This window comes from Cydia strobilella, chromosome 17, assembly GCF_947568885.1.
Source record: "Cydia strobilella chromosome 17, ilCydStro3.1, whole genome shotgun sequence".
Lineage (NCBI taxonomy): Eukaryota > Metazoa > Arthropoda > Insecta > Lepidoptera > Tortricidae > Cydia > Cydia strobilella.
The window spans coordinates 4,868,524-4,982,819 of record NC_086057.1 but is presented as its reverse complement, the minus strand read 5'-3'; the positions used below and the strand labels follow the sequence as shown (position 1 = coordinate 4,982,819).

The window sequence follows — 114,296 nt, the reverse complement described above, 5'->3', positions numbered from 1 at the left end:
AGGGAGAGTCCGGGAGACTTGCCCAGGTAGGAGATTTTATAAAAGTTATAAAACGTTCAATATTCCCACCTGGGCAAGTCTCCCGGACTTTCCCTTCTAATCTTATACACCCGAAAGAAACTGTGTAGGTCTGTCTATTTGTTACCTTTTTTACAAAATTACAGAATTGATTCAACCACATACTTACAGCAAACTTTATTACTTAGGTAATACTGAAAGTTCATATAATATCAAAAATTTTAGTACCAAATTATGTAGTTTTTTCTTTGACTTTTCATAACTCATTCTGACAATGCATACAATTTTTTTTTACGATAGGATCATACTGTTTTCAGTATGATCCACTGTGTACTTTTGTACCTACATAACATGGCTCATTTTTCCTCAGGCACTTGTTGTTTGAAAATTTAGGCCTTGTATGGCGGTTTTTTTACTTACTCATTTGGATACATAAGGTTGTCTAAATCTACTTATATGCGATTTTTTGTAACTTATTATTATGCAGCAGCACACAGCTGCGATTTTAGTTTAGGAAGTCGTCGTTGAAAGATTTCCTTCTAGATTATCATCCGTAAGATTAATATGAAAGCAATTAAATTTATAAACCTTACCAAAACAGCCGCTACAAGCACTGACTGGCCTTATACTGGCCTGATACTGCCTGTTAAAAACTTGTCGTCGACTGACGGCATATTGAAAGTCATATAAAATTCTAGCACGAAAATTTTCTTAGATTAAAATTATCTAAGAAAGATCTCTCGACATAGGTCCAATTTTCAAACTGCCAGCATTCCTAAAATACACATTCCCAAATAAATTCTACCTCAAAATTTGGAAACGTTATATTTTCAAACACTAAATGTTTTATTTCACTGCGTCATCTCTAAGTGGTTCATTATACGAACTTCCAGTGTTGCCCACGTATTATTAACCTACTGAATTTTATTGAAACATATTTTTAACTGCACGTACTTAGGATATACTCTAGTGGATGCAGCGTTGTACCCTTTGGGCTTTCTACCAATTGTTATTCATATTTGCAAATTGTATGCGTGTTTCGCTGTTTGTCGAACCATTCCGAGCAATCACGATACCTCAATACTACAAACACTAAATTCAAAATTCACAAACCTCCTATCTGGTCCAAAATTAATTTAGTTAAACTAACTCAATCGTGTTGTCGTAAGGTTCAGACTTGAATGATAGGTCTGATTGGCGCAGGTTAATTGGAAGAACATTTTCTCGACAATCAGCCGCAATGAATACATGACGGTGATTAAAATAAGCGTGAGTGTGTAGTATTAGTCACTGGGGCTATATATTTTGATTATAAATTTGGGCATGTCGGTAAATTGGCCGGCACAATGTTTTCATGGCCTGCTTTTATTTAGGGTAGATACAGGTGTGAATGAAATAACTATACGCATGTCTTAAAACGCTAAAACTTCCTGTATGAAGGCTTAGACCTTAAGACCTATCAAAAAATATTCTACACTTTGTTCTGTCAAAGTCTAGACGGCCTCTAAGCAACTTTGTTTAAGTAACAATAAACATAGCGGCCTTGTATTTGAGATGTAATCTAATATTCTCGCTAAGTCCGTTTTTGCTGAAATGATAATAGTTATTTAACAGATATTTTAATTAAGAAGTTCCCACGACCCTTACCACGAGTTACTGACATATTCGCTAACAGCGGCGGCTGGTGATTCTATATTATGGGTGTTCACTATCACAGTAAAAAACTACACATTGAATTAACCGACACAAAATACGGTCATTGAACTCTCTTATAGAATTTCGCTATTACGAATATCTTGACGACCGATAGACGCTAACTGCAGTTCATTTTACAAATGGATTCTAGGTTGTGAATGTTGTTTTCAAATTTTATGGAAATATGTGCTAAATTGTTAACACATCGGTTTCGGTCCAAGCAAACTCACCGCACAGCCGTCGCCCGGCCCGCCCGCGCCCGCTTCAAACAAGACATATACTTAGGTACATACATGTACTTAGGTAGGTAACACGATAAACTAAAACACCTAGTTACTTTTATCACAGCGACATAACACAACCACGGTGTTTTTTCATATTGATCTTATTTAATGACATATAAGTTTTTGTTTTTGACGAACATTGTTACGAAAGTTCAAGGTTTTCCTTTTATATTGAACTCGAGTCGATTTTGTAAACTTTTTTCACATTCTCCCGTTAAATTCATTCATTTTAAACACCTCACAACAAACAAATTATGTGCACTTACTGCTTAAACTCTTGGTTAATTATTTATAATAAAAAAATGCCAAAGTTCTATTCACGCGCGTACTTTAAAATTGACTACTAACTAAGGTCTGTTTACAAACAAGTGACAATATGGCGCACACAATGCGCGCGCATTCGACGAGAGGGCGCAAGGTCAAACGGGCTACGGAGCGGCGCCGCTCCAATTTTACCTCTTTCTTCATAGAAAATCTTCTGTTTCACGTGCGGAACTGTAGCGAAACTTCTCTTTCGCTCTCATTGAATTTCCTATTGATTTTATGTACTAAATCTTTTTCATAGGAGCGCAATCCAAAGCGCTCCGCTTCGCGCGTTACCTATGATTCCTATGAAATTATAGGAGTAGGCCGAGTAGTATAGGCCGTCTATAAACTTATAATGAATAAAGGTAATTATTTAATTGGTATTGACTTTTGTACGATAGATCTTAAAGAGTAATATATTAATTAGGCACTATAATTTTATGGGAGTGCACTGCACAAGCGCTCCTTAGAGGAAGCCGCGCCTGTTCGCTAACGTATACGTAATTTTCTTTCTATGCATCTCACTCGTAGTAGTCGTAGTATTACATCTGTATAGTAATACAGCTCGTACATATTAGTGCGAGCGAGACGTATGAAAAGTAAATTACGTAGACGCAACGTAGACGTTAGCGTAGGTATAAGTATGTCAGTGTTGACATTGTCAGTGACTCGTGGTGTGAGTATAGGTGTTAATGAATAATTGAGAGGATAATGTTCATACCCCGGTCTGCTGGTGGAAATTTTACCACCGTTATGTAATACTAAAATATTATAATCGTGATTACAATAATATATTAAATGAATGTAATTTTAAACTTTCGTTAAAGTGACTCGAACCAATTTGAGATGTTGATTAATTATAGTTTCAATAGGTAATAAATGAAAAAAGTTTTCATGTAGGTAATGAAAGAGCTAACGTTTTTAATTAATAACGTTTAGCTCGAGGATGAGTCACATTAGTTACTATGATGTAGAAATTGCGTCATATCGATATCTAAGATAACACCTGAGTCGATATTTAATTAGTCACTAGCACAGGTGCATTTTTGCCTCCGGGCCGGGGTATGATCATGTTTTCTCAATACTTGCGAGATTACGGAGTAATAAAGGTAAATTGGTGTGGACAATATTTTCATTTTCTTTCGGTATTAATTGAATTGAAATAGCGATTAATTATAATGTCCAAAGAGACGATCCCTGGCAACCTGATCACGTGTCAAATGTCGCAAGGTATTCGCTATTTGACCACTGTTTATCACACGTCCCACACACAACAAGAGCGTCCTGCTCAAACAATGTAGCACTGTCGGCACACGCACACCTATAGCCATAAACTACAAGAGAGTAGCCTCTTCAGCGATCTATAGTCAAATCCAAACAAAATAAACACCCGAAAAACTACTGTAATCATACACACTAACGGTTCAAAATAGAATATCGAATAATCATGATAAGGGCGAAGTTGATAGCCGCCACTACGTATATGTGAGTGAAGCTCCCAAAATCGCATGCGCACAGCATCTGTGCTTCCCTATCTCCCTCTACCCGAGCCGCGGAAGGGCGTAAGTTTAAATACGGTTTTCGACTTTATGCGGGTTAGGTAAGGTTAGATTTCGAATGGTGGAGGAAATACCGAGAGAAGTTTTGACGTGAAACGCTATTGCAATAAGCTTAAAGGAGTTGTTTTTTAGATGTCCCTGGACCGTTCAGAGGCTGAGTCGTGCGCGACGGGTGGCTTCGCGAGTTTACGCGACCGAACTGAAACTCGGTTTCAGAAGTGTTATATTTAATTAATATTTAGTGGTTGTTCTGTGTACTAATGAGATGTTTGTGACGGTTTTTGGGACTTTCTGGTTTTGAGGAGCGGTTGATGTAAGTTTAAAAACTTTTAGCCAAATAATTTTTTATACTTATATTAAGAAACTTTTTCTATTTCAATGAAATAAGCTGCTGAAAATAAGCTTATAGTAAATTTAGTATTTTGTCACACGTTGAAATTAATTTGAATTTGTCTATTCATGCATTTCCCGTGTTGCCAACTTGTAAGTATTGTAAAAAATCTAATAATAATTTAGCCTTTATACGTCTTACTGCTGGGCATATATAGGCCTCCTCTCGTCCGTGAGAGGATTTAATGGCCCATAGCCACCAACCACGCTGGCCAAAATCAGGTCGGGGACTTCACATACACCTTTGCAATTCTTCGGGGATGTTACATGCAGGTTTTCTCACGATGTTTTCCTTTACTAAAAAGCTAGTGGTAAGTAAATATCCAATGATATTTTGTACATACTTAAGTGTAAAAAAATCTAGTACTTATTTTTAAATATATTTTTCTTAATTACCTATTAAGAAAATGGGTTAGCAGTATAGATAAACCTGCGGTACACTTACTCCTCAATTTAATCACCTAATTTGCGGTCGTCTTCAGGTTTTTTAATCCTATTTTTCTGAGCCAAATGCACTTAGTGGGTATCGAGGTTTTTTTAATAATAAAATAAAATGCGTAAATAAACGCTTTCTTATATGAGTATTTGACGTTTAAACACACATGATAAGTCATTTGATCTTGATCATTCAGAGTAGGTATCGAGTTTTTTTTTTAATAATAAAAAATGAGTAAGGCTAAGGTAGGTACGTACCTGCGCCAAAGAAGCTTGCCTACTTCCAAAATTTCATACTTTTATAAAAGTGTTAATGAGATCAAATGCGTCCATATGTTTGCTAGTACCATAGACAAAACTGCAAGTCTACTACGTCGGTGGCAAACAAGCATACGGCCCACCTGATGTTGAGCAGTCTCTGTAGCCTATGTACGCCTGCAACTCCAGAGGGGTTACATGCGCGATGCCGACCCTAACACCGCACCTTGGTTGAGCTCTCTGGCAACCTTACTCACCGGCAGCAACACAACACTAATAGGCCTTCTTTGGTGCAGGTACCTTAGTGTTCGATCGTGCGGTTTTAAAACAACATCTTCTATTAAAATTCATCCGAAAACTGGCTCTTTATCTTGATGCATGTTTTTGGTAACGTCCGAAAAAGAACACCTTGGAACGTTACCTACAAACTAGACAACGATGAAGAGAAGAGGTGCCTTTTGAAAACCATTGAGTCTTCGATGCTCAATGGTTTTCAAAAGGCAAAGGAAAGATGTGGACCCTTTTACGATACGACGATATCAATTCGCGGTGCAAGAGAGGGAAGCCAAGTAAAACATACATTAACCATCAAGTAAAAGAAAAAGTAAACGTCAGATGGTATCCGAAAGTCAATAAGATGGCACAGGATATTGGCACTGGCAAGAGCCCAAGCCCTTAAAAACACGATGATGAGACAACTATACTTACGACAAATGGAATGGAATTTATGAAAAAATTAAAAAAAAATGCACACCTTAAATTTAAAAAAAATCCTATTACTTATGTTCCGTTATTGATCGAAGATCTTGCACTGTAGAGAGATGCGGTTACGGTTTACAAGTCTAGTGAGAAACAAAACGTTTTGTAGAAAATTTGATTGAATAGACTGCATAAAAATATCAGTTGCTATTTTTGGCATATAAAAGATTGGTAGACAAGTGTCTTCTACCTCTCATTAACTATAAGTAAGTATTAGGACATATTTTGATTATGACCACTTAGGCATCAAAATGATTGGATGAAGGCTAATGAAATTTACACAGTCATGGGTTCAGTTTATATGACAGTATGTTGTTTATTATGGCTGTTCACACTTTGTCACGTTAAAGTCGGTGCAGTAAATTTGTACATATAAATTTTATATAAGAATTAAAAAAAATTTAAAGCAGGAAAGGTATCTATCAATAACTCAGCAACAGACAGCTAGGTACCTTGGTCCGAATATAGGTAGCATTGGTAATCCAATATACCTTTGTACGTATTAACTTAGGTATTATAAGTATAAAGGAACATGGCTCGGTGAGTAAAAGGTACCGTTGACGAGTAGACTTAGACTGATTTATTCCATCATAACTAAGTGTTTTATAATCATGCTATAACATCACATATTCTCTAATCTGCGGCGATACAGACATTATCTTAACTGAATCAGCGCATGCTCTAACCTATAATAAGTTATCGACGCGTGCTGATAGATCATAATAAGTATTTTGCTGACCGCCATAATAAGAATAAAAAAAAAGTAAAGCGAGAAAGGTATATATCAATTACTCAGCAACACAGTGTAAGTTTCACTTTAAATGTAAACAGACAGAAACCGTTCATTGCCGTATCGTTTGATAGTTATTTCGGGACGAACGTCTTTATTTTTAGCTTTGGATGTAACTAAATTGTCCCGTATAACAGTATTCAACTTATCCCGAGGGAACCCTTCATTATCCCGGAAATACCCTGTGTATTCAGGGATCTTTGATATTTTGCTAAGAGATTATATAGGATTTTGTAATTTATTATTCATACAAAATGCCTTCTGCATATAATAATTAAGGAAGCTTTGAATTTATTCAATCAATTCGTCAAGTACTAATTTACTTTTTTTTAATCTATTTTTTTAAGGGGTTTCGTCACTCAGTGACGATGTCACCCCTAACTAATTTACTTAGGTTAATTAAAAAAACCTAATCTTATTTTAGAGAGCTACTATTTGTGTTATTTTGTTATAGTAATGACAAGTATATTTGTAAGATTTCAGGCCCGTTTGTGGAAATACTCACATTGTTTGTTACCGTGTTTTCCGTTAAAACTAGTTTTGACTATCTCTAGTCTAAACGCTAGGGAAAACGCGTTTTCACTACCGCTCACTAGAGTTCGATTCGAACCGACGCGCCAGAACCGACTTTTTTGTATTTTATAGCGTTTCCTAAGAGAAAAACATTTATTACGTATTACGTGTATAAACTAGTAAAAAGTAGTATTCACCAGGCACTTTGGTAACATAATACAAGCCCCATAACATTCCGTTAGTCGTTTTTGACGCACGCATATTACAATATCTACTATAGGGTTTAGATACCCAAAAATAAAACGTAGGTCATTTTGAAATCGCTCATAGCGGTGTTCGGATATTTGTTGACAGATTGCTCACTCATATTTATTTGGCGACTGAACCAATACAATAAATTTTATTCCATGGCCTAACGACAAACGGTGAATTTTTTTGATCTTACATCCCAGCAGCCACGGATATCATAAAAATATCGTAAACACGGCTCAGAAAGGTGATTCGTATCGGGCAAACTTTACGCATATTTTTATTACGGCGTAATAAAAAATAAACCTAGGACTAGAATATTGTATGTGAAAAACCTTTACAGATTCCCGCTGCATACTGTTAGCAACACTGGCAATCTTTAAAATAAAACAAATGAAATGTAGGTAAGAATTGATTTTTAGGGTTCCGTACCCAAAGGGTAAAAACGGGACCCTATTACTAAGACTCCGCTGTCCGTCTGTCTGTCTGTCTGTAACCAGGCTGTATCTCAGGAACCGTGATATACAGTTGAAATTTTCACAGATGATTAATTTCTGTTGCCGCTACAACAACAAATACTAAAAAGTACGGAACCCTCGGTGGGCGAGTTCGACTTGCACTTGTTCGGTTTTTTGATGTTACCTATGTAGTATTGAAACACCTACTCGTGTGTTTCAATTTTATTCTTAGGGGCTCGTGACAGTTGTCACTCTGGTACAATTTAACGTTTTGAAGTCATTAAACACAGCGCCACTTGCACCATCCCCTTAACCCAGTGTCAAATTGTACTGGTAACCATGATTAACTCCAGGTTTAACCGGTTAACCCCGGGTTAGTGGAATGGTGCAAGTGGCTCTGACTAACTAACATTACAACACAACAACACTAACAACAACCACTAAAAAAACCTATAGTAAAACATATTTTAAAGCTCGCACCAACAAGCCAGATTCTTTTCAGCCATTTTCTTCACAGAATGGTCTAACTTTTTCTAATAACCTCACCTTTAGATTTATCCTCGTAGCAAAACGTCACCGTTATAACAGCAATAACGTTAATCGAGCGACTATGCAGTTCTAGTGATGTGTCGTCACCGGCTACTTTAGCTGGGAATATACACAAATGTGTCCGTCTAATCAGTTGGGTACATGACGGGTATTAAAGATCCCAGATTAGCTGATTTAAGGCCCAGTGGGTTCGTGTTCTTCTCTCACTCTCACTAAGCGTGAGTGTGAGCGAGATCTGATGGATGTGCGTGCTCGGGACCGCGGATAATTATTATCATGTTTATGAATTATTATTTTTTTGTGTTTTAATAATAAAAAAGTAATCGCTGTCTTCCCTCAAGCATAATTATTGCTCATTTTTAGAAATAATTATCATATTTTTAGTTTTTGTGAAAAAATTATAATAATATTTTAAAGAGCATTTTAGACCTATGTTCGTGATTTTTTCTATCGAGCGAAAGTCGAAAACTCAGGATTCGAATTACTAAAGTCCCTAGAAAAATATCTCAATATTGCTAATAAAATTTTTGGCAACAATATTGTAATCTAAAAAAAGCGCTACGACTTTTCAAAAATTCCGTTCTCTAAACCTACTGCACCGTAATTTGATGAGACGCAAATAGGTAACAGATTTTTATGATTTTACATTTGACGGACACATTTGTGTATAGTCGGACCAAGCTAACACAGCACAGGCTCTGCAATGACAAAGTATGGAATACATAATAAACGTAATATTTTCATAGTTTTTTTTAGACGGACTTATTGTTAGCTTAGACGGACTTTATGCTTTATGCTTTAGCTAGAGTTTTAGGCCTAATATTAATTTAACTACCGTGACGTTCTTCGTAACAAACAGAAAAATGCCGATCTTCACCATATTGACCTTAATTTGACTTATGTTTAGGTTTTTTCGCGTTATTATCTTTTATATAACCAAATTTTAAAATAATAAACAGGAATTTTGTAGGCCGCTAAACTAGTTAGGTACCATACTGGTTGGCGCCCTGATAGTTTTGTGTAAGTATAAATAAAATAATAATAAAAAATATTTTCAGACATTTACAGTCCATAATTGTTAGTATAGTAAAGTAAATTTTTTAGGATGTATAAGAACATTTTTGGGATATATTGTGGGAACGTTCCCGATGATGGGAATATTGGTAACGGCACATCACTAAGCATCCCGGATATCAGCTAAGCCCGTCAAAACTTTTTCAATTAGGTACCTATGTATGGTGGCTCTCGTATTTATGACGGACGGTATGACCTGAACACGCGGGAAGTTTCTAGTGATGGAGGTTAAATGAAAATAGTTGTGACGTTAAGAAGTTTATGAAATTTTGTTAAGTTGGTACCTATGATTAGTAGAGATGGTGTAGCGAGGATGACTAGTTTAACGAAGTTTCGAAACGCTACTTGTAGTTGCTTTGTATAGAATAGAATAGAAATAATTTATTTGTTAGCACACTCAAATAGAAAATTATACAAAATATAGAAACATAAAAAAGAAAAAGTGCCAAGAAATGGTCTCACCTCAGCATGGCGACTTCCAGTGCTGATCTTGATTGATTTTGAATAAAATTGTAGTATGTATCTACATACTACAATTTTGTTAAAGTTATGGACTTTGGCGAAGGATCTGGTTCGCTAATATTTAATACTAGCTTTTGCCCGCGACTTCGTCTGCGTGGAATTAGTAATTTGCGTACCTTTTAAACAAATCTGCTATTAATCCATCCTTTTTTTCACCATCAAATTGGTCCATTCTTTAAATTTTCACCCCATTTTTTATACCCTCAAGGGTTAAGGGATCAAAACCGTTAAGTACAACCTGTTTTCCAAGTCGTTAAACGTGTTTTTTCACGTAGTGTTCTGAATAAACATTTTGTTTCGAGCAAATGTTTGCTCTTCTCATTTACTATTGGAGCATGTGTTTCTACCGAACGACTGAACGATATTGCTGGCTCAGAACAACTGTTCAGGGTGCGTAGACAAGATGCCAATGAACGAAACGCGACTGGCTCTTAGGCTGGGTCAGTTTAACTTTTTTATATTATTAGGGATCATACTCGTAGTTAAAAAAGAGTGCTATTTGGTAATTCATTTCATTTTCATTTTATTTTTATTTTTTAGCTTGAGTTTTACTGTCTCTGGAATTCAGTTGAAGTTTTCGAAAATGTATGGACATCGTGGAAAAAAAATATGTCTAAAAGTTTTTTTTTAATTGATTCGCTCTAACCCTTTACCATGCTATTTCGAAACAATATTTCTTTGGCTAAAGTATGAATAAAGGGACAATACAATGATATACTCCGCAGACCATATAAAATGTACCTAACAATATTTATATGAAAACTTTGAATTGGATCTGGAGGCAGAAAATGAATTCCGATTGCAAAATAATTTAAAAAACTGTTTATTTGTATTATTACGTTACCTACTTTTTGTAACTATTACCGAAGGTAAACTGATACTTTTTTTCTCCATACACGAGTAAACCACCCCACTAAGTGTCTCTGTCGTACTAATATGGAAGAGTAATAGAGGGAGATAACTACGCTAGGCTACGCGGAGCGTCAACGATTGACATCTTGTCTACGCACCAAGAACACTAAGTTAAAACGCTTTTTTCTTTCTTTTTACTGGGTTAAAGGTGGGATTTCAAGCTTGATACAAATTAATTTTGTACCAGGAAGAAACATCTGCGAACGATGCTATGAAGCTATGAAGAAGAAGAATATTAATTGTAGTAAAGCTAGCATGCCCGGGATCAAAGGGGAAAATCATCAGCAGACAATGCGAACGAATATTTCTTAGCTAGTTGGTGGAACATTTCAAACACCCCACTATGAGCTGCTGCAATAGACCTAATAGATGCATCAGTGTGAACAGGATAATTACAAGGTCCGTTGCACACTTCGGTCAATCGAAAGGGGGTGCGGGTGCCCTCCAGACATGTGGGTGTATTAGTGTGAACAGCCTTTCTTTAGAATTTAAACGAATGTTGTTATTTATTCCATCTTCTTTAATATATTCGTTACCTACGTTTAATACCGTTTGTAATGAATAAAAAATAGAAATAGTTTGTGTAATTTTAAACCTTTGAACGTGGGTAAATCGAATATGGAATAGAATAGAATAAGATTTTATTCGTAAGCACAAACAAACAAGACATATATTACATATACAACTACATAAAGATATTAAAACATTGTACTATTATTACCTAAATATTGTTATTTACGATTATTTGTGTATCGTATATTTATAAAAACAATATCTAATGTTGCCTTTGGAAACTTAAAACATTCTTGCAGTAAGAAAATACGCCTCTTCTTTGACAGGCGTTCCGTTCCATTCAGACAACTTATTAAGAACGGTTTTTCAATATTAAAAAATAAACGTGTTATAATACTTATAATGATGAAGAGGTAAGTAATAAAATATGAAATATGCATATTTTTCGTATTCTTACATTAACAGTAGGTTTTTATGTTGATTACGACGTTTAAAGGAAACTAATACTAACACTCATCAATAAGTAGTCATGAATTGGAACAAGTAAAAATTTAAAAAAATTGGAAAAGTAAAAAGCACTAGTTCGCGAAAACCAACTTTCCGCACGCTAAACAGCCACGAAAAGTAGCACTTTTTGAGCAACTGTATTTAAAAAAAAATTCGATATTTCGATTTAGTCTGAAATAGTTGATTTTTATTTATTTTATTTATTTATTTAATAAGGGTGACACTATTATCTTCAATTCTAAACGATACGATGATAATATATTGTAGGTCGCATTAATTAACTTTTCAAATGGGATGAACGCCAAAAACCGCGAGAAAAATTGCTATTCTATAGAAATATAGAAATCACCAAATATTTGAATATCAAAATGTATAGCGTTAAATGACATTTCAAAGCAATAAAGCATTTTCTAAATCGATAGCACTCTATGGTAATTGAAATAAAAATCACAACCAAAAGAAGTATTTATATTATTTGTTTTACATAATATGTACAACAAGCATCCAAATCATTGGATTTGAAAATTATTGAATTTTGTTCAAAAGATTCATATTTAAAACCCTCTTCATTAATAAATATCTGGAGGAACTCATTATCATTATGATAATTATTCATACCTACACTCGACTTCAAAACTTGGTCATTTTAAATCTGAGCCGCTGAAGAAAAATTTAAAATGTAACTTAAGTGAGATACTGTAAGGATTTCCTGGAATCCATTAAAAACTTACCATAGGCACTTACTTGTTTTTGGCGAATAACCATAGTTTAAATTTACAGCGGAGAAGATATTTCCGTATTTTTGTTAAAGCTGATTTAATGAGAAAGGCTTTATTGATGCAATACTTTAAATAAACGAAAATTTACTTATTTAAGATAGGCAGCTATAGGCCTTTGGCACAATCGTCTTCTCACCCGACAAAGAAACTAAAGGTAGTAGCTATGGTTAATATCATCATCATCATCATCAGCCTATTCTCGTCCACTGCTGGGCAAAGGCATCTCCTATTGCACGTCATTGAGCAGGATTTATTTATTTATTTATTTATTTATAAAAATATTTTTCATAATGTCAATATCCAGAGACCACGTGGTACAAATTGCGCTGAACCTACCAGAACAGAAGATAGGCAGAGGTCGGCCCCCCTTCCACATGGTGGAAAAACATAGAAAGAGACCTCCAAAAAGCCCAATTGCCTGAGCAGACAACCCAAGATCGCATGGCTTGGCGCAGAAAAGTGAGGAGACTCGACCCCGAATAATGGGATAAGAATAAAATAAAGAAGAACAGAATGTCAATATCCAGAGACGCAAATACTACGTAGTCTCCACGTTTGTATGAAAAAGCCGTACTCCACTATCCTCTTAACTCACCTCAAAAGTGACTAAAGTGAACCAGGCATGTGTAATTTATATTTTTTGTGCGTACCCAAATTGTAACCTGAAACGGGGTAGGGCCATGACATGACTTGCAATATTTATAAAGGCGAGCTCGTATGGATCACTAATTACTTTCGTAATGGCCCTCGATGTTACAGGTTAAATTGAATTTCTGCGCCGGCCTAGTAATAATTAATTTGGTTCTTTGTTTATTCACCTTACAGATCAAATAGCTTGCGCAGTCCTGTAGTATGACTATTAAAAAACTAAAGAAAATCGTATTAGAAAAAACCGAACAAGTGCGAGTCGGACTCGCACACGAAGGGTTCCGTACCAATACGCAAAAAACGGCAAAAAAATCACGTTTGTTGAATGGGAGCCCCACTTAAATATTTTTTTATTCTGTTTTTAGTATTTGTTGTTATAGCGGCAACAGACATACATCATCTGTGAAATGTCAGTTTTGACACTGCCAGTGACTCATGGTACGGGTACAGGATAGAATTCCGGGTGTTGACTAAAAAAGGGCTAAACGCGTTTCAAGACTAATTCCTTATTAGCTGAACACTTCTATGATAGTTCACTGCATAATAAGCTATTAATATAACACTTTAAACAACATTAGCAGCATAAATTAAAAAACAAATCTTGAGACGACTTCGACATTTTGAAGTTCAACGGGAAATCTAGTTTGAATCTGAATGTTATCTTTACAATTATCTATGTCATGCTAAGGATGACTCACGCTAGACCGGGCCGGGGCCGGGCCTGAACTTACGGCGCTTCGTTTTCTATGGAAAGCACTACATGATCACCGATCAGCCGTCATAGAAAATGACGTGTCGGACGCCTCGGCCCGACTCGGCCCGGTGTAACGTGAGTCGTCCTTTATGCTGCCACTGCCATATTTAATAAGTAATAATAAAGTAAAAAGTAAAACTGCTACCTGACTCCGCTAGTCAAACTTTTTTGTGGAGCTATGTTCATATACTATGTATTTGTAACTTATTTATTATTATAATAAATAAATAAAATATAAAGATTCAACAGTTTTCATTGCGTGGCACAACCCGCCCTCAATCAAATATGACTTATGTTACATTCTAAAGCCATTAAGGAAGCAATCAGGGAACGTTTTATTTGAACCGCTTACATTTTTATTGCGACAAACATCTGTCTGTACAACTTTTTTTTGGTTTCACGTGTGACAGAAATTTGATATATTTTGTCTGTCCGAACTTGAACTTGTACAATTAAGTCGTTATTTATAAACATCTTGTAAACGTGTTTTGGTTAAAATACTGTTAAAATAAGTTACTTGAAATGAGTTTAGATTTTAAATTTTAACGTAGGTATTAATTTGATAATAATGGCAAAACTAGTGTAATATATTATGTAAATGTTTTATTTTTATAGCAAAAATTGCATATGAAGTGTTTATTCATTTTGAAAATATATTGTTCTACAGTGAACCAATAAATCTAAAAGCACTCTACAAAACAACGGAACTTAAGCAAATAAGCGGAATAATTCCAGAAAATGGAGCTTAGGATTGTTAATAAATGTTAATGTTTCCCCCGCGCGCAGTAAAGATAACCGGGGGCTCATTCAGAAACTTTAATTTTGGTACCAATTGGACAACAATTTTATAAAAACGCTCGCAATCATTATAATAATACCTATAGAGAGTAGTCCACTCTGAAATAGACATTCTTAGAAATGTTTCAATATCAAAATACATATTATATTTTTTATAACTCCTTGATAGGTTGTACAACACACAATCAAGAAACTGACTCAACTGCGTGACTGATCAACGTTAAATACAATAAATACCTATGACGGCAGCCGCTATCATATTAAAATTTAGCATACTGCAGTGCGAACACCACTTAAACAGTTAGCTTTGTAGGTGATATCTATTGCTAAAGCATGTATTCTGTGAATACGCACACATGAATATACGAGTACATTTCAAACTGAAAATATATAGGTGCTAGGTATTGTATTTTGCCTCCTGAATAAACACTGCCCAGAAATGTATGCATTTATGAATAATAATATTATCTACTTAATTACGGATTCAGAGAACTCTTGTTCACAGAAGTGCAGTGTATTAGTCTAATCAAAGATGGGATTAGTTTGCACAACTTATAATTTTACGTTTATATGCGAGTCAAACAACTCGTACGAGTAAATCGAACCGCCGGAGGGGGCCGATTTTTTAATTTCGAGCGCTCGATTGTTTTCACTCGAAAATCTGTGGAAAACGGCGAATTGCTATTTTTGAAATACGAGCGATAGTAATTGGAAATCTAGTAGTATTGGCCACTCGTTTTCAATTCTCTTAAGTAGTAGAATTCAAATGTCTAGTAGTGAAGATAGTATTGAAGGGGGCCACACGATATCGAGCGCACAAAAATCTAAAATCGGCCCCCGAACTATATTCAGCTTTACCGTGCGTTTGTTTTAAAACATTCAACAGTTATTATTCGTACTTAAGTAGTTGTTTTTAATTTAATACACCTTGTCTAGTACAGTAGGTACATAATTATTCATACAAGATGACAGAAATACAAAGTTTTTGTTCAATTGTATTGTAATGTAGTACGGGCAGGTTTCCGCAACTCGACGACTGGCGCCTATTTTGCGTAAGCTTTTGTTCAAATTGCTTTTGACTTTGATTGTTAGGGAATTTTTAATCACAAATAATTATATCTTTTTACATTTATATTTTAAGTAATTTAGCACTTGTTAATAATATTATTATACTTCTTAACAACATTATTGTATAAATAAAAGTCAAACTAAGTTTAAGCTTCATTGATGTGACTATCATGTAACAAGTAATAGGCGACGGCTAGTAAAGCAAGCAGATGTCCCTAAAGAGTTAATTATGTTCTAAGAATAAGCGGCGATGGCTCCCTCGGGAACGCTCGCTTTTGTCCTTTTTATTTCTGTACTACGTTACAGGGAAATTTGATAAACATGCCTGCATATAAACACTCGTAAACTGCAGGGTTTTAATGCCTACGTGTTCGATCGTGGCGCCGCTGCGGGACCCATTATTCATTTTAAAGTTGACAAGTCGTGGTGTAAAAATTAATGAATCATTCTTTAATCAATAAATAATGCAATAAATAAAAATAAATAAACACTTTACATTGAAAATAGAGTTCACTATAGGTATTCTATAACTAAGCCAATATTTTGCAGGAAAAAATGGCATGGGGCTTAAATTATGTAAGTCGAAACCATTTAATTACCTATCACATAAAATTAAGTATAAATTTGAAATTAGTGCCTAGCTTTCTTAATCAATTAAGGATGTTAAATAATTAACATGGAAAAAACGGGACCCTATTACTAAGACTCCGCTGTTTGTCTGTTCGTCTGTCACCACGTCACCAGGTTGTATCTCATGAACCGTGATTTTTGATTTCTGATTTTTTTGCCGTTTTTTGCGTAATGGTACGGAACACTTCGTGCGCGAGTCCGACTCGCACTTGGCCGGCTTTTTAGGGTTCCGTGCCCAAAGGGTAAAAACGGGACCCTATTACTAAGACTCCGCTGTCTGTCTGTCTGTCCGTCTGTCACCAGGCTGTATCTCATGAACCGTGATAGCTGGACAGTTGAAATTTTCACAGATGATGTATGTCTGTTGCCGCTATAACAACAAATACTAAAAACAGAATAAAATAAATATTTAAGTGGGGCTCCCATACAACAAACGTGATTTTTTTGCGTAATGGTACGGAACCCTTCGTGCGCGAGTCCGACTCGCACTTGGCCGGTTTTTTAAGCTTATGATGATTATCGCTGTGTCTAAGGCTCACAGAGCCACTATTTAGCATTCAAAAAGATTTAAAGTAGGAAAAATGTATAAAGTTTATACATTTTACATACTTTAAATCTTTTTGTCAAAAGCTTTGGAATTTCCCTTAATGTTTGTACTATGAACATTAAGCGAAATTCCAAAGCTTTTGTCCCTTAGAAGAACACTAGACTACATATTTACGATTCTATAGAACTGTGAAAACGGAAATCCTATTAAGGAGCTGTCCTTCAGCCCTCGGCGTCCTCTCGCGCTAGTGAATGGGAAATTGTAGGTACTTACTGGGAAATAAACACATGTCTCGGGAATCGTTTTGTTCGATTTAATTACGAGTAGTTTACAGTTTTGGGATTTCAAAGAGATATTGTTAAAAAAATAGATAAAGATAGATAACAGATATGTTATATTTTTTAACCAATAAATGATCGTATCGTATCGTATCGTTGTGAAGAGAAAATTTAGAGAAATGCCTATAGTGCCCCCTTTGCCCTACCGTTTACCCCCTTTGCCATTACCTTTTGCTTTGCGAGATTGGTATTTGTTAAATAAATTATTACTTGTTGCTCCAGCTGTCCAGCACATTGACATGGGCGCTTATAATTTTTGTCAAACGAAGACTCAAAGACACGCAAAGGGAAGGAGCAAGTTAAGTTCGGAGTGTCTGCGAGATCAAATTACGAATGAGATGTTCCGCAAGAGAACCTTTAAAAGTCGCCATGGTCATTTAGCATACATCGGAGTTTTAGGTGCGGGAATGATTTCGTGTATTTACAACTTTGTTTTTGTGAAATAATTACCAAACTATGAATAAAAAATATTTCTCTTTAAATTTCTCTTTGTACAGTTTTTACCTATTTTTTGGCTAGTGTAAAACATTCCCGCTTCCAAAACCCCGATGTATCTTAATTAACAGGCGTGCTGGCCAAATTGCTCGTAGAATCTATGGCCGGAGGAGGAAAAAATTAAGTTGTAGTTATAAAAATAGTAGATAGGCGATCGAGTCAAAATAGCAGGAAAACGTTACAAAAGGACAGCTCGCAGAGGGTTCTTAAATAGTGAAGACATAAAATCCGGAAAAGGACGGCTTTCTACGGATATGACGATGACATCGCTGATGGCTACTGGTTGCTATTCACTAGACAGACAGATAGCTACCTACTTTCAACAAAACATTATAATTATCTAAAGTACGCCCTCCGTCTTCTTTACGTCACCCAAAATAAAATAGGTACTTTAAAGAAACTAAACAAAGCAACTGAATCAACAACAATCACACAGTACTGCATTGCCCATGGGATCGCTAAGTAAAACAATACCTTGATTGCTTGGAGGATGGCGGGTATAAAATGGAGGCGCTCACGCAAGTGCTCTCTTTCACGTAATGCTGCTCCTATAAATGTCTAACCCGGACCTTTGATACAGACAAGTGGAGGAAAATGTTCCTACCTTAAATCATAGCGGCTTAGTACGGCGCAGGATAAGTGTGGCGCTTTGTGATGGTCAGAAAATTTGGCAAAAAGTGTTTAACTTTTATTAATCAAGTAAAATTGTAGGCTCAACTGCGGTACTCTACTAGCACACATCTGTTAAGTGATAAAATGTGATCAATTAAGATTGGGTAAGAGTCACACAAGTAAAGTACTTATTACAACTCTGATAATCTTTCTGAATCTAATAGGTAATAATTTTTCCATGATATATCATTTAAAATCAACCTAAATTGATCACAATTAATTTAAGAATATGTAAAAGTTTATTTACCTCACAATTCATCAAAATCATGTTTTAACAAGAGGTTTTTCTCATTTTTTATCAGGAAAAATCTCTTTTTTTTATTATTATTTGGATCTGATATACATATATTATATCCCAAAATAATACTTCTGTTAAGTGTATTATTTTGTTCTTAAGTTCTACGTTCTACTTACCACCTTGCCCTTTTGAAGCCTAGCTGTAACAAATCCAAACGTACTAAATAACCCTCCCCTTAACTAAGACGTTATCTTAATTGTTTCAGGTACCCAACGGCGGATAATTTCATTAAAAGTGTAGCAATCTATTTAGTGGCCAAATAAATTACTTTTATTGCGCGTCATAAATTAAAGACAGCCGATGTCATAAAAAAGTGTGGGCCATAACTGTCTGATTTCGTTTATCTCGAGCCACGTTTGTTTCTGAGAACTGTGCTGTGTTTGTGATAATGCGAGTAGCTTCCATAAAAGGCGGCGTTGCCGATAATTCCAGTAGGGATGGGGTGGGGCCATAAAATGGAGTTATTTTTCTTCCGCGGAGACAAGATGCTTCTGACGCTCTACTCCGCGCTGCTTCTCTGGAGAATCGACTGCGTAGTCGAGAGCACCAAAGGTAACTTCTATTTCGCTTACGGAATTTTTTTATGCTTTAGCGATTTTAAGGTTATGTGTAGCCTTTTTCGTTGGTTTTTTGTTACGATGTTAGATTTATGTAACCTGCGGAGGGTTCAGGGTTGATGAATGTTTTGTACTTGTAAAATTTAGTATACCGATAAAGGTCTCACTTGTATAGCAATATATATATTATATTATATAAAGAAACACGTCATTTTAATTTAAAGGCTTGAAACATTTTACGATGTCCGATCAATATCAATGCAATGGCATCATTAAATTCCTGGAATGGGCTCATTCAACAGCAATTCCGTTGGATACCGGCCGCTTTCGGAATTAAGTATTCTAGCATTAATCCCGTGCTACTCCATTTATTCAGTCCAAATTTCTGATCCATCCAAGTTTGATGTATGTAAAAGTCTTTTTTTATAATATTGTCTTCGGTTACCGCGATAGTTACTAATGAAATAAAACTATGAAAACGGATTATATCGCGTATATTGAATTTATAATTCATCCCGACGTTTCGAACTCTTTACAGCGTTCGTGGTCAACGGGTGACACCGGGGTCTTTTTTAATGTCATTTTAATATCAGTTTATAAAACTGATATTAAAATATGCCTATTATTAATATCAGTTTATAAAACTGATATTAAAATATGCCTAAGCAAGCGCAAGCTGACAAGTATGTTTACGAGTAATAATTTCGTTAACACAAGTACTGATGCATAGCTCGCAATTACCTTCGAATCAAGCGAGATAACCTTTACAGCCTTTAACCTTGGAGAGTACGAAACAATAAACACGCGTTTACGGCGGTAGTAAAGCGGCGGAGTTGAGAATACAAATCAGATTTCGTGACGCAAGCATAAAACATTTTGGCTGTACAAGTTGTACGGAAAGCGCCACTAGTCCTCGCCCCAGGGAGTGACAAAATGTAACGAAGCGAGCGAACCATCCTTTTACCCAAATACATTTTTCGCCTCGCATGGGGCGACTTGTCTTCAGCTAGATTATTTATGTTGTCTCACCGTTTCCTTCGAGGTGCGACGAACGTTAGCCTGGAATCGTAACGAGAATAAAATTAATAGATGTGACACCTTTGAAGTTGGGATAATTTATTTTGCGCGACGGGGTTTCTGTGTGTTGCGTTGGTGAAAAAAATAAGTAATATTTGTTTGATTGTAGCCTTTTATGCTCGACCTAGTTTAGGTTATCAACTATAATCTATCATAAAAATAAATAAAAAAACAGTTCCAAAAAATAAAATATAATAGTAAAGTTTAATGTTTAGGTTGTTAGTATTTTTGACAATTTATACTAAAGCTACATTGGAGATGAACGACGTAAGATGTCCTATTTTTACTTAACGGTCTCTACCATTTTAACTATATGTAAGTATATGTATTTGCGTCGATTGGAGTCACCTATGAGCGAAGAGCGAACGAGTGAGCGAGCGAAACCAAGAGCCTTTTTGTAATTACCTTTCGACGAAAACGATTTCAACAATACCTATTATTGACAAAAATAATCAAATTACCTCCTGTCAATAATCAAATCAAATTATACTCCGTTTCGACTTGTTTCAAACAGTACTTAATGTTTTACTTATCAGTATTTAATGAGCGAACAAAGTAATTTAATAATCTTTACTGCTTATACTTAGTAGTAACACAGGATCTTTTTCATCCAGGACATTTCATCTACGTTTTTAATGTAACCAACAAAGTATCATGTATTGTGATATTTGTGATCCTAAGTTTCAATGGCTTCAACTTTGTTATTGTTTCGCGTTCGTAAAAAGGAATTGCTACCGAACAAACGTTTATATTATTAAGTAAATTTGTTGCCATAATCTTTGTCTAAACATCTTATTGGATCCTATGTAAATGAGCAACATTTCATGTGCGTCTTTACCTTACATCGAACATAATACCGTCTTTATTTTGTTTACCTAACAACATTAAATCAATCACGTATTCAATGAAACCTGTATCAGGAAGATCCAAGGCGCTTGGTTACCTTCGTGGAAAAACTCGGTCTGTGGGCAAAAGCTTTTCACTAATTCTAAATTTAAATGCATGAGATTGAATGGATTCACGCAGAGTGGATCCGGTGCGGAGTTTTCCGATTGCCAGTGCTTATGTATTTAGGAGAAAAATGGAAACGTTGTTCAAGGGATACAAAGTGCGGTATCAATTGATTTTCTTGAAAGGATTTATTTCCCGAATTCTACACCAAGTCAGACGACACGCTGTTACGTCGTCGCCCAAATCTAATGTTTAATTTGTCTTTGATTTTTATTTGTAGTTTTGTTTCCTTGTATTCTTATTTTGTAGTTTCACAGTTCCTTGGTTTTACTGTAATGCTGGTTTTACTGTAAAACCAAGGCACTGTGAGGTATTACTGTAATGCTGTGTCACTTATTTGAGTAATACATAAAATAAAAAAATAAAAAAATTTCAAACAACGTTTTCTAAAACTGAACTCATCTGTCGTTGCAGTCATAAGGATTGTCTATAAAATAATTATGCCGGATGTACACATTCGTCGAGACACCCTGAGACAGGCCGAGAACGAGTGTGTACATACTGCTCCCTCCTCGTTTCGCTCTTACTTGTCTCGTCTCGCCGTTCTCCGATTGAGTCGGAGCGGTGACGAGATTCTTGGCGAGAGGCTCTCGACGCGTGTGTACCTACAGCCCTCATTACACTGTTTACATAATACAATACACATTTTACAATAAAACTGCTGCGTTTATTTTATAAGTTTATGTTTGTTTATTATGAGGCTGTACACACTTGTCGAGACACCATGAGACAGGCCGAGAACAAGTGTGTACATACTATTCCTTTCTTGTCTAGCTCTTCCTCGTCTCTTCTCGCGCTGGTGCTGAGACTCTCGACGAGTCAGTGTATACAGACGGCATTACAGTTCACATTTTATTTGATCGATAGTAACGTAATTATCACAGTCATTGGAGCGTAAATATCACAGTCTAAAGTAACGTCAAGTCATCAACGTGACACAGCGACATTGAAAATATCAAGGCCCGACCAGACGGGACAATCAAATTGACAATTTGATAAGAAAATTAATTGGCGTCAATCTCATCCAGCGTACGCTCGTACATAATTTGATCAACAATTTTAGATTTACGGTTACAAACACGCGCTCGAAATTCAAAAATTGCCGTCAAATGCGCATACTAGCGTCGAAAATTTGCATTTTTGCGACCGCGTCTCCTGATTTGATCGGTTATAATTTTACAATCAAATCAAGTCGGATCGGTGAGCCGGATTGTCTGAAAAAACGACCCGACTGGACACCCACATAGAGACAACAACCTGTTACTGTCACTATATACCTAAGTAGTCACAAGAGGTTATGTTGGTAAACTTGCGGGTTTTACAATATGTAATATTATTTTTTATGTTTTATAATTTTTAAATAATAAAATATATAAACAGATAGGTATTATTTCGTATTCTGAAAACATGTTCGAGGTTAGAAACGTCGGAAATGTCTGGGATAGTATTTATAAGGAAATATTTATCAAAAACAGGGCCAAAGAGTAAAGGGGCCCACTGACTATCAATTCGCCGGACGATATTGGCCTCAGTCAGTGTTGCAAATGCAACTTTTTATTTATATAAAATATTCCTTGCAATAGCTAAACGCAGCCGTCGGGCGCGGTTAGTATTCGGAGGTTTTTTTAAAGCACCAATAGGAGCGCCCTACATAATTTGTATCGCGGCCAATTAGAGACACCTAAATTGAAACCACCTTTTTACTGTTCAATTTCGCTTAATCACTCTGTCATCAGCCTCCATATAACAACCACCACTTCTACATCTTTTAACCGTTTTGTCAAGGAACCCCTTTAACCCTTGAAAGAATATAATCAGTTTACTTCCAATCAAAGTATTTTTATTTGAGTCGTCGAGACTTGCACGGCGGCTACAGTCAGTTAGAACAAAAATTTGACAGTTCCGAACAACTAACAGGCCGATATCGTCCGGCGGACTGATAGTCAGTCAGTTGGGCACCTTAAAGGGGCCCACTGACTATCAGTCCGCCGGACGATATCGGCCTGTCAGTTGTTCGGAACTGTCAAATTTTTGTTCTAACTGACAGGCCGATATCGTCCGGCGGACTGATAGTCAGTGGGCCCCTTTAGCCTCTTATTATTTAACGGTAAGTAATTTATGTTAGTAACGCTAATTAAGCTTCACCTATCAAATGTTTGATGTTACCTTCTATATAATTACTATTATATGTCTTATCGTCCCGTTATAATAAGTTTTCTATAGCAGAATATCCTCTTTTTTATTTACACATTATCCTTTATTTGAGTCGAATTTTAATAATTATAACATTGAGTATTTTTGTGCGGGCAATTCCAGCCAGTCATTGCACAAAATAGAACATTACCCAGCAATATCCATTTTTAGGGTTCCGTACCCAAAGAGTAAAAACGGGACCCTATTACTAAGACTCCGCTGTCCGTCTGTCCGTCTGTCCTTCTGTCCGTCTGTCTGTCTGTCACCAGGCTGTATCTCATGAACCGTGATAGCTAGACAGTTGAAATTTTCAAAGATGATGTATTTCTGTTGCCGCTATAACAACAAATACTTTTGAGTGGCATAAACGTGAGGCACTTCATTCGGTTCTTGTCTGTTTGTCTGATTTAATATTTTGTCTTTTTATTAATTATAAAACAATTCAAGTCTCGGAGACTCTTTACATCTCTGGATAATTTGATGATCTTTTTTATTATTATATACATTTTATCTCTGACACCTAGAGACTTTTACATCTCTAAACAATTTTAGTACTTCTGTTATTTGTATAGTTTTTATTAGTTTTTTTTCTTGTGTAATTTAACATTTATATTTATGTAATTATTTTTTGTAATTTTGGGTTAATTTTATTTTTTGTAAAAATTGACATGTAAAAGTGCCCCTGTGGCCTATTTGCTGAATAAATGTTTGATATTTGATGTTTGATGTTTGAAATACTAAAATGTACGGAACCCTCGGTGGGCGAGTCCGACTCGCACTTGGCCGCTTTTATATTTATTTACACATTACCCTTTATTTTAGTCGAATTCTAATAAATATAACATTGAGTATTTAATTAACTGCGGGCAATTCCAGCCAGTCATTCACAAAAAAGAACATTACCCAGCAATATCCAATTTTTTTACATTTACAGCCGACAAAAGGCCCAAAGTGACGAAAATTACTTAGTAGGAGACGTCATTTTTATAAATAAAACAACTAGTGATGTGAAAAGCACAGATGTGTAGTGCGTTCGCCGCGTTTTAATAGCGAGCTGTCGTTGACACAAAGTGGCATTGTGTATTGCACAAACGAGCCACTGGGGTGAACAAAAAAGCCCTTCTAATTGTTTGCACATTTCGACCCCTTGAGATTTAGCACGCTAGGGACGAGGGATCGAGGGCTGGGGTGTTGGCATTGAGCACGTGATAGATGAATTCTCAAATTCGATTTTGCTTTGGGTGTTTTGATACATGGGTTCGGGAAGAGGTGATAGATTTAGTAATAATGGTTTTGATACGACGGATCATACTAATAACTATTTTATTTGGAAATATTCATTCCCCGGTGACATAGTCGTAGCTTAAAAATAAACGTGTCAATCGTATTTATATGTAAGTCATAATTTTACAGAAGATTGACGTTTAAAACAACACTTGCACTGCGTGCTATCAAATCCGTTGCAGACTTTTCTTGGTCTAACTCTAGAAACTTTTATATATATATTTTTTTATGATGAATAGGCAGGCGTTTGACCACGATCCCACCTGATGGTAAGTGATGATGTGGTCTACGGTGGAGCACGCTTACCTATGAGATACCTATTAACTCTTGCCTTGAAGAGCCCCAAATGGTACTCATTTACCTATAACTACAACTATTTATTCTGTGGTTGAAACTAGATTGCGTCCCTTGCGGCAAAATCTGTACACTAAACAAAAAGGAAAATACTACCCTCTATTACCGATCACTTTTCCATCAGCAAAACAATAAGTGCTCAGCGAAAATAATTATACCGCGGCTCGGTCTGCTAATCGAAAATTGCACGCGGGTGTTTGTGAAGCCATCTCGACCAGTGTAGGCCATCGCCGGCCATTGTGCTCCAAGTGGCTGTTTCGGCCTCATTTTTTCCCGAGTCCCTAACAAAGGATTGAGAAGAAATGACTCGATATCACCCTTCGGGGATTGGTCAATTATCGCCAACGTTACCTATTTAGATCGAATTTAAACTGTTGTGAGACATACTAACATTAAATCATTTTACGGTTTAGACTCACTTGTTTTAGTCACTCGCGCCTCGTCACCTATTTAGATATTATGCCGAATAAACGGACGGATAAATAATTGGTACGAGCCACGGTTTACACTCGCTTTCCCCGCCATTAGGCCAGTCAAATTAGATTTTTTCAGGAATTAATTCCCAGCGTGCTGGAAATCGTCTTAATATCTTCATTTGATTCTAATTAGTGTAATCCGCGTTTGCTCCATTCCAGTTGTGGGACTTTTTTCCTCTTTTTAGTTTTTTGCTTGCGTTTCAAAAACGGTACGTCTGACGCAAAATTTGCTGTAATCATGATAAAAATTGAAATCTGAGGATCCGAGAGGTACCTTAATATGAATTCATAGTCAAAGATTGTAAAAAATGGTCGCCACTGTATTTCTTTTTTTTTGTATAATCGTATTAAAATCCGATTTTTTTCACCAGTGTCTGATCCTGAACCCTTGCTAGTAGTGACATTGTAATTGATGGTGGGTTCCTTCCACATCGGGTGGTTTTGTCAATCCAAGGTAAAATGTATCTCCCAAGGCTCCGAAAATTTATCCACGCCTCCTGGGATGGAGAAAACTCGGATTATACGCATTTAGGATCAAATTTAAATTCAAATTAAAATGATTTCCAGCTTGCTGGGAATGAATTCCTCAAAATGCTTGTTTTGGATCTAATTTGACTAGCCTAGTGTTCCCCGCTCAGCTCCCATTATGCAATGCTTATGATTATGATAAAATATATTCTGTCGGACTATTGACAATAATTAACTTTTATGTGTAGTGGGTGGTTTGAAAATGTGATGTCTACCTCGAACTTTAAATGCACTTTTCGTGGGGTAGTCACACAAATCTCTGTTTTGACATTTTGCTGGGACGTCAGTTAGCCGCGACCACGACCAGTGAAACCTGTGTCGAAACGTCGGTAAATAAAGGTAACAAAATAAATTCGCGATAGACCCGTTTCTAAATGTGATTTAAAATATATTCTATTGTCAGAAATATAAAATATGTACTTACCTTTGTACAAAGACAACTTAGTTTGTAACAAATATTGGTTACTCTGATTATGACGACATTGTATTAAAATTTTACCGTTATTTTTAAATACAGATCCTTGCACCTGTACTCTGATCTTCTATCTTTGTAATAATTTTATCTGAGTGTAATTCCGATATTCGTCAATCGTTCCATTGATTAAGTACAAAACATAATATTCCAACAGAAAGCGGTTATACATTCACAAGGGCGTTACAACATTAGGGTATCGGCTGAAATGTAAATAAAATACATTTATATTCGTATGAAATATATACTCGTATTGAGTATATCAAATTCAAGAACAGGAGCAGGTAATAAACCTACAGGTTTTTCCTGAATTAGTCATGTTTTAGCCGGAAACTTATTTATCATGATAACGAATATACGTCGTATAATATAACTGTGCCAACAAAAGGAAATCCGATACAAAACAACAATAATCGTTCAGGTAAAGGTAAATAAAGGTTAATAAAAATATGTATACCTGTACAAATAGATGGGATGTGTATAATAATGAATATCAGCGACCCTTCTAACTTCTGATTGATCTAGGAATTATTTATTTCACCCCTGATAGGGGTCGGTAATATGGCTATAAATATACTGACTTTACTGACGCATAAACAGACCTACTCAGATAAAGGTATTCTACGTAATTTATTTCTGTCACGTATTAAATGGAATACTTAAAGAATGTCTTTGTTTGTGAGAAACGATCTTGATCTTTCATTTGATTTATATTAAGTAACTAATATTGTGGAAAAAGTGCAGAAAACATTCCTCCGGTTCGTGTATAAGAAAATATATAACCGCTACCCATTGTTATACCCAACTAACTTTTTACTGAGTTCTCTGGGTCTCAATTCATTAGAGGTAAAACGCAGCTCTGACCTTCTTTGTGTCAACTTGTGTTTTGCGTGGTGATACGAATTGTCCCGAATTGGTAGCAATAATCGTAAAGCTTTTTGTCCCATTTGTGCCCAAAAACCTTCTTACGCCGCGAAATACAAATCTGCTCGCTATCTCGAGAACGCGTAGTCTCGCACAGGAACTCCCCCACCAGCCAACCTTCAATAAGGTCGTAATGAACCGTAATAGCTGTCTTGATTACGAGTAGGTATACACGCGCCAGTTTAGAGCATTTGGACATTGTCCGATCCAATATCGAAAGATACGACTACAAGGAAGCAAAATGTAAATGTTTTTTATATTTTATTACACAATTGATTATTGTTTGCCGTTCAAAAGAAAACGTTAATGCAAAAATAAAAGGACTTAATACCATAGGGCATTTTCTGGCAGCTGTTTTTCTCCATAGGTAGGTCACCCGACATCCAATATCGCATCGGACAATGTGAAAACGCTTTTTGTATCGCTATCGCTTCGACAACGAAACGCTTTGTGTCTCTATCACTCTTCCATATTAGTGCCACGGTAACAGTTGCGTTTCGATCGCTACGGAGCGTTAGCGATTGGCGTGTTGGCTACGCGGCCAGTTCGGACAAGGTCACAAATAAATTGTTTGTCAAAGGGTCAAAGCAGTTGGCATGGTTAAAAGATGCCTTTACGCTTTTGGTATAGTTCTATTCTGAATCATAAAATTTGTCCGTTTAGCGATATTTTTGATCTTCACTATAGGTGCTTTCCTACAGAATACCAACGATTAAGCTCAACATAAAAACTTAAAATTTAACGTGGCAGTCACATTAATGATATTCCGGACCCGCCTCCGGTGTCTGGGTCGTATTTTTAATTAACTATAATAAATTGGCAAAATGTCAGTACTTCAGAAAATAATTTAATTTTACTACGCTATCCGATTTTTATTCGATAGGTAAATAAATCATTTTAATTACGTATCAGTAATTAGATACTGCGCAATTAACAGTCGGCTCAGAGGGCCTACCATGAACGACGTTCGTCGTGTTGCCTCCCTGTCACACTTACGTACGAATTTACAAGTGCGACAGAGAGGCAACATGTCGAACGTGGTTCGCGGTGGGCCCTCAGCTACTCAGTTAATTACGGCTTTATAAAATTTCAATTCATTGGTATAAGAGCCAACGCAAAATAGTAGTTATATGTTATATTGAATTTAGACACGTTTTTTGGGTTCCGTACCCAAAGGGACCGTATTACCAAGACTCCACTGTCCGTCTGTCTGTCACCAGGCTCAGGTCAGGGCTATAACCGCGAAAATCGGTTCACAAATTGCGGGCAATTTTTTTTTGTCACTAATTACTCCTATATTAGAGTAAAAGAGAAAGATCCCCGCAATTTGCGAATTTCGGTTTTCGCGGTAACCCCGCAGACCAGGCCAGGGTCTGTGTCTCATGAACCGTGATAGCTAGACAGTTGAAATTTTCACAGATGATGTATGTCTGTTGCCGCTATAACAACAAATACTAAAATAATAATCTATACGGAACCCTCGGTGGGCGAGTCCGTCTCGCACTTGTCCGGTTTTTTAATAAAGGGTAAATGTCATGGAACATTTTAACACAGAACCTAGACTATATAGTTTGTCAAATTACTGTCTCATTTCAAACATAGACAGAGAATCATACTATCTTTGTCTTACACTAGTACTAGCACCCAAAAGAAAAGGATGAGTATAGTTTTTTTGTTCTTATTTACTGACAATTTGGTTTGAACATCTATATTTTGGCAGACTCCAAATATAAGTATTAAAAGGTTTGGCTCGGTACAAAAAACCACAAAAACGTCAAATTTTCATTTATTTTAAGTCATATAATAGGCTACCTTTACGTGGCCGTAAAGTTTTAGTGATTGAGCCGAGGGTGGTACAGGCTTTGTGAGCAAACTCAAAACTTCTCGACAAAAAAAACTATTCAGTATATAGAGAATCTATTAAAAATGCGACTTGTAGAGAAGAACATCCGGACATACGAAAAAATTTTTGCCCAAGCTATAAAAATATTGTACCCTATCGACCCTAAAATAGTATGAAAATCAGCTTCTCAAGGCAACATTTCCATAATTGTTTCACCATTCTCAAACAAGGAACTAAACAGGGTGATACGTATTACTGGAACATATTCTTAACGCTCTCTGCATCGCACCCCGGAATCTTATGAATTAGGGGCGGCAGCGCGGACAAAGATCACAGGACGCCCTGGCTATTAAGTTTGATATAGCGAATGCCGTCTATTCATCCACCCATGTGATATACATATGTAATTAGTATTCTACTAAACTAAAATACTCGCTATTCTAATAAGTAAATAATTAAGTAGGTATCTAACTACTATAGTGGAGTATATGCTATTATGTACTAGGTACTTATTAGATTATTTTAAACCGGGTCACTCACGTATTATTAAGTCGAATAGCTCGACATGTTTCAGTCCAATTTACGAGGACCGTCTTCACGGACCGAAACATGTCGAGCTATTCGACTTAATAATACGTGAGTGACCCGGTTTAAAATAATCTAATATGTTTGAGTCTCACGGGAGTTTTATAGGTACTTATTATTGAGACGACGGGAAAATATTGATTATCTTTGATTCGTCGTGAAAGAGCCCTTGTCAAGCCTTGTCACTCTTGACGGAGCGGTACATAGTATTGCTATACTTATATTTTTAAAACACACTTACATTCAAGACTGACTACAGTGACTACCTATAGAAAGCTAACCTCATGGATAGAACTCGACCCTCCCTGTTAGAACATCGATACAGCGAATCCGGGCCAACAGGGAATCCGTTTAAAGGTGTAATAAATCACTTGCACTCTGTATTAAACTCTGTTAGGGGCAGTCGGGGGCAGCCGTGCGTATTGTCTGCGCTTGATTCAGATTACCACGCATAGACCAGTTTTCACTTTTCTATAAAAGCATCATGTGATCACCGATCAGCTTTCATAGAAAAATAGGTGTCGGAAGCCACGTCCCTGGCCCGGACCGTTCTAGCGTGCGTCAGCCTTGATCCACGCTCTTACCACATTTTTTATAACCAAAACAAATAAGTGCACATCATAGATACAAAATTTTTGGTTGTACATATATTAATTATAAGAGCTAGCAACTCTATTATAGATTTCGTATCTATCAATGCATTTGCATATCGAATATGATCTGGTCGTATTAATTAATTACATTATTACACCAAGTTGGCGATATAACAATTTTCATTTAAGATTATTGGGTATTAAATTGGCCAATCGAATTATTATTTTATTGTGTTGGATATAAAAACAAAGCCTATGCATTATTATCTAGCTGGAGCCGATTAATCCATCTGCATTTTTATATACTATTCTCTGAAGAATTTTTTGTAATATTTACACAAACTGGAAACGTTTGGTCACAATAATTTATTGTGAGCGCCTATTTATACTCAGAATCACTGGCTATTTAGGTACCTAATTAGTTGTTTCACGTGCGCTATCTAGTGGATAAGTGATCTACAAAGCTGGCAGATGTGCGGGGCATTCGATTTAGGGAACGCCTAAATATATCTATATTTCGATAGTAGTTAATGATGCGTAGCGATAATCCAGATTACGAGTGGCAGTATCTATTTTGTCCGTAGTGATTTTGTCTGTTTACGGCACAAAAAAAAGTTATTTCTGCTTTTTGGTTTTTGTGCAGGGTCAAGAACGTTCCGGAATACGGTAATTTTCTTGTAAACTGTAAAAGCTAACGATTTGGGTACATTGTACAATTAATATTGTCGTACAGATTTAAGAAAGGTTTGAACATGCCTTTGTATAAGTACAGTCGCCATCAAATATATCGGAGCGGCCGAGGTGCTCAAAAATATCTGAACACGCACCTAGCGCCTTGATAATAGAGGCGTGTTCAGATATTTGTTAGCACCTTGGCCGCTCCGATATAATTATCTGATGGCGACTGTACAAGGGTCTAGTGAAAGTAAACAAGGCTTTCAACATTTATTTCATGTTATCTACAGGTAACTTAATTCATGCTAAAAAGTTTTTGACACTTAAGCATATAAAATTACATAAAATAGCAGATTAGTATAGCTTGTTAATAATTAATAATAATAATATTATTCACCACCGGAAAGCTCAAGGAAGTGGCTTATTTAAAAAGCAAAGTGGTTCGCTTACCGGAGGGTTTTGTATTTATAGCTTGTTAAATTTTGAGTTAAATTTTGTGAAACATATATTATTACTAGCTTTTGCCCGCGACTTCGTCTGCGTGGACTTAGTAACCCCAGCTAGAGTAAGAATAGCGCCTGGAGAAAATCTTATAGCAATTATTCAATTTGAGCATATTATGCACACAAATTAGCAGACACTTCATTAATTATCTCAATTCCACCCCGCTTTTTACTTTCTTAAGGGATGATTTTCGGGATAAAAACTATCCTATGTCCTTCTCAGGGACTCAACCTATCTCTATGCCAAATTTCATCTAAATCGATTCAACGGTTTAAGCGTGAAGAGGGAACACACAGACAGACAGACAGACAGACAGACTTTCGCATTTATAATATCACATTATTATTATTTTATTTATGGATTACATATAAGTTATAATATAACCCGTGCTGATCATAAAATGCGGGAAAATATACCCGAATAATACGCAAGTAAGGGTCGAATTTTCCGAGAAAATAATGCCCTATTTGAGCATCAAAGCCATACGATGAGATGAACAAGGTAAATAATTCCTGAGTTTAGTGGGATGGCCCATTATTCTCGATGAACAGGCCATCTATCAAGTGGTGGGGCTTTCAGCGACCATAATTAACGTGCACCTAAATATCCACGGGGGTAAACGTGGCGTGAAATATCGGAAAAATTGACAGGTTTATTTTTTAATTTTAGCAATAGACGAAGAAAGAATGATCTGCCGTTGACAGTTTGGAGTGATATTGGTGCGGCTTTAAAATGTCTTCCTTGTAGTGAGGGCGTAATAAACTTCAACTTTAATTGTCTTCTGATAGGAATCGAAAGGGAAATTAAATTTAAAAATCTATGAAATGTGTAATTTCGCGGAAGGAGTTGAACTAACTACTAGTAATAACTTGTTAAAAGAAAACTGAATCGTGCCAAATACCTACTCTGCAATTGCTTCTTTTTAGACAATGATTTAAGTTGAAGACTCTTAAGTGCCAGTCGCACCATCCGCACTAGACAGACTGATCAACCTCACCCGGCGCGCCGCGGCGGTTTACTATAAAACTTTCCATACAATACAATTTAGCGAACTCTTTAATGATGACACACAGTTTGGTGCAACCGACCCTTCTGATCCATGTATTTGTTTATAAAGGTTACATGGGGATTATAAAAGTATGTACCTAACTGTAAATTTTCCTTTAAAAATTAAGTTGCCACTATCGCTTCATTACGTGAGATAAAATAATTGGAAGTTTCACATACCTAATCCATCACACAATATATAATTCGGTCAAGTTATGTTCTATTGTATGGACATTGAACTTGACCGAATCATATATTGTGTGATGGATTATGTTGGATATAATTTGTTTGTCTTCCCCATGGAAGTCAAACAAATTATATCCAGCTTGAAACGAATGGGTACGGTGCTTCAGTGGTAGGGGAGGGAACGCTAGTGTGCGTAAAGCACCATACCCAAAGGTGTCATACTGTATTAGTTTATAACATAATTTGACCGATTAAATAAGAGGATTGGCAGTGATATCACCCGGTTCCCACAGCATACAGTATCCTGCAATATTGTACGGCATTGCTTTCGTACTACTTTATAATGCCGTGAGCCGTAAAGCGTCGTGTTATTGTCCAACGCTTCATAACGCAACTTCATAAAGAGTTGCTGATGTGGTTTAGTAACAAACATATTTCTCAAAATATTATGGCAATTCTATTCATTAGCGTTTGTTACACGTGAACACGGACATTAGCACTCGAACTAATGCGAGTGCGTAATGATGGGCTAATCAAACGTGCATGACCGTTATTCCCAAGCCACTGCTACTTTGTAAGTACGGTTGTTTAAGTAAACCCAGCGAAGTAGTAGTTTGCTGTCAGTTTTATGACGCTATACATATATTTCAAATCGATCGGCATAAAATGACAAATTTGAATAAATAAAATTTTGAAAAAAGTTTTCACCGCCGATTTTATGGAATTTTTGGAAACCATCCTTGGCAAGCCAGCACCTCCAGAGCTTTGGTTTCTACCGGATCCAGATGGAGATCGCAAAACGGACATAGTATTATATTCATATTCATATTTATTTATTGCATCCATGGTACACAGGTGTTGCATATATAATACTCTTGCAGTTTACCTGCTAAATCACGGATGTGTGTCATTGTGTGTGTGTGAGATTTCCTTAAGCAGCCATTTTGCATTACTTCGCCCATCCAGAGCAGCATGTTCATTTCCGTGACCCGCAGTGGTATAGGTAATACATATACCTCTCAAGCACCAAGAAAGCTTAGTTTAGTGACAAATAATGTACCTGAAAGGTTCATACAAAGTTTGGTTCCCTAAGGCATGACGAGAGTTGGTAATACATGACCAGTTCGGTTGCGGTGTCGGCAAAATTATGCAAATTTGTTTAGGTAGTTGACTGCAGCCCCGTATATCACCGGCATTGCCATTAGTAGATAATGTGCTCGTAACGACTTTAGTATTTACAATAGGTACGCTGGTACGTATCAGGTTAGTTTATATGATTAGTCGGCGTTTCAGTGTTGCTGATGGCAAATTACTATATTAAATATTAACAAGCCATATACCGGCTATTTTCTTATAATATTTTACCTGTATTTACCTGTATTTACCTGTATTTTGACTACTTGAATTCTTCTGGTGTTTTAGATGGGAATTATGGAATATTTTAACTGCCATTAAACAGCGATGGAGTGTTGTTTGTAAAGAATATTGGTCCTTGAAGTAAAACATGTGACGTGGGGACGGTTGAAACAACGTATTTGGGGACGATTGAGACGTTTCAAACGTCTCCGCGTTTTTCACAAGTCTTACAAATAGTTGATTATTGATATTTAGACTTCTTTTTTTATAAAACATGCTTTGTGAAAAAGGGAGTGACAGTGATTTTATTATGGACATGATTGAAACATTGTTATAATTGAAACTTTTGACTTTCGTATAAAACACAAATATGTATTTCTACTAAAATTCCTTATCATCATATCTTGTTGTTGCATTAAAACACTTTTGATTAAGCTATATGTATAAGGTAATCACAATAAAGAAGTCTAGATGTCTTACAATTTTTTCTTTAGTCCCTGAGTTAACGGATCTCGCGAACTGTAGCGGATATTGAAGTTGATTTTACTTACCGCCGTTATTTGAGACACAATAAAAACCTAGCCCATAATAAAAACAAAAAAAACTTTAGATCTTTCCACTCAGGCAGTCACTAAGCCCCTCAAGTTCTAACGCAAAGGTTCCTTTCTAGTAACTATTACGTTGATGACTCGATCACAGTCGTCCGGCAGCGGTCGCTCGGCCGTTCATTACGCCATCGTCCCTCTTATATATGGCCCTCATTGTCGCTAACTAACAACAGTCCATTCTGGCTAACGGCCACGTTACGGCCTCAACGTCCGGCCATACACTTTAGGACAATAAAACCGTGGTTTGAACGGGTTTGATAAGGGATGGTTATTTAGTGCCGCATCGGAAGTAGGAGGGAAGGACGATGGCTTAACTTACATCTGAAATGTGAAGCCCTTTAACCATAGTGGACTCAAATACAAAAGTAAATTATCGGGTAACTATAAAATCGTAAGAAAAAGTGAGTATGTTTATTTTTTCCGAGCTGCGTATAACAATGTGGTACAAAACAAAAATATAAACTTTGTAGAACTGTACTCAACATACCACCACGATTAACCAAATATTAAAAATGCACTGCACATATCACGGCTCAATGTCAACCTTTCTTATTTGGTCGGATGCATGATTACCGTCTATTCTTAATTTTTTTTTTTTATAAACTGATCGGCGATTGGCCCTAGTCACACCTGATGGAAAGTGAAGACAGGGCCTAAGATGGAGCTCACCGGTTCAGTAACAGCCTATTCACTCTTGTTTTAAAGAGACCGAGGTCATATTGATCAGGGAATACAGATGGCGGGAGCGCATTCCATTCCTTAGCCGTCCGTACCAAAAAGGAGGAGGCAACGAAACGAATGGAATGTGGACCATGAACGGGTGCATTCGCTCCCTGCGCCTGGATGTCTGATGATGGAAAGGGGAAGGTGGGATCAGGTCGTGCAATTCCTGTGCGCACTCCCCGAAATGTATCCGATAGAACACCGATAGGCAAGCGACTCGACGGCGATGCTCAAGGCTCTGTATCCTTGACTTGACAGATGGGTCATCGCCAAAGAGTCTATGAACCCGGCGCTCTATTGAGTCCAGGGCCGCCAGCTGACATTTGGCAGAACCGTCCCATAGGTAGGAGCAGTATTCCATGCACGAGCGTACCTGTGCTTGGTATAGGGAGAGAAGCTGAGTCGGCGTGAAATACCGCTTCACCTTAAATGTAATTCAACGTATTATCTACAAGTAGGTACAGTCAGCTGCAGAGAAAAGGTACCCCACGTCCATACAAAACAGAAATTTGTATGCCGGGGGGGTTTGCCTTATCTGCAGCTGGCTGTACATAATTAAATGGGAGTAAGCTGGTCATGTTGCCAAAAAGTATGGTCCATCGTGCAAGACTGGTGTGGAATGGAAACCATGGGGCGAAAAACGTCCTCAGGGAAGACCGCAAAAAATGCGCTTTTATGACGAAATCAAACGAACTGTGAGAAGATGGCGTAGAATGAAGGAGGCCTAAGTTACCCATGAGGTTGAAAGAGGTAAAGGGCAAATGAAGAGGCACAAGAAAGAAGAAGAGGCTTTAAAATATTGGTGACTCAATAAGCCCAACTAAACTTACCTATTCATAAATTTCTAGCTTTTGAATTCGTTCGTAGCACTCAAACAAACGCCCGATTCGAACAATGCTTTTAAGAAGTCACAACGATATGATACCGATCTGTCAGTGTCAAAAGTGACATGTTTTGGTTGAAAAAATGTCACTTGACACTGACAAATCGGTATCGTATCGCTGTGACTTCTTATATATATATAAGCATTGTTCAAATCAGCCCGTAACTCTTGCCTCAACCCTAGGGATGTTTCCGGGATAAAATATTCCTATGTGTTAATCGGGTGTATGTAGGTACTTATATAAATACTATACATTGTTATGTAAGTACCAAAATAAAATAAAAAATAAAATAAATAAGTTTGCTAATATTCACGTAGATAGAGATTTTTAATAAAAATACCGGAATATCGGGGAAAACAATACAAAAGGTAATCACGGTCAATATTCCGATCGATATACGTCTAGTAAAACTAAGCGTGAATCATTCAAAACTGTTATTCAATTAATTTATCTCTACTCGATTGAAAACCCACACAAATAGATTCGAAACCACAATTTCGAACGTTAAGCAGCACAATATTATTGAAATTGTACGCCATTATTATATATTATTGTTGTATCTTCATATTATATTTATTTCATATGCCTCTATTGCCTCTTCATAATACCATGGTATTGTTAATTTTATTATTTCCGTGCTTTTTGCATACTCCGTCCCAAATTTGAGAAGCATATTGTTTTGCTTAAAAACTAACTAGTAGAGAATGCCGGGTGGCATTAGGTTGCCTTTCGTTATTGAATTTTTAGCTTCTGCGTAACATTTTTAATCTTCATTTAGTCTTAATTTTCCCGACGGGTTTGAAAGCTAGATGGCAGTCGCTTTCGTAAACCGCCGTACGTGCACGAATTCTTGATAATAGGTGTCCAATAATAGGCACACTTATATTACTTAATAATGTTCTGTCGTAGGGATCTTGGATACCTACGTAAACTTAGTGAGAAAGAAACAGGCCAATTTTAAATGAATGATTTATTCAAATTATTTAGTTAGTTATCGTTTTGAAATAATTTCATTTCATTTATTTATTAATTTCATTAATTAAATAAAGATAACAATGATCTTAATTTTTGTTAGTATATTCTTAAAAATAATGTCAGTACTTAAAAATTAAATTAGATTTTACATTTAAAATTATTTCATTAATTACAGGACAAGACACATGATCAGCAATCATCTTTAGGATACATTTGGATGATGGATATGCAATACTTATTTATAAATAACATGAACTTAGTTATAAGACATTGACGTGTAAACTGTATTAATGTATGTTTATAAATAAAAAATCTGAATCTGAATGACATTATTTAGTTATCGTGCGTCCCGCCTGCGTCAATACATGTACGGACAAGTACGAGCGAAATGCATGATAACTAAATGACATCAGTTATATGTCATTCTGATGTCAGTGTATGTTCGAATCGGGCTGCAAGTCAAGAAATGGCGTGAAATGGGAGAGAAATAGAGCGAATGAAAATAGGTATAAGATAAGTAGTGACTATTCCGTAAAGAGGTTTCCAGTGCGTTTAACCTAAGATCTTAAAATCTTAAGGATCTTAGATTAAACGCACTGGAAACCACTTTACGCAAGTCACACACGCTTGAAGAAGACGTAGATCCTAGTTGTTTTTAAGGGCGTTTGTACTTAAGTAACTGTGTACCATCCATTAACGGCCGGTTAGCAATCGTCACAGAACTGATGGTCAATGTTAAACCCCATACATTTCGTCAGGAAAGTGACAGATAGACGTGACTTAAACACAGCTTAAGTCGCGCTTTAAAGTATAAGTTAAAACGAAAATGCCCCTAAATAAGGTTGTTGAGACAAGGACATGTACCTTGAGAGCACCGATGCAAAATTCTGCTTGTCCCATGCCTTCACCCCTGCTTGATAAAAATTGAGCGGCGTTATTTTATGTCAAATTGAACATTAATACACCCGGACTCGTCCCACAAAGAAAAATCAACAAAAGAATTAGAAAAAAAAATCCATCTTGTATTTATATTTTTAAAGTGCGGTAGCGACCCCTAAAATAGTAGTTTATGTGACTGCGCTACATAATTAAAAGCATTAAAAACGAATGTGGGTTTATAAACGAGCTGAAATCGAGTTTCATAAAAACATCCCACGAGTGTTTGATGCCGTATTATGTACAGTTACATACCCTGCTTTAATATCTAAGTACACAAATTTTATATTTAAGCTTTCTATGATGCATTAAAAACCGCAAATTACGGTCAGCATAAATGAAAACAAGAATGATAGAAGGTTTTTGATGTGTGTAGATAAAATCATTATATCTACCGCTCCTATATCAGTCAGTCTTTAATACTCTCGCATGTTATTGTCCGGTGCGTTGTCTGTTTCAAAACTTAATTGCATTTTAAAGTATCACTTTGTTTACAATCATGATTAATGTAACCGCTCATTACGATGGGTGGAGCTGAAAGCATTCCAAATAGATTGATGGGCGAGACATGTAAGGGGCGACCATTTAAAACTGTTGAAAACTCGACGTGCGCTCATTAGTTACTGTAAGCTTTAGGTAATACCTAGATTAATAGGATTTTTTTAGTACCTAGTCAAAAAAATCCACATGAAAATATATTAAAATTTTGATTGAAACGCACTCTAGGCTTATATTACATTAGAATTTTAGGTATATTTAAATGGAGTGTAAATACGCACCTTATATCTGTTAATTTCTGCGTGGCGTTTTAACCTCGTAAGACCTAATGTGCATTACAATGTATACAGACTGGTAAATATCAAATGATATTTCGTACATAAGTTCCGAAAAACTCGTTGGTACGAGCTGGGGTTTGAACCCGTGACCTCCGGATTGAAAGTCGCACGCCTACCTACCTACATACCTATTGTATCTTATTCTATTGTATTTTGGGTCTTCATTTTTACATATCGAAATCGCATCATTCTTGACAAGTTTAAATTTCACATTATTTTAGTAAATTTACTTGTACCTACTTAACAATGCAATCAGCGCTTTTTAACCTTTCGCTCTGTTACGCTAATTCCCTTAATTACGCTTGTTTGTGATTGAGACTCGGGCACAGAGACACCAAGCTTAATTGTAGGGTCGCGTATTCACTACATAGTATAAAACAAAGTCGCTTCCTGCTGTCTGTCTGTCCCTATGTATGCTTAGATATTTAAAACTACGCAACGGATTTTCATGCGGTTTTTTAATAGATAAAGTGATCTTAGAGGACGGTTTATATGTATAATACTCGAGCATTGCACCCGTGCGAAGCTGGGGCAGGTCGCTAGTAAGATATATAACAATTTTGGGCTATTCTTTAATGAACGCGCGGTGTTTGTAACACAAGATAACCTAATTAAGATAACGTTTTCAAGAAATTCACTAAACGAGATAGTTACGAAACTAAGCTGAACGCCGAAATACAGTTGTGGTTCTATGATTGTGTGTAGACCGGGCGCTGGTATAAGATGAACCAGTTTAAGGCGATCTTCATGTTGGATGCGGATTTGCACGCCGTTTCGATGTGCGAGCGAGACAGCGCTATGCACATAGGTATAGTATTATTCTACAATAATAAGGTGTTCAAATGTGTCGGCTTTATTGTTGACTTTGATTTTTTAATTACTCGCATGTGGTGTTTACCAGTAATTAGTTATACATTTAGCATGTTATTAATGTTTGTATAGATGAGGCTTACTCAATGTAATAACTGTTGGTGAACCTTAAAATAAAATAAAATAAAAATACAACGATGTCCCGCTCGCACACCGGTGTGTCAGTGTGATAACCGAGTAAATAAAGGCTGAACTTTTATGGCGTATGAACTAATAAGCAAACCAAGCAGTTGCTTAAATCTCCGGGCCAAAATGGGCATCAAATCTCAAGGAATCGACGGAATCTGACAGATGACCCCGAAAGAGGGCGCACCATTCGGTACTGTAAACGTAGCTAAACTAAACAGCAGTAAGCAGTCTATGTAAGTGTTTAGGTACCTAGGTTTGTGTCTTGTGTTTCTTAAGCTGATTTTGATTAGGTAAAGAGGGTAATGCTATAAAGTTTGGTTACGGATCTCACAGTTTTTCATCAGCTGAGACTATCACTCTTGCGCTCTGTTGTAAGAATAACAGGCTGGCTTCCCATTGGCTTCCCAATTTAACACACTCGGTAGTAGAGAGCCATAATGGCGTCGTAAAAATTGTGAGGAACGTCTCACAATCAGAGGTAAGATTAGCAACCGAGCCGCTATCGGTAGACGGGTCATTCTTGTTTTAACCTCTCGGAAGACTTTTCTTACTTAATATCTTAGAATCCTGCTCAACATATTTTCAAATAAAGATTTTATATTCGAACCTTTTATGGTACTGCTCATAAAAAAGCCTTTAATTCCTTAATCAAAATCCAAATAAAATATAACACAAAAAACTAAAAGATAGGTATGCGCGGAGCGGCGGAAAGCGCCGAAATTTTGAAACGTAATAAATATGTGGTATTTTCTATAAAAAGGGACCTTATTGTCGATGGCGCTTACGCCATTATAAACGATGCTCCGATATAAATACAATTCCGCGCGACGATGCTGTGCGGCGTAAGTGCCATCGACAATAAGGTCCCTTTTCATAGAAAATGCCCAATATTAAAGCCTCGGTAGAGAGTACCACTTGGAGTTGAAACTCTATGGGGTCCCAGCGCGCAAAAGTAACTGGTGACCGAAGAGCTGGCGGCTTCCTCGCACAACTTATCAGCATTGCGATACAGCGAGGAAATGCCGCCAGCATCCTTGGTACAATGCCTCAAGGGATTAATTTAGATTTAAGCTAGTTATTAATTTAGTTTCTTATTAGTATTGTAGTACCTCTGTATATCTAATTAAGCAAAAAATATGAAAGTAATAAAAATGATACATAGAATGAGAACCCCTTTTATAGGTCTTCTACATACAAGTAGGTACCTAAATAAGTATCTATTACGTGCCCGCTGCCGACCCTTTAAAAACCTTTTAAAAACCTGTATGTACATGTGTATACCTAATAGTGCAGCGTTGGTAAAAAAATTATATTATATCTAATAGCTACTCTCCGAAACTGGCAATCTGGCATCTTCAACAAAATAAAAACCCCGGAGTTGCAGGCGGCCATAGGCTACGGCGATCGCTTACTATCCTGCGCTATTTGCCACTAACGTAGTATTAAAATAATTCAAAAACACTCAGTACGTTGCCTATTTTTACCACAATATTCTTTGACACCTCCTTAATAAATATAAGAAAGAGAATAGCCCAGACGACGAAACTCAGAAATAGTGCTCCAAAAGAAGGGTCAACAATTTACAGAAGGGGAAGCAGTCGATTTTTCCTTTCCATTAAATTTGTAATGACATCGTAACTGAAGGGTTTAGAGCCCGAGAAAAAACCGATAAAAATAACTTCGCTACTTTGAAACAGCTTACGTGCAACTGGAATTTTGTTAAAGAGATTATCGGGAACTCGAGTAACTACCTACCAAGAGGAAATGTGTTAGTAGCGCAAAGTACTGGAACAAATTGTCTACAGTTTTCTCGAACAACGCAAAAGTTTTACAGGTATCATTAAGAGGACATTTTATCTGTATTTTTATTGCCGTCATAACTGTGAATACCACATTCGGCGTTTTACTTGTAGGACCTATATTTGAATTACTTCCGTGGAATGCGTGTGACTTTCAAGGATTTTATTGATGAATTTATTTTGAAACACGCATTTGCTCTAACTTTATCAATATAATGTTCTAGCATGGAAAATGTATACGCGTATGTGTGTTCGTAATCAAATCACGAAAGTTAAATTTGACCCCCTTCCCGGTTTTCCATGAAGCTTATACTGGTCTGGTTTTACAATTTTATGCACAAATGCACTAATGCACAAATGAAAGGGCTGTTAACAATTAAAGTTCGTACCAGACTAATTATTTTGACAAAAAGTTATCTTAAAATACCTCCAGTGAAATATACGCATATATTCTTCAAGTGAAATGTACGCATCCAAATTACTGTCCACCTATGTTCAAATACCTCCATTGTATATTTAAAGCATTTTGTGGTTGTCTATAAATTGATTAAAACTAAAACTGTTTCTGAAAAATATTAAGGATTATTTCGTACTGTACCAGTAGGTTATATTTTATATTTAACGACTTTCTTTTTTGATACCGATGTAAGAAAGTAGGTCGTAAGGGTTTATTAATGGGTACATATATTACGAGACAAAAAAGTGTATCGTATTTTTATTGATTTCGTTATAATGAGCAAAGAAAGTGTGACACGGAAGCTTAGTTATATTGGCGGAGACAATTCCGTACCCCAATATATTGGCTAAGTGGTATTTGATACTTACAAATCTAATTTATAAAGTCCTTAGGTATTATTCAAACTCCCGAAGGTGCTGACTAAGGACAAAGATAAATGCAAAATGAAACGAGAGTGTGAGCATAATTCCTGCGACGTGGCACGGAACGTAAAATTTTAAGTCATATCCTTATCGATCGAACTTCCATTGCAGCATATCCGATTTTTTATTGGCGCTGTATTCAGTAACGAAAATGTAATACCTATTTATTGTTACCTAATTCAATGTGAAAATCAGTGTAGTGCGACTAGTGGTCTCGCATGTAGGTATGTCGGTATTATTTACAGTGTTACGTTATGTTGACTCGTAGAATGCACATTTTTATCTATTGAATTGCGCTCTCAAAAGTAGTGATTTTATGCCTCTGATAAATAATCAGGCCAAGCAGGTATAATTTTTTGTTAACAATGAAGCTCTAGAAAAGATTTGGACGAATATTGTATGTGGAATTGCTGAATAGTTTTGTTTAGATATTCATCATTTAAGTATCTTTTTTTTGCACATTTTAATTCTCATGAGTTAGCTGTGCAATGTATCAATTCTAGAAGCAGCTAATATTTCACTGCAGTGATTTGTGTTTTTTAAGTATTCCCTCTACTATTACTTATATAAATTAATCATATATGTATAAAGGAAACGCACGGATCATGAGCCACGACCACGCCACGACTGACATATATCTTTATTGGAACGTCTGAATTCAAATATTTCAAATAGCGAATTACTACAGGCCATAGAGTATAAAATACATGAAACCTATTTGGAACGAGGGTTGCTACTTATGTATCTGGAATTGGTCATAAAAGATGTAACTCTTTGGAAGTAGAATACAGTTTGTTTTATATGTATGTCAATTGATTTTACATTGAAGCGCCATTCTAAAAATTGCTTGTTTCCATCTTCAACGTGATTTTTCTTGCGAAAATTTTTGTGCGATGATTTTTACGGTTTTAGGCGTTGTTTAACTCAAAAACAATGCATGGATCGATTTTTTCTGACTTTTGAAGAGGAAGTTTCATCGAAGATCAAGTGTATCAATGGTTTAGTGAGGTTAATTGTGGTCGTAGTATGCTTACGGATAATAATAAAAAAAACGCTCAAAATCGGCTGTTATCCCACAAAATATAGATGCTGTGCTGTGCGTGAACTCATAATGCAAGATTGTCATAGTATATATCGCGAGATAGAGGCGTCTCTGGGCAATAGTATAACGAGCATTTATAAGCTATTACATGAACATTTGGCTGTTAAAAAAAGAAAACATCGCGAACAAGCCTTTTTTGCATACATATTGCAAGTTTTGTATACCAAAATCAGAATGGAAAAAGTGCTGTTTAAAGTGGTTTCAACGTATAAGAAGTACATCGTTCATCTTGGCGAACAAATATAAAAATAATAAAGGCGTCTAATAATAATAACCTCTGTATATATCTATTATGTAAATACATGTTCTTATGAACTTTCTATTGGGAACTGCCGGTCGGCTCCTACTTTGCCATAAGTAACATTATTCATTATTTTAAAATACATGGTTCAAACTTAAGCTACGCACATAGCACACTAATTATTTTGTGAACCGGTTTGTTTACGATACTACATTAAATTATGTCTATCAAATCTATTGCGATGTGTATGAACATTGATTAGGCGCAATTAAGCGATCACTGTTTATTCACCGAGGATAATCAATACACGCGAATCACGTTTCGTTACGTACTCATAATTACTGTGTAAATGAATACTTATTTTGATATTTATTTGTACTCTTAGTATGGTTGAGCTAACCAATTATCGTGATATGTTAGATAAGTAAAATTAAATTAATCTATGTATAGTGATCATAGACTTTAATTATTTCATGAAATGCTAAAATAATTGATCACTTCAAGATCCGGTAAGACCTTACGGTTTGACTTTTTCATGATGTGGTCAACTGATTATTTCATGAAATAATTGCCACATCATGAAATGACCAATTCTAAGATATAGCCACGACATCAGGTACTAATATTATAAATGCGAACAAACTACTAAAAAATCAGCAGAAACTTTTTAGACGAAGGGAAGGACACTGATCACAGCTTGTCAAGAATGTAAACACACTATCATACCATTTGACCGTACTAACAACGAACTGTAATAACTATAGAAGTCTGAATAGAGGGTTTCGTACTTTTTAGTATTTGTTGTTATAGCGGCAATACAGGAATACATCATCTGTGAAAATTTCAACTGTCTAGCTATCACGGTTCATGAGATACAGTGGCGACAGACAGACGGACAGACAGACTTGATAGTGTTTGCCTCCACACACTTAGAATGTCGCGAGCATAAGATCATTATTGACTATAAGATAGACAAAATACATGAAAATGGGTAACACTCACATATTTATTTACCTACCTACCAATTTTTTCTGTTGAATATTTTACTTTGGAATACGACAAGAAAAGAGATGCAACTTATTTCTGTAAATGCGATTAGAAAAGAAAAACAAAATAGGTAGGCACTTATTTATTTTTATGCACATTAAAGAACGTTACCTACTTTGAAGACCATCACATTATTTTACCTGCTTGTAAAAACTTTAATGAAAGACACTCATTACAAGAAACTTCGAGGTTCAAGACTTTTTAAGCTTAAGTGGGTACGTTAATTAATAGGGGGTATTACTGCAATGTTCTGCCACCAGTGCAGCAGCACTAGCCCTTTTAGTAAACCATAGAGTAACTTATACAAACTGTACCTTGAACAGGTTTTTGACTTTTTCAGAGATAATAAAATATGACATTGATGCATCAATGCGGTTTGTTTACAGGGGAACGCGAACCCGAAATTTTGCTATCTGCCTCTTCATCGCTCGAATATGCAAGTGACAGAGATGTTAGATAACAAAATTTCAATTTCACTGTTTCACAATAGACCCTCAGATTGTTAGATTATTAATCTTTTATAATATACATGAGAACAAGCACATGATTTAACAAAATAAAGCAATGTTTCACGTAGAGGATTATGTTTATAACTCGAAAACCAATTTTATAATTTTAAAAACTGTAATAGATATCATATATTAAAGAAAAAGTGACGAAGCCCTCCAGTGGTGAAGGCCGGATTTTGATTCCCGGAGGCGGAATTTGATTTGTTCCCAAACTTGTTTATAATTTTAATCCAAAACAAGTGAACTAACAAAACATAATGCTAACAGTTAACTAGTAGAATAGTTTGATTTAAATTCCGTAATCCCTGAGCAATCATAAAGCACAACACGGACCTATCTTGACCTTTCCTGTTCAAGCTTGAAATTCTATTCTGTATTCTGTTACTTAATCGACCGTCAAAAATCACGTTCAGTACGAATACCTATTTCAGCGAGGCAAGAATCGGCGCGGAAACATATATCGAACTCTAATTTGAATAGGGCTAGAGGGTCCGACCTCCTACTTGACTGAGGGTCGACAATATCACATAAATTACTACTTTATGCGTCCGTTTCCTATATCTTTGCACGCGAATGACCCACACGGAGTGAGGGACTCATAAGTGATCGGTATTTATGATAACGCTAAAGCCTGCTTTATGCGAGAGACGAAAATGGAATTGTCGTATTTTTTTACTTAATGCAATCCTTTCTCGACCTGTGTCGAGAGTTTTTCCGATAAAATACAGGCTCAAAGTGAAATTGTATTTGTGTTGAACAATTGGTTGAGAGCAAAAAATATATACGTTTTAAATATTGTTATTGAATTATTCACGTCACCGAGTTCGTTGATACGACTTTGCGTTTAACCTCACACGTGTATGAGTTTTGGTTTACAAAATTATTAAATAATGTACGAACTTACTGTAAACTCTCTAGAAGATTCAGAACGTTATTACCGCTCGCCCGTCTTTATTCCGTTTTCACCCTGACTTGCGGGACCTCGTTGCATTTTTTAACGATTTCGAGCAAATGTCAGGACATTTCCCACTTGACAGTTATTAATAATAAACGCGGTTCCGCTAGCCTCAGACTTCACACTTGGAATATAAGATATATTATTCACATCAGTCGCAGCACTAGTGAAGATTTGCCTCGCCGTGGGGCCTGGGGAGTACCATCCCATTCCGTACGATCTTTATTTTTAACATTATACGATTGGATTGTGCAAAAAAGTGTTTGAAGCGGCAAATTCAAAAATAAAAAAGAATTCGGAACGAAAAATGCAACATCATTTGGATTGTAGAAAGTTTCAATCGGAAATGTATAAAACCAGCAGCTGCAGACAAACAACACTTTAGCTTTCTGGCTTTCCGAGCTAGTACAATCACTTTCAAATTTCTTTGCCATCGCTTTGAATATGCTATTTGATTAATAAAACCAATTTAGTAAAGGATTGCATTCAAAAAGCCATGACTCGATCTATCGGGAATCATCATATTGAAGCATGTTGATTATTTAAATTGTAGTACAGTCTAGATATTACTTTCTTTAACATAATAATAATAAAAAAACATCGTCCAAATACAGACAGAATAGTTTCTTGTCGCGTGCGAGTAGAGCTTTAAACAACCTAGCAAATGAATTAGATATAGATATATTTAATCATAAGATCCCTTTGGTAATAGGAGATAGGAGGCTGTATAACTATATTGTATAGTTACGAATAATACTATAAATTTTTGAGGCAACTGTACAGTTTTATATTGGCTACATTGATTATTTAGACAGAATAAATACTATTAGTAGATACTTTTGAGCCATTAATTGATTATAGAATAATTAATCCCTATTGAATTATACTAAGTATCAGAATAACATATTAATGTTGATAATTATTCTTTTGTTCCAGTGGTGAAAAGCAGCATCCGCCACCAAACAACTTCACCGCTCAGCCGAGTGGGCCCGACGGTGTCGCTCCGTGACGCGGAGCCCGACTTCGCGGGGCCCATTCAGAATGTCACCGTCGCTATCGGGAGGGAGGCGGTGCTTACTTGCTCTGTGCGCGATTTGGGCGATTTTAAGGTATTTATAATTAAAATTCGATGTGTAAAAGTAAATGTTTAATCAATGCAAAAAAGTAGGGACAATATTAAAAACAAAACACTTAATTGACGCTTTTAGTAAAGTATTTTGTACATTCGTCACGCTTTTTATACTAGTCCTTAGATCGCTCGACAGTTACTCAGAGAAGATGACATGTGTAACTGTGCCAAAATTTCGGGAACTCACAAAAGAAAAGAAACATAAATCCATGTTAGCTTGAAATCGATTATGCTTATGGTTACATAGGTTATACAAATATAAACAACAGAACGCTTTAAATGAGACCACGCGCCATATTTTAGCAGACAATTCCTTAAGATTTAGCCAGTTCGTTTTAAAGCTTGTATATAACAATCAGAAATAAAAAAACATCTATTCTAGGACAAATTAAATTTCCGTTAGCGGTTGCAATCACCGCGCATGCACCGGCTGGCCTTAAGTGCGAGTTAAAAAGTTACGACCCAATCAACGCTAGAAAGCTGTCATCGTATAACAAACAAAAATTCGGCCACACTAAAGCTTCATTTATGTAGCAAAACTTTTAGTCGCCCTTGCGTCAAATAGGTAAGTCAGCATCAGAAAACAGTCCTTTACCTGTAGCAAAAGCGAACACAACTCTAAGTCTGCCGTAATTGTTTATAGGCAGAAACAATCCACCCAAAGACTGGATTTGGTCACAATCCTTGTTAATCCTCCCTATCCCACACGCCATGTTTATGTTTACCGTGTAAACAAATTAACAGACTGCCGGTGTTATGCTTAAGCTCGAAATAGTTGGAACTTGTTCAATCAACACTAAACAGCACGATACGTTTGAGGGATGACAATTAAATTACATTGTAGATTTAAGTTGTAGTGTTTCAGTAATATATTTTGTAGTACCTATCACTACATTAAATCGTCTAGGAGTTAAATTCTTATTTGTATTAAAATTAACGGACATCTGCGTGGACAGCTGTAAATGTCTTATAAGGCTAACTTATGCTGCACTGGCCCGCTTGGGAGCCGCTTTTGTTACCTAATGCATCAAGTATCATTACGAGCCGTATTCAAAAAGCTACGTAAATAATTTTACTTTTTATACTCTCTAGAATAAGTCAATAAACGATTTCTGAAGATTGACAGTAATCCGTACAGTATTTCGTTTCTCGTTTTGGTTGGAAAGGCAGCTTAGCGAGTTTTCCATCATGTGCATTGCCGTGTCTAACAATTTCGGTATAATATTCTTTCACAACTTGTATAACTTATTCACTGCTGCTACCTTAACAAGAACATTTTAAGTTGCTATGTAGTTAGTTACCTAGGTACCTAACATTACCTACGTATGTCTTACGCGGGCGGGCGCGTGCGGATGCGCGCGGGTGCGTGTCTTTGTCCTTCACAGAGGGCGCGGGTCGGGTCAGCGGTCGGACTCGCGGCGCAGTGTGAATGCTCGGCGGTGGGTTCTAATAGGTAGTCTGTATGAAGGTAAACGTATGAAACGAACACGCACGCGCCCCTGATCCGCGCACGCTCGCTGTGTGTGAGCTTGTTGACAATCGTACGTATCACGAAAAAAAAAAAAAATAGCCCCAACCGAATACAGAACCTCCTCCTTCTATGAAATTGAAGTCGGTTAAAAAGCGCGCGCGCCCGACCTGCGCCCGCGGCCTGTAGTGTGTGTTGATGAGTCATACATACTAGCTGACGAGACGCGCCGTGGGCCCGCAAATCGCTAGTCAAACGATGTAAAAATCTTAAGATACAGTTTTCGCATTTTATCACGAGCTTACGTATACATTCTCTGAGTTCAATGAGCGGGCACGGGTCATGGGACTCATGGGACACACAAAAAGGCTTAATGATGATATTATTTTGCACATCTCTACCCACCAAAGGGCATTTGATCCCTCGATGCTTTCAATTTCGCAGTGAGGCTGTTCCTACGTTAAGATAAACTATCCTCAAATTCACGCTTCACTGGTATTGGAAATTCGCCTTTCATAAACTTTTCTTCGAGAAACTTCTTTAGGGGCATTTAATCAAGTCCAACCGGACGGAAGTTTTAAAAACAATATTTCCGTAAATCGTTTTCTGGATCGGCTAATTGGAGTATTAGGCTTAGTTGATGGAGAAGATTTGTGATCCATACTAATATTATAAATGAGAAAGTCTGTCTGTCTGTCTGTCTGTCTGTGTGTTCCCTCTTCACGCTTAAACCGCTGAATCGATTTAGAGGAAATTTGGCATACAGATAGATTGAGTCCCTGAGAAGGACATAGGATAGTTTTTATCCCGAAAACCATCCCTTAAGAAAGTAAAAAGCGGGGTGGAATTGAGATAATATTTATTTTTATTTTATTTATTTAAGGTTTACCAACAATTGTTGACATCGATACATTAATAACGTACTAAGCTAATACATGTAAGGAGTGGTGTCACAATTACTTACAAGTTACAGATAAACACCGCATGCATAACAAATATAAGTAAACAACTATAGAAATACCTAAATTTAAACTTATTTTCTAATTATTTGTGTTTTAAGAAATTTTTTCGGACAAATGTTATAAATTTATTTAGTGGGTAAAATAAAATAATAACGGATACTATATGTAAAAGACATACTTTATACTCTAATGGAATAGAAATACAGCTAGCAAGAAATTATAGAAATGTACAATTAATTATTGTAATCGTAGTTAATCTTGTTTTTTTTTTCTTCAACCGTGGCAAAACATGTACATACAGTCTGTTTATTTAAAGTTTACATTCGGAACATTGCTGAGCAAGTGAGCAATGTCTGCATTGCTGCAAGAAATATCGATGATCCCGGCCATCGAAATGAAAATTGACACCTAACCACCTAACTATTCTGCTTCAATCAAAGGTCATATTATCAAGGACATTAATATTAAACTTACTGCAGAAATACAGATGCATAATAGCAGTGCTCAGCTGATCTGTTGTGCAATGACAGTTTAAATGTCAACGGTCGGGATACAATATTTATTGCAGCAATGCAGGAACGCCGAATGAACGAATCGTCTCATTGTTGCCCAAAATGATCTCGTATTGTATCTTTAAAAACCGGCGAATCGAACTCGCTCACGAAGGGTTCCGTACCATTACGTAAAAATAGCAAAAAATCAGGTTTGTTGTATGGGAGCCCCACTTAAATTATTTTATTCTGTTTTTAGTACCTATTTATTTTTATAGCGGCAACAGAAATACAAAATTTCAATTGTCTATCGATTCATGAGATACAGCCTGGTGACAGACGGACGGACATTGGAGCCTTAGTATTAGGGTCCCGTTTTTACCCTTTGGGTACGGAACCCTAAAAAGGAACTTTATGTCTATTTAAATGCAGTCGGTAAACTTTTGTATGCAGATAAACTATTTTCTATAATTAAAAAAAAATCCGTCAATTTATAAACGGATTATAAATCTTTCTATAAGTCTTTTTTCTAGAGTACCTATTAAAAGGTTTCCGGTAAACTTGGCTCATTATCCGTTATTGTTTTCCACCTCAGAGTAAATTATTGAAGGAAGCGAAAGGGTATGTCAGGATCGTAGCAAGTGGAAATCCGTGGTATCTGCCTACCCCTCCGGGAAATAGGCGTGACTATATGTATGTATGTACATATATAGAATCCTTTAAACCCTGAGTAATCCCCCAGCCTATTTAATAAAATCTCACAAATGGTGCTAACGTGAAAGGTAACAGTGGATACTTCGTTAAATACTCGGAAGCACTGCCAGAGGGCAACGGATGGTATATAGGAGCTTATCTGAATACGTCTCATTTATAATTCCCATCAGTCAGTGCGAGGAGAGAGACAAATTGATGTTCATAACTCTTGTAATTGAAAACATCCGAAACGTGGGAAATCTGTACGGAAAGCGTCAAAGAGAAAATATGTGAAAAAAATGCGATTTGGTGAAAATGTTTGTGTACATTAAAGGTAGGTAGTTTCTACCAACCTCTTTTTACGTATGTAGCTAAAGACTTGTTTTAAAAAATCACCGTCTACAATCGATAACTATTAAGTGCGCGGTTGTTTTATGCGATAAACGGAATGTAGGAAAAATTACATTTTACATTAGATAATCTAATGACACTATGTATATTTTTTTACGCGGTAAACGAAGCGGTTAGCGAATTGACATGTTTTATACATTCCGTTAACGCATGCGTTCAACGCTGCGCTTATCGCATAAAACAACCGCGCGGTTTAATATGGTTTAGAAAAACGTCACGCAAAGCTAACCAGTTTACTTCATAGTGGCTCGGCAAAAGCTACAACGATCTGTCGCGTGTTATGGCACAACACGGCTGTGGGCATGCTGCCATATGACAGTCCTCATTGTACAAAGAAACAACAATAATTTATGTGCTACCTTATTGTTTTGTTCGTACCAAGCCTATGTAATGCTTTTTTAGATTTATTTTTTGGGTGACATATTTAGACAATGAAATATTGGTGGCATTTTTAGAATGAAATCTGCTTCAAATGTAAAGCGGCCCGCTGACTATCAGTCCGCTGGACGATATCGGCCTGTCAGTTGTTCGGATTGTCAAATTTTTCTAACTGACAGGCCGATATCATAGTCAGTGGGCCCCTTAAAAGTTATAAGCTTACAATCAAATCCAATATATTTGGCACTGGCGATCCCCGTAGACAACATGTCAATCGCTAACGCTACGCTACGTAGCGAACCAAACGCAACTGTCACTGTCACACTACTCACGCTAATATGGAAGAGTGATAGAGAGACACAAAGTGATTCGATAGCGAAGCGCAAGCAATCGTCACCTTGGCTAGGCCGCCAGCTTAGATAAGGTATCTACAAATGTGGTATTTTCCATAAAAAGAGACCTTATTGTCGATGGCACTTACTCCATTATAAACGATGCTCCGATATATACAATGCCGCGCGACGCTGTGCGGCGTAAGCGCCATCGACAATAAGGTCCCTTTTTATAGAAATACCACAAATAACTATTACCTAAATGAAAAATCTTTATTTTACTAATCAACTAGTGGCCTGTAGATGAATAGATGTATCTTAATACTATAAACACTATTTAGGCGACAGAACGACGTGGCGTGGTAGTAAAAAATTTGGTAAAATATGTATCTAATAGTAATTATATCAAATAATATATTTTCCTAATAATATATTTAAGAAAAGCTTCAAAGAAAATAACGTTTGCCAATGACTACAACCTAACAGTTCATTAAATATTCCGTCTTTTCCTTAAATAAGTATTTAAAAAAACCGGCCTAAATAAATATTTAAAGTGCGAGTCGGACTCGCGCACGAAGGGTTCCGCGTACCATTACGGAAAAAACAGCAAAAAAATCACGTTTGTTGTATGGGAGCCCCATTTAAATATTTATATTATTCTGTTTTTAGTATTTGTTGTTATAGCGGCAACAGAAATACATCATCTGTGAAATTTTCAACTGTCTAGCTATCACGGTTTATGAGATACAGCCTGGTGACATACAGACGGACAGACGGACAGACGGACGGACAGACGGACAGACGGACAGCGGAGTCTTAGTAATAGGGTCCCGTTTTTACCCTTTGGGTACGGAACCCTAAAAATTAACCTTTATTATTTTAACAGCACCCAAAATTGTTGTTTCGTCTCTCATAGTTCTTGGCACTCACCTTGCCTTCTAACAAGCCGATATTTGAAGCACGGCAGTAGGTATTTTCATGCGTTCGTTTTAACTGTCAGCCACAGTAACTCGTGCTCCACTTCGATATATTCTGAAATGTTCGGTTTACATGCCAAACTTCAGGTTAATTCTATGTACTATCGTTGCCTTGTGGATTCTGGATTTACCTAACCAAGCATTCTGATCAGACTGTTGGAAACTTATAATACGTAATAATAGTACTGTTTATTATAAATAAATAAATATCCTTTATTGCACCAAAATCATACATTTTACATACATGTAAACCTACAAGTAAATTCTTAAAGAATAACAACATATATACCTACAACTTACACTTTGTTAATGTAATATAAAAGTATTAACCTTAGTAAGATAAGTTAATCATTAAATTTAGATTAAAGTACTAACATTGAAAATGAGTGCATCATTTCGCCGTTAAACGCAAGTTTGGCGAACCTAGTATAAGTTTAAAATGTGTTATACTTTTTTGAAAAAAAATAAAAAAAAAATTTAAAAAAAAATTTTTTTGGTAGGTTTAGACGACTTCAAGAATACATTTCTAAGGTCAAATATTGTCAATTACCCTAGACTAGAGATACCTTTGCTTGAAGTAATAACTCGACACTTCTCGTGTTTTGGGTGAATTCTGATTTCAACGAAATAATTGTTCTTATGCGTTAAACCAACCTCGTTGTTCAATTCAACGTAGGTAACTTACGTTTAAACTCTGTTTTCAACTGTATTTTAAAGATCCGCGCAATATTATATATTATATATATATTCTTTAATTTCCTCGATCAAAAAATATCCGCTTTAAACATTAGGAGATTCGCGGAAGCGAAGTCATTCTCGCAAAGCTGTATCCATTTGGATTAGTTATACCTAAGCCCTTAGCATACAGCGGAGTTGATATTTCTAATCTCACCGTAGCTCACGCTTAACTGTTTTATAGTCATAGAGATACCACCAAGAAGCTTAGTAGCGTTTGACTTGCCAAGTTTGTCTTTCTTAAGAGTGTGATTTGGGTTAGTTATTGTCCCTCTCGGTAACCGAAGGCGCTTCTGCTACATAGTTCTAAGCGGTTTAAAACTCGAACCTTACTTGACAAGTCACTTTGAACTTAAATGAAATATGTTCACTTGAAAGTTTCTCGTGCTACTTCTAACTTCATGTTATTACGTTCTTAGAGAAGGTTCGAGTATTTGCTTTGTTAAGTTAATTAACATCGACAGCATTATTTGATGTTACGTAGTAGTTTAGTTAATAATTTTCTAAACAGGACCAGACTTTTTAATTTGTTGTTGTTAGTAGCTTCATGAAAACCTTTCACATTTCATGGATACAACTAAGATGTTGATGGTACGATTTAACCAGCTCGGCTAAATCGTACCGATAACAGTTCCTTCGAAAAAATACATTTTGACTAAGTTAATTTCATCGCAAAATGCTCTACATACATAATGTAGCTAAGATCATGAGCTTTTATAGGTAAGTATGCATATTTTTTAAACACATTTGCAAATGCTTACATAAACATAATTAGTTTAGTAATGGAGTGGTTTATAAATAGCTTATATTTTACTAGCAACCAGCCCCGGCATCGCACAAGTAGTTCAATTAATTTACACAAAACCTTTACAAATTATACATATAAACCTTCCTCTTGAATCACTCTATCTATTTTAAAAAACGCATCAAAATCCGTTGCGTAGTTCTAAAGATCTAAACATACATAGGGACAGACAGCGGGAAGCGACTTTGTTTTATACTATGTAGTGATTGCGGTTCTATTGAGTGCCTTTCGGTGACAAATGAGTTCTTTTTTCGATGTAGCATCAATCACTTCTCTTAGATAAATGGCACTTAAACAGACCCTTCACTAAAGTGGTTTACTTTGCAAAAGTAATGACAAGAATTTCTAAAAAAAATATTTCACATGTATGAATCCCAAATTTTGTTACTTAACAAAACTTTTATTGGGACTAGGAAGGGAAAATTCGATCTACTACTAATCTACTGAAATACGAAAACACAGTTACAGCGAAACGGAGTGGATGCGATCAGTCAAAGTAGGATTATGGTGGATTGCTTTCGCGACTGTCCGGAATATTACATTTTTTATAGCTCGGAAAGCCGAAAGTTTTTGTTAATGAAATATTGAATGAAATTTCAATGTTTCAGTGAGGTAACATTCTATTGTTTATCCGGGATATTGGAGGTCAGATGTGTTTTTTTGTTGCCAGCTAGCATAGATAAGAAAATGTTGAAAGATTTTTGGTTAATACATACTTCAAATATTTTGTCACAATATAATAAATAATTTCCCTACTATATCATAATATATTATACGTAATTATAATTTATTGTACTTCAGCATATTGACTTTTTCTTTTTCATTTTTTCTTAGTTTTATATTAAGTTGCCATTCGTTTTTCTCTTGTCTCAAAATAGAATAAAAAGTCTGTTCTGGGAAATCTTCATAAAAATTATAGCATAATAAAGAAACAATCAACCAGATGGATTTTGAATTATTGCGAATAAGTTTTTCCTTTTAACCTCATATTTTTATTTAGGTTAAGATTTTGGTTTCATGAAGTTTAACAAAGTTAAGAAAGATTACATGTGGAAAAAGCAAGTGACATTTAAAATCTTTTCTGGTCAAGCTTTTTGGGTGTTATTAAATTGAACCTATAAAATAATGCAAATTACAAAATATATTATTATCATGCTTATTTTGCGTGAAAGAATGATAAACATTCATTTTTTTTCTAATGGAATACATTTAATGATTAGGTAGCTATAATTTGACCGAGTTGACTAGGTAATTCTGGTAATTTTTTTTTTTTTTAGATTACTTAAGAAGATTTAATTTCCACAATAACAATTACATCACATACAAATTACATTTAAAATACAATAACTAATCTTAAATTAAAATAAAACTAAAACCTTATAAAATAGATTACAACTAAATTAAAACTAACTAAAAAAGTCCCCCAGATCTAATTCCTGCGGAAGGGTGCCCATAATGCTGGCTACATTCCCCCGCTGAATGGCAATTCCGATCCTTTGGCCAAGGAATGAGCCAGCTCTAGGATCTCTGGTGGTGTCTAGGAGCATCTTCATCATTAATAATTTAGTTTTGATAAACTTACGATTATGTTTGATCTAAATGAAGCTACATAATGGTGACACAATCCTAAAATAGGCCGGTAATTCAATGAGCTGGAAGACATAAATTTGCCAGGCTTGAAGACAATAAATGTACCACAACAACACGCTTCTCTCCAAACTTCTACTCCACTTCGCGTAATAACTTCACTAGACATTTATAAGGTATGTAAGCTAAGCGGTAATTGTAAATCGTGACGCGATGTATTTACTAAATGAGCGTGCAAATTCAAACCTCTGCCCCAATTTGTTCTCAATCCCGAGCGAGTCCCGGCCGCCTGGCACTCTGATCCTATATCACCCTAGTCACTCCCACACTGACCTACGTCCTTTTCTAACAAACTGTGTTTCCATGATGTACAAGCAAGATAGAGCAATGTATTCGTACGTTTTGTTTCTGGGTGCTTTATCGCGGCTACCATCCGTGTTCGGGACCACCCGACCGTCAAATTCATTTGCATTTCATCCAGCCGTTATCTCATTACGATATGCTGATTTCTCCTCCACCTCATCAGTATCTCAGAAATAATTCATAAGACTTTGGGAAAACACCGCGTTCACAGTTTGACGCGCCGTCGATACATATTTATTTATGGAAATCTTTATTGGTATTGCTTTCCCTGTAGGCTGGTAGGATTTACTTAAATTCTCATAAACAATAAAATTGTTGAGTTTGCCATTGATTAATTATATAGCAACGATGCGCGATGGGATAGTGCTTTGGTTGAGTGTCCCTAGCTGTCATCGAGTTCATTTGTCTGAATTTTTGGTAGGTACATAATTGTTTTTGTTTATGACCATGTTTCATTTGAGTTTTTTTTAAATAAATACGAGTACTGTTTGATGTAACTGTTACTTCGGTTACTTACAAGTTAATACTCAAGACAAAAATCGTTTTAACATTATTTTAAACAAAATACAATCCCAATCATGACCTTTACTAGTATTATCCTACAAAATCTCCAACAATGTCGCTGCAAAACTGCGTTGTTTAATTCGTGTAGTTAGTTTATGAAAGCATAATTATAATAGATAAACGAACTAATGAGGGCATTAGTGCTGCGTCCAGTGCAGCCTCGGCACGGTGCCCACAGCGTATTGGCTTTAAATTATTATTTAATTTTATAATAATTTAAAGCCAATACGCTTGCTTGCAGCGACATAAATGATTTCTTTATATTATTCGGTTATTGCACGCTATTGTTTAATTTGGGAACTACAAGCAAATCTATGTTTCATTACTCAGCTTGTTCTATTTACGCTCGGACTATGAGGATATTCTTTAGTGAAAACAAGAATGGGTTTGCAACAATCGTGAACAAAGATTTTGTACTCCACTCTCTTCAGGCTTTCAAAGGCATTATCTAAATTGAATGTAGTTAAAGAATAGGTACTGTTCGAAAAATAACCACCATGTGCTTAAAACATTGTGCTTTTGTTGTTACATAATCCATATCCATACTAATATTATAAATTCCAAAGTCTGTCTGTCTGTCTGTCTGTGTGTTCCCTCTTCACGCTTAAACCGCTGAATCGATTTAGATGAAATTTGGCATAGAGATAGGTTGAGTCCCTGAGAAGGACATAGGATAGTTTTTATCCCGAAAATCATCCCTTAAGAAAGCAAAAAGTGGGGTGGAATTGAGATAATTAACAAAGTGCCTGCTAATTTGTGTGCATAATATGCTTAAATTTAGATTGCTATGAGAATTTTTCCAGGCGCTATTCTTACTCTAGCTGCGGTTACTAAGTCCACGCAGACGAAGTCACGGGCAAAAGCTAGTTATGTATAAGAGATGAAATAAAAGACATTTGCACAGAAAAATTATTAGGGATTAACCAACTGTTTGCATATCAGTTAAATTTGTGCAGTTGGTGTATAGTCCTCATACAAGATGCAGCTGGGTGGTTCATCTCTTCGTTGTTCATTTAGGCACAGAATATATAATAGTACTAGGTACAGAAGATTCACTCCCTAATAAAATGCGTCTACTACGCGCAAGGCGTAGCACACGTAGCATAAGGCGTAGCACACGTAGCACAAGGCGTAGCGCACGCGTTCCGTGGCGGTGCGCGGCAATTACTATGGAAAAACCTCAAAATTGAGGCGGCCGCAGGAAATCGCGGAGTGAGACACGCCTGATTTAGGTATATATACAAGAGACCATTAACCCCTAGATATACAAGCTATATAGCTTGGGGGCTGGATTGATTCCATAGAGAAACGGTTTTACGTTAGATCTCAACGGCCGGGCGGTCCGTTATTACCCGCCGCTATAATTACCCGTGAGTCGGCAACTAAGTAATGGCCATCGAGGCCCTTATACAATGTCGTATCATGCAATTATTAGTTATTTGATTATTAGGTATGAATAAATGTACCTATATTTATTTTACCTACCGTAAAAACTTGTTTTTGGTGAAAACGCGTGTTAGTTATTAAAACTAGTTTTTTTAAAGCTGTAAGGATCTTTCAGTCAAATGAACAAGCTGGTTCTCCCCATACGATTTCTGTCAGTACTATCACGTACTATGTTATATTGAACTTCAACACATGTGGTGAGTCTTACCAAAAAGGTGCATATAACCTCTTTTGTTTAAAGTTTATTAACTACACACTAATACTTTTCTCTAACAGGACATATTTCATGCTATAAGGGCTTTGAGTTGCGTCAGGGGGGGGGGGGGGGGATGGGACACTAGTGTGTGTAAAGCACCATACCCAAAGAAATCACACTACAATAATTTCATGCTGGCTGTAATTTGTTTGTCTTCCCCATACATTAGAACATAATTTGACCGAATCATTAGACAGACACTCACATGCACTTGTCGGTTGTAACGGATGGAATAATATGTCAGCTGTCACATCGCTTGTTGCATGCTCGTAATGCGTAGGGCACGTCACGTAACGCGTCTGGTCTTTATTAGCTTTATACGAATAAAAAATAAATTTTCAGTGGCAGGTCATTTCCGGAAATTTGTAAGTATATTTTCTTGTATAAAAAAAACCATTTTACTAACTACTAACTACAATGGAACCTCGATAGCACGAACCTTAAGGGAAATGGCATTTTATTTCGTACGAGGATTTCGCCATATCGAGGTTAGAGTTATCATAGATAGATATAACTCCGTAATAGATGGATACAGTCTAAGGAAAAAACGTGCCTCGAAAATCACGAAAATTTTATTCTCGATCAGAGGGCGCCACTAGTTTTGGCCTACTCTCGTATAGAGGGCGTTGACGGTTTCGTTTGTTATTTATAATTTTAACGCATATCAGTGAAAGAACATGGGTCAAAATCATCTAAAAATAATTAATGCAAATAAAAAAAAACATTTATCCATATTTAAACATATTTTAACGTATTTTTATAAATCTTCATTTTTAGTTTTAAAGTATGTTGATAGATGGCAGTGAATTCACAGCGGTTACAAAATTTACTATGACAGTACCGCTCTATCTTATTATATCCTCTTTGGAGTTATCGAGGTTCAACTGTACTTATGAATTATCTGATGATGTACGCAAAAAAAAAGCAAACCGATGTACAGTTTATCCGTTTGGAACACGCAATTTATGTCAAAACAATTTTTTTGACCCGAAGTTCCTAAAAAAAATCCCTTACCAGGAGAGTGCTAAGTAATTAGTTTAGTCACTAGTTTTCGCAAAGTGCCTTTGTGAAAAATAGTTTTGTGATATAATTCAAATATTTATTTAAGTGAAAACATAGTTTTACAACATTCAATTCGTTCCATCCGATGACGACTATATTCTGTTTTTAGGGTTCCGTACCCAAAGGGTGAAAACGGGACCCTATTACTAAGACTCCGCTGTCCGTCTGTCCGTCTGTCACCAGGCTGTATCTCATGAACCGTGATAGCTAGACAGTTGAAATTTTCACAGATGATGTATTTCTGTTGCCGCTATAACAAAAAAACATACTAAAAACAAAATAATATAAATATTTAAATGGGGCTCCAATACAACAAACGTGATTTTTTTTCTGTTTTTATTTTATTTCGTAGACTAAAATGACATTTCATGTGGTATTAAGAAATGTCATGTCTTACACATGAAACGTCATTTTAGTCTACGGAATAAAAAAACAGCCCTTACGTCATCCGAATGTCACTTTATTAATAGTCACCAAAAATAAATGAGCGGTTCGCAGGCAAAAACAAGTGACGACGTGTCTGAATTAGCGACGATTAACCATAATTTCCTAGGGGCGGGCTGTCGTTACGTAAGCAAATACAAAAGAAATGTTCCGAGATTTTAAATACGAATATGAATAAACACAAAACAAAACTAAAATTGGTTACTAATTTAAGAAGACACCTCCTAATATACAGGTTGGCAAAAAAATAAGCGCATTCTCGTTGCCAGGGAGGTTTTGGGATTATACTGAGCAATTTTTACTATGGGACAAAGCACGAAATCGCGAAAAAAAACTTTACCCTCCCATATAAAATGGACCAGCCAGAATGTATGAAACAGCCAAATTTTTTTCGAGATTTCGGGGTTGGTCCCATAGTAAAAGTTGCTGAGTATAATTCCAAAACCTCCCTGGCAACGGGTATGTGGGTATTTAAGTATCTAGGCCACTGGATAACAGACAATTTAAAAGATGATGTAGATGTAGATGTAGAAATGCGTGGAGATAGAGGAGCTAGACCTAAAACACGATAACTTTAACTTGCATAAAAAAGTAAAAGGTTTCACTAACACCGGACGCAAACATCTTACCGGTAAATTAACAAATTCTGAAAACAAGTTATTAACGGCCATATTGATGAGAAAAGAACAGAATGGAAAAACTATATTAAGAAGCTTTTCAATGACACTAGAATGGAGCCTGGGAATAACCATGACGAATACTTTTATATCTTCTTCTACAATTGGGGGCCTCCCAATTGTAGAAGAAGATATAAAAAGAGCCATCAAAACCTTAAAAAGCGGAAAAGCTGTAGGGCCTGATAATTTGCATGGAGAATTACTTCAATTACTGGGTGAATTTGGAACTAACATGTTGGTAACATTAAATAAAACTATGAAAACGGATTATATCGCGTATATTGAATTTATAATACATCCCGACGTTTCGAACTCTTTACAGCGTCCGTGGTCAACGGACGGGTATTATAAATTCAATATACGCGATATAATCCGTTTTCATAGTTTTATTTCATGAGTAACTATCGCGGTAACCGAAGACAATATTATGTTGGTAACATTGTTTAATAAAATATATGACACTGGAGTCCTTCCAGACGATTGGCTTAAGTCCTCCTTCTTACCAATCCCCAAGAAACCTAACGCTAAAACGTGCAATGAATATAGATTAATCAGTGTAATGAGCCACGTATTAATAGTTTTCCTTAAAGTATTACACTACAGAACATTTAGTAAGATAGATAGCTGCATCAGCGAAACTCAATTTGGGTTTAGAAACGGTCTAGGAACAAGAGAAGCTCTGCTAGCGGTCCAGGTGCTGGTACAAAACTGTTTGGAGCATCAAAAAGACGTGTTTTTGTGCTTTATCGAATTCGAAAAAGCATTCGACACCGTAAATCACCAGCTACTTATGGAAGTAATTTATCAAACAGATATTGACAGCAAAGACGCTCGAATAATTAAAAATTTGTACTGGAATCAAACTGCTCACATCAAAGTCGGAAATATAGCCACCGAAGACTTAGAAATATTAAAAGGCGTCCGCCAAGGATGTATTTTATCCCCGAGCGTTTGCAACTTATATTCCGAACGTATCTTCTCGGAAGCCTTTGATGGGGTTGATATAGGCATTAAATGTAGTGAGAAGTATATTAATAATCTAAGATATGCAGACGACACCGTCCTGCTAACAAATAGTGCTGAAGAATTACAACATCTATTAAACCGTTTAAATTCGAAAATAAATCATTACAAGTTGAAAATTAACATTAGCAAGACTAAATTTATGGTAGTAAGCAAATCTAATACAACTCCACACATTTTAAGATTAAACAATACACCGATAGAAAAAGTACAAAAGTATAGGTATCTGGGCTGCTGGCTGAACGAGAACTGGGACAAGGAGCAGGAAATGCGTGTCAGGATAGAGATTGCGCGAAACGCCCTTGTAAAAATGCAGTCTATTTACACCAACAAGGATATCAACCTAAAGCTTCGTTGGAGACTTGTGAAATGCTATGTACTATCAGTACTTTTCTAAGGCTGCGAAACGTGGACTCTGAATAAGGCTATGGAAAAGAAAATAGAAACATTTGAAATGTGGCTATATAGGCGTATGATAAAAATCTCCTGGACCGATAGAGTTACGAATGTGGAAGTATTTAATAGAATGGATAAAAAGTTAGAAGTTTTGATCACGGTAAAAACTACAACTAATATTAGAAGGAAAAATTGATGGCAAGAGGGGAAGGGGAAGAAGGAAGGTCACCTGGCTTGACAACATAAAAAAATTGACGAACGTCGATAACGCAGCCATGCTGGCAGAAATGGCTAAGAACAGGAGAGAGATGGCAAAGGTGGTCGCCGACGTCCGTTAGGGCATGGCAAACAAACAAACAAAAGATGTAGAACGGGAGCGCAGAGCGCTGGCGGTTCGGGCGAACATGCTCGCTCGCAAATTCGCGCGGTGTACACCTGCAGCTGCAGTCAGCTCTTTAGAGCATACTGCACTCCGCTGTACTCGGCTGCACTGTGGGTGGACTGTACGCAACGGTCGCTCAGCTCTCTGCGCGTCCAGTATAATAATGCTTTCAGGGCGCTGCTGGGGTTGTCACGTTTCTGCAGTGCATCGACCATGTTCGCGGAAGCACGCGTAGACAGTTTCAATGCTCTGCTGCGGAAAAAGATGGCATCGCTTCTGAACAGAATACGTGACAGCCCAAACAGCCTCCTGAAGACAATAGCTGTAAGGAATGAGTGCTCAATAATGCAACACTTAATTAAAAATACGTTGTCATTAGTGAAGTACGAATACTAACATACTTTTTAGGTTTAGTTTGTAGATTACTAACAAAATGGATCTTGTTATTTAAATGAATAAACGTTTTATTATTATTATTATTATTTTTTATTTTTTATTTTTTAGCCACCGCGTATAAGTAATGGTGGTGCTCTTGTTTACGAAAAAAGTCCAACGTGCATATAGGCAAATGCCACCGTATTGAAGTGTTATTTTTAAGTATATTATTATGTACTTATAGGTATTATGCTCCGATAACTGCTTTATGATCATAAAGCAAACTGTAATCGTAGTTGCTTCCAGCAAATTGGACCTGTACATGATGTTTACATAAATAATTAATTTGCAGGTTATAACTTTTATTTTTTATTGCCAGTTTTTATACAAGTAATATTGTAGCTTATCCGTTTTATAATACATAATATAAGACAAGTAATGTTTATATGTAAAAATAATTGGTTAATATTTCTGAATAACAAAATAAATTATTTTCCAACGAGGTAGCAGCAGCATAATTAAAGCTCGGCCCAAATTTCGAACAATAAAAATCAACTTCGAATTTCAACGCGACGCAAAAACTTATCCGGTGTACGTCATTAAAAAATAATTAATTTACGTCATCGACTGTCATTGCAAACTTTTATTAAAAAAGATTACAGGCGGGATTTTCCCATCACAGCACTTTATTTCCATGGTGGTAGAGATCTCTTAAAATATTTTATATCATCAGCGCTAGATTTGCTTGTCTGTGAAAAAATTTGTCTACAAAATTTTAAGGAACCAATCGGATATAATAATAAATACCAAAAATATTTAAGAGAGTTCGTAACTCGGTCGGCACAGCATACTTGTCTTTATTTGTAGGTTACTAAAATAATAGTGCAGTGCTCTTATGTTCGATGCAATTATATGTGTTTCTGTGGTTTTCATGTGCCAAAGTGTGAGCTGTGCGCCGTGCTAAATATCCAGTTTAGTATGTTCATTACCTAAAATGTTCACGGTATCTAGTGCTATTAAGGTACCAGTACGCGTAACAGTGTTACTTGTTAAGTGCCATTATTCTGTGTATCATCATCATCAGTGACCATCGACTACTTAGTACGAGACAACAAGAAACTATTCGCAACTCCAAGATGTCAAGTGCTCGACGTGGTACAAGCGTGTATGGAAAAGGCTCAAGATAAAGATAAAGGCTGAGTGAATGCCCTATAATAATGTAATTGTAATGACCACTACCCTGTGTCTTCTCAGAGTGCCTTCGAAAACTATTAAAGGGCTTCGATTGATGCCGACTACGAGCCTAGCGATCACGAGGGATTAGTGCTCGAACAATTAACCTCAGAACAACGCCCACAAGTTAATCGCAGTCATCCATTCGTACATATTTACACCAGTATTTATCTATCTTCCCTACACTGGGCACGATGCTAGTATTCGGTCTGGTTCTTCTACTCATGTCAACTCCTATCCTCGACTGCACACGCCCCACACTCCCCACCTGTATTATTGGCTCACCGGTGTCTCAGTCAGGAGGGTCAAGTTGAGCATACCGGGGCGGCAGGTGAAGGGAGGAGTCCACGAGTAGTCTCGACTACACGCCCGGGCTCGGAGCAGGTTTGTCTGGACGGAGGTTGTTAGCGTCCCGTAGCATACACCTCTGACCGGCGGCCTGGATCGTGCCAGCACGTGCATTTGAGCAAGCTCGATGAGCCTCTCCTCCCCTCCCTCTCTTCTGTGACCAACGCCTCTGAGTCCTTGCAGCAGTAACTGCTGGCTGGTATAGTCACAGAACGGAACGGAGTTCGTAACTTGGTCGGCACAGTAACTGTATAAACGAGCTTGTATTGTCAAGCTTAACGTTTATTACAAATTACAACCAAATGAGATTAGTAGGTACTGGATCACTGTAACACATGGCGGACAATAATGAGCGTGAGGGGAAAAGGCTGAAACTGTCCTATGTTCCTATGTGCATAGCTATGCTCGGCAATACGTCTCTTGGTTTGTTAATTATCGAAAATCATAAATACCTCAGTTATCTTAATACACTGTTAGGCATATATCAGTCGTACGTAGATGTCAATCTAAAACATATTTATTTGCCATAACGATTTTAATAAGTTATTTGCTTTTTATAAATTAAACAATATCCCATTATGAAGATAATTAAAATTTATATCGTGATCCTCAGCGCTCAAACGATAAATATTTAATATTAAAGTGTAAAATGTTTTCCTCTTCGAGGTAAAAACAAGGTATAGGTACATGTGTATTATTCTCTTAAATATACGTTCTAAAACAATGTAATAAGAGAACAAAAGACGGAAACTTTATTGTTTCGTATAAACACATGTCGCGCAAACGTCACAATCGTTTGAGGCGTATTCCATAATGTTTCAATTAAAATGAAACATGTCTGTGAGTTTTAGACAAACGACATTCAAATTGTTTAACACAATGATATAATTTCCTCCCTTACATTTAATTATTTCTTTCATTTATGCCTTTTTAAGGCAAAATTTGTATCATACAATGATAGATAATTTTCGTTTGACACGTGAGGCTTACTAATTTAATGTGTGTGTGATGTTAACCGAATAAAAGTTTGACTAGTTAAACGTAACTGTAATAATTATATGATCCTAATTGTTTCCTGGTAGCTCCCCATGTAGATTTATCTAAGACAAGAGAAGCGTGTTTTGCTTAAATTAGGTAAATTAATAGCAGGTATTAGTAGTAATACTTTAACTTAAATATACATTTAATTTAAAATAAGTTTGCTATTCACATTTTATCAAAGACTTTATTTTATTATTGATAATGATATTAAATAACTTCCTTATATCTCAGTGGCTCTGAGAGCTGTAGACCTGGCAAGTCCTCATAGCTTATCCATTTAAAAAAAATAAAGAAACTCCATTGACACAAAAACAACATAAATATCGAACAAATTAATATACAAAAATAAATATACAAAAAAAAATTCACTCGAATCGGTTGAGAAATTATGCGACGTGCAGAGGAAATCATTTTTGCCCAAGCTGAAAGGGAGTCCCTCGCTTCGCTTAGTCAATAACCCATTATCCATAATTTATAAGCATCGGTAATACTTATTCATAATTTATAATCAGTTATTCATTATACGCGTTTTATCGTTATCATTTTGGTCTGTATTATTTATAACTACCTTTTGCCCGCGACTTCGTCTGCGTGGCATTAGTTCCAGCAGTTAGCATAATATATTATTAATATATTATGCTAACTATGCAGCTATGCAGTTAGCATAATATATTATTAATATATTATGCTAACTGCTGTTGTAACATGTAATAAATAATAATATTATGTATAAAAAAATCAAAATTACAAACTAAATTAAAAATTAAAAACTAAACTTAAAAATAAACTATAAATTAAAAATTTGCCCCAAATCAGTACCGTCTATTGGCAGCGTGCCCAGAAGGCTGGCAGCATTGCCACGTTGTATGGCAATGCTGATCCGCTGTGCTAGATAATAAATGATTATTAATGATGAGTATGAGTATGCTTAATTGCTTACACCAATTAACAGGCAATTCATTAACTTTTTCATTTCCACCCCCGTTTTCACCCTCTTTGGGGATTATTTCCGACATAAAAACTATCCTATGTCCTTCCAGGGACTCAAACTATCTCTATGCCAAATTTAAACTAAATTCGTTCAGCGGTTTAAGCGTGAAAAGGTAACAGACAGACAGACACACTTTCGCATTTATAATATTAGTATGGATAACCTACGAGCTACGGTTCGTTATTTACTATAATTTTATTAATTTATCTCTAAAACCTTCAGTCGATATTTACTTATCCGTTTTAACGGGCTCATTACGCACTCAGTTCGTTTTAATGAAAGAGAATAAATGTTTAATATTTATTTTCGTATCTGTTGAATATTTGTATATTTAGATAGTATTGCTCACTTTTAGACTATTAACGTTCACTTTGATGACTCTATATGTATGTTTATTTGTGAATAAATGTGTAAACTTATTATGTTACTATGATATTAAGTATCGAAATCACTAAAAACGTTGTGGTTTTCTTTCCAACAAAATGTTTTTAGCTTCGTAATTTTAATAAATATATAATTTCGCAAAAAAACACTGTAAGTATACGACGGTATTGTTAAAAAAAGAAAGCCTTAATTTGTCATAAATTAAAACGGTGTGTTGGTTAGAGACAGCCTTTAAAATGTCTATGAATGGATTTAGATTTATTTACTTCATAATATTTTGGAGTATTACTTAACTTTATCGTTTCAAGATTGTAAAAGCTTTCCCCTCATATCCTATACTCTCAGCCCTACTTCTACACACTACCACCCATTTAAACCCCCTACCCCTTTAAGCAACCATATTACTTCTACTAATTCTCCCTTATCTACTATCTTATTTCTTCTTTCAATATAGTAGTAAATATACTACCATATTTAAACTAAGTTGCCCTTGACCTGACAGTTAATTGTCTTATTTAGGAGACCCTCTACATCTCTAAGGATAATTTGATGATCGTTTTTTGTACTATAAGTATATTATTTTAGAGGAACAAAAAAAAGGTTTAATTACTGGATTACGGCGCCAAAAGTAATTTGAAAATTAGTAATGTAAGTAACTTTTTTTTTGAGTTTCTCTAAATTTAACCCTTCGTATGCTTCTGTCATACTGAGATGTATAATTTGAACATAGAGATGCACTGATCAGTGCTAAAACATATGGTTCAGGACCACAATGAGTAGCATTTTATTGTATGCAAAAAATAGTAATAATTATTAATCATCATGAATAATAATTAGTAATAATATTATTGTCCCAGGTGGCGTGGATCCGCGCAGACGACCAGACCATCTTAACGTTGCACACGCGGCTAGTCACTCACAGCTCGCGATACGCTGTCACTAACGACTCTCCGGGGTCCTGGCAGCTGCATATTCGACCTCTGAAGGTGGAAGACCGCGGCTGCTACATGTGTCAGATCAACACCAGTACGATGAAGAAGATGATCGGATGCGTCGATGTGTTAGGTAAGTGGATGATAGGTAATCATCTATCTTGTAATTAGGCAAAAAATAAAACGTCAAATGAAAATGGGTTACTTTAGTACATTTCAAAATTATATGTAAAATGCTAAAAATAAAAATGGATTAACTCACTTTTAATAAACATAGGTACCTAAGTACCTATGTAAAATTTTTAACATCATCATCATATAAGCCCTTTATCGCCCACTGCTGAGCATAGGCCTCTCTTCTAGTACGCCACTTGTCCCGGTTTCGAGCTAATCTCAACCAGAAGTGACCTGCAATCGTCCGGATGTCGGTAGAACGACCTAACGGACGCTACGCTAGGGGTTTCTTTTATCCGAAAGCGGCCACCATTCCGTGAACATCTTAGTCCACCTGCCAATACTCTGCCTAGCAACATGTCCCGCCCAACTCCATTTTAGTTTGGTAATGACGAAACCAACGTCTTGCACCTTGGTGCGGCGACGGATTTCGACATTCCTTACTCGATCTTCAAGCTTGATACCGAGCATGGCGCGCTCCATGACAAAATGTTAACAGTAGATAGTTAAAATCGCATCAGTAAAAGTATTCAAAAACCCAATGCCATTGAAAGTCGTCAAGAATGGCGGAATCCGCCGAACAAATAGAACAATGCTGGAAAAACTAGCTCAATCCTCATGGACAAAGTGTGCCGCCGGTAAATCACCTCGAACATTCGATGCAGAACGAGCGTGGACGTGAGAGGACGCCTATTACGGCACGTGACCATTCGGGTCTCGCCGCTCTGCCTTATGTTGTAGGAAAAAAAGTTAAAAGTATTTTGATACCCATTCGAAACCTCGTTTTAGCTGTATGGCACTCTAGAGGGCAATGCCATTTACTGTAGTTTAGTTTCGACGGTATCAAATTTAGTTGATGTTATACGTTTTTCTTTGGTCCCGTTGCGACACTGGCTCATTGCTACACACAATGTTAAATCATATTGCGTAGAGAGAAAATAATAATATGTATTTTTATTGCTAAGCCATTTTTTTGACATAAAATAGTTAAATTATATCTGCGTATCTCTACACTACCTTATCTCCTTTATCCTTATCATTCAATGAATCTCATCTATATTTCATAACGCATACGCGTACCAAAATAATTACGTCTCTTTGCCACTCTAAACACTTTGGTTTGATCCCAAATCCAGACAGTAAACTCACTTTATTCGTTATATAAGTCTTTACTGAGCCGTTACTCCATTTAAAAACCCAACGAATTGGCACATAAATCGTTTAGTAAAGACACCGGCTCCGCCCTTCCGACCACAAAGAGCTCATTAACACGTCAATGTGCGAGTATCGACCGCTCCGGCGGCGATGTTAAGAAAATACCTTCTGAATAAAGGAGTCTCTCTAAAGAAAATATGGAAAATAAATATAATCTACGACCGGGAAATAATTACAGAGAGATTGTTAATATGATTACGTTGTCGAGAAATATAACAGTGTTAGAAGTTAGTAATACAAGGTTAGTAGTATATTTCGCACGATATGTACTAGTTATTATGAATAACACACCAAATAATATCGAGGATCTGAAAAATAATAATGTTTTTGTATCCGACGACAATAAACCTATTATTATGAAAAGGTATTAGAGAATGATTAGGTACCTACCTATCTGATTATTAGTGAATTTGTGAACATGATTTAGTAAACAATTTGTTTAACATCGATCATTATGCATGTTACTCTTGTAATCTAATATTTGTAGATAATTAGTTAGGTATATTTAATAATATAATAACTAATAAATCCTAGTTATATTACATTGTTTTGGGCAAGAAAATCGTAAAATTGGTATTTTCTGTCAGTGTTCATTTTGAGTCACAAGGAATAAAAAGATAATCTTTTATTATAGATTTAAATTCAGATCTATTTGATTCACAATGAATAGCCATGATGTTTCTATTGACACTCCCTCATTTAGTTTTATTCGACTCGGTGCAAAGTCAGCTTAGTGTCATTAGAAACAACATGGCCATTCATTGTTTAGACAAACTCTTAAATCTCAGTAAATGTTAAACCATGTTAAACAGAGATAGGTGCGACTACGAGAAAACTTGTATTAACTACCAAGCGAAAACGAATATAGTACTGTCAGCGCGCTAATTCCGTGCACGGCTGAGGAATGTTAGGAATGTTGGGCGTCATGACAGGGTAGTGTCATTTTGTTCGTAGGGGCGCGGCGCACACCCCCCACTTCCTCGACCTCCGAATGCACGGAATTGGCGCGCGGACAGTATAAATGTTGGTCGGTATTAATCACAACAAAATTATTAGTTTGTAACACTTACTAACTTTTACTTTAAGGGGATCCCATACCCCAATGACCTTCGATCTGAATCCCTTAGTTTTCTAATGTTTTTTGTAGCTTATCATATTAACAGCAACGGCTTTAAGCAATATGTTTACTTTAAAGTTCATTATTTCGAGATATTTGGCATCAAAGTTTAAAATCCGATAGACAAAAATGGAGATAAAAGATTGAAGAACCGATATCCGTTTCTTATAATTCTATCTGTCGTGCAAAAGTAGGAGATACGATTCAAAACTTGTCAAAAATCGATGAAATTAAACCTCGGGTAGCCTCTTAAACTTGGCACGTATTTAAGTCAAATATTCATACGACAGGCTAGTCCAGCCTTCCTTCTAAGTGTAGCAGCCGGGGCAAAAAAATGCGGGTCTTGTCAAGGGTAAAAGGGGTAGTGTTGGACACGCGCTAGCCGTGTCATTTAACACGCCGTACGTGGCATTTTTACCGACAGCGATAGTGGCTCAAAAGTAAATAGCGACCGCAGGGGACACAGTAGGAATGTTTTACATTATAGAGGTGATTTTATAAAAAAAATATAGATAACTGTGTGTAATCAGTTGCAATGTGATTTTGTTATGCTTAACTCCGTATAGTGATTTTGTTATGCTTAACTCCGTAGGATAAATTATGTAGTTCACAGAGAACAAATTTTACTCGAACAAATTTTACTCCGGGACTAAACTAACCGCGAAAATGCGCAAAACTGTTTAGAAGACTTATTCTTTTGGGTCTCTCGCTATCCTTTCGATTATCGATTTTAACTTTGTATTTTTTATTTATACAGATATTTATGTTTTATACCACATTACAAAGTGTTTTTTCTTACATTTGACAGTTATGCTGCCCTTAATTTTTTTCAAATTGGAATTTTTTTTCTTCTTTATTACTTTACATCTGACAATCTTGTTGTGAATTCATTTTATTTGTTACAATGAAAACTTATAAAATAGAAAGTTCAATGTAAAACAAATCGATCTGATTTGAATCTATTATTCTTTAATATGTCTTCAAAGTGTAGGTACCTACTTCAATGTTTTGTATTTACGCACCAAAATGGGCACAATAATTGTCAATAAGGTTACTAGGTAGGTAGCAAAGATAGATGTAACTCCGTAATAGATGGATACAGTCTAAGGAAAAAACGTGCCTCGAAAAATCAAGAAAATTTGATTCTCGTTCAGAGGGCGCTACTAGTTTTGGCCTACAGTCGTATAGATGGCGTTGACGGTTTCGTTTGTTATTTAACAATTTTAACGCATATCAGTGAAAGAACATGGGTCAAAATCATCAAAATAATTAATGCAAATAAAAAAAATCATTTATCTATATTTAAATACATTTTATCGTATTTTTACAAATCTTCAATTTTAGTTTTAAAGTGTGTCGACAGATGGCAGTGAATTTACTGGGGTTACAAAATTTACTATGACAGTACCGCTCTAATATAAGTTACTCTATGGTAGGTAGGTAGGTTACAGAGGGGTAGTTTGACAGTAACGTATTTTACATTAGCGTATCTTCTCAAATTACTTTACTATAGTTTAACGAGTTTAAACTCAATCTAGATAAGTTCATTAGCCTTACTAGATAGATATTCGTACGTAATAGTCTTATACGGAATGTAGTTACGTGGGTACTTATGTGTTGTGGGTATGTATGTAAACACTTTATTGCAGGGTTACTAAAAGTGGGGTCCACGGACCCCTTAGGGGTCCGTAGCATGTTTATCGGGGGTCCGCAGTAAGTCAGTTACCTACTTTAAATATACTTATTAGAAAATTTTGTAGTAAACTTGACGAAATCTAAGTGTAATGAAACTCAATTTAAAAAAAGTATAGATGAGGGTTTTTATTATTTTCCTAAAATATTTTTGACCGGGGTCCGTGGAAATATTAATTAATGATAACTTTATTTTCCGCTTACTGCTCCTACACTAGCTACTTTAGATTAGAAATTATTTAATTAAGGTAGGGCACTCAAGGTCTATTAACACATTGCTTATTATTACATCATTTTTGTATATGACTGTTTGTTGCCTAAATAAATTAAAAAAAAAAAAATAATAATAATATTTAAATTGTGAAAATGGTCCGTGACTGCAAAAAGTTTAAGAAACCCTGCTTTATTGTGACGGTTCCCTAACATAAGTATCCACTTTTCTATACAATTACTATGGCAACTTGGGTACTTAAGTTGGGGCACCGACCGTACATAACATAGATTACAAACACAATAAATACAAAATATATACAATGTACAAAGGCGAAATTATCCCTATAAGCATAAGGGACTTATCTAGATTAAATAGACCTAAGCATTACACGATGCAGCGATGCGATGCATCTTGTTAGTAAAGTTTTCCTTTTTTTCTGTTTAAACATATGCGTTAAATGCACATATTTGAATAATAAGAAAATCTTAAAGGGAAAATACACTAATAAATATATATTAGTGTATTTCCCCTTTACTAATACTAAGAAATAAATAAAGTCAAAACTTAAGTACTCTTAACAATGTCAATCCTTGACTTAATCAGTTTCCGAAGCCAAGTAATAATTGGATCTGAACTATATTCAAATTACGTGATACTTAAATATCTTAACACCCCTATCATTCGACACAACATTGACAATTTAGGTGCTATATTATCGGGATTCATTACATATAATTCCACCTCGTATTGCATTTTTTTTATACCACGTCGGTGGCAATCAAGCATACGGCCCGCCTGATAGTAAACAGTTACCGTAGCCTATGGACGCCTGCATAAGTGATGATAACTGACAAGTAATATACAGATATAATGCAGGTGCAGATATAATACAGGTGCTAGTATAGCTTATGAATACAAAGCTGCAAAAGTGCATACCCACTTTATGAATGGATCCATTGCAACTTAATGCACTTTTGTAGCTCGCTGTATAAATAGCATTTGAATATAAGTGTCAATTTTCAGCAAAACGTTTTAAATAATAACAAATAAACATTTACTTTATAGCGTGTAAAATAACTTTTTGTACGTAATAAAGGATTAAATCTATAACTTTATTATATGCAGTGAATTAAACATAAATAAACACAATTATTTGGTATAAAAAAAGACATTAAAGCTACATATTATAATCAGCATAATGTATGTATACATTTTACCTAAGTACCGCAAGTAACAAACACACAGATACAGTATAAATATACAAATTAATAATATTAGTAGTACTTTAGGCACTCAAAATACCGTATTTCGATCTATAAAACTTTGCTATATTAGCTGTAGCACAGTTTTTCCCCAGATCGGCACTTGGGCCGTGAGTTGGTAGAGCCATGGCACACTTTTCTCTCACATTGTTTTCCTTTCGGGAGAATTTCGCTATTTTCGACAGCTTTCAACGACGTAGTGACCTAGTATTGTTCTTTATTTCTTTTAAGAACGGAAACTTATTGTCACTGCAATAAATATACGGGAAAGGGCGGGGGGGTGACACCGAATAATTAATTATTATTAGTAGTTTATGCGTCTGCTACATAATAAAAGGCAGTAGAATACGAGTGTAGGTTTAGGTTTAGTACAGAAGCAAGCAAGCAAGCACTTAGGCCGCGGACTAGATGCAAGCGAAGTGCGACGCGGAAATTCAATGAATACATTTGATCGAGCGCAAAGTATGAAAATGGTCTTGATTTTCCGCCCGCCGCGCCGCGCGCCGCATATGTCTCCAGTCCGCGGTCTTACGCTACTGTAACGGTTACCAAGGCACCTTGCTTAACTGTTGCTACAATAGAAAGTGCTTCTAGTAGGTATAATGGATATTTGCAAGTTTTAGAATTATCCCGTATTCGAAGTTACCCCAATGCACTATCTAATTTATTTCATGACACAACACCTTATTATTATTATTTATTATAACACAACAAAACAACACAACACAACACAACCCTTACTGAGCTTATTGTGGGACTAGGTCGATCTGTGTAAAATTGTCCTATTATATTTAATTATTGCATTATATTTTATAAAAATGATTCAAAAGATCATATTGATCTTTCTGCTTTAGTAAGGTTTCATTATTTCATCCGATATTATTGGAATTGTTGCGTATAAGTATATTATATTGAACTACACATAATTTTGCCAATTCCCATTCGACAATAAATTTTTTGGAATGTATTACCCAACATGCAGTTCCAGTTAATAAAATTGACTGATCGCCTTTGATAATTATTTTTTAACTCTGACAATGCAACGATTCGTTTTTACTCGCTTCATTATTTGACCCTCAAATTATTTTGTCTCAGTTAAATACTATGAGAAGCTGTATTGCAGTGTAATATTTTCTTATTTAGACATCTCTGCAATGCATCTACGACATAATTATATTGCTGATACGAAATTTTTAAAGTTTTAATAAGTTTTACTTTAGTTCTGTGTCGTACGGATGGCACAACATGGTGCTAAACTAAACTAAACTATTCACGTTAGACAACGCCGATGTTACTCCCTATTTATATTCTTGTAATTAAGTAATTAGATAACTTTCGAGTAATTAGATAATGAGCTGATCAGATGATCAGAACCTTAATTTCGTAAATAGTGGACCTACTTTTTTATTAAATGTAGTATTGTAGTGTCCATATTTTTAGTCTGGATTATAAATTTATTAAAATGTAAATACGAGCCATTAAAACGCTCCGGCTTTTGTGGCTTTTTAAGGCTGGTTTCAATAATGTAGATTGGATCACGGCCCAAATAAATCATGAGATTTCCGAGCGTAATTTGTGATTAAATTATGAGTCACGGTCTTTCATTTAGGCGCCCAGCCAGGATTTAACTTGCAATAATATTTATTAAAGATCCGTATCACGAGATTTATGTTGTCCCAGCACAGGAAAAAAATGGGAATGTAACGTTGTAACGTTGCCGGTGAAAATTTATTCCCTTACCTCCGTACAAGGCTCTTGGTGCATAAATTATATTTCCACAGTTGGGGATCTACATCCAACTTTTATGAAGTACGCGGATGTCTTATCCGTTTAGGGAATTAAAGGAACTTAACCACTTGCTTAAATACTTTATCACTTTAACATCCACGCTTCGCGTCACGAGCTTATTTTGGTTTAATTTGTAAAGTTACTTAAGTAATAAGTCTGCTTTGAGTTAGTTCAAGTAATGGTAAGCCAGTTATGAAGTGATTTGCCTTTGGTTCTTCCATTCGACTGGTCAAACGTATGAGTTATGAATACGTATGAGGCGATTAGAATATTGTAATTATCACATTATGGACTCTGTTCATTGTCGGCAATCAATGTGATTCAGATGGTTTCATGTGCATTCATATGAATCATCTTTTCCCGCCTCATGTATGGCGGCGATCACGTGGAGTGGGGACAAATAGGAATACACCGATATAAGAATGCTATTGTCAACGCATGTGTACCTATAGTGAATAGACTTCAAAAAAGGAAACATTTTGCGGAGTTTTAAAATGTTAACGATATGGATTTAGCTAATTATCCTTCTCTAGTCCTTCACGGAATCTTGTCAATTTGTAGAAACTGTTCTTGAGCTATAAATAAACTGTAAGTTTTAATTCCAGCTAAATATATTTAGATAGGTAGTATTTTTATTTGTCTAATCACACGGCAGTGCCCCGGCAAGACGATAACCTAATACTTGCAAAATAATCTGTCCATCCATACCTTCACGTGCTGACTTTCTTGTTATCGAACCGTTCTTTCTTCAACAGTTCCACCAAACATCGTAGACGAAGGTACCAGTGGAGATCTGGTGGCGAGAGAGGGGGAAGACGTGAGCCTCTCCTGCATGGCCGAAGGTCGGCCTCACCCGCGCATACTGTGGCGAAGGGAAGACGGCACCAACATTCAGCTGAGAGATGAAACGGGGGAGTTACATAAAGGTACAAATAACATTAAATTCTGGGTATTTTTCATGTGAACCCCGTTTCAATTTCAATCATGCATACTGCAGCGACGATAGGACGCCACCAATCTCCTGATGAAGGTATAATTCATACAAATACTTATTAGAAATTAGGCTTAGTATTTATTTTATTAGTTTGTCGGATCAATGACAGTTATTTAACCCATATATTGCAAGGCAAGGCTCAATATATTAAATAAGATAAAACGTGTAAACGTTTATGTAACATGTTTTTTGTGTTTGTTTTTGTTAATTGCATTAATTTTAATAAAATAATAATCCCTATAACATGGTATCTTCTTTTACTGGAATGTGACATTTAATGGCCATTTTATGCTTAAAGCACAAAAAGAAAAAGTTACGTCACAAAACAATTACTTCTTTGCGACTATAAACTTATTTGCAGTTAGTTAACTAACCGCGACCTATGTCGATGTATGGGTAGAACAGTTTTCCAATAGCAAAGTTAAGCTTGTCCCTCAGTACAGTTTGTCTATTGGTTAGAGGATCGGGAATCGAACGAATTTGCATGGATAAGTATGTACGGAACCTCGTTGCGCGAGTTAGGTGCGCATTTGACCGTTTTTTTTTTAATATTTTAGATGTTACGTTAAAATAGGAATCAAGCAATTGACGAAGCAATTTTCCGAGTAAAGGATGACTCACGTTAGAACGACCCGGATCCGGGCCGGGGCGTCCGACACTTCGTTTTCTATAGAAAGTATTACGTGATCACCGATCACCAGGGTGCGTAGACAAGCCAATAGTTCTCGCTCCGCCGCAGCGTAACGTAGTTATTTATCTCTCTCTATCACTCATATTAGTGCGACAGTGACAGTCGTTCGCTACGGAGCGTTAATGATTGGCAAGTTGGCTACGCACCCTGTCATAGAAAATGAAATATCGGGCGCCCCGGCCCGGACCCCGTTCTTACGTGAGTTATCCATAAAATGGCTATATAAAAAGATATAGTTATTTGAAAAATGTAATAGGTTTGTTTGATCATTTTAGTGGAATTTTAAACAATATCTCTCTACAACTAAAATAATTTGTAAAAAAAAAAGGTACTGAAGAACTGGTTCATTTAAAAATAAAAGGGATTTTGTACTGCAGCAAAATACATTTTTATGTTGTTCGTGTGACCTAATGAAATGACGTAGTAATTAAAATCTGTTAGTTGTTTTGGAGTAATATCAGCCTCACTCTCTGGACGCCTGCTTGAAAGAGAATAGTCAGAGTATAATGAAAGTTAACTTGGCTCACTCTTAAACTAAGATCTAGTTAAATTAAGTTACGGAGTTTCAGGTATAAGTTTACAATAAGATTTTCTAACCGCTCGCGTATTAACGTTTAGTAAGTACATTAATTAAAATTAAAAGATATAGACGTTATATGTATATAAATAATAAACTAGTGGCTCCTTGAGCTGTAGACCTCGCGTTAAGCTTAGAAAATGTAAAAGTGAAAAATAGTTCGTTGAGTCGTTATCACAGGGAACTCACAATGGTCTTAAGCGCCATAGGAGCTATTGGTGCTTAAGTCATTTATACCAATATCTCTCTCAACTCTGGCCACAAATTTTAAGTTGAGAATTGCGACCTGTAGAGGAGAACATCCGGATATACGAAAGCAAAGTGCCCGAGTTAAAAAGGAGACCTTCGCTAACGCTTGGGTGGAAATGAAATTTCTTCTTACTGGGAAACATCCAAGTTTGCCTTTACCAAATATAATTATATTGAGAGCACAATTGAACGTTGTAAATTGGAAGTAATAACAATTATGTTTTGAAAATTAATAATCTATCATTTGTCAGCCAAATTTTCTCTCCAGGAAACCGGTTCGATCTTACAATCATCTCATTTTAATTATATTATGACATTACTCGCTCGTGCGTTCCGTGTAAGGGACGTAATTTAGAACCTTTGATGTTAACTTCCAAGATGGCGAGATTTAGTAGGTTAATAAAGTTTGTTAGATAATAAATTTTGTTTGGTTCTCCTCGGTAGCTTTCCCGACAGTAAGGTATACACCATAATGTTTAATTTATTTTAGTTTTTTTTTTATTAACATGGCTGTAACTACGCACTTTAAATAAGCCGTAGCTTTTATTTCATTTATTTTTTAACCCTTTAGATATGTTACAAATTAATACTGATATGTCGGCACTACATACTTTGAAATAATCTCGTGTCTCACACTTCTACTTAAAGTTGAAAGGCAGTATCTCTGTATGCATCATACATAGATATTACATTTTTCTTTTGATTGACAGAACAAGATATGAGTTTCAAAGTAGTGCCGATATATTGGCGTGAGCGTAACGCGCCGTAAGCAATAATAACACGATGCCAATTTTGTTTTAATAATTTAAAAAGGTTTTGGTTTTACCTTGAGTTATGTCTCATCACATCAGAAGGCGTATTATAATTCTGATTGTAATAACAGTTTATGAATTTGATCTGGATTTGTTATGGAGTGTCAATGTTTCTGGTTGAAGAAAGTGACAGGCGAAGAAATGACACTTTTGACACTGACATATCATATCCAGAATAACAAATCCAGATCAAATTCATAATCTGTTATTACAATCACAATACGCATCCTGACATCTTATTATTATTATTGTTGGGGTGTTGTGGGCCTGTGAGTGTCACGTCGACCAAGCAGTGATCTATTGTGACGGCCCTTTAAAGTTCGTTACTAATGCCCGTTGAGTCCAGAAAATTCCAGATTCTTTGGGCCGTAATGTTCTGTACCTCATAGGGTTGCAGTATGTGCCGCCCTAAGTGGATACTTCTTTTTGACATTAGTGGTCCACAGGAACAGAGAATGTGCATTGCAGTCTCCTCTGACTCCTGGCCGAACCTGCATATCGCATCCTGTTTCTTTCCAATTCGGAACATGTGTTTGTTCAACTTACAGTGTCCAGTCAATATTCTAGTCACTGCGCAGGTTTTATATATTTTGAGCCTTAGAAGCTCCTTAGCAGTTTTGCCGTTGAACCCTTTGATTAGAGCTTTCGAGTGTTCTTTGACGAACTTCCACCAATCGATTGCTCTCGTTTTTTCTATGTTGCTGAGCAGAGAGTATGCATCCCGTTTTGTGATTCCACAGAACGGTTCTGGGCCGTTCCTGACATCTTACGTGCACCAATAAGTGCAAGCGAGATGCCTTAAGAGATGACTCTTGATTGCATTTCGTAAACAAATCAGTGTTAGCTGCTACCTGTGCAGCGGCGCGCGCTGACTTAAAGTTCTATCAAAATAAGACAAAAGCCATATCAAATTGTTAAAAAAAATCGGCCTCATTGTTAATAAAAAATCAATAACCGATTATAAAGTTGTAATGCAGCCCCAGCACACAAATGAACGGTGTCTCGTTCGTATACAAAAACCGTCTCTGCACCAAACTTTTACGAAGATTACCCTCCTCAGCGGAAAACAAAACAATGCTACGAGCTACGGCGGGCGTAGCATGTAAATTCCCGATATTTGTCAGTAGCTTTTTGCTACTAAAAACTTTGTCAGGAAACCTGCAATTGTACCTGCAGGAAAACTCGCTAGTATAAAAACCTAAAACACAGAATGAACATTTTCATTCCGTTCGTTTTACTCAGCTTCATTATTCATCTGCGTCTATCATATTCTCCACCGACTAAGCAACCGTACACTTTTTCCAAAACGCAAAGCATTGTTCTACACAACAACGTACACGGTAATTAATGTTTTACGTGCATGAGCTGCGGACCGATTGTTGCTCCCTCACTAGAATATTTGGTGCGTATGAATATTCATCAAACAATTCTTTGGCAGACACTGCAGCGCCTGAAATTAGGGAGGCGGAAGTTTTTAATAAATGGTTGTGACAGTTTCGATTTACGGTACGGGGGGGGGGGGGGGGGCTTTGTATCCACTTTGCTTTTTACTTTAATTTATAATTCTTTGTCTTCCGCGAATCAGCTTTGGTTACAAATTATATTCAACAATTGAAGGAAAATGGAAATAAATGTGCCTGTATAAAGAAATTTCGAGGTCCGTATTTCTGTTTTGAAGTAAATATCACATCAACAACATTATAAAAATATCAATAAATGTGAAGAAAGAGCTTTTTAGTCTTTTTATTACCCACACCTTTATTTTTATTTTGTCAATATGCTCCTATTGTTATTTTATTCTACGGTCATAAACTGTCGAATTGATGCATTTGCATTAAATCCTTTGACCGCCAAGAAAACCTAAGTAAGTATGTGCTGTAGAGTAACTGTAGCGCCCAGAACGACTTTAAAGTGTAATGTTGTTGTATCTGCGCGCGCGCTGTTCAAGTATTAATCTTCATGATTTTCAAGTACGATTAATATTGGCTCGCTCGTGTCAATGATTTTGGCTCTTAGTATTGTTTGATATACAATTAAATTCTAAAGTATTTTTTTTAGGTCTTGGTCGTAACATTAGACTTGAAAAATTCAAATTTACTTTTTACTCGTGATTTTATGTTAACAATAGTGACATTTCAATGCGATTTCTATTTAGGATTATATTTTGTGTGGCTGCCATTGATATGGCTACTTAAATTTTGAGCTGTGTCGTCCGTATTTAAACAAAATTAATACAAAGTAAGAACAATTCTGCTAGTATTATTCATTCAATTTTCACATTGTAAAACTTTAGGTGACAAAATGGGTACAATTTTTTCTCCACTTGTTATTAAATAATAGCCTCTGCACGCCACTGTCGCTGTCTGCAAAATAAGTCGTTTTCATTTTACATCTGTATCGCTGTAGCAATTTTAAATAAAACACAGTCATTTGTAATGACAATCAAAATGCCACAAACTCACTAAGTCCATTAAACCAGTCCAGAACTCTATTAAATGCAATTCCTCCCAATCCTGCAAACCGGACTATCTCCTGAACTGGCATAATTGACGACGTTGCAACGGCGCCATCTCGTTAACATTTGAAGATGGGTCGTAAATTCATGCGCTTAGTAGGTACGCTAATTTCCAGTAGCTAGGAATATGCACACCTAGTGCTCTCGCCTTATTCTCTTCTTCTCACCATCTAAGCGGTTTTCTATAGTGTGAATTTTATTCTCACGGAATTAATGTAAACAAAGGTGAGGCCGGTGACAAAAAACTTTTGCAGCATTCAAGGTACTTAAACTGTCCAGATTTTCCATATTTAAAAAAAAAAAATCTTTTATATTCTCCTCCAGAAATATTGACTTTGTTAAATGGAAATTAAATTTTAAATAAAAAAAATCGGTATATTAATAGAAAAGGAAAAGCTGCTATTGGCTTTATTTATTGCACTGGTATCACTATGGAGATTCACCCGGGCACATACATAATTTTTCACTAACTTTCGAGACTGAGTGCTCCCGCAATCGGTTTTAATGGCTTTAATTGAAACCGCCTTCAAAAAAGGTAGAGGTTATCAATTTGATAGTTTTTTGTAAGTATGTAGGTATGTAGGTATACTACCACAAAACTCCGTCATTTCCTACTACCTACATTTATTTCTCATATTTTCGGCGAGCCCTTACTTTGAGGACCCCTGACTTACCTACACAAAGTGACAGTTGTTTATTTACCTTGTTTCCGTGAGAATAAAATTCTGACTAGTCGCGTCGCATCCTAAAGGGGCCCACTGATTATCAGTCCGCCGGACGATATCAGCCTGTCGGTTAGAACGAAAAGTTGACAGTTCCGAATAACTGACAAGCTGATATCGTCCGGCGGACTGATAATCAGTGGGTGCCTTAAAGGTTAGATACACCCCAATTTCAACCGTTGCTATTGAAGCGTTGCAGCAGCGAAAAGCAGTCACTGTCAATTTACTTGATACATTGAGTTGCAGCCGTCGCTGCACTGCAGTCGCGATTGCCAATAATATACCTACTATTACCCCGAGTGTCAGATTAAAAGTACCTACCTAACAGGGCGATTACCCCCGTTCCAGTCATAATAAGATAAATGTTTCATTATGAACACAGTCGTATGAAGCGAGGGAGGTTGTCTCTGGACATATAGGTATAAAAAACAATAGAAAACAATAAAAACTACGTTGCGTATGCAGTTATTTTATATTCAAATATAACACAGAATTTAAAAGTGCTTGTTGCTAGGCCTATTTGAGTAAATAATATTTTTGACTTTTGACTTTGACTTTGATATTTCATATTGTGAATATGAAGATATTTTTAGAAGCAGAAATAACAACGTGTTGCTTTTCCAGTGGACATGTTCATGGGTCCCAACCTCAACCTGACGAAGGTGGAGCGACGGCAGATGGGAGCGTATCTCTGCATCGCTTCCAATGACGTCCCGCCTTCGGTCTCCAAGCGCATCATGCTTAATGTTAATTGTAAGTCAACTTTTACTGGTAGCCTTTTAAAATGTTGATCAAGAGCAGTCGCAAAAGTAATCAAATCAAATCGTAATTTTGCTTTAGTATCGCATCAATGGTAAATTAAGTTGATTATTTGGTTCATAAACTGCTACAGGATTTAATACTTTTATTTTGTTATGTTTGGCCACTAATTTAACACTATTTAAGATACACTGGACCCGTTCAGATGAGCCTGCTATAAGTAAAACTTCGTCCATTCATTTTTTTTTATTTCATTTTATATGCAGCGAGTTTTATGTAGGTATGTAGGTAATCCTAATCATGTAGGTAATAATTATATATTTCCGCTCAATAAATTCCTCATAAAATTATTGTAAACATTACATAAATGTTGTCATTCTACTGAATTTACTTGCAGTAATTAATTATGCTGCAACAATAGCTGGTTGCTTTGATAGGTATATATCCTATTGCACATAATACAACATAACAGCAACGTCCATTAGCCTGAAAATCATATTAAGCTTCAATAACATTACAGCAAACTACATATAATGGAATTTAATAAGTATGGCACGCTGCGAAATTCCGGTTCAACTCTTAATTGCGTTCAAAATAAGTTCTTGTCCACAGTTGCCCCTTCAATAGTGGTGGCGACAAAGGTAATAGGAGTGCCGACTGGGTCTCAAACGAGGCTGGAGTGCTTCGTCGAGGCCTACCCTCAGGCCATAAACTATTGGCTAAAGAGCGGCCAGGAAATGATACTTTCGGGGTAAGTGTGCGTCAATTAGTTTTTTAGTTTCGTCAAAGTTGAGAACAACGGGTCGCGACGGGAATCCGTTAACACGTTTTGCATGTATTATGAAACTGAAAACTGTTTATCTTTGTCGTTTGTTAAAATCTGTTTTTGAAAATATAACATGAAAATGAGTTGTTTGCAAGTTGAAGTTTTTTGTAACATTTCACACTTATCACACTTAGGCATTTAACCGATAGAATCTATTTATTTTATATACGGATGCAGAAATGTCAACTGAAAACTACACCTTACAAGTTACTTGGCGTCCTTGCTTTAGTATTCCTCTCTCTCACTGCAATTGCAATTTAATTTTATCGCGCCAATGTGCCACTCTCCTTACAATCGAATTGTTTCAGAGGGCGACACAACCTCAGCGACGACCGCGCTCTCCCGTACCAGACACGAATGGTGCTCAACATCTCAGATTTCAGAGGCGAAGACGTCGGTACCTACACCTGTGTGTCTACCAATACCATGGGCAAAACGGAAGGCACTATCAGACTTTATGGTATGAGAATTTCTCACCTTTTTAACGCATAGCATAGGCATAATAATTGAGTTCAAAAAAATACTGTTTTACTAAAGAAATAAAAATTGATTTATATTTCAAGTCCCTCTGCTGGCCATTAGACTCAGATCTGTTTTCGTGATTCTGAACAATAAATGGACTATAAGGTACAACTGATATTGGCAATAAATGTATGACAATTTTTTTATGTAGTTTAACTAATGCAACATAATAATAATAAATAAAAATAAAAATATTAAGTCATTCAATTCAATTCAATTCAATTTTATTCAATAAAGATAACATGATCTTAATTTTTGTTAGTATATTCTTAAAAATAATGTTAGTATTTAAAAATAATAATAATTAATTGTTATTATAATTTTAATTACAATTGTGAATAGTGGATTAAATAACCTCCTTAGATTTTAATTTAGCTTTCCCGTAAAATCATAAAAGAACCGTTGTTCTGAAATATGAAAAACTAATTAGGTAGTTTCTGTTCATGTGTTTAATTTTCTGTAGTCAGGCTTTTAAGTAATAAAGTGAACTGAATAGTATTTTAATAAGGCTTTAAATTTTGTATTATTTCACAGAATAAAATAAATGGGATATTTTAAATTAAATAAACACGAAAGCCATTTCTAACAATGTTACGTATTATATTTTTTTCGCAGAAATAAAAATAACAACAACATCAACCACGACGACAACGACAACGACAACAACAACAACAACTACTACTACGACAACGACCCCGCCGCCGACAACCACAGAACACTACCCGTCTCGTGAGTACTTAGTCTTGTCTGATTTGACCGCAGTGATACACCCCTAAGGATATATTTTAAGTCAAAACGGCACATTTAGAAGCATACAATAGGCATATTTAAGAGCCCCGCTCATTTACGATATACGGCACGATTCGGGAAATGAATTAGAGATTCTGTTAGAGGTTTAATTTATGTATAGTAGTATAAACCTTCTTACTGTAATCCTGGCCGATGGCATATGACATTTATATATGATTGACGTGGTTGTTGTCTTTCGAGTGTGTGTTTTTCTTGTGCTATTATACTGCTATATATTTTGTTATAAAATGTGTTTAAATTAACTCATACAAAAGGTTATGGTCACCAGTGATAGTTTACCGTTATTTTAAATATGTCGGAAAGTACCAATAATAATTTCTCGCACGAAAAATTACGTGGACGAGCAAATTTCGTCGAATGGAGATTTGTTATGAAAAATGCTTTGATACACGACAATTTATGGACCTGCATAAGCGGCTACGATGCGGACGACAAAACAACGTCCGAGGTAAGAATTAGACGTGACGAAAAAGCAAAATCGAAAATTTGTTTGAGCGTCGAGAAGTCTTGTTTCGTACATTTGATGTCGGCAAAAACGGCGAAAGACGCCTGGGATGCACTTGAAAGTGCGTATGATGATAAAGGTCTCGGTTCTAGAGTGCGAACACTCCAGAATTTGTGCGCTGTCAAACTTGAGAACTTCAACAGCATGGAAGCTTACGTCAATGAGATTTTATCGCTAGCGCAGTTATTAGCGAGTATGAAGAAACCAGTTGATGACGAGTTTCTTGGTGCGCTGATGCTCAAAGGTTTACCGACGGATTACGAGCCCATGATCATGGCACTTGAGCATTCGGGAGTTGTCATTACTGCCGATCTTGTCAAATCCAAACTGCTGCAGGATCAACGGTGGACTACTCGTGGAGAATCGAGTGAGTGCTTGTCTTCGATGAGAAAAGGCACTACTACGAGTAACTCCTGGACGAGAAAAGCGCAACAGCACAAGACCGAGTCTAAAACGAAGGACACTACTGGTCGTAAGAGAGAACTGTGGTGCTGGAAATGCAAACAAAAAGGTCATCTGAAGAAAAACTGTCGCAGCGACGTTGGTTGTTTAGGATACTGTGACTTGTCGGCATATAGCACTGAAATGTACTCTGAATCTTCGTGGTATGTGGACTCGGGAGCAACGAATCACATGACTAGCAGGCGCGATTTGATGACAGACTTTAGATCGCAGAGTGGATACATCACTATCGCTAGTGGAGATAAACTACAGTGCACAGGTATAGGTAATGTTAAGTTGTCGGATAATGCGATGTTGACTAACGTGCTGTTTGTACCTAAACTGTCTGTTAATCTCATATCTGTTTCTCAATTGATTAAGAATGGTTGTATTGTACATTTTGATACTACTGGTTGTACAATTTCTAAGTTGAGCGATGTTTTGATTAAGGCAAATGACGTAGGAGGTGTGTACAGACTTCAGACTTGTAATCTAAGGGCGAACGTGACTATTAGCACTGCAACTTGGCATAAGCGTCTTGGTCACTTGAGTGGCAACAATATGAAGCTTTTGAGGCAGGGACTTGCTAATGATATTATTTTTCAGGACGACCCTTGTAAAGATGTTGCATGTGAGGTTTGTTTGAAAGGAAAGCAAGCGCGATTTCCTTTTGTCAGCAATCCTGAGAAGTCTGTGGCTGCAAATCGGTTGGATTTAATCCACACGGATTTGTGTGGCCCGTTGCCGGTAAATTCGCTTGGAGGCAAGAGGTACATCTTGACATTCTTGGATGATCATACGAGAAAGATGTTCGTGTATTTCCTGAAGCATAAAAGCGAGGTGAGTCAATACATGAAAGACTTTATTACTCTAGTTGAAACCCAAACTGGTGATAAAGTGAAAGCCCTGAGATCTGACAACGGGACCGAGTATGTGAACAGAGAACTTGATAATTTCTTTAAAGGTAAGGGGATAGTTCACCAGGTGACAGTGCCGTATAGTCCCCAAATGAATGGAGCCAGCGAGAGACTCAATCGTACCCTTCTGGAGAAAGTAAGATGTCTGTTGTACACGTCAAAACTAGATCACAAATTTTGGGCTGAAGCTGCTCGCACGGCAGCGTATTTAATAAACGTGTCTCCTTCAAAAAGGCTCTCGGGGAAGACTCCTGAGGAGGCCTGGACAGGGAGGAAGATAAGCTTGAAACACTTACGTGTCTTCGGCTGCGAAGCTTATGCTCATGTTGATAAAGTGAAGCGGAATAAGCTTGAACCCAAAAGCAAGCGTTGTACCTTTCTTGGCTATGAGAATAATGGATATAGGCTGTACGATTTGGCGAAAAATGAAGTTTTTCGTAGTCGAGATGTTGTTTTTAATGAAACAATTTTTCCAGGTTCCACCAGTAAATGGTCCATGGAGATAGTCTTCCCTACAAGTGACGACGGAGCTACCGTTGAAGAGACTCGTATGGAAGATCAGCCTGTGGTTGAGCTTGAGGCGGAGATGCCATCGCTACCAAATGTAGAGGTTCAGGTTGAGGCGGAGAGGCCGGAAGAACCTGAAGTTTGGATTGAGGCGGACGCGCAGATGCCGAGTTCATCTACTGATACAGGCGGTACTTCACGGGAACCGCATGGTGACGGACCAGCCTATAATTTACGGCCGAGATTACAGAGATGCACTGTTGCGTCAGCACTCGAGGTAGAGGCATGTGAGCCGACAACTGTTAGGGAGGCTTTACATTCGAGTGATAGCATGCTGTGGCGACAAGCTATGCAGGATGAAATCGATTCATTTAATAAGCATGAGGCTTGGGAGCTTGTTGATAGACCGGCGTGCAAAAATATTGTGAAGAACCGGTGGCTATTCAAAATAAAACGCGACGCTAATGGAAAAATAGCATCTTATAGAGCACGATTGGTTGCGAAAGGATTTACCCAGAAGTTCGGAATCGACTATATGGATACGTACTCTCCTGTTGTTCGACATAGTTCGTTGAGAATGTTGCTGTCTCTTGCGGTCGAGTTAGATCTGAAGATTGATCACCTTGACGTAAAAACTGCCTTCCTGAATGGCAATTTGAGTGAAGAGATTTATATGTCACAGCCAGAAGGATTCATCAAACAAGGCAATGAGCATAAAGTCTATAAACTCAAGAAAGCTGTGTATGGGTTAAAGCAGGCGTCCCGCGCCTGGTACGATAAGGTAAAGGAAGTTTTACTCGCAGAGAAGTTCACGCAGAGCAAGTACGAGAGCTGTATCTTCAGTCGCCGTGTGGGTAAGCGAACCATTATTATCGCACTTTATGTAGATGATTTTTTCGTCTTTTACGATTGTGACGAGCTTGCAAATAAGCTGAAAACGTCACTGAAGTCTCACTTCACTATAAAAGATTTAGGTGAAGTTAAACATATGCTAGGCATTAAAGTAGATCGCACTAGTAGTGAGTTGAAGCTGAGTCAGAAAAATTATATCGAAAAGATGCTCGAACGTTTCGGTATGAAAGACTGTAAAGTCGCAAGGACGCCCTTAGACTTAGGTCTGAAGTTTTGTGATAGTGTTACCCACGATAGTAATCTACCATATCAGGAGTTAATAGGTTGCCTGATGTACTTGTCTGTGACCACTAGACCTGACATTTCATTTGCTGCCAGTTTTCTTAGTCAGTTTAATAACCGTTTCACAGCTGAACATTTTGCTGCGGCCAAACGTGTATTGCGTTACTTGAAAGGCACAATGAATTTAGGTCTTGTGTACAGGAAAAGTGATGTTAATGATAAATTTCGTGTTTTCGGATTTACTGACGCTGATTGGGCTAACGGGACGGATCGTAAATCTTACACGGGGTATATATTTAAGCTAGGTAGGAATGTCATTTCCTGGGGTTGTTACAAGCAATCTTGTATCGCACAGTCGTCTACCGAGGCGGAATATATAGCTTTGTCTGAAGCTGCTAAAGAAGCGGTATACGTCCGTGCGGTTCTTGCTGAGTTGACAGGTTGTAGTAATACTGTTACTTTGTATAGTGATAACCAGTCTGCTGCTAAGCTGGCCACTAATCCAGTATTCCACAAACGATCTAAACATGTGGACATTAGATATCACTATATTCGCGAGACTATTGATAATAACGTCATTGAGTTAATTTATATGCCTACTGAGCAGATGACTGCTGATATACTTACCAAGGCATTGCCATATTGTAAACATGAGTCTTTTGTTCAGGACTTGATAGAAGTCGTCCAAGATTAAGAGGGCGTGTTAGAGGTTTAATTTATGTATAGTAGTATAAACCTTCTTACTGTAATCCTGGCCGATGGCATATGACATTGATATATGATTGACGTGGTTGTTGTCTTTCGAGTGTGTGTTTTTCTTGTGCTATTATACTGCTATATATTTTGTTATAAAATGTGTTTAAATTAACTCATACAAAAGATTCACTGGATATGAAACTATTAACAACAATTGTATAATGAAAAAAAAAATGAAAAATGAAAAATAATTTATTTGGTTTACAATGTACATTTAACTAGCAATAGGGTTGAAACCTTGTGGCAGAAGGCCCCGCTCTTCCATAATTTGAAGGGGTGTACCAAAATATTTAATTAACATTCATGAATAGTAAATAAATTTTTCACCTTACGCCCATGTGACGGTAGCGAAACGGCCAAGCCACATATTTTGACTAAGTCGTAGTTTGTGAAGTTAGGGCTTGTAGAGCTAGAAGCTAGGCTCTACAAGAGATCTGATAACTTTTTGACAGCGCGAGCCTTATGGTTTCGTCTTGGCAACATTTTACATGAAATTAAATTGATATCATTATAAGTACAACTTCGCAATCGATTATCCTTGTTTCAGAATACGTGGTACCTTTGCAGCCGGCGGAGCAAAAGCACACTCAAGCGCAAGACGCAACCACTTACGGTAAATACATGGCTGTGCAATGTACTTAATAAGATTAATTAGGCTTAAGTATGTATGAGACTAGATCGCTGTTCCCTAACAGGGTCTGTTCTGTATTATTTGGTATATGAGAGCAATAAAGATGTTGAGTTTTGAATTTAAGAGGCCGGTGTCGATTTTAGTCGCAAAAATGTAAAATTGATAGATTTAGTCTGTAAAATTGTACACCTTTTGTTACCTAATTGAAATAACAAGTACTGGTTTCTATTAGCACGTCTTCTTATCTTGCCTTTTATCAGATCAATTTTTTGAAAACAGACTCACTAAATTAGTAATGATTTTTTTTCTGATGGACGTTTAGGTAAACGCGCGTAAAGCAATGATTTTGTCGCTCTTATTTGTAAATTTCGAAAAGTTTGGACTGCTAAAAATGGTAAATTTGTATTACACATATTCTGTACTTGACCTTTATCAAATTACATTTTTGTTATATGACTTAGAGTTCGAGGAAATGAAAGTTAAACGAATTCAATTTTCTCCAGAAATTACTTTAAAATTTCTCTGAAAATCGACTTAATTTCAACGTAATTTTGATACTTAAACAATACAACATTTGCTGAAACAATTCTAATCCATCAATTTGTATAATTTACCACCATAAATTTTTGATGAATTTTTAAAAACTGCCCCTTCTCTTCATATATTACCGGTGACGCACGCTCGCGACCTCATTATTAAAAGGCAAGATGAGAAGACGTGCTAATAGAAACTAATACTTGTTATTTAGATATTGCGTAACAAAACGTGTATAATTTCAACGACTAAATCTATCAATTTTATATTTTTGCTCCAAAATCGACACCGGCCTCGATTATGAAACCAAATTATTATCTTAGGTCCTTTAGCTCATAGGCATGCATCAAAATAGATACTGCATTATACTGCCATTAGTGTTATAATTAAGCGTCGTTTAGCTACGTAATGTGATGTGATCGAATATTTTAGCGGTGGATGTCCATCACCACTACCACAACAACCATAGTTTTAAATGATCCGCAAATTTATATTTCATTATGTTTATATTTCAGTGTTTCAAATTGTGTTCCATTAAAGCGATTCCAATAAATTATGTTCTAAAACAACTCTTTATTGATTAAAGAGCCGATCAATCAATTCCACTACAAATATAATGTATATACTAATATTCTGCAGAATATAATCATTTACATGCAATGTTAGAGCATTTGTGAGGTCAACTGATATATAATTAAACCTGAATAAAACTTATTTTACATTCAAGCATGCTACTCGGTTTGCTGTAACAAATTCCGATTGCAGTAAAAAGCAGTGTACTTTTTTGGAACCAGCTATAAAGTCCACATTTTTTAGTCTGTCAGTTATTATTTTATTTACTCTGCCCTTGATTTCGTTATTTGTTGGTTGTAATATAGGAATTCTAATTAGTTAGAGTTTTGAATGATTCACGGTTAGTTTCACTAGACTTATATTGACCGGGATATAGACCGTGATTACCTTTTGTATTATTTGTGAGCTCCCGATATTTCGACGCAGTTACATGTTACCCGTGAACATGATGCATGTAACTGCGTCGAAATATCGGGAGCTCACAAATAATACAAAAGGTAATCACGGTCTATATCCCGGTCAATATAAGTCTAGTGATTCTAATTAGTTTATATTTTAAGAAATTTTATTTATAGGTACAATTTTAAATACAATACCTACAATTCGATCCAATGCTCTTTTCAGCACGGTAGGTACAAAATAAATGTGTGTAAATAAAATCATGATAATAACTTCGACTACTGCCTATGCGGAGCTTAGCTTACTGTGGGTTGAAAATGTAGCATAATAATAACAAACTCGCTTCGATGACGACTCTCGTTATGATACTTACGAAATACATTTGAACAAAGAGAATTGGAGTATTAAGCTTAATACTATAATCCTTGCAATCAACTTGACAGCGAGTATATAGTGGATCTGACCAACACAAACAATTTACCTAACAGAACATTCAGGTGCAGAGGTATACGGGTCAAAAAAACCGGCCAAGTGCGAGTCGGACTAGCGTTCCAAGGGTTCCGTACATTACACAATTTTTTATTACAATGTATTTTTTTATGTGAAACGTGAGTGAAATGTCTTTAAAAACCCGTAGGGATCGGATCAAAAACGAAGTAATTAAGTCCGACTCACGCTTGGCTGCCGATTTCTAATAGGTTTTCCTGTCATCTATAGGTAAAGAACTATTTTGTGTATTTTTTTTTAATTTATGACTATTTATTTTTAAATTACAAAAAAAGTTTAGATTCTCAAAATAAGCTTTCATTTGATATGTAACACGATACAGTTTGAAAAACTTATTTTTTTAATTTTCTCATTAACCCCCCAAAGTGACCCCCATATTTAAAATTAATTTGTTCCCGTCACTTGTCCGTCTTCGGGTCACAAACTTACATACGTGTACCAAATTTCAACTTAATTGGTCCAGTATTCGTTTTGGAGAAAATAGGCTGTGACAGACGGACAGACAGACGCACGAGTAATCTATAAGGGTTCCGATTTTTCCTTTTGAGGTACGGAACCCTAAAAAGTAATCTAACGTTAATGCAAAAACGCTTTGCACAATTTAAAAAGTCCACTGTCTGTAGGCAAACTTACACCATCGAATTTGACAAGTCACAACCGCTGTAAGTCCTAAATTTTACTCGTAACCGTAATTTAGCCTATATGAGACGTTAATAAAAAAAAACTTCGAAACGAGATCGATCTATAAAATAAATAATTAAAATAGGTCGTTAATATTATAGTAATTGCATGACTTACATTGTCGCACGTGACTCCATAATTGAAGTCGCGCTTGACCTATGGAGTCGCCCGCGACAACGCAAGGTATGCTAAGCCGCGCAGTCAGCAATACCTACGTAATCAGAGTCTTTAACATTTATGGGCTCCTACAAATAATCTTTGTTGTTTGTTTAGATACAATGCAAAACGTCATCGAGCAGTCCGTCCTGGACAACAACTGGCTACCGACTGCCGAGTCCACGGGTTCCAGAGCCCACCAGGCCATGCCGCTGCCGACCCTGGCCGCCTTCTTAGCGCTTCCCCACTTCAACTGTATTATACATAGTAGTCTCGAAATATTACACACAATACTCGCTAAAACCAACGTACAACACGACGCAAGATGATAAGGTTACTAGCCGTTTGGAAATGAGTGTCAATTTTACATTTTACACCTTAGATAGTTGTTGTTTAGATAATATCTGGAAAATTCATGAATTAGTTGTGGTTATTAGTATCTCTATTTGTTGTTAGTATCTCTTATTTTGAAATTCCAATAATAACCAATATAAGGTAAACGTCCCAGTGCTCGACATGCTAATGCCCAATAGTTGACACTCTGCTGTCACCTCTATTTCTACATGTATCAGGACAACGACGAGCACTCGGTCGTCTACCTGATATTAAAAAATAAACGTCCTATGAGAATTATTAATACTGAGCAAATCCCGTTATCAATGTTACAATTCATTGAAAAACACGGCTGGCAAAAGTATCTAACTTCACCGTTGGTGCCCAACTTCGCTCAAGTAAAATATTAAGATAATAATTTTAACGAAAAATAGATATCAATTGAAATACCAATAAAAAGAGCTGCGTAAAAACAGTTTAGTAGTTTAAAGCGCGCGGTTGTTTTATGCGATAAACGCAGCGTTGAACGCATGCGTTAACGGAAAGTATGAAAAATTACAATGCGCTTACTGCTGCGTTTACCGCGTAAAACAACAAATATAGTGTCATTAGATTATCTGATGTAGAATCTCATTTTTCCTACATTCCGTTGATCGCATGCGTTCAACGCTGCGTTTATCGCGTGAAACAAGCGCGCGCCTCGAAGTAAAAAAAATTAAATTATAAAATAACCTATCTTTGTCACCCGTCCCCAACTTCGCCTTATCAATTTTTATACAATTTATAGTGGAAATATGATTTAATGCTAGTTAAGGTGAAGTTATGTACTAAAGGCATATTTAGGGTACGTATTTTTGTTAACCCTTATTTTTAATTAATTGATATCGGGATTTACTCAGTACTATGAATTCTTATAAAATGTGATAATGGGGTTTGGTACTGAGTAAATAGATACATTCATTCGAAATCCATATAGGTAAATATTTGTATGAAAAGCTCCATTTATGTTGAAATTAAACTACTGGATTATAAAATTACTTTGTTCATTTTAAAATGCCACGGACTTAAATGAATAAAAAAATTGTATGCTTCGATTACTAATGGATGAGTAATTTAAGCATAAAATAGTTTTGCTGCCCTTTTCAGTGAATGTATTCATGATAGTTAATATCAGTGTTTTTTAGCAACAGAAAACTCATGACGGCTATGTAAGCTTAAAATTAAAATGTTTCATAAAACAGATCCAAAGAGTTAATTAAAAAGAATGTAATTACACAGTTGTCACTGCAAGTGACACTTAATCAGCTTTTCGTTTCGGGCCAATTAAATTTCTTGCGGCGTGCATCAGCATTTTAAAAGTAGCAATTTAAAATTACTCTGAATTATGGTTAAAATTATTTTAGATACAATTAAGAATATTATATGAATACAGTTATTTGTCGAATGGAGAATTACATTTACGTTTCCAGTATCAGTTTTAGGTCATCTCAAATAGTTTTAACCATACAATTAATTCCTCATTAGGACGAAAGTGGAGGACCCGCGCGAAATCGCCTTTTCATACAAATGTAGTCCTCATTTTGCTCTCTGGATATTGCATTATTGAAAATATTTTAACCTAATTTTTTGTATATCAACCATAGCTACGTTGGATTTTTTTCGAATTTTTAATTATTATTGCTTATTATTTTTTAAGCATTTAAAAATTTGTATGAAATCTGTTTTTCGCTTCTAATTTTTACAATAATCAAAAAATCGAAAAAAGACAAACATAGCATAGCTATGGTTAATACACGTCAAATTATGTAAACATATTTTCCATAAAGTCAATATCCAGAGAGGAAAATGGGGACTGCGTTTGTATGGAGAAACGGCCGTCCTCTTTCCTCTTAACTGTATAAAAATAAATATTTTCCATAATAAAATATGAAAAGCTAGTCAGTTTTTACCTAAGCATATCAATAACAATGTATAAATATTAGTTAATGTACATAATATTAATAATAAAATTACTTCGTTTTTTTTTTGACAAAGCAATGTTGCAAATTAGGTTTTATTTGCTTACTTGTATGTTTGCAATGTTAACAGTATTTAAACATTACCTTAATGAACGTTTGTTTACCAATGAATTCTATTAAAATGAAGAATCGTAAATTATTATTTATGTCCTAAAAATTAACATACTTCATATACAGATTCTATTTTGCAATTAATGAACATGTAAATTTATGTGCGAACTAATACTGAACTAAAATATTTACCATTCAGAAATGGATTGTTTTGAATTGCTGCTTGTGATGTTTGTAAGCGTTATTTAGTTTTAGGAAATGTTATGTAAATATCGCAAGCTTAGAATTAACACAATTTTATTACATTATAGTCTAGGCCAGTATTACTTTAGAGTAAGTTTATAAAATAAGCTAAGAATGTAAATAATAAAATAATATGATTAAAACCGATTTGTACATGTTTAGTTTTATTTATGTGAAAGCGACAGAGATGCAAATACTCGAAGACAAACGAACGTAGTGATTCGCAGTAGCCCCCCTGCACCCTGGTAACGTTAAATGAAGTTGCCACCCAGATTGATGAGCCCCTCAGCTGTGAGAAAGCCAAACAGGCTCGATCAACTTAAATATATATTTATGACATATATAAAATTCAAAATTGCTCGGCATACAAAACAAAAAATAATATGAGGGCATGACACAAGTTTTAAGCTCGTTTTTAGGGTTCCGTACCCAAAGGGTAAAAACGGGACCCTGTTACTAAGACTCCGCTGTCCGTCTGTCCGTCTGTCCGTCTGTCACCAGGCTGTATCTCATGAACCGTGATAGCTAGACAGTTGAAATTTTCACAGATGATGTATTTCTGTTGCCGCTATAACAACAAATACTAAAAATTACGGAAAGGGTTCCGTGATTTTTAGTATTTGTTGGTGTTTGGTGCGCGAGTCCGACTCGCACTTGGCCGGTTTTTAGACCCAATGAGGGCTACCGCGTTTAATTTCGCCGCTAGGGGCGCTAGTGTAGATGGAGGTCTTTCAAAATGTCAAATATATGCATAGAAGTTTTGGGGGTTTCAAGCTTTTTTATCTGGAATTTTCACCTTATTCATAATTGTGGTAAATCTTTGTCCATCTTTGATCTTTGGAGTCACCCGTTGACCACGAACGCTGTAAAGGGTTCGAAACGTCGGGATGTATTATAAATTCAATATACGCGATATAATCCGTTTTCATAGTTTTATTTCATATTTGATTAATCATGGTAAACAATAGCTAAAGCTCAATAAATGTTAGTGGTTTAAAAAAGTGCCACTAAAATATATTATGCAAAATTATACAGGTGGACAAAATGGCACATTTAGACGTTAAAATACTTTTGTGTATATTAGAACGTATTGATTTTATAAAAATAAGCATAGAAGAATTTTGAGATCTGTTTTTCTGGACCTACATCTACTACAGTGGCGCCAACTGGTGAGCACAAAACCGATAGCCCTCATTCAATGTTTGCCCTTTTGAATTTGGAACATTCTTTTATTTCTATAATAGTTCAGAACTCGAATTTAGGTAATTTGTACAAGTAGGCACGCATGAACTCACGAGAATATAGGATAATAATTTACCAATTTTGTCAGTAGAAAAAGGAGGCAAATTTAAAAATTGTAGGCACGAAGGGTCGATCTCTAATACAAGTTTTGAATTTTGTACCCTTTCGACCGACAAATTGGTTTGCTGTAACACCTATACATATAAAATTATTATGTTAAAGCACCGCACAACACATTTCCTTGAAAATCATTCAGACGCGCTGTAAGTGAGTCTGTAACTACTCACTTCTCATTTCCTTATCGAGCACCTATCCTACGGGGTTACTATGGCAGCCTTGATTGAACTAGATGGGTTTCTTTGATGTTAATTTATTCAGATCATTTATCGGATTATTAACGATGAAGAACGCTTTAAAACGATCATTTTAGCATTTGCCAGAGGTTATACCCGCGGCGTCTTATTGACAACCATTAAGACGAATGTGGAGGACCCGCGCGAAATCGCTTTTTCATACAAACGTAGTCCTCATTTTCCTCTGGATATTAACATTATTGAAAATATTTTGACACAATTTGTTGTATATCAACCATAGCTATGCCCTACGTTTGTTTTTTTTTCGAATTTTTGATTATTATAAGAGTAGCATTTAAAAATTTGTTTTTCGCTCCGAATTTTTACAATAATAAAAAAATCTAAAAAGTCAAATGTAGAGGCACAGCTATGGTTAAAACACATCAAATTATGTAAACATATTTTCCATAATGTCAATATCCAGAGAGGAAAATGGGGACTACGTTTGTATGGAGAAACGGCCGTCCTCTTTCCTCTTAAGCGAAAATTTCGACTATTTTAGGAAAGAAGTATCTACCTCAGTATTTTTGCAATAATAACGCGATTATTATTATTTATTATATCATAGTATATTACCACGTAAATAAGTTGGACTTCGAAAAGTTTGAATATGCCTATAAGTATATATTTTAAAATAAAACTATGAAAACGGATTATATCCCGTATATGTATTGTGTCGCGTGTATCGCGTGGGATGTAGTATAAATTCAATATACGCGATATAATCCGTTTTCATAGTTTTATTTCATGAGTAACTATCGCGGTAACCGAAGAGTACCTTCTTGGAGTTTTTTTATAGAAATGCTTTGTACATTTTATATATATAGCCTTTCGTGTTTGAATGGGTTAATAAAATCGTGGGTTGAAACCTACCGTACGTACAAAGCAAAAAAAATAGTTCTTAAAATAAATTGATAAGGTAACTGATAGCTGTGCTCAAGATTAAAAACAAACTCAGACGAAAATGGACCTCTTTCAAATAACCGATAAATGCCAACAGATTTTCTAGATAATGGACCAAAAATGTGTCCGCTAAAAGACGGGATTAAACCGCTCAAATAATACTCTTTTATAGAAACTATTTAGTCCAAACTTTACTCTTAGCTTAGAACTATAATTCTATATTATTACCTATATCGGTTGAGATTAGAGACTAGAGCCTTATATTTGCGTCTCCTAACTTCGGTAATATTTGTTATGCAAATCTTAGAGCGAACACAATTAAAATGTTAATTAATTTACAACAGCATAAAATTGCTCGCTCGCCTATTTACTGGCCATGTAAAAGTATAATTTACAAAACGTTGGAGTGTTGTTTTAAAATTTTAATTAAGAGACGTGGTCTGAATAATCTGATCTTTTTATTTTAATTATAAACTTGGAAAGGATTATGAAAATATAATTTCTGTAGGTTTCGTTCTGGAAATGTCCTCGTTTGCGGTTTGGTTCCGAATTTCAATGCGGCTCATGATACGTGAGTGCCAAAGTTTATTCAAATAAACCCGGGAGTCAGTTCTATGTTGTTTTGTTTTTCTAATATAAGGCATGCCACTACATTTTTTCATTGTAATTGATTATATTTAATAAGTTTTTAAAACTTATTTTAGATGGACTGACATTTTGATCTGGCAGTGTCAAAAGTGACATTTTGTCAAAAGCATACCCAATCGTACTCCAGAAAAGTATATTTTGACACTGACAAATTAAATCCAGATCAAATTCGTAGCCTGTTATTACAGTCAACACCAATATTACCGAATAAAACACCGCGCCAAAAGTATTTGCCATCGTCTAATATATTTTTTTTCAAATAATTAGTCAATTTCAATAGAGGTATATCTTTGCAGTTAGCTGTCATTCGAGCGGGTGTCTCGCTCGCACTAATACTTGTGTGGAAAAGTCTAAAAGGGCCCACTGACTATCAGTCCGCCGGACGATATCGGCCTGTCAGTTGTTCGGAACTGTCAAATTTATGTTCTAACTGACAGGCCGATATCGTCCGGCGGACTGATAGTCAGTGGGCCCCTTAAGCGAAATGAACCGCGCGAATGACAGCTTACTGATCAGATGTGCTCTCAATATCATTCTAATAACGCATCGGTTTGATGTCAGTGCACGTTCAAATTGGCCTGTCATTGTCTTACGTACATGTGGACAGATTTATTTTTATAGTTTTAAGAGAATGGTCTCAACCGATACAAATGATGCTGATTGAACAATCAGAATAAGCCTCCCTCCCTATCACAAGGTACCGACCAGGTTCGAAGGTAAGATGGCGGTCACTTTTTCAATATTATTGCCTACACAAATTTTTAGAAATAGCTTCACGCTTCTTGTGCTCTTTTGTGAAAAATCTAAATCTTAACATTTGGCTGTGGTGTTAAAAACTTTCTGTACTCCAGGATGTATAAAAATTCTACAATATATATTATCTACAAAGTGCATGTATTTACTGCGCTTGCGTGTAGTTAACACTAAATAGTTTTTTGGACATAATCAAGAGAGCTTGGTTACCAAGTCAATTTAGCCTGATTTACTAGCACCACGCTCACCCGCAGCCGTTAACCGTGTATTACTTTTACACACACGCAAATGAACTCCTACACATCCCGCAGTCGACTCACGCTCTCCGGAGGTACATTTATCTCAGTCTTGAATAAGATATCGTGAGACATGGACAAAGCTGAGATGTTATCGCGCGTCTTCGAGTGGCCACAATGCATAAACCGGGTGATTTACTCTGCCTGCCTTATTTCTGTAGGTAAAGGTAATCAGTTGGGGATTTTTACTATAATTTTATGAGTCAGCAGTATGTGGAAAATTGTAAACGGTCAAGATTTTGAGAAAACATTAATGGGCCGGAGTTCTCATTTTAAATACTTAAACCTAGCTATCGCGCGCTCAGGTAAAACCAATATAATGGGCTGGATGGTGGTGATGCGTGTACGTACATTGAACATTCAGCTTGAAAATCTTATCTTGATGTATGGTACCTACCTAAAAAAAGTTAATTTTGTTACTTATAGCAGTTATTTTATTCAAAAATATCTAATTGAAAAAATTAGGTACCTCATTATTATTCACAACGACGGGACTTAATCGCGTACAATGAGTTTTAAATTTACCTCCGACGTTTCGAGGACGGCGTTGTCCCCGTGGTCTCGGAGAAGACTGGCTAAAGTTGACATCAACATCTTCTAGGCGCGCGAGTTTTCCCCCCGCGGGTTGCTCACCTTGTCGTGGTGGAGCAGCTTAGTAACCGTGGCTTGGTCACCCACGGTGAAGCGAAGAGGCAACCAGGGCCGGCCTGTTTGGATCGCGGGCTGGCCCGAGGAGGACGCTAAAAGTGGGCTGGTTTAGCCCGCTTGTGATGGGCCGAAGGTGGACCGTCGAGGAAGAGGAGTGTCGGTATTGCGGTAAGCCGTTCTCCCTATCCTCGGCGGCCGAGGTGGGATCGCAGGGGAAGAGGAGTGATGGTATTTCGAAGCGCCACTCTCCCTATCCCCTGCGAACTTGGCGGGGCCGTTCCGCTGTAGCGGCGTTGGTGGGGCTGCAGAGGAAGAGGAGTGTCGGTGTTACGATGTGCCGTTCTCCCTGTCCTCTGCAGCCGAGTTGTGGTTTTGCGCCAGAACCATAGACCTGATCTGTCGCCGGGCGCTGGGGAAATTCCTGGCGCCCGTGGCTTCCTTGTGGCGGGCTCGGGGGGGTCCGCTACAATACAGAATGGAAGCCGAGGAGGAAGGCGCGTCTTACCATCTGGCGCGCCTAGCGTGAAGGGCCTTCGGGCATTCGCGAAAACGCCGCGCTCGCGGGCGGCTGCCGCCGGTGGGGTCGCAGCTGACAAGCGCAAGCGTTCCTGTAACCTCACCAATAGGGCGCAACGGGCGGTACACCGTGGGCCTCATTAGCCTAGACGGGAGTCCCACATAACCACTCGGGTCACCCCCCGCACCCGGGTGGTATGCGTAATGCATTTTTCCCTCCTAACAAAAAAAAAAGGCGCGCGAGTTTACTAGAAATTAGGTACCTATCTGTTAACTCTTCACGCTGAAGCGACTCACTATGGCACAAACGACAATGTCTGATAAAGTCATAAATATTAACAAAGTGCGGCCCGCGTCAACTTCGTTAACTACTATGTGGCCCTTGGCTGCTAAAAGGTTGCCGACCGCTGCACTAAGATATGGAGAAATTTTAAGTCCCGTGCCGTGAGAAGTGGAGAAGTTCACATGTCATGCTTTGAATGTTGTTCAAAATTAAATAGGTATTAATTTTGTTTATAACTTAACAAAAACACGTTGAAGGTCACAAGTAGTTAGGATACACTTTTATTTTGTATATATGCGTTCTATTTAGATCCATCAATTAATACGCAGAAGGGTTGAAAGCAAACCCATTTCAACCAGTCTCTGGTGTCAAATTTAGCTCCCTTTCTGATGCAGGGGTCAATTAAGAAATCCTTTTTTTGGGTTAGGTACCTAATTATTTATGTGACCTGTGACCTTTTCTTTCACTTATTTTGTATGTTTTAAGGTGCACAACATGTTATAATTTTGACTGTAATACACACACCTCGATAATTAAAACTAAAACTAAGACTAACTATTAAGAGGCGTGTCAAAAATTCGTGTATATAAGTTTTCGTCTTAGAGGTTTCAATTTTTTTATACTTCATGTACCTAACACACGGATAACATATAAATATTATAGAATATTTAAGAATAAATACTAACTCGTGAGTTAGTTTGTACACTAAACACAAACATACAAATATGTTGTTGCCCTAAATGAATAAACAGTATTTATTCCGTCGTGAGCTGTTTAGTGGGGCCGGAAGGTTCTGGAGTGGCGTCCGCGTACCGGAAGACAAACTGCCGGTAGGCCTCCAACGAGGTGGAGCGACGACCTGGTGAAGGTCGCGGGAATTCGGTGGATGTGAGCGGCACAGGATCGGTCGGAGTGGCGAGCCTTGGGGGAGGCCTATGTCCAGCAGTGGACGTCTATCGGCTGACATGATGATGATGATGAGCTGTTTAGGGGTAGAATGAACCTAAGAGTATGGTAGGAGGCATCATTTATTCTGCAAAACTGTATCAGTAAACAAGGTGAATATAGTGAACAAGGCAGTTAAGCAAGGCAGAGGTCAACAACGTATTGAATTTCATTGAGAAGATAGAGTTTTGTCTGAATATTAAATATCGGCACAATATGCTCTCGAAGGAGAAAAGATGACCCTACCAATATATAACAGTACAAAGGTATCTCGTAGCTTGCCGTGCTATAACAAAATATCACAATGCTCTTAGCTAGTGATAGGCTAGATATTTTATTTTTATGTTTACTAGTTGTTAAACCTGTGTCCCTACACCTACTCTATACACCTACACCTACTCTAATCTTATTATTAACGAACTAACGAATAAGTGTTATTAACGAACATAACTATACAGTCGGAGTAACGTTAGAATTGATTGTATTTTGATGTTGTGTTTTTTTTTGTCAGATATGAATTAATCTTTGTATAATATATGTAGCAAAAACCGTGTAAGGGTCAATTCGTAATTTTACCGTTAAAAATATATTATTGTGATGTTGTGTTATAGGTAATCCGACTATACGGTACACCGAGATACAAAATTGCATAGCCACTTTATGAATGATTTCATCTATAATGAGTCCATGCACTTTTACAGCTCACTGTGCATTTAAAAACATTAACTGAAATGACTAATAAACTTGAGTATTAAATACAATTTTATTAACAAAAGTTTATCGTACAGATAGATGCAAAAATAATAATACAACGCATTCAAAAATATCTAGTAGACTGGGACTACACGATCAGAAAAACAGACAAAACAGTCATATTTTATCTGTTATAGTACACGTCATTTCTACTCGTATATATATTAATGAATATCTACTCGTAACCCAACAACAACCTTATAAGTGGACTCATGCAGTAGATTTGTAGTGAGCTAACCCGTTTTAGAGTACATCAAACGAATAAAAAATTGGGGAAATAATTCGTGTATAAGCGAAATACTTCCTCTATTTGGCTGTTTTTGGTCTTCGTTTGGTGTACTATATAATTCTTTATCGGCGAACTCTCTCTGTCTCTTTTTAGAGGTCTTTTTACACATGTTCTGTTCTGTTTCTATTTTGTTCTGTTTTAGTTTAGTTTTAAGGTTTAAATTTTTAATTTTGGGTGCCCTGAAAACCAGTTCCGTGTCTATGACACGGCTTATACTGAGCGGCATCCTATTTGGTGTATTTGTGATTAATCACGTTGGTAACTAGATAATAATTACACAGGAACAATAAATTCATACTTATTACTTTGTTGTTTTTATGTACATATATTGTTTTTACGCCAATTAAATACTTTTCTATCTTCTATATGAGTTCTCAACACAATTATCACGCACAAGTTAACATCACGAGCAAACTAAATAAAATGCTTGATTGGTTTACTCAGAGTATTGAAAATGAAAATGGCCGAAATAATGTAAATAGTATAATTACCTCACCAAAGACTGGTTAGTTGTGATATCGAAACACATAAAGTAGTTTCATTGAATGTAAATAAAAGTTTTGAAAGAAAACACTGCTGAAAGAAAATTTAATTTTTTATTTCTTACTTAGGGTTCCAATCAGAGCTGCAGCTCATTATAGCGCGGTTTTGTCTTCTATTGATCAAAATGTACTCTTCGGCCTGCATCATTTTTCCTCAAAAATAAAGGGTTATAATCGGATTGATATGTTTTCTCGAGTTCACAAACATCTTCTTTTAACCCAACGTCCAAAAAATACATATACACGCGTCTTAGACCCTTGTATTTTCGAAACCCATTACCCATACAGGAGCCATTTACGAAAGATGTTTGTGAACCCGACCGTACAATGGATTTCTAAAACTAGAACACCTAATTTTATTTTACCTCTCAAGTGACATAGGTATTCAACAAAAGCGTGAAATCATGATGTTGTTCGCGTTGAAAGCGAGCAGCGAGATCCACGGCGGCTGACAGGTTTTCGGGGCCGCGGCGATCGGAGGGCAGGTTTGACAGGTCAGTGGAGCTATTGTTGATTCCACGAGCTCAAAAATTGGACCACTTACACTTATGATATTAGATACCGACATTATATACGTATCTAATATTACTAGTTATAAACCACCTGCCTCGGCCAGCTAAACTGTGAAATTAACTGTCGCCTGCGGTATTTCCAGACCGTTACGACCTTCAAGCGTACTCCCGTCTTAAGGCCCCGTAGGTTCGTCTTCTCTCACTCTCACCGAGCGTAAGCGTGAGCGAGATGGATGCGCGTGCTCGGGACTGCGGATATCATGTTTTTGAATTTTAATTTATTGTGTTTAAAAAAAGAAAAAAATCATTTTGAATATTTAAGTAATTAGTTACTTCACCACTTGCATCATCCCACTAACTCGGGGTTAAGCGGTTAAACCGTTAACCCAGTCTTAAATTGTACTGGTAACCATGGTAACTTCAGATTTAACCGGTTAACCCCGGGATAGTGGAATGGTGCAAGGCCACCGTTTACGAGTTATTTACGAAAAACTATAAAAAGGGAAAAACTGTAATAGATGTCATATATTACAGTTTAATTTATATATAGTAGTGTGATTACTTAAAAAAACACAAATCAAAATATTTAATAAAATAATTTGATTTGTTCCCAAACTTGTTTATAAAAAGGGACCTTTGGTTTTCGTTGGGTATACTATAATGCTACATATATCATTATGACGATTAGGTTAGGTTCAGCTATACCTATTCCTATACCTGCTCGGTCGTGTGCGTGTGTGCTGTGTAGGTAAGTCACCGAAAAAAACATCACAGGGGGGTCGGTAAGGTCGGTTCTAATAACAATTTGTTATGGTATTTAACTGGTTCTACCAGTACTGATACGACCTTATTGTTAAGTAGATTATTATTATGACATACAAAATTAAATTTGGGATACATTTCTTTTGCCAAATCATTGAATATTTATTAAAACGATAACGTTTAGTCATATGAGGCTAGAAAATAAACTTTTTATGTTTTATATTAGACTTACGAAGTCATTTTGCTACCAACATTGCGTTGTAAAAAGTGTATTTTTAAGTTGTTGTCTAATATACACGATGATCATTTTGGTGCTCGCGCATCACACGTACGACTTTCACTTTATCTCGGATGCACCAGCGTAAGCGATCTTCTAGGTTCTACCAAGGTTCTATCAAAACCGTATCAAATAGTTAAATCAGAATCGGGCTCCTGTTCGTACCTAAATGACAAGTGTGGATCCTGGGGCGAGTGTATGAACAATAGATTCAGTGACCCTACGAACTGCGCCCGATGGAGGGCCCGTAAATCTGTCAGACACCATCGGTTTGTCGCTGCTTTCAACAGAATAGTTTACGTATTAAATCACATTTACAATCGGGTCTATCGCGAATTTATTTTTTTACCTTTATTTACCGACGTTTCGTTTCTTTAAATGCACTTTTCGTGGGGTAGTCACACAAATCTGTTTTCACATTTTGCTGGGACGTCAGTTAGCCGCGACCACGACCAGTGTAAACTGTCGAAACGTCGGTAAATAAAGGTAACAAAATAAATTCGCGATAGACCCGATTGTAAATGTGATTTAATATGTGTTCAAAACGCGAGTTTAAAATGTTATAGAATAGTTTACGTACCGATGAGTAGTGAAAATACTTAACTCTGCTATATATAAAATTAGTAAATATTTCAATGAATGAATATCCGAATAATTATATGAAATGAATGTACTTTTAAAGGAATGTGGACTTTTATTATCTATCTTGTAATTTAAAATTAATTAATTCATATAATAGCAAACATGAACAAAAGCAATGTAATGGTATGGCATTTTAATAAACACGGTGGCTAAAAAATAAGTGCATTCCCGTTTCCAGGGAGGTTTTGGGATTATACTGAGCAACTTTTACTATGGGACCAACCCCGAAATCGAAAATTTGGCTGTTTCATACATTTTGGCTGGTCCATTTTCTACGAGAGGGTACATTTTTTTTCGCGATTTCGTGCTTGGTCCCATAGTAAAAGTTGCTCAGTATTATCCCAAAACCTCCCTGGCAACGGGAATGCACTTATTTTTTAGGCGCCCTGTAATCGTATGCAAATAAAGATCTCTATCTCTATCTCTAAATCCTATCTATGTGCATAAAATTTATCTACTGCACTCTTGCCGAGTTAAAGATCCATTATAATACAAGATTCGGTTTAAAACTTAAGTACTTAGGGACTTTTTTGCACTTTTTATTTACAATAGCAACATTAATTGTGATCTAAGTGATAAAAATAATCAGCTCACCCTATGGCTATATTAATAATAAACCGTGTACCTATACTATTCACTGGATCTACCTAGATGTAATATAGCTTAGCAGTTTGCATTGCGAGGTTTTAATAATATATACCTATGTAGTTTTAGTCGTTTTTTATGACCCGCTAGTTTCCTGAAAATAAAGATTTTTCATTATTTCAGCTGTCATGGCTATAACGCTACAGCCTGGCCTTTTTTCATCAAAGTTTGCACGTTGTTTTTTTGTTTTAAAGATTGTTTTTATTGTTCTTATAAATATGTAACATGTTTCTGTGTTGTTGGTGAATAACTATCATTTTATTACATTCTAATCTATTAGAAATCAATATGGACTGGAAAAAAAGATATGAAGGCTTTCGAGCTGTAAACCCTTATTTTGTTAAAAATGTGTTTTTATTACTATTTATAAAGATCTAAATAATATTCATTCACTGGGTTTTGCGGTGTTCATTGTCAGTGTTTATTAAACAAGGATTAAATAAGTTGCAATTAATTATTCTAATTCTTAATGAATGCTGAGAAATTATTTTTCAAAATTGGAAAAGTGTTCATTCACTGGAAGTCTTACCCCAGGCCAAAGTAAATCCAGTTTAAAAGATAGTTCATACATTTATCTTTAAGGCCAGTGGCAAATATTTACATAAATGATTAACCCTGGCTTCGCAAAACTTTCCGAATTCCCTGTTCAGAAGCGAAATTACTTAACCCAAATTGCAGAATTAAGATTTACCTTGAGGCTTATTCAGATAGTAATTTCTTGGGTTCTTTAAATCATAGTCTAAAATTATTTAGATGAATGTCATTTCGCAACCAATTATTGGCATAATTTCATTTTGCCGGATGATTAGGTGGCAATTCAACACAATAATTCGTAAGTATTGGGTTCTTCAAACAAGGAGTGTACAGGTTTTTAAATGGTCGGCAACGCGCGTGTAATATCTCCGGTGTTGCAGGCGTCCATAGGCTATGGTAACTGCTTATCATCAGGCGGGCCGTATGCTTGATAGCCACCGACGTGGTATAAAAAAAAGTATTATTTCTCAACGTAACAGTTACTCGTAGCAACTGTATGTTTGGACAACAACTTAAAAAGAAACTTTTTATAACGCAATGTTAAAGGTAGCAGAATGACTTCGTAAGTCTAATATAAAACATAAAACGTTTATTTTCGTAATTTAACATCGTACAGTGTAATAAAAATCGGTTCTTGCTTCGCTCGCTTGGTTTCGCGCGCTGTTTGGTCGCAGTTCACCTCTAATCTAATATAATTGCACTGCGTATGCTATCAAAATCGCTGCAGACTTTTCTTGGTCTAACTCTATGTGGCTTTCTGAATTAATAATTTTATATGGGCTGACATGTTAGGGCACAGAAGGCCGCTGTCGCACTAAGGCTGTCAAATTCCGCCAAGCACAGTTGATTCGTTTTCAGCACAGGTAGCCGTGGGGTCATTTTTGAGCTCAAGTCTTCTATAGTTATTCTAGTTTGTTGTGGCCGGCGGACTGATAATCAGTGGGCCCCTTAAAGGTGGTTGTTAAAAATTTCAAGTTGGCAGGTAGTCATCTGTTTTAACTAATAAAAATATAAACAAATAAAAATATTTTTTTATTTGTTTTCTCCTCGCTTCGCTTGTCGTCGCAACTATCTTGACTGTCAAATTTAATGATTAAACGTTATCACAGACTATCGTATTAATAAATATTGAATGATTTGCCAATATAAATGTATCCCAAATGTTGAATGTCATAATAATAATCTACTTAACAATAATTTTACCAAGTAAAACGATATCATAACAAAAAAATTCCGAATGTTAGTTGCATGTTGCCATAAAGTAAATCATCTGCGAAAAGTTGGTTGGAAAGTGAAATTTGGACAATAAAACTTCGACGAAACGGCAGAACACCTATTTATTGTTATCAAACGGTTATGGAGTGTGCTGCTAACAGATCATATTATAACCATATTAATTTTTAACAAGCAGAAACGTCTACGAACGATGCTATTAAGCTTAGAATAAAAACAAAAAAGTGGAAAAACTACTGTCTTGGATGAGACTTGAACTCACGGCCTCTGGATCGATACTAAAGCGCTCTGCCAACTGAGCCACCAAGACTCATCCATAGTCAGCAAATCTTCCCACTATATGGGTCTAGGGGACCCTAGCGACATCATCCGTAAGAGCGTTACACTTCTTTAACGGCCACCGGATTTCCAAGTCATATTGGAAATTCACCAGTTACGATACCCATTACAAATTAATTTTTAACAAGCAGAAACTTGGGTGAGTTCAAGTCTCACCCAACGCAGTAATTTTTCCACTTTTAAATTCATATCATAACCATTTGATAATAACAAATTACTAAATGAATAAGTCTTACTGTCGCCATTCTCATGGTTGTAAAAGTAAGTATTAAAACAAAAAGAAAGAATAAAAATCGCCTACAAATGAAAACAAAGGTCAAACATGACAATGGCCCTTTTTTAGATGAATAGAAGATCTTTCTAGATTAATTGAAAAAGGTTAGCGTTATTTACATTTTACGCCTTTCCAACTTTTCTACTGTAAAACAAGTGAAAATTTTAAACAAAGTTATGTAGGAAAAACTGGAACAAAAATAAAGAATAGATAAGTTTACAATGGAAATTCCGGGCAAAAGGTATCACGAATCACGAGTCATTTTAATTAATAATAATCATCTGGACCATCTGGTATCTAAATTATTAAGAAGACTGCATAGAAAAAAAATTGGTTAGGTTTCATTATATATCTTAGATTTTATTTTTGATAAAAATTTGGATACGAAATGGTACAATCAAATGAAAGTATAAACAAAACGCTAGAGGAAAAAATTTAATTGAATTTAAAGGCGTAAGTAACATCATTTGTGCCATTTTCAACCAAAAGAGTACTTATTGTCGCTTGTCAGTAAGGCGCTATTTCCATATAGCTACAATTAGAAATCAACCTTATAATGTGGTACATTTTGGTTGAAAACGTCACATTTAATCACAAAAGTAGCGGTTTATGGGAGCCGTAAGATATTGCTGTCACTTACTCGAAGTAAAATAGGCTACTTTTAAAACTAAGTATTTACAAACAAAACAAATTAAAAGACACGAAATATCCGACTGCTAACCGACCGATTCGTTCCCGGGCCACAGTACCTTTTCGCGTCAATAATAAATACACGTCCAACGCAAAGGGATGGATAATTGTTCTATTTGTTGGGAGAGGGTTGAAGAGGATCCATAGCCACTCGCCCTCGTAATTTATTTATTTGGAGGTGTCGGAGTGACATGTACGCGGCCCGTTTCCGTGTGAATGAAGGCTGATTAGCAATTCTCGTGTTGACAGAGGATGGATATGTTTGGACTATTATTTTTGGTGGTTTCTAAAACTCGCCATGAGTGAGTGCAGGGTCACGGAATTTTTAAGCAAATATTTTACTTTCTTTTTTTGTTGTGCCTTTTTAGGGTTTCGTACCCAAAGGGTAAAAACGGGACCCTATTACTAACACTCCGCTGTCCGTCTGTCCGTCTGTCTGTCACCAGGCTATATCTCATGAACCGTGATAGCTAGACAGTTGAAATTTTCACAGATGTGTTTTTAGTATTTGTTGCCGTTACAGCAACAAATACTAAAAAGTTCGGAACCGGCGACTCGCACTTGTCCGGTGTTTTTATAATAACATTTAGTTTGAGGTTTATGGGCATAATCGTTATACAGTGTGTAAATCAAATACGAGCAATAAACTAAACCAGATATCAGAATAGATCCGATCCGATAGGATAGATATCCGTCTAATAAATAAATCAGAAGTTTTTTTTAAGTTACACTTAATTATTTATGACGCCGTATTTTTTATTTATTTACCGAGCAGCAATGTAATGCAAACATTAAAAGACATATTATAAGACATGATGATATTACGAGATATGAGCTTTTTAATAGTAACTGCCAACAAGCGGTTAAGCAAGCAAGCTTGACAGTTACTTTAAAAAGCTCGTATCCCGTAACTTGTGTGTTTGCGGGCCGACTTATTTTGTATGGCTAAAATTTTCATTGTATTTCTAAGCAAAATTTATCTCAATATACTTCTTATGTCCTATGCTAACCACCGTTTAAATATTCGCCCGTATTGAATTTCCACACTGTATAGTTTAACAATAATTGAATTTTTATACAATCTTTTATCGCTGACTGTACTTGTTTTTCTACGGTCCCTCGACTTTTACGCTGAAGAAGTGGGCACAGGCCTCCTTTCATGCGCGAGAGGGCTTGGGCTATAGTCCCCATGCTAGGGGCCAAATCTTTTAATGGTCGTTATTACAGGATGGCCTAAAATAAATAAGCTATGTTTTTTAACTGCGGCATACGTACGTCCCGCATTGTACTTGGTATATAAACACAAATCCAGAAAAAAAAAGAAAAAAATCCTATAACTAAACAATACAAGAATATACTTCAAAAATGTACATATTGACAAATAAATTCGACAATAGTACTTGTAAAAAGACATGATGCTCATTTGCTCAAGAGGCTATCAATATCTAAAACGCGAACACTGTATATTTGTATCGTAGTAGAAGAGATAGCACTGTCGCATGTTACCGGTGCAAGATAATAACAAGAAAAGAAAAAAAAAAGAAAAGAAATAAGAAAAAAAAGAAAAAAAAAATGGATTACCTATTTTTGTGTAACATTACTCGTTTGCAGTCCCATAGGTCAAAAAAACCGGCCAAGTGCGAGTCGGACTCACACACGAAGGGTTCATCCAAGTACTGACCCCGCCCGACGTTGCTTAACTTCGGTCAAAAATCACGTTTGTTGTATGGGAGTCCCACTTAAATCTCTATTTTATTCTGTTTTTAGTATTTGTTGTTATAGCGGCAACCGAAATACATCTGTGAAAATTTCAGCTGTCTAGCTATCACAGATCACGAGATACAACCTGGTGACAGACGGACAGACAGACGGACAGCTTAGTAATAGGGTACCGTTTTTACCCTTTGGGTACGGAACCCTAAAAATAAAGACATAGAACCGTTTAATGGTAATTTAAAGACCAATCTGCAATTATTTTCTATCGAATCGAGCCGATTTCGTTCAATCATGTATCGAGTAGGTACGGCCACGGTCCTTAAAATATAATGAATATTAACATAATATATTTTTTGCTTTACTCAAAAATAATTTGTCTTAAAAAACTGCTTAAGTAACATCAATATCAAGGACATTGGGTGTTGAGTTGTTCACAGTTGTTGAAGTTTTTAACACAGTGTTTTGTTCATATTGAAGTAAATTTTACTCATGTAGGTATATCAATGCTTGGCCAAAAGCCATAGATTGCAAGCTAATGATGCGTTGCCAGAACATTACAAATGTCAATTGTCAACTCACTGGATGTGCACTGAATAGCCGAAATACAGGAGTTTATAACAATAGGACCTACATAACGGACAATAGTTATTTGTTATACAAGGGTGCAAAGTTGTATTTTACCCGCGAGTGTAGAATTGAAACACAAGCAAGCGAAAGGATTCTATAGGTGAAATAGAGGTTCTAAAATAGAATCCTGAGCGTAGCGAGTGTTTCAACACACGAGAAGTAAAATACATTTGCGCCCGTGTGTAACACAAAACTTTTCACCTCACTATAGCGAGGAAAGTGCAACAACCACAGGCGTTAGATCATCTTCATCACTGGAATCACTCATTTCTTTACGATATTATTACAGAAAACTCTGGAAGTTGTGTATTTTTACGCGAGTCGGTGAGAAAAGGTTTTAAGTAAAAAAATTGTTGACAATGTTGACATTTCTGACGTATGAAATGTCAACGATGCGTTTTGAAATTGCATCGACTCAACTTGTGCGTTCAGAATTATATTTAACATCATTATAAAAAAACAAACGTTTCTTATGAAATTTTAAGGTTTATGACTTAAAATCATTAAATAAAGCTAAATTTGATATTTTTTATTAGATTCTCAAACCATTTATTTAATGATAATTAATATTGAACGAACCATTATCATGAGCGTTTTACGTTTTGTTATCTGTCAAGCTACTTAAACACGCTACATCCAAGGTCAAATTACTTTCCCCACTAGTGGATAAAACGCGTTTTTCCCCGCTCGTTTTGAAGGTTAAAAGACAACTTTCCGAGCTAGTGAGGGGAAAAATATATTGAATTCAGTAGGTTGAATTTTAGCTGTGCTTGTTCGAGGCAATATATGTATACAATTATACGTATTTATTTAATATTATAAATGCGAAAGTGTATATGTCTGTTGTTGGTCTGTCTGTTACCTCTTCACGCTTCCACTGCTGAACCGATTTAGTCGAAAATAATAGGTATAGTTTGAGTCCTGGGGAAGGACAAAGTACAGTTTTTATGCCAGAAATCACCTCTTATTAAGAAGGTGAAAAGCGCAGTGGAAGTTAGATAATTGATGCATCACCTGATAATTAATGTATGCATATGCTTAAATTTAATGATTGCCATTACACTTACTTTCTCTATTTACAGTAGTATTGTAGTCAAATAAGGAAGTTTGTATGGGGAATGAATAAAAAGCAGATTGGATAAAAAACAGCTACCGAAATTACTAATTTCACGCAGACGAAGTCGCGGGCAAAATCTAGTAATAATAAGCTTCTACAAAACGCTCGTTTTAGTTACCTCGTCATTATTTTTTCATATAATAAGTGCATAGAACCCCGCAGCCTTAAGTTTGTCTCAAAAATATACATGATCCGAATTTCACCTTACTTTTTCAAATATCTAATTTATGAAATTACCAACCCTTTTCATTTTACAAAACCTTTAACCTAACCAATTTCCATCATTTGTTATATGTAATTACGGAAAGGCGTTGGTTATTTGTACGCCGTGGGAAAAAAGGAAAATAATCCAGCGCCACATTGTTTGTTGACAGTTTCGAATTTCCTTGTTTCTCTTCGATAACGAAAAATGTTGCGGCGCGAACAAAACATTTCATGCCACACGCCTAAGCTTGCAAAGGTGTTATGCAAAAATAAAATATTGTCAATAGAAATCCCTTTCATACCTTTGTAAAGAGTGGGCTGTGAAAGTAACGATTTGAACGGATATAATGCCTATTTACATAGGTTT

General features: G+C 36.2%; 1 protein-coding gene across 1 annotated transcript; it reads left to right on the top strand.

Annotated features, from left to right (window-relative positions):
• The first annotated feature begins 3,879 nt into the window (after positions 1-3,879).
• On the top strand, positions 3,880-94,543 carry LOC134748815 (lachesin-like). Its single transcript, XM_063683621.1, has 11 exons — positions 3,880-4,175; positions 19,024-19,370; positions 47,913-48,085; positions 68,787-68,994; positions 77,079-77,249; positions 83,508-83,636; positions 84,255-84,393; positions 84,777-84,928; positions 85,606-85,719; positions 90,608-90,673; positions 93,659-94,543. Exons 2-11 carry the CDS (start codon positions 19,256-19,258, stop codon positions 93,868-93,870), a joined length of 1,479 nt encoding a protein of 492 aa, XP_063539691.1. The 5' UTR covers positions 3,880-4,175; positions 19,024-19,255; the 3' UTR covers positions 93,871-94,543.
• The last annotated feature ends 19,753 nt before the right edge of the window (positions 94,544-114,296 follow it).

Coding starts and splice junctions, on each gene's coding strand:
- LOC134748815 (XM_063683621.1), top strand. CDS start 19,256: ATGGGGTGGGGCCATAAAATGGAGTTATTTTTCTTCCGCGGAGACAAG. Junction 85,720..90,607: donor CACAGAACACTACCCGTCTC/GTGAGTACTTAG, acceptor TCCTTGTTTCAG/AATACGTGGTACCTTTGCAG. Junction 90,674..93,658: donor GCAAGACGCAACCACTTACG/GTAAATACATGG, acceptor TTGTTTGTTTAG/ATACAATGCAAAACGTCATC.